The sequence below is a fragment of the Nelusetta ayraudi genome, unplaced genomic scaffold (assembly GCF_046127955.1).
Source record: "Nelusetta ayraudi isolate G7.1 ecotype Tasmania unplaced genomic scaffold, CSIRO-AGI_Nayr_v1 ptg000094l, whole genome shotgun sequence".
Taxonomy (NCBI): domain Eukaryota; kingdom Metazoa; phylum Chordata; class Actinopteri; order Tetraodontiformes; family Monacanthidae; genus Nelusetta; species Nelusetta ayraudi.
In genome coordinates this window covers 542601-665781 of record NW_027466144.1, presented here as the reverse complement: position 1 = coordinate 665781, position 123181 = coordinate 542601, and the positions used below count along the sequence as shown (strand labels likewise).

Below are 123181 nucleotides of genomic sequence, written 5' to 3'. Positions count from 1 at the left end.
CATCATTGTTATTATTACCATTCCGGTGGTTGGAGTTGAAGTGTGTGTAGTGTCAAAGGGTATCCACAAGATGGCAGTGGCTCTCTTACTGACGTCTTGTAATTTGCTCCAAGCGCCTGCAGAATTTCGTGAGGTAAGAGGATGTGATTTTCCAGTCCAGAGTGAAATGTGGCAGAAGACAAACAGAAATGTGTGAGCATTGCGGCATGTGAGGATTTTTGACTTAAGCGGTGGATTCGTATTAAAGCTCAGTCAGGGGTCTGTCAGTGTGGAGTCTTGTTGTTGTCGTCACTGCTGCGCTGCTGTGAGTTTTTCATGGCGAGAGATGTATTGCTCATGCACAAGCTTTACAGGGGGTTGGGTGGCTGCACTCTGTTTATCTCTGCACATGGCTCCGTCACTGTCTCCCCCCCCCCCAGTTGGCTCTCTTCTTATCTCTCTCCCTCACACCCCAACCGCCCTCCCCCCCTCCCCACCATCGCCCCCTCCAGCCACCTGCCCTCTGTTGTAGCCTCATTCAGTCGCTGTGCATTACCTGTCACCTCTCTCCCCGTCCCATTTGTCCTTCCTGGACCGTCCGGCCCGGTCGGTTTGGCCCCCAAACCAGAAACTCTGGTTCCTTGAGTGTGCCAGCCAGCCAGCCAGCCAGCCAGCCAGCCAATCAGCCGGCGGCGGCGGCGGCGGCATTGGTGCCGACCACCACCATGTGTGTTTCTTCACAGCGTGTTCACAGCCAGAGGGGACAGTTTGCTGGGCAGCGTGATGCAGGAAAAGGGGCGGTGTGTGTGTGTGTGTGGGTGTGTGTGGGTGTGTCATCACAAGCCACCTCCTGAGATGTGTAAATGTCACTTCTGCTCTCCTTTGGTGAGTTTTGAGGGCAAAAAGGAGAAGAGACGAGGTGTTCCTGAGGTGTGCGACTATTCCACCCTGTGCGCTTGTACCCCTTACAAATTCCACTCCCACCTGCTTCTACACACATGGATTTGGTGCTAATGACGAGGAGGAGAGCTGAGGATGGAGATAGGATGTGGACCTAATGGAGCCTGAAGCATTCTCTCCTCCTCCCATGGCCCTGTGTAGCCAGCTGGGACTCATTTTCTGCTGCGTGTGTGTGTGTTCCATGGTTGCAGGTGTCGTGTCATTTTGGGGTCTCCAAGTGCCTGATGGGTACTAAACCCGCCCTTCCCCCCACTTCCCTCCCTTCCTTCCCTCAAAGAAAGAAAGACAAAAAAAAAAAGAGCATCTGGACGTTCCCACAGAAAAGTGGCTTGTATAATCACCAGTCACGCTCTTAATGGTGCAAGTAAAATGTGTTGGACCCATTAGGTTGAAATGGGCCGGAGTTATGTTTTGTTGTTAAACTGGCAGCGTGAGGCAGACCTGCTGAGTAAGAATAAAGATCTCTGACGAGGACTCGTAATGTAGGGACAGGGTCAGACTGATCAGCAGCTGCTTTTGTCTGTTCTTAAAAAGAAGGTCTTGGTGTGTAAAATGCTGAGTTGTGTTGCTTTTTTACTGTCTTTAACGGGAAATAATAACAACAATGATAGTGATAATAATAATAATAATAATAACAGGTTGGATTAATTATTTATGCATGTGTGCAAAACAGTTAACTGATTTTTGAATTTGCTGTGTGACTCACATGTAAGTTAAAGGATCAAGCTGTAATTCTGCTATTTTATGTCCCTGAGCAACAATGTTGCATTGACGAGAAGAGGACTGCAAATAAAAAAAATCCCCGCCTGGCTCTGGTTCTTTCTGGCTCTGGTGCAGCTGCAGCAAGGCCACTTAAAAACACACCAGGAGCCATCAGAGTTGCTCATATTTTGCCCTTGGTCTTCTTGTTAATGAAAACCCCAAAATAACCAGCTCGCTGCTGGAAAAATAGGTCAGCGCAGTAAGGCATCGCCAGTGGAAAAGCATCAGGTAGTGCATTATGGGTATTTCCCCCTTGTGGAGGTACGGAGGCGGGGGAGCTGGTGATGCAGAATCCTTTGCACACGACTTATTTTTTCCCTTATTGTGAAATCTGAGAGTTTAAATCCAGGAATCCTATTTCCTCCCACCTCGCCGCCGCCACGCACTGCTGCAGCCCTGCGGGAAGAAGGAGGTTGTCTCCTGTTCTTCCAAATCACACGCTCTCCTTTTGTTGCACACGCTTCTGTCATAGCTGATTAGATTCTGCCCAACGATCTCTGCCTGAGTCAGGCCGACTTGAATGATTGCTCTCAATCATGCATTCAAAGCCATACAGCCGTCACATGAACACAGACAACGGCTGTGATTTTAAGTCCGGCCTTTGTGCTTCCGAGCTGACCGCAAAGACAAATAAACACGGGGAGCCAGTGATTCTAACAGTCTGCTAATGAGGCCTGTGGCAATTTACAGAGGTGTCGGGGACGCGGGGTGAAGTAGCAGAGAGGCGAACCGCGAGGATGCTCGACAATGACGGCCATCCCCGATCGATCAACAAGTCAGGAGGTGCCGCCGGCCGCGCTGCTGCCTCTCCATCTGGCTGCCGCTGATAAGAACTTCCTGGAGGCTGCGGGATAATGGTCTTAAAGGCAGGGGGTGGGGGTGTGTGTGTGGGGGGGGGGTGTAATGAATTCTGGGGGAATCCGGTAAACAGCGGCGAAAAAAGAGAAACAAACGATACAAAGAAAACATCAGTAACTCCCTCCTCCGCCTGCTCCTCCTCTCACTTTGACAACACCTCCTGGCCGGCATGGGTGGGGCGTCATGCGGCGGAGCTGTCGGGATTCCTGCGATTTCATCCCCGGTGAAACGCAAGATGGCCGCGCTCAGCCGTGCACGCTCGTCGATGCAGTCGCCGCGGCTGCGCCGTTGCACCGACGGTGACGCGGTTCCCCGTGCGGCCTCTCCTCTGTGCGCCAGGCAGCAAGGTGGGCGTGTCCAAACGACGGGCGTTTGCAAGGTGACAGCCGCAGCTTGTTGCTCCTTTTCTTTTCTTTTTTTCGTCTTGGCTGTTTTGTTTCCGCCATGTGACGTCACAGGACATTTCAATCTGCAAACATGATAAATGACGAACAACAGACAGCGGCAGGTCTCGTTTTTTAATATCCGCAGGGCCTCAAACATGAGGAAAATGAAGGTCAAACCTTCAGCAGCGTCGACCTGCAGGACTGGTGATAGTGGAGGACGTGATTTCTCTTTCTCTCTTTTTCTCACAACGTGGAATCCAGGGAGGACGAGAGACGGAGGAGGAGATGACGGCCCGTGACGTGGAGGGAAACGCAAGGTGACAGGTTGGCCCCGCCCCTCTCACCCCATTGGCTGCTCTGCCCTGCAAAGCCAGGAAAAAGCCAGACATCCTTCCGAAGGGGACGGAATGCAGGCGGACACAAAATATCCATCAACCCCCACCCAAACCCAAACCTCCGCCTCCACCAGAATATTTGTCCAGACCCTGCATTTGTGAGTCGACAGCAGGAATCGTCTTTTATTTTGTCCTCCGTGCATGATTCAGGGACATTTCTACTGCGGGGATGAATACAAAGGGGGGGATGGGACGGTAAAATGTCAAGAAGAGAATTGGCTGAAATGTCACTGACCATTAACCACCAACACTGAACTGCAATGTTGCCTTAAGAGCCCACTGACATGAAGATCTGGCCAGAGAACACAGACTGTACAGCAGCCGGGGGGGCGAGGTCAGTGGTACAGTGTTGCCCTTTAGGGCTCCAAGTCTGGTAAATGCTGTGGAATGAGGCAGTGAATCATGAACTGCAACATGACAGATCATTAAGTTGTTGTTCTGTTTTGTTTGTTTGATTGTTTGGAGGATGTGAGTCAGGATTTGCAGTGGATTAGAGGAGAGCGGGAGTTTCCTCTCAAGTCTCCTCTGCCCGACCTCCACACTCATCTTCACACTGGTGAATTACACAGCAGCAGCAGCAGCAGCGGCCTTTTCATAATCAACCAGGAGGACACACGAGTCCGTCCCTTACACGCATGTGCCAGGTTGTGATGGTGAATGTTTTTTGGACGGCCGGTTGATAGATTTTTGCTGAATCTGTTTTAATGCGTTTTAACGAAGTGAACATTTCCAAATTGGGACTGCTGAATTCACAACCAGGCTGCTGGAAGACGCCCGCCTTTGTGCAAACAGTGCATAACCAAGATTTATACTCAGCTATATTATGCAGAGCACTCGCTAAAGAGCCCGCAGAGGGCAAAAGATGTCAAATCAACTGTAAAGAGGCTTTGCAGAAATTGAAAATGATGCCACGCCCACTGCCCCCCCACCCCCGCCCCGCCCAGCGTTGCCTCCATCAATTCCGCAGTCCCGATACTCAATTAAACGGTGCGTGAAGTGTCGTCCGCCGCCGCAGCTGGTTAAGTCACGGCCCAGCGGTCGGCCACAATGCCGGCCAATCGAAGGCCTCCGCCGACGGCCCGCTCAGGCATTCACGCCACGTCTCTGCCGCCACAAAGGCCTCATCAGTAGCCTCATGCAGTCCCGTGCAGGAGGAGGTGACTTGGATGCGGCACGCCGACTCCCCCTCCAACCTCACCGAGGGTTCTCCTGATTCGCTGTGATTGCCTCAGAAATTGTGCAGCTCTTTTTTTTTTTTTTCTTTACCTTTTGTCATGTGATTAGTCAGGAGGGGGGTGAGGTGGGCGGAAGGATAAATGGATTTTTTTCGTGGAACAGCGTTTTGCTCCGGGGCAAAACATCACTGCGGCGTTTGAAAAAAAAAAAAAAAAAAAAAAGCTTTAATGCAGCCGGAAAACAAAAGAGCAATCAAGTTATTATTTCAATTTCATCAAGTGCGCTGCCGTTTTTGGTTTGACAGAGAGGCCCCGCAGTGACTGGAGGTGGAGTCCGTCCAGAAGGGTGCATGTGATGCATTTTTAAATAAGCCTTCCTGACGGGAGTTATCTCGTGGCCACAGCGGCTGATTGTGCGCTGCTGCCGCAGAGCCGTATGTAGGTTACCTGTCAGGAAATTAAGCCTATTAAGGGCTTATGTAACACGTCACACGTTTGGCTGCGCCGCGTCTCCCCTCCCATATTTCACGCAGCGCCTGGCAAAAGACAGGTAGCACCTCACCGTGAAGGGCCCCGTTTCTGTGACATCTTGGGGATGAGATGGCGTCGAATTGGAGAGCAGGGTTTATTTAACCAAATAAGCTTCTTCCAAAAAGAAAAAAATAACACAGGGACGAGTTTGTTCAACTTCTCACTGCGGAATTAAATGAGACGTGAAAGCAAACTGTTCACATTTATGCACGTGCACGCATACAATTGGCAGTCCCATAGTTGGCATGACCAAAATAAAACCCATCACATGTGAAGCGATGTCTGATGTAATGATATCACAACCAGAGACCTTTAATTTCAAACATCGCCGCTTTATTCCCATTCCTGCTGACACCATGCTATCTTTTTTTAAAGATAAAAAAAAAACAGCTGTGAAGTTGCACAAAATTTCCTTTAGAAAAGCATCCCTGGCAGGAGGCCGGGGGACGTTAGTCCGAGCTGCACACTCTCTCACTGGACCTTTGCCCGCGCTAATCATGCAGCCATTATGGCGTTCAATGGCTCCCTCACGGCGCTGCGTTGCTCTCCAGGGGCCGTTTGTAAAGCAGCGGAGCAGGAAATGAGATTGGGTCGCGGCCGTCTCGCTCAGCCCTCAGCCTTTTCTGGGAGGAGTGGGGGACTCACACTTTAGTTGGCAGCTTGATGGTGTTATGTCCCTCCCAGCCACAAGGGGAGGCTGATGGCTGAAGGAAAATATTTACTCAGTATTTAGGATTTTTTTTTCTAGATTTTAAATATAAAACATTAATTTAGTTGAGTTCAACAAACCTCAAAACAGAAAAATATCTTTGTGAAGGCATTCACAAAGTTCAACAGAATTTGCAAAACAATAGACAGTTGGCCTGTGACACTTTGATGGGATGACGATGCAGCATCAACACACGCTAATAATATTTTGGATGTGAGTGTTTTGTTTGTTTTTGTTCTGGAAAGTGACTCATAGTTGCTTTTTTCAATGTACGGTTGCAAAAGGATTAAGTTGTGTTGATGTATGTGATTCAAAATTGAAGGACAGATGTTGGAGCTGCGTGTGCGGTGCCTGCCCAGCAGTGGATGTGTAATGGGACACTGCTAAACGATGCTCGGACGACTCAGTGACTCCCTTTGCAGGCCAATGCCTGATGCTGTCGGACTGATCTGGCAACCAGCTCAAACCAGTGAGTATCATTCAGCATTCATATCTTTATCCAACTAAATATGTCAGTCCATGTTAAAATCAAGGTTGTTCAGTGGGGCCACGACGTCCTCTGCATGTTCCTCTCTTTGCAAAGACCTGGGCTGCTTCATTTGGGTTTTATTTGCAAACCCTGGGAGTGAGCGAGCCAGAGTGTGTGTTTGCGTCTGCACCTTGTGTTAACGTGTCCCTGTTCCTCCCCACCAGAAACCACCAAAGGTCAGTAGATTTTGTTTGATTATTCCAAGAATTAACTACCGGTAGAACTGAACTGAACACACCAAAAAAACAAGCAGTGCGGTGTGTCTGCTTCAGAGGAAGACACTGTTCGTGCTCACTGTTGCGTTTAATTATTTAATTCACCCGTCCACTCTTCTCTATACGCCCTGCGGAATTTAGATTGGGTATTTTCAAACATGCACGCAAAGACCATAAAGCTACTTTTCAAATGTGCTTTGCTGGATGTAAACATTTCGGGGTCGCTCACCTTAACATCCAGGGTGTCAGGGCTTGAGCTTTGGGTTGAGTTGAAACTTTAAGCCGTGCACAGATTAGACGGATGGCAGGACGGTGCAGCTCTTTTCTAGACAGCGTCAAACGGCCGTAACACCTCAGTGACGCCTTCATGTGTCCTCCGCCGTGTTCCATGTCAGTGTACTACATGCAGTATTTGATCCTCCACCGCCGTGTTCCATGTCAGTGTACTACATGCAGTATTTGATCCTCCGCCGTGTTCCATGTCAGTGTACTACATGCAGTATTTGATTCTCTGCCGTGTTCCATGTCAGTGTACTACATGCAGTATTTGAACGGTTCAGCTTGATCTCTCTGTCTGACAGAACCGCGGCGGCGCTCTGCTCTGCTAGTGCATATCGCATGCTTTCTCGTGCATGCTCACGCACTTGCACACCGTGTACCTAAGAGGCAGGTGTCCAGTGTGACTCCCCTCGGTCGTCTCGGGTGTCGCGGCCTGACGCGCCGCCGAGTCGGCGATGCATTATTGAGGCCGTCTGCAGGTCGCCGTACACAGAGCTGACACGGTGCTGTTCAGGCGGCGGCTAATGACACGTTTCCCCTCTGCGATTGACTCCCCTGATTTCAGCTGTGCAAAAAACTTTCATTTTCCACTCTCAGGAAAGTCTAATCTGATGACGCAGCTCATCACCGGAACCCTGGTGATGACTTCTTATTTATTTATTTATTTATTTGAAGATGAATCAACCCTTTGCTGTTAAAATGCTGCCGTCGGGCCTCTGCAGCGCCGCGCACTTGCAGAGCCTTTAACCAGCTTTCCCCTGTTGTATGAATGGGCGTCTATATGGGGAAAGGCTCACGCAGCAGCGGCAGCTAATTCCTGCTAATCCCACAGTGTCTCCGACCACTTGGACTGGGCTCCAGCGTGAAGGGAATTGCTGGCCAGATTAGCTGCTGCTGGCTCCTCCCACTCCTCCAGCTCCTCTGTGGCCACAGTCACAGCCGGGCCGGTCCGGCCTGCCTCCGCCTCCGTTTTCACCTTTTGCCCACAAATGGACTAATTGCTCTTCCCAAGTCTTCTCTGGAGTACAATGTAAGTTTTATTTATTTATTTATTTTTTTTACCTTACATTCACTTGGCTGTAGTGCCACGGTTAGGGTTCTGGATCTGAACATGTTCCTCTGACTTTCTCCTGCATGTTTTCCGTCAGACTGGTAGGTTTTGTGTGTGTTTTGTTGGTGTGTTTTTATAGTGGTCATGCAACGTGGTTTTTGAAACTGATATTCTAGGCGATTCGCGCATGCAAATTCTCAGTTGTCACTGACAAGTATCGGGTTTGAAAAGTCTTAGCGAAGGTCTCATAGTTTGCAGCAAGCAGAGCCAAAACAAAACTCATTTGCCAGCCTCTAACCTTGAAAGTGTGACAGGATAGTCGAGATAATTTGACAGTGTGACGTCTGCTCTAGACTCAGCTTTTAAAATTGGATGTATGACATTTTCAAACACTTAAATTGTGAAACCCAATGCCGTCTTCCAGCAATACAACTGTACTGCACACACATTCCACTTTATACGATATGAAAATGAAAGCGGAGTATTTTTTTGCCCTATCATGTTCAGTCACATTTGAACCCCTTCCTCTCCCTCCATCCAGGAGATCTCTCCAAACCATGTTTCCGCGCTCAGGGAAATCCATTGTCTTTGACAACTTTCCGGATCCCACCAACACCTGGGAAATCATCGAGACCATTGGGAAGGGCACGTACGGCAAGGTCTACAAGGTGCTCAACAAAATCGACGGAAGCAAAGCCGCCGTGAAGATACTGGACCCCATCCACGTACGGAGGCACTCCCAGCAGTTCACCTCTGATATAAATCGGCATTGTGGCGGAGCGCCGAGTTTCACACTCCTGTCCTCTTTCCTCTCCAGGATATAGATGAAGAGATCGAGGCGGAGTACAACATCCTGATGGCCCTCTCGGACCACGCCAACGTAGTCAAGTTCTACGGGATGTACTACAAGAAGGACGTCAAGTGTGGGGATCAGCTCTGGCTCGTCCTGGAGGTGAGTCACGCTCGTGCCGCGCCTCCTCCGTGCAGACGGAGCAGAGGCGCAGAGTTAAGACGGGTTGTGTGCTTTGCGCTCGAGCCGTCTCGCCAGGTACGTGCGACCAAATCGAGCCGGCGGGGGGATTATGTAACGGGTTAAGCCACCGCAGGCAGCCTGCGAGTTTACTGACGGGCCACCTGAAGGGATTTGGCCGCACGACAACAGCGGTGAGGCCGCCGATGCTCACATGTTGTGGACACACACTGCCAGTGTGGACGGTTGTGTGTCTGTCGGACACTCGTCCAGGGTGTCGCTCCTCTGCAACTTGACCGGAAGGCAACCAAGTTTGAACAGGGCTGGCTTTGTTCGCTATAGTGGGCGGGACTTGTGATATTTTGAGACCATCTGAAGCAGACTGACCTGCAGCAGCAGCAGCCGTCCGTCTCTTTTTCATATTTCATCGCCCGCTCCTGAAATGTCAAACCTCAAGACAAACATGTAATGGAGGTCAACCCGGGTCAGAGGCTGGAGATGGAGGGAGACGAGAGCTTTTTCTTCTTCTGTCTTGACCGCGTCATTAATGTTTGGCGCTTTGACAGAAATTGCTCGATGCCTGTGAGTCACAGTCAGCAAACTGGAAGCCTGGGTTTTAAGTGAAGAAAAAACTTTATCACTTTATTAGTCAGCCGCTTTTTGTTCCCATTCGGGATGCTCAAGTCGTCGCCGCCACGTCTGCCTGCTTTTCAACGCACTGGTGCATTTAAGATCAACCGAGGGATTGGAAGCAGTGTGGTCAGATCATACTGTATGTATGAAAAGGGTGATTTATTTTTTTTTTCCTTTTCATCGGCTGGCTTGGGTTGTGAACATCAGTGCACACGTTGTGCACTGAGAGGCTGCTGCCTGCTTGTATTGCTGTAATCCAAGCTAAGAGGGCTTGAATCAGCAGCTCGAATCACCGCCGCAGCTTGTGTTTCTTTTTTCCTTTTCATCGCCGCTCTGCCGCCGTGACCCCTGTGGCAAAGGACATCACAACACCCCCCCCCCCCCCACCCCACTCACACCGTCCCCGCAGGTACAGAAACAATCCCAACAGCCTGCTTGCATCTATTTTCCCTTGCAGCAGTCAGAGGCTGTAAAGGCTGCTCGACAAGCGGCTGCTTGTGCGTCGTGAAGTGCGTGCACGAGGGCTTTATTTTTGCGCTAAAGAGACAGGGGTGGTCTGCTCACCATGGTTACTGCCCCTCCTCTCTCAACTGTAATTTTCCATCCTTTTAGCTCCGCTCGCAGGGAACCTTTCACCGCCCGGCGCCGACCGGCGGGCCGCTCATTACGGACCCGATTCACACAAATGGTATCCTCTCTGCTTTGTTAGTCTCTCATTGGGGTCTGCGAGCTTTTGGCTCTGCCTCTGTAGTGGGCCGCCTTCATGATAGCGGATGCGGGCAGCGCAGAGATGGATGGGCCAGCTTTCATGTGCGGCTGCCTAATTCGGCTCCCCGAGAGTGGAGGAACACTTCAAAGATAGCGACTCGTGTCCTCTAACCGGACGTGAAAGACCTGATTTAGATGTGCATTTCATTTTGTGGGCCTGCGTGTCACATCCAAAGGCCGGGTTAAATGAAGGCTAATGATTGGTGCATCCTTTTAAAAGCCCCTCTCCCATTATGGAAACATGAGAAGAAGAAGAAAGAAAGAAAGAAAGAAAGAAAATCTCTCTTGTAAAGACAAATTGGAATTTGCATTTTACTGAGGTTGTGTTGAGTTTTTAAAAAGGAAGCAAGGTTCCACCTTCTGTTGTTGTCTTCCTCCCCGGTAGTAATAATATTAATAATAATCACTGTGGTCGTAATGGTAACTAGTTAAGCTTCATATACAATCACAGTCAATATTCAAATGCAATTTCTCATGATCAGAAAATGCATGCGAACATGGGATGAAAAAAAAAACATTGTTTTCTCCTAGCAGGACAGAACAAATGTTAACAGAACAGTTGCACGTATTTATTCTCTGGCTTTGTACCCTCCTTTGATTTGCCTGAGCAGTCAGTCCAGCTCCAGCCCATCAGGCTGTCCTGCACCATAAATTGACAATGAGGCTAAACTGGGACTCCTTGTTGGGGCTTTTCAGTAAATGGCCAGAAAGTGGACACCTGCACTGTGTTGTTGGCGTAAACGATGAGGCCGCAGTAACAAAAGACGAGACCCGGCGTGTCTCACATATACACAGACACACACACTATGCTTCCCACCATGACGTAGGAAGTCTGATTGTGTCGATGTGTGAGTGAGTGAATGAAGCGGCTTCTGTGCAAGTGAGATGGCTCAGCAGCAGCCTGTCACCTGTGTTTTTTCACCTTTTAAAGAAGCAGCCGCTTCATTTCATCCATCATTTGCAGCCGCTGCGTCTTTCGCATGTCTTTGATGGACGACTTTCATTTACATGACCAAACACGCACCTGACCTCATTTGGATATTAATGTAGTCCATAATTTATTTTTCTTAAATGAATGATTCCATCCCTGACCTCGAGGTCGGGAACCTTTAAGGTGAAGACGCAAGGTGTGAATTGAGTCGGTTATTTTTGTGTGGCCAGTTTGTCTTCAGCGAGCCAATAAGTTCCCTGGCGGAGGTCACGGTGGCCGAGGTGAGTGGGGGCGGGGCTGGGGGCGGGGCTTGGGGCAAGCCTGCGAAAAAAAAAATCTAGGCCACCAGACCTCATTAATATGGATCTGTCTGACTGGGCCCGGGGTAACGCGAGAGGAGCGACAGGTGATACTCGTGTCAAACAGGCGGCTACGCTGTTTGGAGCCTCGGCGCCGACGCCCGCATCGCCAGCGCACCTCGTCCACGTGGGGCCAGCGGGCGAGAGCAGAGGTGAGCGAAGGCCTCTGGCGTGGCGGCGGCTGATTGTACGCTGACCTTTCCTGCAGGAGCTCTGTCGCCCATCAGGCGGGCTTACAGGAGGAGAAGGATATGCAAATCCAAATTTTTATTTCATTTTAACATTTACAAGAGTTTGCTGGATGGTATTGAATAAAAAAAAATGAAGTTGTTTATTTGCGCTCAGCTAGAACCTCCACGCATTAACACAGAAGAAATGCTGCACAACTTTTATGACCATTATAATCTGTTTAAAATGACGCTTGATGAGACTCTGCCCGTGCCGCAGCGCCCCCCGGCTGTGCCAGTTGGCACTTTCATTTGACCGGATTGTAGTCGCGGATGATGACGATGATGTCGTAATGGCAGAAATGATATTCTTTAAAAATGTGTTGCCGCTCGCGGTTTTGTTCGCAAATTATGTTTGAATCCTGGCGACGGTGAGTAAATGCAGGGCCGGCTCGCAGCCCACAGTTTCATACGCAGTCTGTTTGATAAAAACATGTTTTTCCAGGCTTCTTTGTGCGTCACTCAAATCTACCGTTTCAATTCACCTCCCTCCGCCTGCACCTTAATTGGCGTGTTGAAGTTTTTACTTTTCAGCCTCAGAGAAAGAGCCAAATTAAGAGTTGTTTGCGTTGCCGCGGCAACCCCTGCCGGCTGACTCTCCGTCATCTGCGGAGGGAAATTGCTATCGACAGTCGACGGGTCCATATCTTGCAGACGCACTGCAGCATAGAAGACGCCTGTAAATGCACAAAATCTAATTCTACACCTCTCGTCTTTGTCTTCTTCTTCTTCTTCGTTTTCCTTTTTTTTTTTGCTCTCTGCTGTGAAACAACAACACGGCCTCTGATTTCCATACGAGAACGCTCTGTCCCCTCCGCCGCGCAGATTCTAATACAAGTCGTTCCAATTTGGTGCGACACACACTCGTAGAAACGATTTGCTCGCCCTCTCTTCTTTCCTCCACGCGCTCGTCGTGGCACGCACATCCAGCAAATTGTAGCACATTCTTTACCCGCCGCCGGCGCCGTTTCCACCTCGGACTGAGCCGCCTGGGAGAGATAAGCTGCTTACGATTGGCAGATTCACTTTCACACTGTGAAATCTTGGGATCAGATGTATGCGCGTGTTGGTTTTTTTTCTCCTTTGCACCCCCCGCTGCTTCAGATGCTCCAGATTTAGGTGGATTGTTCTCCGGCAAAACACGCCGACTCATGTTTTTCATTGTTATTATTTTCTCTCCGTCCTGCCGCAGCTCTGCAATGGTGGCTCGGTGACAGACCTGGCCAAAGGCCTGCTGAAGAGGGGGGAGAGGATGGATGAAGGCATCATTGCCTACATGCTGCACGAAGCGCTCATGGTGAGTCACGTCCCGCCGACGGTCGGAGCCGTGAGATCCACTTTCGCACACCTGAGAGCGACGTCGCTGGGGTCGTGTGAGAGTGATTTGGTTGTTCTCTCTCGCTTCCTCTCAGGGCCTCCAGCACCTTCACGTCAACAAGACCATCCACCGCGACGTCAAGGGCAACAACATCCTGCTGACGACGCACGGAGGGGTCAAACTGGTGGATTTTGGTAGGACTTTTTTTCTTTGTGGGGGGTGCGGGGGGATGTAGAACTTGCTGATGCACTTTCCTCACCTTCCTGCAGCCTCTGATTGCCTCAAAATATTGCGCCGCCCGCTTGATCCCCCTCAGAGCTGCGCTGTGTTTTGCATAATTCAGACGATGTTTTGATTTTTTTCTTTTACATTTTCTTGCAGAGCGCCGTCGCTGCTGCTCACCTTGTGTTTGCACTGATTTGTTTTTGTGCCTTTCTTAACCAAATGAGCCACTCAGGGATGCAACAGCTACCGTCGGCGCTCTGCTAAGACCAAGTAATAGTGACTATTTCCAGGGCGGTGACTCACCCCCCCCCCCCCCCCCCCGCTTCCCTTCCTGGCCTGCAAAAACCAGCCGCCCCTTTTTTCATTCCAAATAAACCCTCCCTCCAGTCTGAGTGAGCGGGGGGGCCGCGTCACTCTGCTAATTGTGGGCTGAAAAGCACCCTTTTTGTACCACCATGCAAAGTGCACAGCCCTTACATGTGTGTGTGTGTGTGTGTGTGTGTGGGTGGAGGTGGTGGTGGGGGACTGTTAATGGATTCACTTGATGTGTGAATGTGAAGTAGCTATTATGAGGCGAGTGGCAGCTTTTTTTTTCTCCCCAGACAGACGTTTATGTTGCACCAGTGTTACAAAAAAAAAAAAACACAACATAGCAAAGGCATAGAGGCCTCATAGGTCTCTACTTCAAACACATCTGTCTGTCTGTCTGTCTGTCGAGTTTTTGTGTTTCATTGTTGTTTTTCATCAGTACATTAATAATCACAATGGTATTATTAGTTGGAGTTACCTACAGTTGATGAAAAAATTGGCTCGTTTTTTGGTTTTGTGTCCGGGCGAAACCAAGAGGAAGTGAACACCGGCACACAGCTCAGCCGTTCTTCCACTGTCCATAGAGGCAGAGCGCGTGATCTTCCTCGACTGGCTGCAGTGAAGAGCCGCTGCAGCAGAATCACACTGCAGCCCACCGAGTTCATCTGCAGCCACTCGGCCTGCAGGACTCCTCCTCCGTGGAGACGCTCGACTGGCAAAAACACCTTTGGCTGAGAGCCGCTGTCACATGACCACCTTGAGATTGTCCAAACAGATGAGCAGCTGCAGGTGTCGCTTGGCATCACCCGGACGCCGCGGTCCAGCCTGGCGTGCACCGGCTGGATGTTCCCACCGCGCGTGCACTGCGCTCTCCTGCTCGGAGTGATGCAGGTTTTTTTTATGTAAGCGCTGCAATGCTGTCGTCTACCGTGACTCATGTGTGTGAGGAAGGGAACGGAACAGAACGTCCTTATTGTCGCTGTACATCAACAACTTGCATTTGCAGCGTTATTGGTGCAAAACCGTCCTTGCCTCCATTGTTTCTCCATCTAGTTGTCCTTGTCCAAAGTGTCCTGTGTCTTCTGGTGCCTGCGGCCTGCAGCTCAGACAGGTGCTGCTCAGGAGGAAACTCCTGCTGCTCCACTGAGCTGCGTCCATTTGCCGATGTTGTCGGCCAGGCCGCGGGCTGTGTGACATCACTTCCTGTGCTGTCCACCGTTGACACGACTTATGCAGGAAGTTTTAAGAAGCCTTCTGCTTGACTCATTTGCACTGGCTGCTCTCTTTTAGCCGCTTAGCTTAATGCTCTGCCGAACTATTGAAGACTATTAAATTAAAATGACAAGTTACGAAAAACCTGCTCTCCGTAAGGCAGAGCAGAGCCAAAAAAACTACAGTGAGTAATGCACCGTGTTGTGTAACCACCGACGATTGATGCTTGAAATTTGCCTTCCTGCATGAGATTTCTTCCGTGGCAAAGACTCTAAAGGGGTCGAGCTCGTCACGTTTCCACACGAGCGTCATGCCTCACGCTGGGATTAATGGCGTCTCATGGAGGGGGGCTGGGATGCTACACTAAGCAGCTGAGGAGATAAAGCCCCCGCAGTGACTCATCGCCAGCGGAGAAACAAAGTGGCACCAAGATGGGCCCTTAAAAAAGAAGAAGAAGAAGAAGAGGTTGAGGCGAGGAGGGATTGAAGAGCTGCACGTTTGCCGGCTGCTGTAATGAGGATTCCGATTGGCGCCGTCTTATCTCCTGATGATTATTAAGTGCGATCCACGGGGCTCCGCTTCAGGCTAATGTTTTGGAAAGAGGCGGTGGGCTTTTAGTGCTTTCATGATACGAGGGCTTTTCTCTGTCTTTGTCCTCACGAATTTGCAATTATTCCATGTAGGCTGTAACAACAAAAACACGACACGGACGTCGTGTTTGTTGCACAAAAAGAACACCTGCACACGGTTGCAGTCGTGCCAAACATTTACCCCACAGCCTCTTATTTTCACATTCACTGAACACGCAGTCTGCAAACGCTTCCATGTTATTTCATTTTTTTTCCTTCCTCTAAATGTCCACTCATGTCTCCAGGCTCTTGCTTTTGTCCAGGTTGCTGCTTCAGCATCTCTGGGATTTTTAGGGAGTCTAACGCTAATTTCCCCAGACTGGAGTTTTTCCAGCCAGCGTAGCGTGTCTCTCGTCATCCTGTCCCGCCGTAAGAAAACACAAGTGGCTCCTTTTCATTTTCATTTGCACCCATTTCAGCATTTTACCAGCTTCCGCCTGACTCTAAACAGACCGAGGAGCCTTTGTTCCATGATATGGTCGGCCAAACTGCACGTGCAGCTGCCTCCAGCGCACTCGCTACACATCCAAAGGTTGTTCTTGGCGCAAGAATTTGGTTCTCAAAGCAGCAATCAAAGTCATTTGGCAGCGAGCGGCTTCAGGATTCTGCTGAATTGATTCACAGGTCACCAGAGTGATGTCATCATGTGCAGTTTACAGCAGCACCGCAGCGTTTAATGGCGTGTGTGTGTGTGTGTGTGTGTGTGTGTGTGTGTGTGTGTGTGTGTGTGTGTGTGTGTGTGTGTGTGTGTGTGTGTGTGTGTGTGTGTGTGTGTGTGTGTGTGTGTGTGTGTGTGTGTGTGTGTGTGAGAGAGAGAGTTACTCAATGAGTTACTCAATGATTAAAGCCAAGGCGTCTTAAGCATCGATCCTCTTTCCCAACAGGTGTCTCGGCTCAGCTGACAAACACCCGGCTGCGGAGGAACACCTCGGTCGGGACTCCCTTCTGGATGGCTCCGGAGGTACGACGCTGGTTCTGCAGCATTAGCTCAGAGCGGAGCCACAGTTCATAACCGGCCGAGAGATAAAGCTGTCGGGGGAATGGATGGTCCTCATCATTTACTGCACTAAACAAGGATCTTTTTACAGCAGTTGTCATTTGTCAGAAGTCCTAAAAATAAAAACTCCAGCCCGGTTTGTATAGAGATAGATAAACTACCTGTAGTTTCAGTCTTGCTGCGTTTATTGCAACGGAGATGATTTTAAATGGAGACACCAGCCACAGTTACATCACAGTCATGAATTGTGAAGACACACCTTGATGGGGGGGGGGGGTCGTCCACCAGATCAGCTGTTATACGGCTGCAGCAGACTCAGATTTGCCTCGCTTTGCATGGGCTTTGCATGCCGTGCAAACGGAGCTTGATTGAATGTGCTGCACGACGTGGCAGCAGGACCGGAGAAGTTTGATCTCATTTGTGTACGACATTGTGGAAGACGTGGCCGAGGGGGTGAGAAGGGGGGGCCTTTGGGGAGACTTCGCTTCAGCTCCCGTCATTACAGTCCACTGACCGGCTGACTGGAGGCTTCCTCCGTCCGCTAGTTTGCTTTTCTTAAGGAAATGCAGAGTTGATTGTTTGGGATTAGTAGTGGTTCAACGGCGTCCTCGAGGCCAACCTGGTTGTGTGAGCTTGTGGTGGAAGGTAAGTTTGTGTTACAGATCGATGGTTGTGATCACTTCAATGATTGTTAGTTCCTAAAAAAAAAATGCTCGGATTTATTGTTTTGTGTATGTGTGTGGTTTATTATTTGTCTGATTTATCATTTAGCAAACCTCAATACTATTTAGGATTATGTCTTGTGTTTTGTTTACACATGCACATCCAATCCACTCATGTTTAGCATATATGGATATCGTTTTTAATTTATTTAATGATTACATCGCTCCACTTTGATTAATTGTAAAAGGACTTTGTTTCATTGATTTTTTTGCAGCTCTCCAGTACTCTTTAACCACGCCCCCTTCTGCCTGCAGGTCATAGCCTGCGAGCAGCAGCTGGACTCCACCTACGATGCCCGCTGTGACGTCTGGTCGCTCGGCATCACCGCCATCGAGCTGGGAGATGGAGACCCGCCCCTGTCTGACCTCCACCCAATGAGAGCCCTGTTCAAAATACCGAGGTAGGACTCGCATGGCAGGCTGAGAAACCGCACAGCTCTTGGCAGAGGAAAAGTAGAGACCTTTGAAATCTTGTGCAGGGTTTTTGTAGGTCGCTAGGGGAAGAAAAGTGTCTTTCTTTGTCACGTGCGCATTCAGACAACACCCAGATGCTAAAATTGTGCTAAATGGAACCAACTCCCATTAATTGTGACCTGACTACTCTGACTTTGAGTCTTTTCTCCTGGAACTGATGCTGTAAATATTCTCAGTATTATCTTGTATCTCTGAAGGTGAAGAGTAATTGTTTAGCGTCTCCCTGATCGCTGCTGCATTAGCGCTGGCCAGTGCAGCACTTTATCCATCAGCATGCTGAAACGCCATGCTCTGTGTGTGTGTGTGTGTGTGTGTGTGTGTGTGTGTGTGTGTGTGTGTGTGTGTGTGTGTGTGTGTGTGTGTGTGTGTGTGTGTCCCACAGAAGCCATCAAGCAGCTTTCTCAGAATCTTTCTGACTGCTGCAGCCAAAGCTTCGGGCTGTCTGTTCACACTCCTCGCCCCCCCCTCCTCTCACCACTCCAGATGCATTTGTCATGCAGTTTTGGGGGGAGGGGAGAGAAAATGGTCGCGTTGGAAAAAAGAAAATACACGAAAACCTCAAACCAAAAGCTTTCAAGCTATTACCTCGTCAGATTTTAAGGCTTTGCAGTCGCTAGAAATCTCAGAGGAGCCAGTTTGGTGTCCAGCTGGGCTGTTATTATTCCCTTCGTGACCTCAGCTGTGTGAAAACCAAACGCAGGCGGTGGGGACATCCGTCACTGTCCCAGCCTGGGCCACCTCGCGACCGGCTCCGGACGTCTGCAGTGATTAATAGTGAAAATTTCAGCCCCGTCGCTCGGCTCACTCGCCTCTGCCTCTGTTGTTCTCAGGCCGCCGCCGTCGCTGCCTCAGTGTCCCCTCTCATCTTATCTTTGCATTTACAGAAACCCCCCGCCCACCCTCCACCAGCCGGAGCTCTGGTCGGACCACTTCAACGACTTTATCTGCAAGTGAGTGAGGAGGACGCCGCCTCGGCGCGGCGAACCTGCTGCACTGCGGCTGCGTTGAGTTTTCAAGTCCCGCAGTCGCAGAGTCGTTCCTCCCTCCACCTCACGCTCCTCCTTCGCTCCGACCCTGCAGGTGTCTCATCAAGGACTTTGAGCTCAGACCGAACGTGCCCGACCTGCTGCATCACGTCTTCATCGAGCAGACCGTGAGCCGGGAGAAAGTGCTGCAGAAACAGCTGATCGAGCTCATCGATCTCAACCAACAGATAGGAGTTATTGGGAAAACTAGGTAGTGTGTGTGTGTGTGTGTGTGTGTGTGTGTGTGTGTGTGTGTGTGTGTGTGTGTGTGTGTGTGTGTGTGTGTGTGTGTGTGTGTGTGTGTGTGTATTCCAGCACCATCGTCACACCCCATTACATGTGAGATTGATTTTGACATTTATCCTGTAAAAGTCTGGAGGCCCTCTGACTCCTTCCAGACTGCCGGAGGATTTCATTTTTATTTTTTCTTTCTGTGTCTTTTTTAAACTCGTGTCTGGCTGCAGCTCAGCCTTGTGCACTGGTGCACTGTGTCAGGAGGCCCGTCACCCTCTCATAAAAAAAAAACCCCACACGACTCAGTGCCGCTCCGCTCTCACGGGGCGCGAGGGAGTTTCAAAGTTGTTCCCAGGAAGTGTGAAGCTAACCGGTTGAAACGTTGATATTATTTGTGTCGTTGAAGCCATCACGGGAGGGCAGACAGAGGCGCTGACAGTAACGACAGGTAACGTTTCCCCCATAGTGACCTTCTAGGAGTAGATGGTACGTTTTTGTTTGTTTCTTTGTCGGAGCTTTTTGTCGTAGTTGTGACCTCGAATGTATTTGCCGGCAAATACATGGGATGGTTTTCGGCACGGCCAACGTTGTTCCCAGTGGTAGGACACCTGGCAGCAGGTATTTTTTTTTTTAGTCTTAATTCAGCTTCTACTTCATGTCACGTTGCTTTCACCTGAAAACCCTCCCAGGCAGCTGAAGACAAAGGTTGCAACGGTCAACTCGAGATTAAAATCCAGCAAGCTACGGGTGTCCAACTTTGTCAGACGTCCACACATTTAACCCACTGACTCACAAGTCGCCACTTGGCCCTTAACCGACATATCAAGCAGGTTGCGCTGCCGAGTCCTGCAACTTTCCTTTTATTGTTTTTTGTTTTTGGTCAAGGCATGAACGCATCCATACGAAAAGAGGAAGCCAGGTGAAGATGGCGTCTGAGCCGGAGGAGGCCAACGACCTCGCCACCCTGGAGTTTCTGGACGAGGTAAATCCAGGACGTAACAGTGAAGGTTGTGCACTGAGTGCCACTTGCCTGCCTCTCTGGTAAACGGCCGGACAAATCGTTCGGTATTCACGTGAAGAAAAATACTCAGACGACGTTCAACATGGTTATCAAGTCCCTTTTACAAGATCGGCCTCATCACTTTCCACATCAAGCCCTGTGTTGATCCCCTCCCACGCGCCATGCAGGGCCCTGCTGAATAAGCACGGCTGCCTCCTCTGACGTGCATTAAACGCCGGGCGCCGTTCATCAACTCCTCGAACGCTGCGCTGACGTTTTGAATGATGCAATCAGTCTCCGGCCGCCGCCGTTATTTCCACCCATCCTTTAGTCCTGATGGGGAGGCGGCCACTTTTGATGATGAACCTGTCGCCGGCGTGGGAGAATCCATCACTGCTCAGACGGTGAATTGATGCGGCGGCGGCGCCGGCGCCGGGCCTTGACTCTGACTGGGCGCTGAGCGGCTCTTCTCTCTGGATTTTCAGAACACGGTCGCTGAGCAGCTGCAGAGTCGCTACGGAAGAGATCAGATCTACACGTACGTGGGAGACATCCTCATTGCCGTCAACCCCTTCCATGAGCTGGACATATACACCCCCCAGGTCATTGCAGAATGTTTCACCAGCCATCCAGCGAATGTTGCACTCTTTCAACTCCTTTAAACTGGTTTAAGAAGGATTTGAAAAGTGTTTTTGCGTTTTAAACACTCCCTCCTCTCCTCCCAGTACACCAAGATGTACATCAGAGCGAAGCGTACAGCCAACCCTCCACACATCTTCGCCGTGGCCGATGTTGCGTACCAGTCCATGGTGTCGTACAACACTGACCAGTGTGTGGTGATCAGCGGGGAAAGCGGAGCCGGGAAAACAGAGAGCGCTCATCTGCTGGTGCAGCAGCTGACGGTGCTGGGAAAGGTGAGGCATCGATGACGATGGTGATGTTGGATAATGACGTTGATGGCTTGGACTTTGTGAGTTTCTGTGTGCTCACTTTAACTGTAGACTCACACATAAAGGGACAACTTATGCAACTTATCTGTGATCTACTGTATTTCTTTTATTTTTTTACACTCAGGCCAACAATCGGACGCTCCAGGAGAAGATCCTGCTGGTCAACAGCCTGGTGGAGGCCTTCGGCAACGCCTGCACCGTCATCAACGAGAACTCCAGCCGCTTTGGCAAATACCTGGAGATGAAGTTCACGTGTGGCGGGACGGTGGTGGGCGCCAAGATCTCCGAGTACCTGCTGGAGAAGTCCAGGGTCATCCACCAGGCAGTGTAAATGTTGCTCCACCCCTCTCACTCTGTTGAGAACATGGAGTCCTGCATCCTCTCCTCCTCTCTGAAACTGGAGCAAGCGCTATATATACTACAGTTCATTTCCTATTTAATTAAAGACTGGCAAAATCAAACAAATTAAACTGCCTATAATGCGCTTGTGTGTCACATTTCTCCCCCCCCCCCGCGGCAATCTTGATATTAAAAGATGATGTGTAAATGCTTCGTGTTACGCTCTGGTTTCAATTTCACACTCTGATCCTCCACGAGGAAGTGTAATGTCTGCATTAACAAGTCAACAGTGATGAGTGTGGTGTGGTAGTAGCAGCCCTGCTATAACAGAGATCGTTGCCGTTATCCTCCGCTGTCATCGTCTGTTGCGTTAAACTTTTGCTCATTGAATAATTGCTAGTTGGTCAAGTGTGCGGGAACTCTTTTTTTTTGTTTGTTTAATTTGGCTAATTGAGCAATAGAAGGTCAGATTTGGCTGCTGACTGCAACTCTTCTCCACAGAGGGGAGAGAAACTTCCACATCTTCTACTACATCTACGCCGGCCTGGCCGACAGGAAGAAACTGGCTCACTACAAGCTGTCTGACAGCAAAACGCCCAAGTGAGTTTCTGCATCCATCGGCTGAGCTTCCACCACCTCTGCGACTCTCGGTTCTCACCATCGTCCTCCTCCATCCAGGTACCTGTGCAACGAGCACATCAAGCTTGGGCCCGACATCGTGAGCAACACCGCTTACAAAGAGCAGTTTGACGCCGTGGAGCAGTGCTTCAAAGTCATCGGATTCACTTTGGAGGTAAATTAAAAAAAAAATGAAAATGAAACGAAGCTTGAATTAGGCAGAATTGTGAAGGCCGATGATGACGGAAGCAGCAGATAATTCCCCCTCTCCCCAGTCTGTCGTGAAGCGGCTCATTTTCTTGTCACGGCGGTGAAGAACTTGCCGGTGACAGGATTCCATCTTGATCATCGTCAGGACAAACCTGTACGAGACGTTTAATAACAGTTATTACAAACTCTTTGCCATTAAAGCTCAGTTTCCACTTCTGGCGTCAGACTGCGACAGCTGAGTCTTTGGCCGAACGTCGCGTCTCTCGGGTTTTCCCCTCATTTGTGCCAAGTTGGAGTAACAACAAACTGCTGCTGCTTCTTTCAAGCGCTGGCTGTCAACCTGTGTTGCAGGAGCTCGGCAGTGTTTACAGCACGCTGGCCGCCATCCTCAACTCGGGCGACATCGAGTTTTCCGCCGTGGCCTCGGAACACCAGACGGACAAGAGTGACATCAGCAACGCGTCTGTCCTGGAGAACGGTGAGCAGTGACGCTCGGCCCGCATCCACCTTCTCAGTTCACACTCTGATGTGTGTGTGTGCAGAGGAAGCTGTTCTGCTAAAGTCTACTAAAGTGCCACGTCTTATGCGACGATGTAGGAGTGTTACGTTTAATTTGTTGCCTTTTTTTTTGATGAGCCGGCCTTTGAATTACCGCCAGGGCAGCGCAAGATGCTCGTCCTTGAGCAACGGCACGGAAAATTGTGTGAAATTTCAAAAGTGGGACGCAATTCGGGATCATTTTTGCAACCAAATCAAGAATCATCTAGAAGAAGAGATTCTTCTAATGAGGAGAAGATGGCAGGATGTTTTTCTTAAAAATGCCTTTGACAGGCCAGGTGAGCTCTCACTGGGGAAATGGTGATGGAGGGTTGCACGGGAGGAGACAAACACACTCAGTTTGTCAGCGTGTTGCCAAAAAAAAATAAATGAAAAGAATACTTTTACAGCTTCTACTGATATTTCCTGTTAGGGACTGAGGCTGCACTGCATGTCCAGCGTGAAAGACTCAGTCCTTCGTCATCACAGTTGCAAGCACATCGTGTCAAGCACACACATATTTTTGTGCAAACCTTTAGTAAGTCACACAACTGGAATGCACGTTGAACACCTTCAACTGGCATTCACAAAGAAAATGAAAAACCTAAGAAAGAAGGAAGGGGGGTTCGTTTGAGGTCGTTTCAAACTGTCTGCGTTTACTCGTTCTGATCCGATGTGCAGTGGCGTTGCTGCTGTGCATCCGGGCCGACGAGCTCCAGGAGGCGCTGACCTCTCACTGCGTGGTGGCCCGGGGTGAGACCATCGTGCGGCCCAACACGGTGGAGAAGGCGGCGGAGGTGAGGGACGCCATGGGCAAGGCGCTCTACGGCCGCCTCTTCAGCTGGATCGTCAACCGCATCAACGCGCTGCTGCGGCCCGACAGCCACCTCGGGTGAGACCAGGGGGGCGACGGCGATGACTGGAGTGGTGTTTTGTGTTTAGGTGTGAAAGAAAAATTAAAAAAAGGACCATGCAGACGATTTCACACGCAGTGATTTTCCATTTTTCCGTCACCTGCAGGGACGACGACAAGGGCCTGAACATCGGCATCCTGGACATGTTTGGCTTTGAGAACTTCAAGAAGAACTCCTTTGAGCAGCTGTGCATCAACATCGCCAACGAGCAGATCCAGTTCTACTTCAACCAGCACATATTTGCCTGGGAGCAGGTAGCACAAACGCTCACTGAGGTTCCCTCATTTCCATCCAAATGGAGATAAGCCGTCGTCGTTTGTCTCTCTCTGGGCTCTCAGAGAAACCCTGCTGCTGTCTTTATTCACCAGGATGTTGGCGGTCACCTCCACTCCCCCCACGCAGCCCCCCTTGCTGTGTTTTGGCCCGCGGGGCGACAACACAATGACTGCCTCGTGTTAAATGATTTGGGCCCCGGAACAAGAGAAGGGTCATAAATCAGGCAAAACGAGGGTCAATTAGAATTTGAAGACGGCATTTAACTTAATGTCACTCTTGGGTATCGCTGGCAAAAGGCCCAGAAATATATTTGTCTCATGCTGCCGCTATACATTTAGCACCTTATGCTAAATTATCATAGCAAAACGGCGATTTTCACAGCCATCGAAGCTTATTACAGTGCATTATTATTATTTTTGCGATCTGGAGTGTGTCCCTGCAGTTTTTGTTTCACTTGCTGATGTCGCAGTGTGTACGTCATGTTTGAATCAGAGCTGCTGGTTTGCCCTTGCCAGTCCACCTGATGTTAGCGGGTTTTTGTGAGCTGAAATACCAGGAGTCTGGTGTCTCTCTGGCCAGGACGAGTACCTGAACGAGGAGGTGGACGCCCGGCTCATTGAGTACGAGGACAACCGGCCGCTGCTGGACCTCTTCCTGCAGAAGCCCATGGGGATGCTCTCGCTGCTGGACGAGGAGAGTCGCTTCCCGCAGGCCACCGACCAGACCCTCGTAGGTCAGTCTGAGGGTCTGCACACACTCCAGCCTCGTCCCAAGACCCATTTTTGATGATTGATGTATTTATTGGCCGTCTTTTCTTTTTTAGAAAAATTTGAAGATAATCTCAGGATTAAAAGCTTCTGGAGACCAAAGAGGGTTGATCTGGGCTTTGGTATTTACCATTATGCGGGAAAGGTACTCGACGTCCTTCCTTTTTTACTTTCATGTGTGTCGCCCTTTTTTCTCACCGCTCATCTTCCTCCTCCTCCTGCTCCTCCTCCACCTACCAGGTGGTCTACAACGCAGCGGGCTTCTTGGCCAAGAACAGGGACACCCTGCCGGCCGACATCATCCTCCTGCTCCGGTCCTCCGAGAACGAGCTCGTCCGAAGACTGGTCACCCATCCTCTCACCAAAACAGGTGCAATAAAAGGAAAACACACAGTTCAGAGGTCCACGCTACTTTTTTTTTCCAATGTGTCTGATTGTCATGTTGGCTTTTGAAAGCTGTATAATTCCTTTAAACACCGTTTACGCCATCATCCAGCCATCCAACCCACAATTGCTTGATCAATTTCAAACAATTAAAAAGCTGGAATTCAATTTCGGGGCGACACCTGTCAGATGCAGACGTGGCTGCTCTGCGTGAGCTTCCTGACATGACGAACCACTGCAGGTAACAGGATGTGGCTTTGTGTGACTAACTACAGTCATGACGCGGGACAACGGGGCTATTGTTGCCTCCGTTAATCAGCCTTTCCACCTCCGGCTGCCAGCTCTGTGTCCCCACAGGCTGACCACTGACCTCGCCGGCCACAGTAATCTCTGTTGGCTAAACAGGAAGCCGGCGGCCGTAATAATCAATAAGCGCAAAGACAGCAAGGGCACAATCGCTCTCTTGAATTCATTCCCAGTTCCGTCCAGAGGTGGCTGCAATAAAAATGCTCGTTTCTAATTTGATGTGTTTCAAACGATGTTGATTCTGTTAGTTTCTATGAATGACGACATCATATACCAGGCAGACTCTACTGGTGTTTTTTGTGGGTTGAATTGTGCTCACATTCCCCTTTTTGTTTGTTCCCCAGGCAACCTTGCCCACACGAAGGGCAAAGGCATAAACACGATGCGCAACCCTCGCACTCCGACACGCACCATCACCTTCGCCAAGGTGCTTCCAGCCGCCCTCTCTATTGTTGTCCTCCTGTACATTTAAACACCCAACAATTCTTCCCACTTTTGCTTGATCTTTATTTTTTTTTGGTTTTGCCTCACTTCAGTGTTACCATGTCACCTTGACTCATCAAGTGTCAATTTCTCTTTCTCTTCCACTCCTCTGTTTGTTTATTCTCTATATTTCTGTGGTAAAAGATGGGCGTCCTAACTTTGTACAGTTCCGCCTCTGTCAGTGAGGTAATGGCCATATTTCTATTGTCATGTAGTGTTTACCACATTAGCCCCCCGCCCTCAGTAGAGCTCTTTATGTGTTAAAACCTCTCTGTAGTATCACTAGTTTGAAACAGCCTCCACAGCGCATCAGAGTTTTGTTCTTTTCTATTTCAAACCGGCTTTTAAGAATATTTTTGTATTTTGCATCAGACACACCCAACAATCACTCATCCCACGTCCCTCTCTAGAATATCAACAGAGAGACATGTTGCCAGGAAGCAATCAACAAGTATAGCAGCGTTTAGATAAACTGTGCGTCGACTGAGTCCGTGAATGCATTTCCATTCATCTACATACATTTGACAAGCTCATCAAGCTAATCAAAGGGCTTTGTATCTGGAGGAGCACCAGCGTTTGATATCAACAGACAGACGGGCCACTGCGCTGACTGGCTTCAAACTCTTTGAGTTGAAGGTGAAACCTGCCGTGCTGGATGCAGCTCCGTGTTTGTGCTTGGAAGCAGCGCTTCCCTCCGTGGCAACAGCGTCAGGTTGTGTGAACAGTGATTTCTATGCAGGCACAACAAAATCCTGATTTGGCACTTTTGTCTTTCTTTTTTTCCTCAATTTATGCACCTCACTTGCAGCCTTCTCAGGAATTAATGCTCACTACTGAAAAAAAACACTTACTTCAGCTGCCTCTCGATGACACAATGCAAATGGTGACTGATATTTTTTTTACCCATAGGAAGACAAAGTCGTAGATAGTAATTCCCTTTAGAAAGGATTCCCAAGAGGCACCAGCATGTAGTCGACTACAGTACGCTGATGATTTATTGTCGTTGTTATCAGCAATGATGCGTGTGTATTTCAGCCTGGAGAACAGGGAGACCTGCCTTACCACCCACGAGAAACCACCAACATGAGAACGCAAACAGTGGCCTCATACTTCAGAGTGAGAGCATTGTCCTACCGTCACACCTTCAGTCGTTTTGTTTTTCAAGACATCTGACCAAACCGCCTCCACTCTCACATCTTGTCCAGTACTCTCTGATGGACCTGCTGTCCAAGATGGTGGCCGGCCAGCCGCACTTTGTCCGCTGCATCAAACCCAACAACGACCGACAGGCCAACAAGTTTGACCGGGAGAAGGTGCTGGTCCAGCTGCGCTACACCGGAGTGCTGGAGACGGCCAAGATCAGGCGGCAGGGCTTCTCCCACCGCGTGCTGTTTGCCAACTTCATCCAGAGGTCGGCCCACTCCGGCCTCAGACTGCCTGTTAGCCCCCCCCCAACACACACACACACACACACACATCGGGATCTGACTGAAGTCTCTTTCAGGTACTACATCCTGGCCTTTCCTGCTCACGAGGAGCCGCCCGCCACCAAAGAGATGTGCGCCACAATCCTGGAGAAGGCGAAGCTGGAGCACTGGGCCATGGGGAAGACCAAGGTAGGACAGACTGGGACTAACTGGCAGGGGATGGGGGGCCTTTACCTGTGCAGGTGTTTTCAAGTCGCCCTCTTCTCAGGTCTTCCTCAAATACTACCAAGTGGAGCAGCTCAACCTGATGGTGCAGCAGGCCACTCAGCGGGTGGTGCTGCTCCAGGCTTGTGTCCGAGGTTGGCTGGGGGCAAAACGCTACCGACGGATACTGAAGGAGCGGGAACGCAGCGCTATGGTGCTGCAGTCAGGTCAGTTTTTTTGTTGTTGTTGTTGTTTTTTTTGCATTCTCACCATCTGCCAAACAAGCAGGACCTCTGAGTCGGTCTCTGCTCCAAACTCTCCAGCTTACCGAGGCCATAAAGTCCGGAAGAAGGTGGCGGATGACAAAAGCCAAGCGCGGCTGGAAGCCTTCATCGTCAAGTTCCAGGCCGGTAAGAGGCAGTTTCCAGCTACAGTTACTCAACCAGTGTGATCTAATATTGGTACCGCTTCACAACGGTTTTGAGAACGTTCCGTGTTTTGTCAGTCTGCAGAGGTTACCTGGCGAAAAAGAAGTACAAGGAGATGCTGGAGGAGAAGAACAAAGCTGCGACTAAGATTCAGGCTCGCTACAGGGGACACAAGCAGAGGAAAAGCTTCAAAAGAAAACGGTTGGGCTCTCTTACAGTACAGGCCTAAATATTAGAGACTGAAGGATTTCAGAGATTTCCCTTTTTTTGTTTGCAGGGAGGCGATTCAGAAAGAAAAAGAAGAGAAAGAGTCAAAGATCGTTGCTGACCAAAGTGTCTCCACTCTCGACCCCCAATCCAATGCCGAGGTTGATGAGGAAACCAGAGCTGCCGTGGTTCTCCAGAGCAACTACAGGGGCTTCAAAGAGAGGAGAAAGTTCAGGGAAAGAAAGACGACACTGGTAGGAGGCAACGGCGGCTTGGCAGTGGCGTCCCAGGTGGAACTACACGGCGGCGAGGAGCCACAGAGAAAAGAAGAGGAGATCTACGAGGATGAGGAGAGCACGTACGAGGCCGAGGAGGACGGCGGTGACAGTGATCACACGCAGGTGCCAGAAGACGACAGCTATCTGGAGGTGGTGGATGATGTGGAGCTAGAGGTAGAGGACCTGGTGGGACTGGCTGCAAAAGAAGAAGAAAAAGAAGAAGAAGCAGTGGGCGGAAATGTGGCTGAGGAAACCAGGGCAGCCACCGTTCTGCAGAGCAACTTCAGGGGCCACAAGGAAAGGAAGCGGCTGCAGGAGGAGGGCAAGATTCCCGCCAGGAAGAGCAGAGCAGAAGAGCAAGAAGTTCAGACGAAGCTCGCAAGAGATGACGTCGACGAGCCCTTAGACGTCTCCTCCATAGACGTGGTGCTGGAATCCCAGGACGAGACCAGAGCCGCCGTCGTGCTTCAGAGCAACTTCAGGGGCCACAAGGAGCGCAAACGGCTGCAGGAGGAGGGGAAGGTTCCGGCCAGGAAGGGCAGAGCAGAGGAGCGAGTAGTTCCAACGGTGGAGGAGGAAAAAAGGTCGCTGAGCACCACAGCCGAGGAGGAGGAGGAGGAGCGAGCCGCCACCGTCCTGCAGAGCAACTTCAGAGGCCACCAGGAGAGGAAGAAGCTGAGGGCGGAGAGGGAGGCGAGGCGAGGAGCAACAGAGGAAGCTGCAGTGGAGCCGGCGCCTGTGAAAGAGGAAGAGGAGGAGGACAACAACATCGACGACGCCTTGGATGTCAACGACATCATGATCGGACGTCGGGACGAGGCCGAGGCCGAGAAGGAGCGGCAGGAGGAGGAGCACGCCGCCGTCAAGATCCAGAGCAACTTCAGAGGCTACAAGGAGAGGAAGAACCTGAGGGCCAACCAGCACGCTGCCAGGACGCAGGCCGACCAGCTGGAGAGCTTCTCCAAGGAGGTCAGGCCGGAGGTCCAGGAAGACGCCCAGGTGTCCGGATCCTCTCCCGCTCCGATCTGACTCCCTCTGTTTGTCCCTCCTGCTCCCACAGATCAGCAGGACGGCTCAGGACTTTGCTGCGCTGCAGCAGAAGCTGAACGAGATCATCCAGGCCCACCAGTCCAACCCGGAGAACCACGGCATGTTTGTGAGGGGAAAGACCCCGATCAACGGCTACGTCCCTCAGCATCATCATCACCACGTGGCAGGTGAGGAGGAGGGGATAGATAGATAGATAGATAGATAGATAGATAGATAGATAGATCAATATTTACTTTATTTATCTGAAGGAAATTCAGGAAGAGGAGATTGATGAGGAGGTAGAGGAGGAGGAGGCCTCGACTTGTTTCCCTCTTGGGCGATTAAATCAGGAAAGCAGAAGATGAGTGCGAAAAACAGGAAGGGCGTCTGCACAATGTGTGTCATCAGAAATATAATTTGATTTGCACAAGTGATAGGCGTAATTGCTCTCAGGAAGGAGGGGGGAGGGAGGAGTGATGGGGGCCGGGGGGGAGGAGGTGGAGGAGGTGGAGGGGGCGGGCAAATTGAAAGTTCATCCCTGCAAAGGAGACGTGGCAGCAGCTGAAATGCAGCAGGCGGTTTTCACCTGGACGAGCTCACAAGATAATCTAGTGGTGATGAAGATTTGTTTTGTTTGGCAGCGTTTAAAGGTAAAACTCTGCGCCCTTAACAGCCCTAGTTTCATTCATTCAGCTGGGAGCTGAATGAATTAGCTGTTTTTTCCAAAGGCGAACGCAGCCTCTCTGTCTCTCTCGGCCCGTCTCAACAAATTTTGTTGCAGCAGGAAAAATCTTGATCGGAATCGTTTGTGACGCGGCGCCTAATAAAAGCAGAGGGGCGGCGGGAAAAGGTCGCAGAATGTTAATTCTGTTAGAGAGTTTGCAACAATTATAGCAGGAATTAATAAAAGGAAGAGTGTGTGTGTGTGTGTGTGTGTGTGTGTGTAATTGTGGGGACTACATTGCACAACGCAGACTGACCTTTAGACGCCGCTGTTCAATAACATTACAAACTTTTCAGTCCCCCTCGCACCCCCTCCCCCACACCCCACACCTTGAGAGCCTGTGCAGGTGATGAATTGTTGCCCCCCCGGATTCTTTCATCTTGCACGAGCAGCGATTAATATTGAGCAACAAGCAAAGGTCGTCGTGGCGCGCCGTGTAATTGCAGTCTCGCACCAGCGCAAAGACACGTTGTGCAATTACAAAAAAAAAATAAAAGAGAGTGAGAGAGAGAGAGACGGCCGCTCTTGGCGAGGACGTTCAGCCAGCGTGGAAAAAAAGCTACAATAAAAAGTAGGACTCGCTGGCTGCTCTCGGTGCTCAGCGCAGCGTTGGCAAATTGAACGCGGCTCAGCCCAGATGTGTCGTGACATTTCTGTCAAAGGTTGACGCCCATAATCACTGCTGGAAAATTCAAAGTGACCGAAAGGGCCTTAGGGTCAAGCTGCACTGTACAGAGGGGGCAGTTCAATAAGCACAACAGAGTCAGAGGTCACCAACGAGCTCGTGGCAACACGCGGCCGTCCCTCCGCTGCCGAGGGGAGGATGGCAGCGATGTCGGAAACCAGGGTGCTGGACTGGCTTCCATTCTACATTAGTATAATGACAAATAAAGCTGCTTTACCTTAAAATGTTATCAACAAGTGTGCATCACCGACACTACTCTGCGGGTTTAATGTCGTCGACAATACCACCATGCATGTGTTTCCTATCATGGCTTATCTCAGTTACAACCTGTTAGAAAATCAAACAACTAAAGAGAAGGTTGCGCGTTTGAACGCATCATCGTTTGACTGATTCTGACAGTCTTTGTGTATTTTGGTGTTTTGTTTTTTTCTTTAGCTGACAAGAGAATGTCGCGGACCCCCCGCAGGGCCCAGCAGCCAAAGACCCTGAACGCACCGGAGGACTCCACCTACTACAACCTGATCCACGTGAGGGAGACTTTGGTTGCTAATTTCAAGAAGCCCCCTCCCCCCCCCCACCTTTGAGCGACCTTGACTTGATTGTGTGGATATTAAGATCGACGGTCACTGAGGGAAAATCAGAGTCTCGCCATCAGTGTTCATATAAATTGCCTTCCATCCATCCGTCAATCCATCCATCCATCTGTCCATCAATCCATCCGTCTTATGTGAAAATATTATCACAGTGTTTTTCCCCTTCTGACGATGAAACACATGCTGATACTTCCTTTCCTCTCTCCGCTCAGAGGTCTGTCCAGGATGATAAACGCAGGCCCAGGAAAGCCAAGTAGGACCTTTTTCTTTTTTTGCACCCCCCCTCCCTCCCAACACCACCCCCAACCTTGTTTTAACAGCCTATCACTACTGTTTTAAGAAGCTGGCACGCTGCCACAGCGAGCTCAGAGTAATGGCCGTGCCAGCATGAGGACTGTGCTACATCTAAACTTAATGGCCTGCGGCGCTTCGCCCATCCTTTGTTTAATTAACTGGCCGCGTCCTCCATCATGGTTACGCTCCCTGAATAAACTCAGCGGCGCGGCGGCAGCGGCGGCGTGATGTTTGTAGGTGTTTTACGTGCGCGGCTAAAAATATCCAGCGGCTAAGGGAGGGGGAGGGGTCGCCTTCGAGAGGGGGCCAAGGAAGTTGCGCGCTTTGGGCCGCGGCGGGAGGGTAAGCTAAGGTGCAGGAAACACACACACACACACACACACACACACACACACACACACACACACACAGCTTCATCACTGCAGAGAGTAGACAGAGCCAAGGACGGCGGCGGGCAGGAAATCGTTGGCAGACAAACAAGGCCGGCCGTGAGCGTCGAGCGTCGCTCCACTTTGTTCACCCTCGGCTTCACACAGCTGCCACACGCCGATAATCAGCGAGGAGACTTTATTGTGGACTGGAAGCCCGTCATCTCTTCACGTCCAGGAGACGGCCGGGCCTCGGCATCGACAGGAGGGTTGAGCCGATCTCATCGACGTCTCAGCCGATGTTGCCGCCGCAGCGACACTGATGTCCAGTAGTGGGAACCACACATGGAAATCCACTTTTGTTCCCCTCTGTTGGTTTAGACCAAGAAAATGGGGGGGATTTTAAAATATATATATATTTCAAAGGAGAATGTTGGGTATTTATTTTGCGGGACTCACAATTTAATTCAATGATTTCATCATATATTTACTAGACATGACAGAAAGTAGGCTGGAGTTTTTATTTCTGTGGAATAAATTTAGGTCGCGACCGCAATTGTAAGGGGAAAAAATGGTTTAGACGTCTCATATTTCAATCTGCTGAAATGCAGCTTCATGATCAATCTTCTTCCTTCCTCCCAAACATTATTTATTTCCTTTTTTTTTTCTCTCCACAGTCCGGGGAAGCTGCTGGACAGTGACGACCAGTACTACCGCGAGCTGCCCACCAGCAGATCCGAGCCCTGCGTCTCAGCAGAGGGGCCCGCCGTCGGCTCTCCCAGCAGGAGGCGCTCCTTTGGCCAGGAGCAGCTGGCGGTGGCGGTGCCAGCGGGCCGCCAGACTCGAGAGCGGGCCGTCACCGAGCCGGAGACGCACCGACCCGCACACGACAACAGGTCCGTCCGGAACCTCCAGTCATTCCTGCGCCTGCTGGGTCCTTATTTCAGCTCCTTTCATTCTTTAATCCTTCTGCATGATGTGCATTAATAGTTCAGCACCAAGTGGCCTTTTCCATGTTTAGGTGTGTTGACATCCATATTACATCAGCTTGTCATGGGTTTAGATGCCGGGATGGACCATTTATCCCTATAATCCACTTGCAGCACATGGAAATAATTCACATTCCCAGATGAAATGCTGCTCCTGTGCTCAGGGTGGGGTTGGAGGGCGAGGGTCTTTGCTCTTGACCCTTGACCCCTTGTGCTGAGTGTGATCTCGGCTTGTTGTGTGTTGGCAGACGATCCCTTCCCAGAACAATGTCCACGGAGAGTCGGAGCGAAGACAACCCCTACGACTACAGGCACCTCCTGAGGAAGACGTCCCAAAGAAGGAAGCTCATCAAGCACTACTAAGCCCAGCAGCAGCAGCAGCAGCAGCAGCAGCAGCAGCAGCAGCAGCTGCATCGCCAGAACTGTCTCCATTCTGATGGTTGCCGGTTCTAACGGAAACATTTCAAGGTTTTCAGTCCCGTATACAACAAGCATGAACTGAAGACCAGATGGACCTCAGGATGCACGGAGAGAATGAATGAGTTCTGAGGGTATCTCACCGGCACAGAGTACACTTAGTGGTGCTGAATTTGCTTTTTCCTACTAAAGTGGTTCAGCAGAGGTTCAGTAGTCCAGCATCACATGGAGCCAGAATAACTTTACTATACAATTTCATTCATTCATTCATCTTCTATAGCCGCTTATTCCTATTCAGGGTGACGGGGGTCTGCTGGAGCCTCTCCCAGCTGTCTTAGGGCGAAGGCAGGGTGACACCCTGGACAAGTCGCCAGTTCATCGCAGGGCCACATAGACGCAGACAACCATTCACACTCACATGCACACCTATGGACAATTTAGAATATTCAAATGACCTCACATGCATGTTTGTGGACTGTGGGAGGAAGCCGGAGAACCCGGAGAGAACCCACGCAGACTGTACAATTTACTTGTGTTTATTTTTGTAATTCATTTTCTATTCAAACCCAGTTTAATCTCAGTAAAGACTGAGGGGTGAACATCTCATTTAAGTCTTTAAACATATTTACATGTATACATATATATATATATATACATGTCTTGTAAATATAAAAGCTAAGCACTGCATTGAATACACAGTTTCAGCAGCATCATCTGTTTCTGTTTAATTTAAATACAAACTATATCAAGGTATACAGAAATGTTTTACACATTTACGTGTTTTCAGAAGTGGCAATACACTGACGTCATATGATATTAAAAAAGAGAGAAACGATGCGGCCTATGTCTTGTTGTTATCTTGGTTTTAAAGTGACCTTTGAAATTCAACCAGGATTATTTTGAATGCAGATATACCAGCACGCTCCAGTTCTAAATATCAAGAAAACAGCAGAGGTCACAAATGTTACTTGGATGGTACAAAGAGAATATTTCCAGCTGGGTGGGAAGTCCACACGAGGACCCTGAAATGAATATTATGATATTATGGGGAAAACCGCAGTAGTGGGAAATATTATTATTATAATTATTATTATTATTATTATTATTATTATTATTATTATTATTACCAACGTGAATAAAATGCCTGAATCTCTACAACAAAGCATCAATCTCGAGACACAATTAGTGAAGATGAGGCTCCACCTTTGTCTTTCCTTCCTTCATTTGGAGCCAAAATCCACCTCTTTCGGCCTGTTATCTTCCTGATGGGAACAAAAAGAAAAAAAACAAAGCAAATGCTGCAACCGACCCACCACTGTGGTGAAAACAAGTGTGATGATGGAACAAGGAGCTCCAGGATTTGGTGGAAGGGGACGTGGAGGGGAGGGGTGCCTGAAGCAGCCGTGCAATTAAGAGACTTGCGCAAACAGACGGCGATAGGTCGACGTGTGCTGACTGTATGGAGAGTGAGCTCAGCATGCAGGGGAGGCGTGCATGTGCGTGTGCATGGTGGTGGTGATGATGGAGGGGGAGGTGGAGGGAGAGGAGGAGGAGGGACAAAGTGTCCGGGATGTATGGGAGTCACGACGCACCGACGCAACGCCGCTCGTCATGACTTGAAGTGAATCGCGGCGGTGGGATTTTCCCCCTCTCTCTTTCTTTTTTTTTGTATTTCTGGGAGCGAGTGACGTGAAATTTTCGGGCTCAGACGCAATTAAGGCATGTCTGCTGCTGCTGCTGCTGCTGCTGCTACCGCTGCTGCTGCTCCTGCTGCCGCTGCTGCTCTGCACGCTTCCCCGCAGCCGCCTTTTTATCTTTAACTCTGGAAATTGACGCAGCTTCGTCAACTTGCGCCACATCCCTCTTCTTCTTCCTCCTCCTCCTCCTCCTCCTCACCGCAGTTGGAGCGGAGCGGTGCGCACTTTACCCTCCTCCTCCTCCTCCCTCTCTCCAAACGCCGGCGTGTTTGCGCATTTGTGCAGAGGGAGCCGCCGCTCGCTCTGTTCTCTTCTGTTCTTTTATTCTTTCTTTCTGATGCCTCGCGCACCTGTGGACGCCCTCCAACAGCGCACCGCAGCGGACGTCCTCTCGCGTGTCCATGCACTTTACCTCTGAGGCTTCCATCCCGCAGCACCGGGCGCGTGTGTGACGCGCGGCTGGCTCTCCGGCAGTCGGAGAGGAGAGGAGCGGACGGCGGCGAGCAGCATGGCTTCACACGGCTTCTGGTCCCTCGGCGGGGACAACGCGGCGGCCAACACCGGCAACCAGAGCCCCAGCACCAGTGAGTGGACCTTTTGTAGATTCACTCCTATTTGTTTTATTGCGTAAAGATGGATGCGCGGGAAAAAAAGAAAAAAGATCCAGACGCTTTGTCTCAAATCAAATCCAGCTGCGCCGCTGCACAACGGCCTGGCGCATTTTGTCCCCGGTTCCCCCCCCCCTTTTTTGCGGCACAAAGCTCGGCGAGGTGCAGGAATTTCATCTCGCTTTCCTGCGTCGAACGTGGGAATTTTTTTGGGGGGGAAATTTATGCCCCCTTCTCTTGTGTCTTCCAGCCAGGGCTTGGTGTCAAGCGGCGGCCCAGAAATTTCCCGGAGGAATTGGATCAAAAATATGTGGTACGTTGCGTAAAATCTGGGATGATGATAGAAAGTGACGCTATTTGGGGGTGTTTTTTTTGTTGTTGTTTTTTTTCTCTCCCTGTTTTGTGTTTTATATTTATTCTCCCCTGGCCTGATCAAAAGCCTACAGGACAATAATAATAATAATAATAATAATAATAATAATAATAATAATAATAATAATAATAATAATAATAATAATAATGATCATTTTAAGAAAAACATTTTTTTTTTTTTTTTTTTTTTTTTCTTAACGATGCTATTTCAGCTTTGCTTAATGTCGGGGACGCGGAAAAAGCAGCCGACCCGGTCGCCAAACAGCCGCCTGCCGGAGAAGCTGCAGGAACGTGCGGCTGCAAGAAGTCCTGCAACTGCAACAAAGCCGCCTTCTCCGACCTGTACTCCACAGGTAACAGCCGCTCCGTGTCAACCAGCCCCGGCTCGGCCTCGGCTGGAAAAATACAAATGGAGAGAAAAAAATCTGAACAGTAAAAAAAATAAAAGAGAGAGAGAGAGAGAGAGAGAGAGAGAGAGAGAGAGAGAGAGAGAGAGAGAGGCAAATGCAGCCAATCTGTGAAATGCCGTTTTTTATTAATATTATTATTATTATTATTATTTCTAATTATCTACGTCTCGCCAACGATCCTGTCTGAAATACCGTGATAGTTAATAATGTTTTCACTATGTGCAAAAGCGTTCAAAATGCATAATAATAAACAGCATTAGAAGCCGAATAGACGACAGCTCACGAGCCTCTTCTGGTGCGAGAGAGAGAGAGAGAGAAAAGAATGTGAATTTCTTTTTGCGAAATGGAGGTTTTTGCGCTGAGATTGAAAAGGTCACCTTCAGCCTTCAGCCTTCAGCTCCATCCGCGGCTCTGAGGCGCGGGGAAGGAAATACACCTCTTCAATTCTGACGCTGCGTTAAAACGCGGCCTGCACGGCCTCGTTCTTTTTTTTCTTTTTTTTTTTTTTTAAAATCGATCCCTACATATACATTTATTATTTTATATATGTTTTTTAAGGACCTTAGACGCGCATCCTCGACTTGCATTCCCATTTTTTTTTTGTCGTCGTTTATCGCGCACAGACCTGCTGCCCGCGATGGACGGAGACGCCAAGACCATGACCTTCCTGCAGGAGGTGGTGGACATCCTGCTGGCCTACATCGTCGAGTCTTTCGACCGGGACACCAAGGTGATCGACTTCCACTACCCCAACGAGCTGCTGCAGCTCAACAACTGGGAGCTGCAGGACGGGCCGACCAACCTGGACGACATCCTCATCAGCTGCCGCGCCACCCTCAAGTACGCCATCAAGACAGGTATAGGCCCGAGCCGCACCTCGAGCCGCCTGCAGGGGGAGAGGCTGCTGGGAAATGTGTGCACGAAATTGCAAATGGAAATTTAAAAAAAATTAAATAATAACGATAATAATAATAATTATTAGAGAAACAGTGTTTTTTTTTAAAAAGGCATTTTAAAGGGATGATTTAGATTATTGTTAGTAACAGTTGCAGAAGGTGCAGTAAGTCAGCGCTTTTATTTTTTAGTAAATTATATGAACACACACACATAAACACATAAACACATAAACACACACACAGACTGACTCAATGATATATGTTTAAAGAGATCATCAGTCGTTTGTCCCCCTCCTCCTGCTGACCAGCAGACCGATAAATGCAGTGACGCAGGAAATCTGCTCCGAGGAGGAGGAGTCGGTGGGGGGTGGGGGGGTAATAAAGGGTAATCAGCACAGAGGGGTTTTTTTGGTGGAAGACTGTATGGTTTTTTTTATCATGTCACGTGATATATTTTCCTCCGATATTGTTACCCTGCATACCATTTTATCATTATTTTTATTTTATTTTATTTATAATCACAACAAAATGAGTTCAATGTGTTTTTTTTTCCCATTGGCATTTTATATTGTTCTTCCTCGGCTGTATTACACCCCACACACATTTTCATCTTGTCACTGATTGTTTTTGACATTTTCACTGCTCTTGTAATACAAACCTCAAAATATGCAACATTTAAAAAAAAAAAAAAAAAAAACTTGACGCAGAAAGAATATTAAATAATACAGATTTTTTCCCCCCCCCCAACGTCAGATAAACTCTCTTCCCCTCCTTTCAGCCCACCCCAGGTACTTCAATCAGCTCTCCACAGGATTAGACATGGTCGGACTGGCAGCCGATTGGCTAACCTCCACCGCCAACACCAACATGTGAGTATGTGGCCCCGCCGCCTCATCATGATGGGGGGGAGATAACCACAATGAATTCTATTTCCAGTGCAGTGTGGGCGCGCGCCGCTCCACGTCTGCGCCGGCTGATAGCAGCTTCCTCATCATTACAAATTAAAAAGGGGGGGGGGATGAAAAGGCAGGGCTGGGACCCCCCCCTTCCTCCCCACTCACCCACCTTTTATGCTCTCCCCCCTCCCTCTCTCACCCCTGATCCCCCCGGGGTCCCCAGGGAGAAGGAAATTAGCTCTGAAATTAAATAGTGGCTAATCTGAGGCCAATTCTGTTCCCAGTGTGTGTTTTTCCACTGATAAATTCAGTCTCGGCGACCAGAATACCAGAGAATTTCACATGATTTGTCTTTTTCCTGAAATGGCATCTATAAAAAAAAAAAAATACATTCGGAGTCAGGGGTTGAAAATACATTAGAACAATGATATGGGGGCAATATGTTGTGATATTATATAAATTCTCTGCCTTCACATTAATAGACTTTTTTTTTCTTAAATCATCAACAATAATCCCACAATTTTGCTGTTTAAAAAAATCATCTGCAAATGTGAGTTAAATCTGCAGCACGTTTTTTTTATTTTTATTATTATTTTTTTTTAATCCTTTCACGATGCGTCACGGCACGCTTTGTCCAACCGTCGGCATGTGACGTCCCCTCCTTTCGTAACGCAGGTTCACCTATGAGGTGGCGCCGGTGTTTGTGCTGCTGGAATACGTCACTCTGAAGAAGATGAGGGAGATCATTGGCTGGCAGGACGGCCGAGGAGACGGCATTTTCTCCCCTGGTATGTGTGTGTGTCTTTGTGTGTGTGTGTGTGTGTGTGTGTGTGTGTGTGTTTGTAAATTTGCATTTTGATCCAAAAATTGACCCCTCTTCATTAGCGTGAAATCACTCCCCCTAAACCTCAATCTGCAACCCTCCCCACCCTGTCACCCTGTCACTGTCACGCCATGATTGGCTCTGATCACATGGGCAGTGACGTGTGATGCTCTCATGCAATAATACGTCCAAAATAGCATTTTAAATGAACGTCATGGTTTTTTTTTTTCCTTTTTTGAAATAAGCCTCAAAAAGATTTTTTTTTTTTTTTTTCAACCTCGGGCCTCGCATCACTGATGAGTTCCGTCATATTCTGAACGCTCTGTCCTCTAGGTGGTGCCATTTCTAACATGTACGCCATGCTGCTGGCTCGCTTCAAGATGTTCCCTGAAGTGAAGGAGAAAGGAATGTCATCCGTCCCCCGACTGGTCGCCTTCACGTCAGAGCACGTAGGTGCTGACGTCTCGCGTCAAGTCTGTCCCTTTTTTCTTTGACACATATTTCACTCTCTGTGATTGTTTCAACATCTTTCCAGAGCCATTTTTCCATCAAGAAAGGCGCAGCAGCTCTGGGCATCGGAACAGAGAGTGTCATCTGCATCAAAGCGGACCAAAGGTGAAAACAAATGAGATGCTTCCTCCAGAAACTCCGGGCTGCTCGACTTCAGCATCAAACGATGAGGAAGATTTGAAAGCTGCTGTTAATCTGTGTGATTGTTTTTCTTTTCAACCCCCCCCCCCCCCCCCCCCGCCCCCCCGCAGTGGTAAAATGATGCCGTCAGACCTGGAGAGGAGAATAGTCGAGGCCAAACAGAAGGTGAAGACCATGCGCACGCACACATTCACCCCACACACACACACACACACACACACACACACACTGCAACACAGTGTGTGAGCGGCTGGTTCCTCTCTCGCTCCGCCTTGCAGGGCTTCGTGCCGTTCTTCGTCAGCGCCACCGCTGGAACGACGGTGTACGGAGCCTTCGACCCGCTCATCGCCATCTCGGACATCTGCAAGAAGTACAACGTCTGGATGCACGTGGACGTGAGTTCAAAAAAGAAAGAGAGCCACGAAACGACGTGCGACTGTCTGTCTGCCCCCCCCGACCGCTGCAGGTCTGACCCAGATAGGCGGCAGCCATTTCCCACCCGGCGCTGCGTGTTTGTCAGAAAGAAAGAAAAAAGAAAAAGATGAACGGAGACGACACCGTAAATCATCTTCTCCCGGTGACTTTGCCATTACCGCCCGCTCGCAGTGTAGGAACTCTATTAACCACGGTGATTCAGGCCTGACAGGGGGACACCTCCACTAAGAGACATAAATGCTCCATCCATCACTCCCTAACAGGCTGGAGACGGGAAAAGAAAAAAAAAACACAGTGTGATTTAAAGTGAGCGTGCGGGGCTTGGCGTTGCCTTTTCCACCAGTTTAGGAGCGGAAGCGTTGTTTTCGGAGGACGGCGGCGGACAGAAATAAAACAGTTGCTTCCATGCAGGGAGCCTGGGGTGGAAGCCTCCTCATGTCCAGGAGGCACCGGTGGAAGCTGGATGGAGTGGAGAGGTGAGAGGACACGCCCTCAAAATCAAGATCAAGCAACTTGAGATAATTGCAGTTTGCAGTTAACACTGACGTGCACTGTGTTCACACCCCCCACCCCCCACCCCCCACCCCACCAGGGCCAACTCTGTGACGTGGAACCCCCACAAGATGATGTCGGTCCCCCTGCAGTGCTCCGCCCTGCTGGTCAGAGAGGAGGTGTGCAACTCTCCTCTTCTCACATTGAATTGAATGCCATTTCACTCATCCTAACCGCTGTGAACTGCCCCCCCCCCCCCCCCCTGCAGGGCCTGATGCAGAACTGCAACCAGATGCACGCCTGCTACCTCTTCCAGCAGGACAAACACTACGACCTGTCCTACGACACGGGGGACAAGGCGCTGCAGTGCGGCCGCCACGTGGACATCTTCAAGCTGTGGCTCATGTGGAGGGCCAAGGTGAGCCTCCTGGGTTTTTGTTGGTTTTTTTTTACATCAAAAAACAGAAGTCAAAGGTCCTCCTTTATTGACGACTTGCACTCTCTTCCTTCCAGGGCACGATTGGCTTTGAGGCCCAGATTGACAAGTGTCTGGAGCTGTCGGAGTACCTCTACAACAAGATCAAGGACCGAGAGGGCTACGAGATGGTCTTCAACGGGAAGGTGCGTCGCCAACGGTTGCGGGAGGGGGTGGGGTGGGGGGGGGGGGCAAAAAAACACAAAATGACACAAAAATGCACAAAGTCGAGGTGGATGAGCCCTTGCGGGCCCGCCAGGGTCACTGGACTGGCGCTGATGCAGCTTTGTGCTGGGATCAATGCCGTTTTTACCTCTCGCTGTCAGTATAATGTGCTGCTATTATCCCCCCATGAATGGCGCAACTGGCTGTAATTGCTCATAAGCATATGAATAGAATGATGTCTGAAACCACCCCCCACCACCACCACCACCACCACCACCATCACACACCCCCCTCCTGCTAAGCAGAGCTGTAGCTGCGCAAAACGCGACAACAACGAGGGTAATTTAGCTGAAGCCTCGGTGACAAAAGAAGAGGAGCTCGGACTCCCAGTTGCTCGGACTCGAGGCTGTTTTTCCTGTTTTCTGGCCACTAGAGGCTGAGTGCGTCCTGACAATAGAGCGTGATGGCGGTGCAGCCCTGCAGGGTTTGGGCTCCTCCCATAAATTGCATCCGTTTGCCATTGAATGCGATGCAGACAGACAGCGAGCGGCTCTGTGAGTGAGACTGAAATGCAGCTGGGCGTCTTGTACATGTAATTAGTTCTGGTTCTGGTTCTTAAATCAGATGTTATTAAAATTATTTTTGATGAGCTGAATTGATTTATTTATTTATTTATTTATTTTTATCTATTTATTGGCCTTTTCAGATCTTTTTTTTTTTTTTTTTCATGTTTTCCATGTCCTGAAGGACTGGCCCTTCATTAGCACACCTCGCACACTACCATGCTACCTGCAGCAGCAGCAGCAGCGGCAGCTAATCAAAGCCTCAGTGGGAACAGAACAGTTTGCAAATAGAGTTAAAAGAAAACTGTGTTATCGTTTCTTAAACAATTGTTCCCACACAGCCGCAGCACACCAACGTCTGCTTCTGGTACCTCCCTCCTGGGATCCGCTACATGGAAGACAACGAGGAGAGGAAGAAGCATTTGCACAAGGTGAGTCGGCAGCTTCTGATTGGCTCTCCACAGTTGCAAGCTTCTGAAAATGTAAAAAAAAAAAAACAAAAAGCAAAAAACTGTGTGTGCTTCCTGTGTCTGTGTGCCTGCTCTTGCTCCGTGGTCCAGGTGGCTCCGGTGATCAAGGCCCGGATGATGGAGTACGGGACCACCATGGTGGGCTACCAGCCCCAGGGGGACAAGGTCAACTTCTTCCGCATGGTCATCTCCAACCCCGCCGCCACCTTCGAGGACATCGACTTTCTAATTGAGGAAATTGAACGACTGGGTCAAGATCTATAAGAGTCGAACCCGGCCGGGTGTGTCCCCCCTCCTCACCCCCTCCTCCTCCTCCTCCTCCTCCTCCCCCCCGAGGGATGAATTGTTGTCGTGAATGTCATGGTAACCCCTCTTCTGATTATTATTTTTTCCTTTCTCTTTTCTTCCTCCGAGGTCAAAAATTCTGAGTGTGTGTACATGAATATGAGAAAAAAAATATATTCTATATATAAATATATATTCCGTCTTGTAGCTTTCCTGTGGACAGTCTCGGTCCGGAGCTCTGTAAAAGTGCTTTTGTCTGCCTCTCCTGTAGTGTAGTGGATCCTGGAGTACTTCAAGTGACGTGACTTTAACATACATGTACTTCTTTTCTCGTGCAATGACAAGCTCGTGCAATAGGTCAATAAGACTTTTTTTTTTTTTTTTTAATCTTCCAATCACTTCTGATTTGCTGACTGTGTTGTGCAGTGATGAGATGTGGTTGTTGTTGAATTATTTCTCAGTTTTATGCCTCAGGCTGTGGATTTGCATCTTCCACTTTTGCTTTTAAAAGAAAAAAAAATGCGAATAACAAGAATATTAATAATACTAATAATGCTAATAATGCTAATAACGAGAAGAAAACAATGTAAGCACTTCACTTTACCTCAGCCTAGTCAAACTGCCTTGAACTGCTATAACCTGTCAGCACAGGGATCACAGGGTGGTCATCAAGATTTGGGAATTATTTTTTAGAAAAAAAGGAATATAAATATAAATACATATACATATATATATATATACATGTATATATATAGCTATGATTTCCTCTTCTAATGGCATCCAGCTTCTTCACTTCCGTCTCTGACTGCTTGTTGGGCACTTTAAAACGCTGATTCTTACAAATGACACGCTGGCTTCTTTGTAAAGTATTGTTTGTGCAAAAAGGCTCATCTCAGTCATGTTGGGTGTCGCTGGGCACGGCGAGTGTGCCTGCATTCACAGTCTTGTATTGACAGACAGTGTTCAGTAGCTGCTCATCTAATTTGATTCCAGCCTACCAAAGTGGAGCCGCACCAAATTTGAATTAATGAGCAGATGTGGCTATAATCGTCGCGTCACCTGCAATAACACCTCGGAACATTTGTCGGCAGATATTTTCAAATTGAAAATATGAAAAAAAAAGAAAAAAAAAAGATGAAGTGATTTGCAGAAATTTGTGGCTGCAACCAAAACAAATCCCTTCCCCGATTAGAATCTAAGTCAACCCAGAGCAAACAGGCAGACAGCTGCTGTGGGCTTGACATCACTTGCACTAAACACTCTGGGGGGAGTGGGGGGGTCCCGCTCCAGGATGCGTGACTTTACATCGCAGCTGAACTCTTCTCCTCTCATTCGTAAGCAATACATCACTGAATACAATGGGTCCAGTCGTCCCTCACAAAGGGGAAAATTCCACAATAATCACTGATAATCAAGTTTTCCTACTGCGCCGACACAGGAGAACAAAAAAACACAACAGCAAAACTTTCCAGATGCTCTTCGAGGTTCTGTAGCATTGTCGTTATAACGAGTTAGACAAGCACAATCTGCACAACATGGTTGGTCTGTGTGTACAATCACTTTTGGTCATAGACTGTAAATAGTACTTCAAGATGTCCTAAGTACATATCTTTGTGTGTACATGAGTGTATATACGACATAAAGCAGAGAATATTTGTGAGGTAAAGTTATCTGTGTTTTGGATAACTGTACTTTCATCCTGGTTAGTCCCAGAGGCTTGTTTCCCCTCCCTATGTGTGTCTGTGTGTGTGTGTGTGTGTGTGTGTGTGTGTGTGTGTGCGCGCGTGCGTGCGTGCGCGTGCATGTGAGTCTGTCAGATTTGTTGGCTCCTCTCGCTATTTTCAAAGAGAGCGCGTTTCAGACAGTGGCTTTAAAAGACACGGGCGATCGGACGGAGATCCCAGCATTATTTTCTCAGCAGTTGTGCAAAAAGCCACTGTGACTCTGAAGCGCCGCGTCTTCTTGTGCACAAGTGTTACTTGGCAGTGCGTGACCGACCGTGTTCCTTAGTGTGTTTGTAACTGTGTTGCCTTAGTATAAAACTTTTTGCCGGTGTTGTCTAGTTCACCTCCGCTGCGGGGGACGTCGTGCACTTTAGAGTTTTAAACATGACCAAGCGTCCGATGGTTGTTTCGAAAGTTGATGTTTTATTTAGATAAGAGAAGAAGAAAAAAAAAAAAGGACATTTGTTCAACGATGTAACGTAACGCTCTTTGCTCTGAATGTGTCACGCATCCGGGTCGTCCTGTTGGAAATGCAGAGTTCATTTCTTCTGTTCTCTTCTGGAATTTTCAGTGCAATATAAAAGTCCCTGCTTATCGTCCACGAGTCCACAAAACTAAACAGAATTTTTGGTGTGACACAGACTTTGTGTTTGTGTTTGAAGTAGCCTTGGAAAGCCAGGAAGTGCTCCTCCTCCTCCTCCTCCTCCTCCTCCTCCTCCTCTTCCTCCTCTTCCTCTTGCTGCTACTGCTGCTGCTGCTAGTCTTGCTTTTTGCACGTGCATGCCATGCCTTGCCTATCCAGCTTGTTTATCGTCTTCTATATACCTCTATCTACCTATATAAATACATGTAATTATATTCATATATATATACATATATACATATATCTATACAGTACGTGTAGCACCTGTAATTAGCTTCAGCGTCCAGTGTTTGCTTAGCCTGTAGACTGACGCCCTGTCGCTCTGGCCTTTACGTGTGATGATTGCTGTTGTCTTGGGCTTCCTGTTTGAAAAAAGTCTCTCTGTGCTGCCAGCATGCTGACCCCGCCTCGCCTCGCCTCGCCTCGCCTCGCCTCGCCTCGCCTCGCATCGCCTCGCCTCGCCTCGCCTCGCATCGTCTTCCTCCTCGCGCTTTGGTCACCTTCTATCCTCTGTCCTTTTTTCTTCTGCTCAAAGACTGTCGCCGCTCGGACTGTAGAGTATTATATCTATACGTGTAGCCCCTCAGCATGTGTCCCCTCCCCTCCGGAAAGCTCCGCTCGGCCTACTTCTTTCTCTCTTTCTCTGTCGCTTCGCCCCTTCCGGTAGCAGTTCCTGGTGTCCGCTTGTGCTCCCCCCCCCCACCTCCCCACCTCCCCTTTCTGGCCTTCCTCGGCTACTCGTTGCTTTGTTTGTTTGTTGTTTTTCAAAAGGCACGTGGTCGTGTGTCACACTTTTCCGATATTCTGTTGACCCTGAAATGTACAGAAGGATGAAAAAAAAGAGAACTGAGGGTTCGATTGTCAAAACACTCTCCTGTGAAAGTGTTTCCAGCCTTTAATGGAAATGTGCTAAAATGAAAACCTTGCCGCCTATCTTCCAACAAGTAGAATTTGTTCCCTTATCGACACAACAAAGTCTATTTATTTTTTCTAATAAACATGGTGCAGTTCTGCGTCCCCGTATAATCTGCTAGCTGCTCTGTTAACTCCTCTCAAACATTTGTTTGTCCTGAACTATATGTTGCTGTTGGCTAAAATGAAAAATAAATATTGTTGAAACATTTCAGGGTTTTCCACCTCGTTATTCCATTGGATGTGGGTGTTTTCTTGCTTTTGTGTCAAAGGTCTTTCAAGCAGAGTCAATGTTATGGTGTCAGCACTCGTCATACTTTTGAGTTGTGCTTACACTGTAACATCGGGGGTGCCACACACACACACACACACACACACACACACACACACACACACACACACACACACACACACAGAGGGATGGTTTGTGCAGCTTTTTGATCAAGACTTTTAAAGAACAATTTATTTTTTTATATATAAAATCCTCTCATATGTCCTCATTTAATTTACTGTGCACACACACATTTAGATTTAGATTTTTTTTTTTGTTTGTTTTTAAATGCTAAATACATCAATTGACTTAAAGGATTGCGTGAAGAATGACTGGTACATTATTACCATCACCAGATGGCGCTGTTAGTCCATATTGAGTGAATGCCGACCATTTCTCCAGCTCCACCTCTGAGGCCACGCGCTACAAGTGGCCTGCTGGTTTGTTTTATTTTTTCCTCTCCAGTAAAAACACAACGTCCTCCCTCAACTGCCGGCGCCTCCTCCTGTCCATCATGTGGGAGTAAAAAAAAAAAAAATCCTTTCGTGACAGAAGCAAAGACAGAAAAAGACGAGCAAAGGCGTTTAATGTTCTGCAAAAAGAAAAAAAGAAAAAAGTTTCCAGATGACTTCACTCATTTCCCCCTCACGCACACAAAGGAGGGGAGGAACCACCTCACGTTTTCCTCTCTCTGTATTTGTTTCTATATTAAGAAGACTTCAGTTAGGCCTCACTAACTGTCAACCACTCTGTTGACACTGACTGGCTCACTGATACGGTGCCTCAATGAGGCTTCATTGTTTGGCTGTTTCACTCTGGAGCTTTTAATGCGGCAACGACGCAGCGCCCAATTCTTCAGCAGCCAAGAGGAGAAACAAACCTTCGTCTTTGAGGTTTTTGCACTTTTGACAGCCGCACCGACCAGGAGCATTGTTCTCGCCTGTGGCTTCATGCAATGATTCACTTTGGCCTTGCCGTGACACAGCAAAGCAAATAAAGCATTAAAAGCAGCAAGAATCAGCGGCGTCAGAGGGGGTTTGCATGGCGAAACGTTGCTTGACCCTGCGTGGGTTGACTGAAGCTCTGGAGTGAAACCTTCACCAGGAAGTGAAAGAAAGAAATGTGGCTATTTGGACCTCAATATTCACGTGATCAAATAGGACAGCAGGTTCAGAAAGGAAAACGCAACACCAGTCAACCCGCAGTACCAAGGGGCACCACAGTTGTGGATGCGACTGTTGAAAAAAGCAATACACAGCGAGGCAGCTTTCAGCAGGGAGGACCAGAAGACGTGTTGAGCTTCTCCACTGCATCCTGAAAGCAGGACCACATGTATTTGTTTACCGTGCGGCTAAGCAAAGCCAGATGGGAGCTGATGCTGATGCCTGCCGCCTCTCGCTGGCGTCCAGCTGCAGGCGCTGTGGCACCTCCACTCTGATTCTGGCCCTGGTGTCACGCCGGGAGCCACCAGGTCATCAGTTAGTGTTGGGTTTCGCTCAGAAGGTGCTCAGACCAACACATGAAAGTGCTGTGGTCTCTGCGGGAGGAAGGGTGTGGGTGGGGGTGGGTGGTGGTTGTGCTCCTTTGGCTGACAGCGAGCCAGAAGATTGAAAAATGCATTTTGCCTCCTGCTCCACCGCCCACAGGTCGCTCAGTTGTTGTTTCCCAGCTGCGGTTTGGACAAAGTGAAATCCCCTGCCATTATAATGCATCGCTCTATTTATTTTTTATTTATTATTATATTAGGCCGAGAGAGAGAAGAAATCTGCTTGAAGGGCCGAAGTTGTGTCATGATTTCCTACAATGGAAAGAAAAATAAATAGGACGATCAATTGATTTTTTTTTTTTCTCACACGACATAGATGACAGCTTATCGCGGCAGATCTTTGTCGCGCAGGGAGAGAAAAGGCCAAGTCGATAGAAATCCCACTTTGTGTTTATGGCTGCTGACCCGTCAGTCGGTTCCCTCATGCATCAGTGGCCCCTCTAATGAAGGCCGGTGGGGGTTTGGAATGAGCAGGATGACGGATGGGACCGTTCCAAACAAAGGGAGGTGGGCTGCTGGTGGTGGTGGCGTTAGGGGGGCGGTGGGGGGGTGGCCAACTCGTTACGCAATAAAGACCTCAATACAGCCTTCATCAACATCAACAGCCGCTGCAGACCTTTCAGTGCCTCATAAATCTGCTATTGAAAGTGTGCGTAGCGCTTGGGGAACTCGCAGCGTCGGATCCAAACACATGGTCTCCAAACATCCCAGCACATCCGCTTCTGATTAGGTCTCCAGCGTTGCCCTTTGGAAGTCTGAGCAGACCTGAGTGGGAGGGATCAACTCCACCGCAAATCACAGAGAATGATGTCAAAAAACGGGCCACTCTGTAACTTTATTTGTTCATTTGTCTATTTTTAGACGGCCTTGTACTTTTTAAACACTGATAAAAGCTGATTAAACTCAGAAACAAGATTTTGTTTTTGGTTTCAGGTTGAAGCTTCTAGTGATTCCAAGGTAGGCAAGTTTTTTTCAATTCATTATTTCAATGTTTCTTTTAAGAATTTGAGGAAGATGTCGCAGGAAATATTAGATCCAGCCAGTGTTTTTTTTAAATGAGGAGGAATTAATGTCATTTTTTTTCTCTCCCTCTTTCTTCATGCAGTTGAGGGGAGTGGGAAGAGGCTGAGGTCATGTGGGCGGATCCACCAATCAGGCCTCAGTGGAGGACGCCAGCTGGAGAGAAGAACCAATTAGTCCAATCACTCACCTGAGAAAGCCAGGAAGTTGAAGGTCTCTTTAAGGCGTGGAAGAGCGACTGTGAGTTCTTCACTGGAAAGTTGAGCGGTTGTCTTATTGACGTGTGTGTGTGTGTGTGTGTGTGTGTGTGTGTGTGTGTGTGTGTGTGTGTGTGTGAAGGCAGCAGGAATGTCGCCTCCCAGATGGTTTCTCTCCAACCTCTCCTACAAACCACATGCTGCACCGCAGCTCTCCCTTCTTTGTCTGTGTCGGATTGAATCATTTCTGTGAACAACTCAGACGTTCACACCGTCACTGGTGCCTCGCGGTTTGGAGGAAACGACACGCAGACTCGCAAATAAAAGTGGGATACGTGCAACTCGAAACAGTCATTGTGTGATGTTAACACATTTAATGTTTAACTAGTGTGCTGGACATCACCTCATGTATTTCAATATTAATACTGTGTGGTTTCCACGACATCATCAGAACTTAAATACAAAAAATACCTGTTTGATTATAAAAGTTAAAATACAAAAAAAAAAATGGCTCATTGTACAACATGACAGTTGTGTGCTGGTCCTTTGTGACTCCTTGGAGCCTCCACTGACACTTTGGGGAAAATGCAAGCAGGCATTTGCTTGAGGAATTATCACATGAGACCGAAGCCACTTTAAAGCTGGTGCAGTAATTCTGGCTGCAACGCAGCAGCAGCAGCAGCAGGTTAAATTGACCCGATCCTGAAAACTCCCGGGCTTCCTGCTGTGCTCAGTTCGTCGGCGTCTGCGAGTGGTTTCGGTCGTCTCATCCATCTCCTCACAAAGCAAGTGAGCGCCAGTTCCAAAATGTCAAACCCTTGTTTTTACACGCATGAAGATTTCAAAATAAAAGACACGCAGCACGCGAGTTAAATATGTGCAGCAACAACAACCAACAAAAAGAAGAATACGTACATAAACATGCACACATTTATCTGTGTTCATTCACACACACACACACACACACACACACACACTCACACTCAAGTATGATAAAGATTGGTCACTGCTCAACCAGCCGAAGTACTTTAACCAAAGGCAGTACTTACAGTATGATTCCAATTTCATTTCATAACCAAACACGTTTAAAAATATTCTTTACATTATTATTTTTCGTCTAAACTATTTCTCGTCACTTTGGTTTCAGGCTCAATCTTCTCCGCAGCCGTGTAAAACTGTGACTCTCTGGTCACGCTGCCACCCAGAGGATTGAAATATTAGTGCCTCCCTCGTGCGTGATCTGGTTGACGCGCCCACGTATGCAGTCCAGAGAGACGCGCACGGTGGTGCCATTCTGCACCTGGAAGGAGGCCCTGAGCCCGACGCTGGCCCACTGGCTGCCTTCAGGCATGTGGCCCGACACCTGCTGAGCCACGGGGCCCGTCTGCAGCCCCGGCCCGCCGGCCCGCTGCAGGGTGACTTTGACGACGTTGCAGGAGTGAATCAGCTTCAGGCTAACGGCCACGTTCGCCGTCCCCCTTTCCAGAAACACAAAGTCCCTCCTGCCGTGCGGCTCCCCCGGCCGGGCCAGACGCACCTGCGGCGCGTCGGCACCGACCTGCTGGAACAGCAGCGCCTTGTTGCGGACCGCCCCGGCGGGCAGCCCGGTCTTGGACACGGTGGCGGTCAGGGCGGACGACAGGGCCGAGGGGATCCAGATGAGGCTCAGCATGCTGATGCCGGTGTTGTCGCCGAAGTAGCGCACGTTGCACTGCGACGGCGACGCCAGCTCGAAGCTGAGCGCGTCGCCGGCCTCCACGCTCACGGCACCGGACAGCGTGGCCGACGTGTCCCTGTAGTTGACGCCCGTCTTGAAGCTCCGCGCCGCCTCCCGGCCCGTGCCGTTGCGGCTGACGTGGGCGACCAGCGAGTAGCCGTCCCGGATGCAGGTGTGGCCCATGGAGTAGAGCGCCTGCTGCAGGACGAACTTCACCACGCCGCTCTCGGTGAAGCGCACGCCGCGGCTGTCGTGCGTCAGCGTCACCATGTACGGGTCGGAGACGGAGCTCACGCGGAAGGTGGGCCGGTAGCCCGTGGGGTAGTGGGCCGACAGCACCATCTGGGCCGTCATGGCCACGGCGCCCGTGTCGTGCGACAGCCACAGCAGGCTGAAGGTGGGGGCGGCCGCGTCGTAGCCGTGCACGTCCTTGCTGCGGTTGCAGTGCTGGTTGGGGCTCCGCAGCCGCAGGGTCAGCGTGTGGTTGGGCTCCACCTCCACGCCGCCGCTGACGCTCACGCCCTGGAAGTACCTCCCCTCCGGCTGCTCCATGCGCACGCCGCTCAGGTCCCGGCCTCCGTCATCGTCCTCCTCCTCCTCCCCCTCCTCTCGGCTGCCGTTGAGCCTCATGCCCACCTGCAGGAAGTTCCTGCAGCTGTGCTTCACCGCAAAGTTGTGGTCCAGCCACACCAGGCCGTGCTGCAGGAAGGTCACCTGCCCGCCCACGTTGCGCAGCAGGTCGGTGGTGTCTTTGCCCTGGATGTTGAGCTGAATGCCTGGGAAGATTTGAGTGGTGGCGGCCGTCCTGGCTGCCGGAACTGACACGCTGGCTCCCCAGGACTGGGAGAGGCAGCTCTCGGAGGACGGGGCACAGACGGCGTCGCTGACGGCCGTGCAGGGGACGGAGACGGGCTCCCCGTCGCAGTCGGAGCAGGCCTGGCACTCCTGCAGCTCCTGGTTGTAGAAGTAGTCGTGGCCGCACAGGCCCGCCGTGGCTTCACGGCCAGACAGGCCGAGACACCTGAATCCACCTGCACAGTTGAAGGGCAGGTGTGTGATGTCTTAACATGATGAAAAAGATCAGTTCAAAAGCAGCATCTTGGCCTCACCTGGAGTGTTGAGGCACTTGACCTGCTCTCCACAAACATTTGGAAGTTCCAGGCATTCATCTCTGTCCTGTGAGACACACAAAGGAATTAGGTGTCAAGAAATGTTGCCATCTTAATTGAGATAATTGCATATTAATCATGTCTTCTTCTTCTTTTATCTCAGTTTATTGTATTGTCTCATTAATAATTCTGTGCCTGTTGCAAACTCATCGCAGCAGAGGGAGATTGTTGCTGATAATGACAAACCAGTTGGGCAGCCATGCAGCTGCACACATCAGCATTTGCATCAAATTCTCTTCACAGATGAAAACTCGCTGTTGGGTGTGTGCGTGTGTGCGTGTGTGTGTGTGTGTGTGTGTGTGTGTGTGTGTGGGTGTGTGTGGGTGGGTGTGGGTGTGGGTGGGTGGGTCTTGCGGTATTGAAATATCACATCAAAGAACATGAACCTGACACATCCTGTCTGCAGTCGGCGAACACTGCGAGATGAGAAAGAAGCCTGGTGGACACATGGTGCACTTCTCACACCCAGGCGGGTCCCTCTGAAAGCTGCAGTACTCCTCCGGTCCACAGGGTGCAGGGCAGGCCAGCAGAGGCTGAGGAAAGTGGGCCTCTCCCATGACGTCCAGCACCTTGGAGTCTGCATCTGCCTCCTGGACGGTGTAGGACTTGTGCCGGTGAGCCCTAGGCTGGCCCTGCAGGCCCGCCAAGTGACCCTCAAAGTAGCTCTGCAGCTCCCCCTGGAGGCCCTGGAAGGAGACCTGCTTGAAGGTGTCCGAGAGGAGGCCGTACTGGCCCTTGACCACCTCCATCTGCTCGTGCATGCGCCGCTGCTGCCCCAGGATTTCCTTCTGCTGTGACAGCAGCGCCTCCTGTTGGTCGGCCAACTTCTGCTGCAGGTCGCGGATGACGACCTGCTGGGCGCGCAGGGCCTCCACCAGCTTCTCCTGGCCCTTGGCCAGCTGGAGATGCAATATGAGGGCATCCTCCGAGGGAACCTCGTTCTCCCCTGAATGGGAAATAACGGACAGACAGACGGACGGACGGACGGACAGACAGTTCTTGTCTAAGTGATTTGTCAGATGTGTTAGATTGTTGAAGATCTTACAAAAACCCATCAAAAACCGACAGCAGACCTGGCTTGATGTCACACGTGAGCTGGACACCCAGCGGCGCGGCGCCAAGTTCCGGCGGCGGCGGATATCCAAGCTCAGGGAAATCTCCCAGAAACTGCGCGGCTCTGTCGGACAGATGCACCGGGAGCGGGGCGGGCTGGCCGGCGGCGCTCTCCACGCTCTCCACGCACTCCTCTCCCACGCACGGCTTCGCGCGGGGCTTTGCGCGTATCCTGAGGGGAAGTCTGCACTCGATCCCGCGGCAGTCGCGCGTGCCGTTGCCGGGCTGCAGGAGCGACGCGGCCGCCGTGGCGCCGCCGCAGTCTCCGTCCGTGCACCTTGCAGGTGGCACTGCTGGTTCTCTGCCGCTGTTGCGTGCGCGCGGCAGGGACTCCGGTGCCGTCCTCGCGGAGCCCGGGTACGCGCGGTGCTGGCTGGCGGATGCGTGCGTCGCTGCTTGCTGTACGGACGACCTGCTGCTGCTGCTGCTGCTGCGGCTCCCAGGGGGGCAGTGCGCTCCGGTGCACGGCCTGGGGTCGCAGTGCGTCCCCCGGCAGACCTCGGCTGCAGCGAGCGCGGAGAGCCAGGAGAGCATCAGCAACAGGGGGGTTGCAGAAACCATGTTCGTGGCAGCCTGGGTGTCCCTCTGCAAAACGGCCGAACAGCGTCAGTCTCATTCACTGAGATGCATCTGGGTCCTTTCCTCCCCCTACCTTCAGCTCCGGGCTCTTTGCAGACACTGGCCTCCCTGAGTGTCAGCAAGGAAGTAAAACATTAGACAGACACATAACCAGCGACTCTCTCCGTGACCGAGCCACTCTGGAGACTCCTGCGCCACAATGTCAGCATGTGGCATTCCAAAGACTTAATCAGCGTCAGGTTTCCCCCCCCACCTCACCCACCAGTCCGTCCACACGTTAACCCTTCATCTTCTCTCCGCTCCACACACAGCCGGCTTATATGCACAACTCTGGCAAACTTGAACAAGGAGGATTTCAGCCACTGTTGGTTCTCACGTCCATCCAAGTGTGGTTCTGTTTCTCCTCAAAGCAACATCCTAACTGTTGAGACAGCTGCTGGTCCAGCACCTCCACCTCCTCCGTATACTGACCTCGTCAACACCACGTCCCTGCTTTATAAACACAGCCAACAAAGGTCAAACTCTTTTGTTGCAGAGGTCCGAATGGCAGGAGTCAGGAATGCAAAAGTCACAGCTGGTTTTTCCCCCCTTCCCTTGACCCTGTCCTCTCCAATTGAAGGTTGTCTCGGACTGATATGTGGCGGCTTTGTTGTGACGCTGGTGTTAGCATTGCTGATGAAAGGCAGAGGTGCAAAGCACTACTTCTGTTTTGAAAAAAGGAAGAAGGAAAAAATAAATTCTGTGTTAATTTTGAATTTCACAGTAAAGTGCACGCACACATGCATGCATGGAGCAGTTGTGTGCTACATGGCATGCATGCATGCATGCCTAAACAAACTGGTGCAGTCATGTCTTCATTGCCCTGCACTGAGCTTCCAGCATCCACTGAGCAAAGGAGGAGAGGCTGCATTTTTACAAGCCTGCAAATCTCCCTGAGTGCACAATAGGAAGTGAAATTAGAGTTGATGCGAAAAGAATTTTTGCCTGTTCCAGACAGGTCTATAGCTGGAGAGTTTTCTAGGGAGCCCGATATACTGAGCTGCCTGTCAAGTCTTTGGTGACATGCAGCACTACAAGCAGGGGGCGCTCTAACGCTCACCTCTTCATGTCTTCACAATCGTGTGCTTTGTTTTCAGCAGCCTAAGTCTCCCAGCAGTTCCCCCTTTTGGCCCACTGGTGCAAACTGGAGCGAAACAAAACATAATAATAAAAGATACATAAGCTGGAGGGATTGTGTTCCCGCTGCAACAGCATCTGGGAGTCGGCACAGTTTCAGGAGTAAAACACAGCTCTCTTGTTGACATGGTTTTTCAGCTGATTGTTGCTTGGTATTTCTGATGACCCAAACCCTTGACAGTCACTGAGTGACAAAGTGGCTCAAGTGCAGGTGTCCCTTTGTAGCGGTGATACTGCCACTCCTCCGTAAGAAGCTGTTGTAAATCACTTTGAGAAAGGTGAATTATTAACTGCTGCTGCAGTTTGCAGCGCTGAGTCAGCGACTTCCTCGACCACAGTTTTTTCAGTTCTATATTCTGCACGTATACAGTGCCGCTGTGTTTTCTTTTGTTTCAGTCAGATGTCCCCGCAAACACGGCTTATGTTGTGTTTTCTTGTGTTTGCCAGGTCAATGTGGATGTGAAGCCGTGATAAGAGGTCTCCTGGAGGGAAACACACAGCCTAGGGCCGCCCAGACACGACTGTTGTGAAAGTGCAGAGCTTCAGCAGGAATGCAGTGACAGGTCCGGGCCTGAACTTCCGCATTGAGCGGAGAAGAGTCAACAGCTCAGGCAGAACAGATGCGATCGCCGCAGCAGGCAGTAATCTGACTGTATGTGACGGAGAATCAGGTTGAGCGGCTGGAGCTGATGTTCAGGGACTTAGAGATCCAGGAGCAGAACATTTGAAAAGGTGAGTCACATGTTTGTTACTTTGGATGTTGGACTTTTAGCAGTAAACGGCTACTTGTATATTTCTGTTTTTGAAAAGCAGTAGGCACGTCTTGAGCTTTAGTCTCGGCCTTGAGCCGATTGCAACAGCAACAGCGAGCAATGTTTGTTTTTTTTGTGTTTTTTTTTTATCGTATTTATTCCATTTCCTGTCTTTATCTTTTTAAGATTGCTGTGTTTTTGAATGATGGTGCTGCTGCCAACATGATCACACAAGATTTTAGTTTGCTTTCCAACTGGGTGGGCCCAGTTGGAACTGTCGGACCCCTGTATTACTAGTTATGTTGTGTTTTTGTAACTTTTACTCTAACAATGCCGTCACTTGCCCTCGACTACCGCTACAATTTGAACATTTGTCATTGAAATGGGATCAGTTTGAGCTAAAACTGTGCTCAGATCTCAGAAGCGGTTGAGTGGGTGCTTGAGTTTGGATTGAGTAATGGAATAACAACCTTTATGTTTCGCTAAGAGATTCTTTCCGTCCTGTCTGTTTCCACATCTTTCCAAGGACTCTTGAGCAACAGGGACCTAATGTTTGATTGGTAGAGCTTCCAGAACCCACAAACCTTCCCCTCAGCAAACTTAGTTGATTTGTTTGCACTGTAAAATAGATTTTATTTTCAGTAAGAGGTAAAAAAAAAAAAAAAAAATACACATCGCATCATTATTTAAATTAATTAACTTATTTTTAACTAAATGAAGCCTTTAATTTTTTTTATATTTATAATATGATTATTGATAAAGTTCATGGAGGGAAAAAAAACATTCAGGTTTTTATTAGTTCAGCAACTTTGTTGTTTTTTTCCAAACATTTCAAGTCCTCCCCTGTGTTAATAAAAACATGTGAAGCGCTGACAAAAGAAAACTCCAGGGAACGAGCGAGCCTCACTCTGATAAATAGAGTGATCACTGCTACACTATGACAACAGAACACAATGTAAGGAGTTCCCCTTTTTCTGTCGCTGTGTCACCTTGTAGGCTGATAAAGGGAGCAAAAGGGAAATTTTAAAAATATATATTCTAGTCATTATGACAGCAGCAGCTTCAAAGCGTCTGTCCACCGGATGATTTCTTTTTTCTCCATGACAGCAGCAACAATTTCAAACCGTTCCATTTTGTGGTTAATACATTTCGTGTCACCACAGAAGGAACAGAAACCCCCCCAAAATGAGTGCACATAATATTTGCCTTTTTCATCATAAATCCTTACATTTGCTGCCTTGCACTCGCCATCGTCATCGTCACCTTGCTGAAGTGCAAAGACCAGCGCAGCTCTCTTGTTTTTTTTTCCAGCGCCTTTCAGATGAAAGGCGAGCAGTCAGTTTGCGCAGGTGTTTTTCTGCCACCATTTCAAATATGATTTCGACACCATTTTTGCTGCTGGCAGGAAGTTCACTTCCTCCTTGCAGCAAGACATTTCAGAAGAGAGGGTGGAGGGGCAGACTCACAGGTTCCAGTTAGACACATTAGAGCGTGAGAGTATTCAGAATCACACCCTGGCATCAGCAGCAGTGGGCCCGAGCGAAACAGACATCTATTTTTACTTGATTATTTATTTATTTATTCATGCGATTCGCTACATTTTTCCGAGTTGGCCGTGGGAAGCGTTGAACGACGCTTCTCTTATCACAGTTGTTTTGTGAGGGCGGGCACGCCGCCATGCGCGGCTCACCAGATTTGAAGCGGTTAAAGGTTTGCATAAAGCAAACACTGCCGGTCGTGTTCCGCCCGAGGTGGACAGGGACTCTGCCATGACAGCTGGCCACCAGCACTCATAGGTTAGGGAAGAAAAATCAGGTTGCTGTTTATGGTTTCATGGTTTTTAATTCAATGTCGTGAATGAGAAAATACAGCATTTGAGAAAAAAAAAAGGAACTTAAATTACAGTCTGAGGTTGTGAAAAATGTCTCAGCGGCCGCTTTGACATGTGAGGCAACATGACTCGACTGGCTCATCTCCGACTGACTGCCTGGATCTTGCACTCACACGCAACGCGTCCGTTGGCATTCCAGCTGTTTATCCAAATCTTCCACCTTCTGAAGACAAACGCCATGAGGTTTCGTCCAGGCTGGAATACAGCCAGTTTGATATCAGCATTTGTCCACGACTAATGTGTTTCACACAGTCACATACAGTGGAGGCGAGGGTGCCTGAAGTGTTCACTCAAACACACTCAAATCAGCAGCAGCAGCGGCAGCGGCGGCAGCAGCAGCAGCGGCAGCGGCAGCAGCAGCAGCAGCAGCGGCAGCGGCAGCGGCAGCGGCAGCAGCAGCAGCAGCAGCAGCGCTCCTCTTTGTCTTGTCGTCCTCCTTGGTGTTGGCATGACAGAAAAGGCAGCCTCGGGCCATGTGCAACAACAGGGTGTGTTGTTACACTGGCTGGCTCGACACACAGCCAGTGTCTGTCGAGCCACTGGCCGTCAGTGCAAGATCAGTGGGATTCCTTCTCTTTGCCACTCACAGATCAGTGCACGTCATTGACATGTAAGCCGCCTGCACAGGGAACAGTTTTTCTATCGCATGAATCTTGTCGCCTGCAAAATTTTCCAACTTTAAACAACTTACCTGCAATATAATCTACTTACTGTACGGCTTTCTGTAAAATGTCTCTTTATATTCATGGGTATGTATGGCAATTTGCAAGTCACATTAAAAGTCGGCGGTTGTGCACGAGCACCTTGGCTAAGAGGCTGTGATCGTCGATCCAGCAGTGGTGTGGGAATTAGATCAGGCAGAGATTACCATCAGGAACAAGGAACTCTGCAATTGGTGACATTCCTCATTTCCAAGGGGAAAAATAAATGGGAGGTCCTGAGGATTCAGTGCTGGAAGCTGAGATCAGAGTGGAAGATGAATCCGCTCGTTGTTGGCGGACAGGATCCAAAGTTTGCCGGACAACTCAACAGCTTTTCATAGCTGTGTGTGAACTCTCCTGCGTCGCTTTCCTCCAGACTGTGACTGTCGGAATTACTGTAGAATCAAAGTAGGAAACATTTTGGAAGCAACTGCATCAACTTTTCCTCGACTCATCCAACAGATGGACGACATTGACGCCATGTTCAGCGAGATGCTGGGGGAGATGGACCTCCTCACCCAGGTCAGCGTCATCATCACGCACGTCGTTCTTCACGGCCAAATATTTGATTGATTGAGTGATTTGAGAATGTTGGTCGGGGGTCTCGTGTGTCTGCCGCCATCAACACATTTTTTTTTTTCTCCCCCTGCAGAGTCTCGAGCAGGAAATATCACCTCATCCTCCCCCTGCATCGGAGCCCGGCACCAACGAAGAAGTGAAGCTCTCCTTCGGCTTCACTGACCTGAATGGTGATTTGACATCTTGCCCGTCTGTCCACTGTTGCAAAATGGTTACAAAGAGCTGCTTGTTGAAGTGTTGCACGTTCACACAGTTGCTGCTGCTGTTGTGCAACACATTGTGGGGCTTTCAACAGAGAGAGAGGGAGGGAGAGCTGTTAGCTACATGTTGACAGAGGTGTGTGTGTGTGTGGAGGGGGGGGGGGGGGGGTGAAAGTGGATGGGGCAATTTTTCAAAAGAATGTTGATTTTGATATCTACCGAATGCTTTTGAGGTACTTGAAATGAAGTAATTTTATTTTGAAGTGTTAACGCAGGGGTGCAATATTAGCAGTCTGACCTTTGATTGTGACCATCGAAACCTTCTTTCCAACACCAGAGTCTCTTCATGAACTGGAAGACAACGACTTGGACGCTCTCATGGCTGATCTGGTGGCCGACCTGAACGCCACGGAGCAGAAACTGGCGGCGCAGATCGAAGACCTGCCGCCGCCGCCGCCGGCCTCGGCGCCGGACTTCCCGCCGCCGCCGCCACAGCTGCAGGGGAAGAAAGGCCTGGACGGGCCCTCCTCCCCAGCTGCTGAGAGCAGCGCCGGCAGCAGCGCCAGCAGCCCCGCCTCCTCGGCCACCTCCCCAGTACCGGTACCACCTCCTCAGACGACAAAACCCACCATGGTGAGTCAGTGCAGAGCCTCTTTCAACCCACACACACACACACACACACACACACACACACACACACACACACACACAATAGCAGGAACTGGTCCAGATTTTCAGAAGTGAAAGGTTTGGTCCAACTTTGCGAGAGTAATAAAAGAAAGTGATCATGGACACAAAGCCGGGCCATGAGGAAGCAATATTATCTGCATGTTTCATAGATACAACATCCTTCATTGCCACGTTTAACAAGTCGGCTTTGATTTCTGCTAATTTCTCTCTGACTTTTGGGACTAGAAATAGTGACGTTCTCTCACGGCAAGTGGAGATGAGGAGCTCGATGGAGACGTCACTTTCTGTCTGGAAAAGATCAAATCAAGATGCCGACAGAGAAGAGCGGCAGGTTGAGAGGATGTGGCGAGGAGGGGGGCGGAGCCAGGCGCAGTCTGTATTACTTTAGCAGAGCTTCTTACCTCACCCTCCTTCGGAGGCGAAAAGAAACCAACTGCTTCGAGTCGTTGTGAGGCAGGGCTGCAGAAATTCATCAGAACCGCTCTGCAGGGAGGATATTCCAGGCACAAACTCACTTTCTGCGAGGCCGAGAGCCTGGTGTGCTGCTGCCACTAATGCACTGCCAGTCGGTTTGATGTCGTATCTCAAAATATTTATTTTAATGAAAAATCCAGAACTCAAAACATGCAAACACAGTCTCCTTGAAAAGGCATTGAAAGTGCTGCAGGCTTAAAACTTTCTTTACACGCACAAATATACTGACATACATATAGAGAGATTTCTTTCAACTTACGTCCACACAAACGTCTGCTGCTTACTTTGGACAATAAAAATGTGGGGAAAAGAATCAAACTTGGGAAAGCCGGCCAAACCACTTTTAGAGTAAATTGATACCAGGTGCTAACATGAACACAGATCCAGCAACAGACTAGCAGACGGGTAACTGGAAACAGCCAGCGCTTCGAGGTCTGACCGTACGGGGGGGGGGGGAATCATCCGGCTGCAGCAGAGCTGCGACAGTTCCAAAAATGTTCTCAGGTTGTTGTCTGCCTGGAGTGGCAGGCTGTGGCCTCACCTGTCATGTGACTAATGTGCACTTGGCGTACGGAAGCTTGCGGCTGTCTGCAGGTCTCTGTCGTCTCCGGCCGGTGCTGCAGACGGTGACGACAGTGCTGGACTTTAATCAATTGTCTGCGGGCCATTTGTATCACACTGGCAGTGAAGTGGCCAACGGCCTCGGGCCTCCATCCGCACGCGTTTACTCTGTGTGTTTCTTTTGTTTGTCTTACAGGAGGAAATCGAGGCGCAGATGAAAGCCGATAAAATCAAGCTGGCCCTGGAGAAGCTCAAAGAAGCCAAGGTGAAAAAGGTGAGACCACCACGTCATGAGTGTCACTGAGACGATTCGACCGAAACAACCCCGACGACACAAACACTGCGGACACAAAAACGCTCATGAGGCCAAAGGTGCAGAAGTGCTGATGCCGACTGGGAGAAATAACATTAGACGGCAGACGGAAACACCCATTATGGTGAATAGCGTGTCATTAAAGTGAAAAACAAGTGGAGGAATGACACACTTTAGCACGGCCACGTGGTCCAGAGATCATCTGCAGGGGAGAAGAAACCAAACCTTCACCCTCACTGAGAACCTGCTAATTATTGCTCATACTCCTCATATTACTCCTCATATCTTCCTCCAGCAGAGCAGAGGTGGCATCAAAAGGGGAGAAAATGTGACTTGGCTCTTCACGTCTCCCTAACGGTCAGAATTCATTTTTCACCCCTCGTCTCAGTTGGTGGTGAAGGTGCTGCTGAACGACGGCAGCTCCAAGACGCTGATGGTGGACGAGAGGCAAAACGTGCGCGAGGTCCTGGACAACCTGTTTGAGAAGACCCACTGCGACTGCAATGTGGACTGGAGCCTGTGCGAGACCAACCCCGAGCTGCAGCTGGGTAGGTGGTGCCGCCTCTGGCAGCTCCTCCGGCAGCTCTGGAGGTTCCCTGAAAAGCTCTGCAGCATCACCTCTACGCCAGCGTCTGCAACATGGCGCTTCTGCTGGTCTCTGGCACACCTCAGTGCATGAGTGAGAGATGAAGAGAGGCAGAGAGATGGATGGATGGATGGATGGACAGACGAGTCTCCAGCGACATTGAATGACACGGTCAACTAATCACTCACAGTGTCCAGGGATTAATATTTCATCCTGGTTCAGATGAGGGACTTTGTTTTCACTGGCATGCTGACAGATGAGCTCCAGCGAGATCACAGTGGAACATCCATCTGACTGACACACTCATGCACACACGCACACACGCACACACACTGCGGTCAGGTGGGTCTCATTTGCTGCATGGGATGGACAGTGTCAGTCATGCGCTGTGTCCTGGGGCAACGGAGGCCCGAATGATCTCAGACCTTCTGTCTCAGACCTTCTGTCTCAGACCTTCTGTCTCTATATTTAACTCAGCTGCTGGGTCCTTGGTCTGTCTCCTCCCTTGTTCATTGGCTCCATTCAGATTTCTGGTTTTTATAAGAACCAGGCCAAGTTTGTTTTTTGTTGTGTCTCAATGCAAGTGTAAGTGAAGGGTGAAAAAAGGGGAAGTTCATTTTGCACGATCGGGGTCGGCCTCCTAAAAATAGATAACACTGTAGACAATTTACATTTTTATATTTTATGTTTTAGCTGTGATGCCTCAGACCTCTGCAGATGAGAAGGTGTGTTTCCTGGCTGGGGTTTATTTTCAGCCCTCAAGACGCCTCGGTGCCATTTGAAGCATCCGACTCATGAGCATGAGGTTGGAGAGTCTTGAGTCATTGCTGACTACACGCGGCTGAGTGACACCCCCCCCCCCCCACCCACCCACCATGACTTTCCACCGACTCCCCCCACAGCCACCTCTGTCCTCATTTCACTCGTGATAACTGGTACTGTGTTCCTACATTAACGATTGTAATGGTCAAACTGGGAGCGAGAGCACTGCCAGCAACCCAGTTACTGCCTACCCACAGATGGCATCCTGCAGTTTGCTTTTACAGTCAAATGCCTGAAGTGTGATCGAGCTGCAGCGACTCTGCTCTCCTCGTGTTGCCATTGATTCCCATCAGGGTTTCATGAGTTCAGAGGCTGCAGAGGCTGCAGTAAAAGTACGACATCTAGTGGTGAAATGCTGATACTTTCAGTTTGCAAAAGAGTTGAGCTGTCCTTCTTGTTTTCTTATCTGTTGGTCCTGCTTCTTCTTTTTCTTCTTTGTGCCAGAACGGACCTTTGAGGACCACGAGAACCTGGTGGAGCCTCTCCTGGCGTGGACCAGGGACACTGAGAATAAAATCCTCTTTCAAGAGCGTCCCGAAAAGAACGAGGTCTTCAAGAATCCGCAGGTCAGCGGTCAGAGCAATCAGGGTGTTACACTTATTTTTGTAGCCTTGGTTTGAAGGGATTTCAAACCAATGAATTCTTTGTGATGCGATGACACTGGACCAAAGAAAAATTCTCTTATTCACTCCGTGCAGAACTTTTACCTCTGGAAGAAAGACAAGAAAACCCTGAAAGAAATCAAGAATAAAGACAAAGAACTGCTAGTACAGGTACAATGTGCGCTCACGCCACAGTTTAAGTGCAGACCAAACTTTTTTTATTCTAAAGTATTTAATTTCTTCTCCTCTCTGCAGGAGAACTTCTGTGGGACCTCCATCATCGTGCCTGATTTGGAGGCGGTGCTGCACCTCAAAGAAGACGGCAAGAAGTCATGGAAACCCAAACTCTTCCAGCTGAGGGCGTCGGGAATTTATTACGTACCCAAGGGGAAGAGCAAGGTCAGGGGTCAAAGCACAGTTGCAGCCCAGTTGAATCTCATATATCTGCCATCCCAGAATATTCCACTCATGCGCCGGGTCCTTGACTCGAATCTCGACTCCTCTCCAGTCTTCCCGCGACCTCGTCTGCTTCGTCCAGTTTGACAACCTCAACGTCTACTACGGCAAAGACTTCAAGAGCAAATACAAGGCACTGACAGATTTCTGCTTTGTCCTGAAGGTGAGTCGGCGCTGGACCTTTTTTTATATGAGCTGGTAAAACAGCTGCATTTCTCCAAATAGCAAAAGCATTGACATTCAGGCAAGTGCCTTTAGTTTAGTTTTTTTTGTGCGGCCTGCTTGGCAGCTGACTGGTTAACGGTATTGCAATAAATAGCTTAATATGAGGAAGCGAAAGAAGACAGTTTTTTATTCAGTTATGCCAAAAGTGAAACGGAAAGGAGGATTACTTGTACCAGTTCCCCTCTCGGGAAAAGGAAAAAAAACACAAACGGACCGCACATCTTTACATTGCTAATGTGAAGACAAAGTAGTCACACATTATGGACAAGAAATGCTGACAGGGCCCAAACAGTAAAGGTACCATCAGTCGAGTCAGTAGAGGGATGTGAAAGTCCACTTCTTTCTTTTCCCCTATCTTGTCTGAGAAGTGCTAGAATCAGCAGATGCCATTTGAGAAGTCATTGAAAAAGTAGAGGGAGGACAAAAAGAGCTGAGAGCGGCAAAGAAGCCGAGTTCCACGGCAGGATGAATCTTCAAGGTCTGAGGTTTGCAGGGAAGGCAGGTGGGAGTGGTTTTCCATCACGGTTGATACCAGCAGGCAGCAATCTGAAGGTACACCCAGAAAAGTCATTCTGGGCCATTTAGTGGGTGAAGTCATGAGATTTCTACTGGATTGTGGCAGCTTCACTCCATCACAACCCTGGGCCATCTTTCAGCATCCTCAGATCCAGAAAGAGTCTCAGTACATCAAGTACCTTTGCTGCGATGACGCCTGGACCATGGACCTCTGGGTGACCGGTATACGCATTGCCAAGGTAAACCTGAGCCCCGCGGTCTGGTGCAGAGGAGCCAGCCTGGGCTGGGAGCAGAGCCTCACCCTGTCCTGTCTTCTCCCTGCGCCCTCAGTACGGCTCCTCCCTCCACGACAACTACAAGGAGGCTGAGAAGAAGGCGGCCGTCACCTCGGTGTGGGCCAACCGGAGCACGCCGTCCAGCTCCACGCCGTCCAGCTCCACGCCGTCCAGCTCCACCCCGTCCAGCTCCACCCCGTCCAGCTCCGCCCCGTCAACGCCGCAGCCCGCTGTCAAAGGTTAGCGTTGGCCATGTAGATCGACACGAATATGGTGATTTTTACTTTATATGTTTGTGTGATCACGCATGATGTCTGTCTGTCTTTGCCAGCTAAAGCGCAGAGCCAAGCCAATGGCCATGTGACCAACCAAGCACCTGCTTCCAAGGTAGCGTCGCACAACTGCTGGACAGAAATACACAACACAGAGTCGTGTATTTGTGTGCATGACTATTTATATTTTCTTCACATGAACGACAAGTTCCTGGAACGAGTCTCCCAGAAACTGCTTTACTTCTTCTTTTAAGCACACACACACACACACACACACACACACACACAAGTAATTAGTCATGTAAGAGTCATGTAAAACACACACCAGTGTCTTGAGGTGGGAAATCAAAATAGAGGAGGAAGCAAATGAAGCAGACTGCGGGCAAACCTGCAATGTCAAAAGTGACCGCCAGAGGGCGTCTGGTTTCCTCAGAGCTTCCTGCTGTCATCAGTCACTTGCTCTCTTTTCCACTGGTATGCTGTTTCATTTCCCTGCAGGACTTTGGCGATGTCCCTCCTCCTCCTCCTCCACCACCTCCAATGGCCGAGGTCCTTCCTCCTCCACCCCCGGACCCGCTCCTTCCTCCTCCTCCTCCTCTGGCTGCCAAGAGCTCCACACAGCGACACCTGCCCACCAACTTTCCTCCGCCTCCACCCGCCATGGACAAACTCCCCCCTCCACCGATGCCGCCTGCCGACGATTCTCCAGAAGATCCACCGGACTTCCTCCCACCACCACCTCCTGCCGCAGGCTTCGGCTCCATGCCTCCTCCTCCTCCAACATCTAACTCCCTGCCGCCGCCGCCTCCCTCGCGTAGCTTCATGGCTATGAATCATTCTCTGCCTCCTCCTCCCCCAGATCCAGGCTTCCCACTACCACCTCCGCCTCCCCCGGTCTTAACTGGGACTGGTGCACCTCCTCCACCCCCTCCTCCGCCTCCACCACCATCCGCAGTTCTCCAAAAACCTGCACTGCGACCAACAGGATCAAGGAAAGTGCCTCCCGCACCACCAAAGAGGACTACACCAGCATTGCATCAAGCAGGAGGAGGTGGTGGTGGTGGTGGAGGTGGAGGAGACTTGATGTCTGAACTGATGCTGGCCATGAACAAGAAGCGCGGTGACGTTTAAAAACACTTGATCTTCAAGTAACCTCAGCAGCCTTTTTTTTTATCAAGAGAAAAAATTCACTGCAGGACCCGAGGCCTCCATCGTGGCATCACTGACTTCTTTCTCCCAGCAAAATCATGCAGGAGAGTAACGACACACTGGTTGTTGTGTGACAAAGGAATTGTTGTATTCTTCCCAATTCAATAAAAACAGAAACCTCCCTGTTTCGTGGATTCTGTTGGTTTAGTTTTGGCTGACATGCAAGTTTTCCTCTTTATTTTGTCTTGGAAACTTTGCTTCACAAATATCCATTCTTGGCTTTCGATGCAAGATGCAAGGTCATTGTCAGAATGATGCATGGACAGGAACAGATGAGGAACTGAGATGGTTACAATTAGGTTGAGGACACATACGAGCAGGTTCCTGTTTGGTGGAGGAGAAGAGATAGTGTTTACACGCACCAGTGATGCCAGTAACAGTAAATCTGAGGTCGTTCCCACTGTATTAACCAGAGCAGGTGGCCTCACCTGTGCTTCCATCTAACCTTCTGTGTGTTCAAACTTAATATAATAAATGGAAAATGCAATTTCATTAAAGCGTACAGACATCATGTTTGTTTGTCAGAAGTATTATAAATCAATGTCATGATCAGAGTTCTGAAAGTAGTCTCGTGTTTGGTTTTGAAAAATAAAATATATATATTTAGTCTAAGTCTAGGGCCATCTTTTTCATTTTGCAAAATCAGTTTTGTTTGTAAAAATGTGGTGCAGTGAATGTTCACGCTGTGGAGAGAAAATTGTTTTTTTTTTTTTTTATTTGTATCCATTTATTTATTGTGTCAAATCTGTTTCACAGGTCTTCACACATATCATTCACAACAGATACCCTCATGATTAAATTGCTGTGACTTTGCATTTCTGTCTCATATATATTTCAGATTTTTTTCTAATATCAAAAAACAGTGTCGGCTCATCCATTGACTCTGAACCAATGCTGTCAATTGGTCAATTTTTGTTTGCGCAACCAGAGGGCTACAGATGCATCCTTAATCTGAGCAGGTGGTTTAACCCAGGGGTTCCCAGACTTTTCCATGCCATGGCCGCTCAAACAGCATTAGCATCTGGCCGCGGTCTCCTCTTGCTTTTTCCACTTGTAAAAACTTAAAACAAAAAAAACAAAACAAAAAAGCCCCACCAACTTTGAGAATGTTCGACTTTTATTTGCTATTCATTGTTACGTTGTTACATTAATTGGCCAATTCTTAGGAGTTTTATTTTTTGCAGCAGTGATGTCTGTTGTTTTTTTCTGATTTGCAGGCATGTTCAGATTTTGCATTCTGTCAGTCTATATCCTGTATCATCAACTATAATATAACAGTCACCGAGTAACGTTCTGGCACTTTGCACTTTTTTTTTGGTCGAGAAAAAAACGACAAAATAGGGCGGGAGTCATACTATACTATACTATACCGTGTTCTTTTTTGAGGGCCAAAAATGAAAAGTCCCAGATCAAGGATTATCTTCATACAAAACAAATGTACTGTGTGTAATTGCAAATCCTGGCCACCAGAGGGCAGTCGTCCTAAAAGCCTAAATTGACTCGACTTCTTCGTCGAACCCTTTCGCTCGGTCCGAATGGCTGAAAGTAGGACACGGAACATCGAGAGGAGGCTGATCAGAGAAAACTGGCATTATTGTGGTGAGTTTTACACTTTTAGCAGTATCCGGTGTATTTCAGACTGAGTTTTAAAAGTTCGCTGGAACAGCGGAAGAATTTGACATCGTCGAGTTGTGCTTTTTCAGCGGCAGCAACCAGGTTTGTCACTGCTCGATGTCTGTTCACTTGATGAACATTTTCTTCAACTCTACGTTTAAAACACGTCTTCGTTGATCGAATGTGTTTTTGTTTTTTTTTAATCGTTGCACTCTTTAGCAGCCGAGTCTTACAGCTAACTGCTGACACCTGGTGCTCTAACACAGGGGTAACTCGCTTTGTCTCCTGCAGGAACGAGGACGCCGATTGCCTCAATCATTAGGTCTATGTTGATGTGGATTTTTGACTAAATTATACAGTACATTTACAAAGTTGACAACTTTGCCATTGACATTATGATATTTGTCAGTTTTTCAGGTGGATTATTTCCAAAACTATGCAGTAGAAATTGACATGTGAGGTGTCATTGTAAAGCATGGGAGCTCCACTATCGCAATCAGTTGACATGTTTCATGGGAAATCATTTATGGCCTTTTGGGGGGACTCCAAAGTTGACAACTTTACCATTGACATCACGGTATTTTTCAGTTTTTCGGTGAAAATTTGAGTTTTCTGCTTCTCTACATTTCGTAGATACTCGGTACCCTCCTAGATCTTCCATCTGTGCGTGTCAAGAGCAAATGATGGTGCAGGGAGACAAGCAGGTGGTTTTGCTCTGGTCAAAGAAAATATGTTGAACAGTGTTGGGATAAACAGCCATCTAGCGGTCAAATTGCAGAATCTTTTTTTCTTTTTTTTCTTTTTTTTCTTTTTTTAAGGCGTAATCAAAACCTAAGAAGGCAAGCGGCCAATGTGATGCCAACTTCTATGGGGCGCTGTTTGTAAAGTTTGTCATGCTTAAAATAACATAATCTAATAATAACTATCTTTTCTGGGGGAAACTGCCTCTTGGACATAGATTGGTGGTTTTAAGTACCCAAAAATAACAAACCTGTTTGGAGGTGCTATATTTTAGGAGTACCTTGAGTGTTTCGTGTTACTTAGTTTTGTGCGGGACTTGCGCTGCAGAGCTTGCTGTCTCTCGACAGCCTCCACAGCCGTGGTCATGCATACACTGCTAACGTGTCCGGCTCGGCGCTGGCAGAAAACAACGGCAGAGCCGTTTTGGCGGCGATGCCAAACAAATGTTGCTGTGATTCTAAGAATGAAAAACTTCACAAACGGCGCACCGTATTATGGAGGCAGGCGCAGGTTCATGAGCCACACCCTTGTGGCTGGTTGTAGGGGCGACAGGTTCGCAAGTTGAAAGACAGAGAGCTCTGCTGCGCAAGTCCCACACAAAACTAAGTGACACTGAACACTCAAGGTACTCGTAAAATATAGTATCTCCTAACGGGTTTGTTATTTTTGGGTACTTAAAACCACCAATCTATGTCCAAGAGGCAGATAGTTGTTTATTCGTTATTCGGCGGGACTTGGTGGATGAATGGGTTCTGTAGCTGTCAGTCACTGGTTGCCTTTCTTTCCAACAGGACATGACCTACACAGAGATGTATGAATAATGGTTGATTTGTTTGTTCTCTTTCTTTGTTATTTCAAGCCTGTGTCCGTGCTGGATTGGTGCACTGAGGTTTGCTGCAGGATGTGGGGTTCCTTGTGGAGCTGCTGAAGAGATTTAAATGGTGAGACATCAGTCACTCACTGATTTCACTGCTAATGTTTTCAAGTTCAGTTTGTACCTCACATGATTCAGTTTCTTTATGATGATAGTTTAATTTTCACTCACTTTAGCCGACTGACTGAATTATCTTATTTCAAGCTGCAGTGTGTAAAGTTTCTCAGGAAGCTTGTCTTACAGCGCGTTTAGTATTTAGGACACTGCCAGTTGGGTTTCCTTATAAAAATGGCAGCTAACTAGAGGCAAGACCCTTGCTCTATGTATATTCTTATATATATATATGTATGTTCTCATGGTAGGAAAACTAGTGCCCCTAGTGGTAGAAACTGCTGGTCTGAATACAAAACCTGCATCTTTTGCTCCTCTTGTGGCAGAAATCATTGATCAGTGCCAGGTAACTTTTGTTCCCAACTGTTTCAGAGCTGCTAACCTGTATCTTTTGTCATTATCCATGCTGGATTGGAGACGAATTGACTTTGGGCCTCCAACTGTGAAGCTTGTAACTTTTGCACCCCTTGTGGTTGAGACCGCTGGTCCACGCCATGGAGCACTGAACAGCTTGTAAGAACCCGTGTCTTTGGCCCCCCTATTGGTAGACTTATGGTACCATGCCTTTGAGCTTTTCCTCCCAGCCACTGGCAAAACTGGTTATAACCTGTCTCTTTAGCACCCCTAGTGGTTCAGACCAGGTATCTGTGTCACGGAGCACAGTGGTCTCGACCACTAGGGGTGCTAAGGATACAGGTCGTGATTAGCTTGACACTAGCAGATACCCATTGGCTCTTTTGTTTGGACCCCTTGAAGAGTCTTTTATGTGAGTCATTTGCTGTTTAAAGTTCAATAAAGCTTTTGCACAATGTCAATAAGGTGTCCAAAACTCTCTGTTCCCTCTTCTGTCCAATAGAAAACTAGTATTTGCCAGGTCACGCCCACTTTTGCCACAATTTTGTGCAGAATGGGCGTGTCCATTAAAACCACGCCCACTTTCAAAAAAAAAAATGTCATTGGGAAGTGGGCGTGTCTTCCAAACCACGCCCATATTTATGCAAATACATGCTAATTTATGTTAATTCTGCCCATGTTCAGTCCTGGAGTGGCAAAAGTGGGCGTGGTTATCGTGTACACAATTATGCATGACTATGGAAATGAGGTGGGCGTGGCTAAAAAAGGGGCAGCAACAAAAAAAAATATTTTTTTTTTGTTGCACCCTCGCCTGGCGGGTCTGCAGTGCCCTCTACTAGGATGTGCCATTTTGTCCCTGGTGGTCTCGCTCTCTGGCCCCACCCCTTCGTCAGTTTCAGTGTCCCAGGTGGTCACGCTCTCTGGCCCCGCCCCTTGGCCAGTTTCAATGTCCCGGGTGGTCTCGCTCTCTGGCTCCCTGGCCGGTTGTTCAGGTCCGTGTTTCATCTGCTCTTGGTTCTGGATTCGAACCAGGTTCAGGCTGTACCAGGCTCGTCCACAGGTTCATATTAGCGGACTAACCATTACGCCACCAGAGCTCACGGGAGGAGTCGTTCTCAGGACGCCTTCATCCTTCATTTTTGGCCAGTGGACATTAAAAATAAAAAAAGCACTGCCTGAGGCTGGATTTGAACCGTCAGTCTTTGGCTTTGCAGCCAAATTTTTAAAGGTTGAGCTAAACGCTCAGTGAAAAGAGCAGTTGTCATTGCACATTTATCTTTCTTTTTTGGCCATCACACAGTTTCTTTTAAGTTTTGTAAAGTTAAGTAAAATGTTTTCTTTTGTGTCATGTTTAACAGGATTTGGTGGAAAAAATGACGAACTGTGGTGAGATTTGAACCAGCGACTCTGGCGTTCAGAGTCCACGTCTTAACCTCTGAGCTATTCTTCAGGTGTTTGCTTGGCTTCTCCTGGTGCTTTCATCCTGCTTCTTTGACCATTGCACTTTAAAACATGTCACTGTCTGTCTTAAGATTTGAACCACCAACTTTGGGATTCAGAGTCTGTCTTTTAACCGCTGAGCTATCTGGCCTGAGTGCACGGCAACTTTCCTGGTGCCTTTATCCTTCTATTTCAGCCTTTGGATGGAAAAGAATCTTTGCCAGCTCCAGGAATTGAACCAGTGACCTCTGGACTCCCAGCCCAGCTCTTCCCCTCTGAGCTATTTGGCCTGTGGTGAGTTAAATTTTCCGGGTGTATTTATATATATGTTTCCTTTTCATTTTTATCTCATAACAAAAAAAGATCTCTTAAATATGAGATCAGGATCTCATAATTAAGAGATCTTTTCTCGTAATTTAGAGATTATCTCATAATTACTTTTAACATTTAACATTTAGATTTAACACTTTAAATCTAAATGCTAAATCTAAATGTTAAATCCAAATCTAAATGTTAAATCTAAATGTTTTGGGTGAATGTGCTATATTTTAGGAGTACCTTTAGCGTTTAGTGTCACTCAGGACGCAGGCAGGCAGGCAGAGGAAGGAAGAAGGTACAAGGTTTGGAAGGGGGAATTCACTGCCTGGTTCTTGACAGATATTGACTGAAAGACTGGTGAGTAAACCATTTATTGTCGTACTAAGAAGACTTAAAATGTGATGATGTCTCAAAGTCCAGAGAGTTTATTACACAATATACCATTTTATAGAAAATCCATGCATTAACCTTCCCACGTTCTGGTCCTAAGACTGCTTCTCCAAGGGCGACACATCCGTGGCCACTGGTTGGGAGCCTCCACTCGGCCTTTGTCTGGCGTTATCATCCAGTCTCAGTCAGTCCTACTAAAGACAGTGCAGACTGTCCGCCAAAGGGACGCGCCACAGGTGGTGTGGCCTTCCGGGCCTCTCTAGCTCTTGTTGTTTTGCAAAGACTCAATCAGGCTCTTGTTGTATTCTTCCACTTGCAGGAAGACGGCCGTGGCCACAGATTCGTAGTCGCTCTCCTGGGACTTGGAGGCGATGACTGGGGCTGCGGTTAAGGAAAGAACAACACTGAGAGCATCACAGTCACAGACGTGTCAGAGGGTCGGGCACGAGGATACACTCTTTCATCACGTTGTTGTTTTGCTCCAAGTGCTGACACTTCTTCTCCAGGTTGGTGAGCTGCGAGGCAAGACGACACAAAACAGGAGATTAGCAGCAGTCAGCCATGCTGCCTGCACTCACGCTGTGTGTGTGTGTGTGTGTGTGTGTGTGTGTGTGTGTGTGTGTGTGTGTGTGTTGCTCAACCTGAGTGTGAGTCTCGTTCTCCTCCAGTTTGCTATTCAGCTCTTCGTACTTCTGGTTGGCTTCCTCCAACAGCTGCCTGAACGAGTCCTGGCGCTCAGTCAGCGACACGCGCTCCTCCTGGAGCCTCTGCAACGGAAAAAAACAAACCAAACACCACATTTTTAAAGGTGGCCGTGCTGACAAGAAACTACCTGTAGGTGGAGGTGTGTTTAAAAGAATCCATTTAGGTTGAAAATCTATTCAGGGCTAAGAACCTTTTGTCTACTTTCTCTACTAAAATTTTCTCAGAGCTAAAATCTTCCAAACAGTCAGAGGTCAGAATCTGTCATTTCAAAATAAAAACCTCAAAGTGGTGTTACCAGTTTCCTCTCCTCGGCCGTGCGTCTCAGGGCGTCCAGGTCTCGGTAGGTGAGCAGCTCCGCCTCCATGGTGCTGATTCGCTCCTTCAGGGTGCTCAGCTCGCTGGTGATCTTCCCCTCCAGCTGCTGAACCTTCTCCAGGTCCTGCTGCAGGCGCTGGGACTCTGAGTGCAGGACAGTCGGGGTGTTTAGATGTTATATCTGTGTGTGTGTGTGTGTGTGTGTGAGAGAGAGAGACTGACCAGTTGTCAGCCCCCTGGCTGTGCTCTCTGACTGCACCACCTCTGTCTCCTTGCTGACCAGCACCTCCTGCATGTTCTTCAGCTCGCTGGCCGTCACTCTGTCCACGTGACGCAGCCGCTGCATGTTCTGATCACACACACACACACACACACGCACACACGCACATGCACACACACTATATGCATGCACTTTGTTGCGGGGGGCAGAAGAGGTCAGTGGCCTGACACTCACCCTGCTGCAGTGCTCCAGCAGTGACACGTTGTTCTCCTGGCTCTCGGTCATCTTGTCCTGCTCCTGAGACCTCAGCTCCTCAAAGGACTCCAGGTACCCTGAAAGACACAGAGTGACGGAGTGAGTTAACATTATTACCAGCTCGTGAATCAATAACACTTTGACACTCCCGAAGTGGTTCAGTTCAGGACTTACGGTCAATTTCCTCCTCCTTCTTCTTCAGTTGTCTGTACTTCTGCTGAGACTCCCCTGATGGGAGAAAATGGAGACAAAAAAACATTTTATGAAGCATTCAGTGAAGCCCAAGTTACCCAGTAAGCATCAGGCAGAGAGTTCACAGCCCAGTTTGATTTACCCTGAGCGTCTTCCGAGTCCTGCTCCAGCTGACGGATCTCCTCGGTGATCTGTCCGGTTCTGTTCCGGATCTCTGTGATCCTGCACACACACACGCACGCAAACTCCTCGTTTGAGTTTGCCTGTCTTATTTTTGTGCAGAGTGACTTTGCCCTCACTCACTGTCTCTCCATGCTGGCGATTTCCTGGTTGTCCTCCTTCACCTGGAAGCAGAGCAGCATGTGTCAAACCTGCACCTCGCCGCGTCGTCCCGCCGGCGTCCCTGCGGCCGACTCACCTGTGCAAACAGCTTCTCCCGCTCCTCCTGCGGCGAGCCCAGGCTCTTGTGCTCCGCCTCCATGGCGTCGCGCTTGGCCTCCAGCGCCGCCAGGGTCTCGTGCAGTCGAACCATCTCCTGCTTGACGTGCGAGTGGACCAGCTCCTGCACACGGGGAAGGGATTGGGCTGTCTATGAATCCCATGTTCCAAACAAATGAAGCTTCTATTCTCTTGGAGCTGCAGCGTAAAATGGAAATATATTTCTCATTATTTAACTTATCATTTCCATATGAAACTGGCTGTGGCAGGTTTCTGTTCTGCCTTTTTGCAGCGTGACAGAGACCCCGATTGGTCTGAATAAAAACCAGCGCGCGTGTTCCCATGCTGGGCGGGTGCAGCTTACTGCTTCGTAGTCCTCCCTCCTGGTCACCAGCATGTCCAGCTCCTCCTGGAGAACGGCCAGCTCCTGGCAAGCAACGACAATGTCAGACAAGAAGACAAGATAACAGAAGAGCCACGGCGCCACTGACGGCGCCGCAGCGCAGCAGCATCACGCAGACGCGCGAGAGCCCGCAGAGAAAAGAGGCGCGCCGAGGTCGACCACCTGCAGCAGCTCCTCGTTGGCCGCCATCGTGGTGAAATATTTCTCCTGCTTGGCCGCCGGCATGGCCTGGACCACCTCGTCGGCGGCCTGCCTCTCCCTGTGGATGTCCTCATCAATGGCCCGGATTGTCTCCTCTCTCCTGCACGACAGGAAGAAAAGGTAAAGATTAACCCGATGTTTCCAGTGCTTTATTGGACCAATCCATGCCAAGACACCTCACCAGCGTCGAACAATGCACAGACTTCCAGATAAGACGAGTGAGATAAGACGCCAGGTGACGCTTCCAACTGGCAACGTCCCTCAGCTGGTGTAGGAACGAGGACAGCTTGTTGGACTGGGCAGCTTGGCTTCTCACCAGGACGTTGAGCTTTGGTGCCTTTGTTTTTTTTTTCTTCGCTCGGTTTAAAATTTCTCAGAAAGTCAATAATAATAATAATGATTATAAACTTCAGCAATAAAATCAGGGGTATGAAAAGAGAGAGAGAGTCACAGTGCATGTGAGTGCATTATGTAATTTACGAGCGGGACCAAAGGTTGCCTGACAGGTGAAGTTCTTTACAGCAACGTGCCGGCACGACGACGGGTGAGTGTCTCTGGTTGGTGTCCTTAAAGAGTGAATAGTCCGAGCTTGAGGAGAATATCAGTCGATAGAAGACTTTCGGACCAGGGGATAGTTTGTGGTTTTGTTAGGTCACGACAACGACTGCGCACCCACTGGTGTTCCAGCGCATTTTATTGCCCAGGGAAAGAAGGAGCTCGCTCAGGAGGAGCAATGAGCGAGGGTGAGGCGGTCACTGTCACTGGCTCAGGTGGCTCTTTTCTTTCTGAACCCCTCGGACAGCAGCGGCGACGCGTGTCCGAGCAGAAGGTGGTGTGTTCGTGTCCAGCGTTGGAACCATGGAGCCTCGCCTGCTGCTGCTGCTGCTGCTGCTGACTGCAGTGCTGACGGCAAACACTCTGGTAGGAGCCGACCTCCACCTCCACTCTTCCGGTTCAGCCTTTCTCGCTTTTCTTGATCCGTTTCCTCTGAAAACCGTCCGCCGGTTCTGCCGAAGGCGGTGGAGTTCCTGCAGCAGATCCCTCACAGCAACGACACCGCCAACGCCAACGCCACTCGGCTGATATTGACAGGAAGTCAGATAACTCTGACTGAGGAGGACAGACAGGCTCTGGCCAGCTATCCTCAACTGGAGGAGCTGGATCTGGCTGGTGGTGAGGTGACCCGAATACCTCCCCACTACTTTGCTGTGGTCCCCACGCTTCGAGTGCTCTCACTGTCCAGAAACAAAATCAGCAGGTGAAAAAATAAAGAAAGAAAATGAAGGAGGTGTTGGGCTTTGATAACTCAGAGTGTTAACTCATAATCTGTCTCTCCTGCAGCCTGGACGCAGAGTCTTTCTCTGGTCTGGATGCTCTGACACAGCTAAACCTGTCACACAACCTGCTGACAAGCATCGACGCGCGGCTCTTCGCTCGGCTCAGTAAGATTGAGGTAAACTTGGACATAAAAAAAAACAGATTTTTTTTTTGTAAAAACGCTAAAAAATGAAATCCAGCAACCATGAAGCGTGCGTGTCCTTCAAACCAGGTGCTGAACCTGCAGGGGAATCCCTGGAACTGTTCCTGTCCGCTGCTGAATGTCAGTGAGGACGGCAACAAGACATCAGAGCAGACTGACGGTAAATCACAGCTGCGTTCGACTTGATTCGTCAGCTTGTGTGTGCTGCAGAACCCCCCCCCCCCGAGCTTTAGCAAATCCAGACGCTCCCATCCTCAACATCTGGCCCCTCTGTCGCACCTGCAGACGCCTGTGCCTCCCTGGACAGTCGAGCTGTTTCCGACTTTCTGAACGTGACGGACGAGTGTAACCAATCAGCGACACCTGACACGACTACAGACGGACCGGAAACGACGACGACGACGACGGCCGTTTCTCAACCGCTGCCCAGCTCCCACACGGCTCCAGAGCCGGCAGTGACGAGCCAGAGCACCATGGCCAAAGGTAGCAGACAGTCACGCCAGTCCGCACAAACACACTGACTCATCCCCGTGATCGTTATCTTTTGCAGACAAACCACCAGGGGGCGGCAACTCGTGGAAGTTCACGGTGTGCGTCATCGCCTTGGCGGCGGGCACCTTCGCGCTCATCCTGTGCGCCACCAAGGGGCCGTCCTGGTACAAACTCTACCACAACTACCGGCACCGCCGACTGCGCGAGCAGGAGGAGGACGTGGAGGGCTGGGAGGAGACGGAGGGGGGTCAGGGGGGCGTGTCCACCGTCTTCGCAGACACGAGGAGATCGGCGGACAATCAGCTGTTCACCTTTGACTTCCACAATGGGCAGACAGAGGGCTGGCAGGAGGGGGGGGAGGAGGAGGACGAGGAGGAGGAGGAGGAGGCGGGGGAGGGGTATTTTGAAGATCCGTACTTCAAAAGAGAAGAATGATTTCCATCCATCCATCCATCCATCCATCCATCCATCCACCATACCCAGGCCCTCCTGCACTCAGGGTTGTGGAGGTCTGCTGGAGCCCCTCCCAGCTATCGTGGGGTGAAGGTCCATAATTTAATTTGATTTTTCAGCTTTTTGCAGTAATGTTACCGTTTCCTTGTTTTGCAAGTGAGCTTTTTCACCACAGGGGGTGTGGAGGCGCTCATGGAAAAAAAAAAAACAAGACATGCGTGTAAACCTTTTTGAAGAGAACATAACCGCACAGAAAGATGTACAGTGCACATCATCTGGAGCTGAAGCTCAAGCCAGCAGGAAGTTGAGACTGATGTTGGACTGTTGACACCTGTTTCACCCCATGACATACAGGTGTGTGTTTTGAAATGCTCCACTTACTCTCTCCTGTCAGTGAAGATGCGGTCGATGCTCTCGGCCTCGCTGTCATTCTGCGCTTTCACCTGGAGGAGACCAGACAGCACATTTCAGCTCTTTGAGGTTTTTTTTCACATTTAAAGCAGCGACAGTGGCAAACATCTCCAAAGTGCAAACTACACACACTTACCATGTTGTAGTCGTTGATCATTTCCTGCATCTCGGTGTTGGTGTTGAGCTTGTCCACAAGCTGCAAATCACAGACACAAGGTGCTCGTCTGACAAGCCCGTAGCTTTGTAATGACACAGCAGATTCAAACCACTTTTTCCACACCACCGATCGTTTCTATTGTTTGTGTGTATCTGTAAAATCATTGTGTCTTGCGTACCATGTTGTAGTCAGCAAGCTGGCCCTGCATGTCCTTGATCTCAACAGCCAGGCCCTCAGCTCTGGAGGAGGAGGAGGGGAGGTGGGGGGTGGGCAGCACTTACTTTTGTTCAATATTACTTTTCATTTGCCTTAAAGTTCTGTGTAATTTTGTGACACTGTGGTTTGATTTTGAGCAACAAACCGGCAACAAGCAATAAAAAGGAGTTGAGGTGACTTTTTCTCTTGGCACTTTAATTGCATTCATACACAGTATGTCATGTCTGAGTGGTGCAGCTTGCCCAATGAAAGCAAAAACAAAGCAACACTCACCTCTTCTCATAGGAGAGATAGACTGAGTTCTCCTGGTTGTAGTTTTCAACCTCTTTGTGCAGTTTGCTCGTCTCCGCGGTCAACTCAGTGATCTTACTCCTAACAGCAACAGCAACAGGGTGTTGGAAACTGCCACGTCATTGTTGTCATTTTTGTGGTTTTGTGACACTTTTACACAAACGTTCCTGCGAGTACCGTAATGTTCTATTTAAAACTTGGCTAATGGAAAGCCAGTGTGCATGTACCTCAGCAAGCCCAGGTAGTAGGACTTATCCAGGATCTGCCTCTGAGGTCCTTTCAAAGGGAACAGGGAGGAAACAGAAAGAGACAATATTATTCATCACACATTTTATTATATGGTTCGCAGAGTCTCGCTGACGTCACGCGGGACTCACCTTTCACCCCAGTCTTCATCCCACTGAGGCCCTGCTGGGTCACTGGCCTGTCAGTCACTTTGATGGGTGCGGACAGAACTCCCGTTTTGGTGACGGAGCCCCTCATACCGGGATGACCACCAGTGCCGGGAACCATCTGTGGTGAAAGGGAAGCAGATTATATTTACCAAACATTTATGTGTGTGCGTGTCGATGTTTGCTCGGCTCCTCACCGCGGTTCCGACCCGGATGGCTGTCGGGGGTCTGATGGCGGTGTGAGGTTTTGCCGAGGCGGGGAGGACGGAGCCACTGCGGCTCATTGGGCGGCCCATACCGGAGGGAGGCCGCTGGCTCGCCATGGTGCGATGAAATCACTGATGAAAACACGTTGGCAGAGGTGACAACAAGAAAACATGAAAGTCGGGAGACGTCGGTGGTAGTTTGCTGCGCTGGGCAGGGACCTGTTGCACAGCAGCAGCAGCAGCAGCAGCAGCAGCAGCAAGGGCTTAAAACACACAGTCCTGCTGAGCGGAAGTGGATATTTACGACTGTAAAAGCAGTTCTCAGTGTCTCACAGCGCAATGGAAACGTGCGGGATGGATGTAGGCGGATGAAAAAGGCTGAGCTAAAGCTACATTACAACATGCCAATCCCTCACGGGATAGCATTAGCTTGCGCCAGCACCTGGCAAACCTGTGGATAGACTCGCACGTCCGCTTCGCCACACCAAATTTAGAGTATATACACATATATCTCTACAAGACAGTACTATTAACTAATGTGCAAATGTCCCCTTCCTTACCTTTTTAAAAGGCTGGACGCTTATGACAAAATACTGTTGACGTTACCGCAGCAACCATCTTCTTCTCTGTCGGAAGTTCAACGGGGCCTGTTCCAAATCAACCCGCTGCTGCCATCCAACGGCGAAAAGTGGGGGTGCACACAAGTTCCACAGTTCCAAAAAAAATCCACGAGGCACGCATGCATTAAAAAAAAAACAATTAACAAAACATGCTGGCATGTCTAAACTCTTCTAAATGTATACTGGGTTTATAATTGAAGAAACAAAACAGAAAAATACTGCAGGACGCCTCTGCAAACTAAAGACAAAACATCCGCTAACAGAGGAGACTCGGCAGCAAAGGAGGGTTTTAGTCCATTTTATTCCATGTTCAACAATCACATCACTAATTAACAAGTTATCACAATAAACACTTTTTTTTCCAAACCAAAAAAAGAAAACAAAATTCATAATTAATAATGAAAAATAAAACAACAAGGAGGTTCTGCAAGTGACGTAATAGGTCTACCTAACACATCCCGTAGTTGTTGTATTTCAGCATGCTCTGCAGGTGGAGCAGATGTTTACTAGCTAGTGTTACACTTGCAGCGGCAGCAGACAAAGCTCTACGACACTTCTTTAAGATAGACGGCGAGTGCAGAGCGTTTCATGGACACAAACCAACCCGACGGATACAGTGAGTTTTCTAAAAAGGTTCCTGCGGCTCAAGCGCCAATTAGCCAATCGGTGCTTTGATATGCAGTTCTCCCTCTACACGGGGCTCTACGCTCCATCGCTACACCCGCTGTCATGCACAGTGTCACGTGTCTCCGCTGCTTCAAAATGAGTCCCTTTAATGTTTACTATTACAATTATCACGTGAAGTTGCAGAGGCCAGAACCGAAAGGTCAGACAGGGATTTTTCTGGCTGCAGAGGTCGCAGAATTTTGGTATAGCCACAAGGCATTTGTGCGCATTGCACTGCTTGTTTCCTTTTTTTCTTTGCTCATTTAAAAATCAAAGACAGGTTAGGAGCTTTAAATTATCAGACATAGATTTCAAAGGCTTAAGTGTAGAACTCGATTTAAAATGTACTTAAATTTCTCTGAGGAATCGCAGTTTGTGAAGCTAACTGTCGGCAAATCCCTTCGCCCCAAGAGAGCACGACCAGGCTAACAGGAACACAACCATAAATACATGTACAAAAAAGTGTCGCGTCTTAGCACAGTTCATCTCCAAAGACATTCTTTCACTTCAGTGGCCCCGTTTCTAATTAGAAAACAAACAAACAAACCAACAAAAAAAGGCAAAGACTACCCCCCCCCACCCCCCCAATAATGAGCTCAATAAACCACTTCCTCGACTTGGGACAAAAAGAACCGTTGTGGAGAACCCCAGCAGCCCCACCCAGAAGAACTTTATCATGTCTATTTACTCGCTTCCCATTCTCAGTTTCAGGGCCGTGCGGCACGAGTAACGTCTACATACGCGGCGGGGGCTGTGATCGTTGGCGCCAAGTTCAAATAATAACTGCAAAGGCGGACAGGCAGAGGGAGATATTAAGCATCACTCCATCCCCAACCCACAGAGAAGTCTGCCAACATGCCCCACTTCCTCCCAATTACAAGCCAGTGCCCCATCAAAATAAAAGAACCAACTTTCTTTTGATATACTATTACTTTCGTCATTATTTTAAAGGGATAAAATAATGGATTATTATTGCTCTAGTCACGTTGCCACCTGAGCACTTGTTCATTTTTAAGACCACTTGTTCACAGGGAAGGGGGGGGGGGGGGAGGGATGTATTCGTTAGCGACGCAGCTGCACTCCGACACAGCGAGCGCGTTTGAAATTCCCAAAGCGTTAAGGTGCAAAAAATTAGTTACTTCAAGATAAAATTGAAAGTATTAATATAACATAATATTTTTTTCGTATTCCATATCATTGTTTTATTTTTTTTAAGAGAAAAAAGTAGTCTAGTCTGAACCCAAATGGTACAACTCCTGCTAGGGCCTCGCTTGTCACTGACTTTGTTCTCCTCTGACCAGTAGAAGAAAACAGCAAAACATGTCATCAAATTAAAAATGGATGAATTTGTTTTCTACCAGCAGCTGTCTGTATATCAACTGTTTGGGTATCTCTTCTTTGTTTGGGAGTAGTTTTTAAATTTCTGAGCTTCAGATGAGGGTGTATCATTGCAGTTTATCCTACACCAGGGGTCACCAATGAGGTGCCCGCGGGCACCAGGTAGCCCCCAAGCACCTCAGGAGCAGCCCGCTGACCCGTTACCAGACACCAAACAAAGGGAAATCTTGCTGAAGGAACAAAAAAAAAAAAAAAAAATACCCAGTGGCGACAAAACCAAAGGACTTATTTCTGTCAGGATAGACCATAGATCACCAGAGATATCTAGAAGCAGCAAACCAACAGCCATAATAAGAGCAAACATTAATTTCCTTAAATGATACTCAATGGAACAATATGTGTGAGACATACCATGATTAACTACTGTAGTTCTAGTATATTAGGATGCCAGAGAGAAACTTTTAACCACAGCTTTGTCAGTGTGTCCTCGAGATAATCTTTACCGGAAAAAAAAAATAAAAAAAAAATAGCTCCTTTCCAATGCAGAATGTGTGCCCCTTTGTGATGTCACAAAAGAGCCCTCGCGCCACAAGCTTCAGGTGACACGCTGCATTGCAAATTCCGCTGTCAGGCGGACACTTTGCAGCAAGCCGTCTGCAATCTGCTGAGTTCCAGGATGAAAATGAAAGAGCTGAAAAGAACACAATGAGTTTTTCTTGACTGACCATCAGAAAACCATCTTTTCCCAACTTTCGGCAGCCAACCGACGTGAACCACTTGCAGCAACAAAAGACCAAAGCGCAACACTGGCACCGGGCTCCACTGTGCTATTCTTCTACTGGGTTTACTACAGTGTGGCCGTGCGATTTGAAAAAAAGGCAATTGGAGGCAACCGTTGGACACTTTGCTACACGAGGAGAGGACAGAACGACGGAGAAAGGAAAACTCCACCAGGGTAAACAGGGACTCGCGGAAGGACTCTACAAGTGTCACGGTTTGCCGCATCATCCCTGTTTTTGTTTTTGTTGCGGTAGTTTTGCGGAGGCACATACTAAACACACAGCTGCTGTTCAGCTCGTCCCACCCACCCACCCCCCCGCAGAGTGGCGCTCCGTCAAACTGCACTTTCACTTTCACACACTTTCCCATTCACTCCGTCAATACCACTTCCCTCCATCCTCTCCTTCCGTCACTGCGTGTCTTGGTTTGTAGAGAAACCCTGTGCGTGTTGAGTGCGAACTGAGATTTCACAAAAAAGAAGGAAAGAAATAATAATAATAAAAAAAAAAACGAAACGCTGCCGGCCTCTATTGCTAACACAGGAAAAAAGAAACGTAGATTCAGTAAATCAGGAAAATACTGCGCTTTCATTGGAGGAAGGAAAGGAAAACTATGCTGTTTTTTTTTAATCACTCGGAACACATCATCACAAACACAGAGAGTACAGAGTTTAACAGCCTACGTGTTGTCTAGCTTTTTTTTTTTTGTAAGTTGTTTGTAAGTTTGTTTGTTAGCTTGTATGATGCGTGAAGAGGAAGCGGAAGGTGTGAGGAGTCGAAGGCCCTCGGCTGGCCGGGAACAGACGAGCTACGTGTGATGGGATGGATGGAAGGATGGAAGGATGGATGGATGGATGGATGGCGGAGGAGGGGTTCGTGAAATTGAGTGTGTGGAGGAGTTCGTGAAATCGAGTGTGTGGAGGTGAAAAGAGGGCGGGGCTACTGTGTCAGGCGAACACGGGTTTTTTTCACTAAGCGGTGAGTAAAAGACGAAGATTAGAGGAGAAGAGCAGCCGTCCCCGTGTCGTTTCCCTCCAAAGAGTCTCCAAGCTTACAGTCTACACAGTCGCATGTACAAGAAAGAAGGGGGCGTGGTCAGCAGTGGTGAGGGGGCGTGGCCAAGACAACTTCAGGTGGGGGAGAGAAGGCATGACGGGTGGACGCCAGAGCTACTGGCCTCTGCTGGGTGGGAGGAGGAGGGGGGGGTGGGGGGTGGAGCTACAAAAGAAAAAAAATAAAAGGTCAAGATCCTTCTGAGGGGCTGCTGCTGCTGCTGCTGCCCCCCTGCAGTGCCCCCTGCAGGTGCAGCAGGGAGGAGGCAGAGGGGCAGCCCACAGACGCCAGCACCTCCATGAGGGAGACGCTGTGCGGGGTGAGGCGGCGCAGGTGCTGCAGTGGTGGTTGTAGTAGTAGTGGTGGTAGTGGTGGGTGGGGGGAGGCGAGGGGGTGGGGGCTGCCGTTGTCCTGGGGGGCCGGCCAGGTGACGATGTCGGCGCCGTGGTCCGTGCGAGAGCGAGCGTTCTGGCGGAAGTTGAGCTTGAAAGACTCAATCTGCAGCAGAAAGTTGGAGATGAAGCGTGGAAGGAGGGAGGGAGAGGAGGAAGGAGGGAGGGAGGGAGGTGTGGTTGGGGGTGGGGGAGGGGCGGGGCAGAGGGATAGCAGAATTAGATGCCTGGAAGATAAGAAGCCACAAGACGGCGGGTGATCAGCGTCACTGGACAGACGACATGATGATGATGATCGTAAAATGATGGTGACATCACAAACAGATATTCGTCAAGACACATGGTAAAGGTCCCATATTATAGAAAAAAACTCACTTGTCAGCAGCACTTTCCGATTTAAAAAACACAGGTGGCAGAAATGAGAAAAGTCATTTACTGGTAAAATGTTTTGCTTCTAATGTGTTTTAAATAGAAAATATGATCTTTAATTCCAGAGAGATGGACAATAAAGACAATATGGGACCTTTGGGAGTTAGATCAACAATGTGAGTTCAATGTTTTCGGGTCACGTCGTCCCACTGGAGCGTCACAGTGTTTTTCGTTCCCCTCCGTCTCCTCCGTCTCCTCCTCCTCCGTCGACGCGAGGCAAAACCCCCGGACAGACAGCAGGTGGCGCTGGCGCGGCAGCACGCAACACACACTTACTTGTCTCGGGGATAAGAGAGTCCAGGGCCTGGGGCTCCCTGAGGCCGTCGCCATCACAGGGAGCCCCGTCTTTCAGGCCATTGGCCTGGCCGGGCTCGGGGCCCGAGGCCGGGGCCACGCTGTCGCTCGGGGGGGTCCCATTCCCCTCCGCTGTCTCCTGGGCCCCCTCAGCCTAGAAACACACAGCAGGGGGCGTGTCAATCGGTGGGGGATGGAACAATCTGGCTCCAAATCCGCGCCGCGGCAAATATCTGAAGACTTAATGACTGAGAGGAGGAGGACGGCTTTGTTGTTGTTTGCCTCATACGGCTCGTGAGTTATGATCAAGTACGCATGAGCCATTATCAGTCATTGAGAAGACCGATAACACACACTTATAAAATGTTTTAAATGGAGTTGATGCCAATTCACTGGTGCGACAAATCTGGTTGAAGGACTTGGAGCCAGATCACGGTGGAAGGATGGGATGGAATTTGCAACATAAAAGAAACTCATAAGAAGAAGAACAATAACAAAGAATAACGCATCAAATCAACAGCGGAACATGCACCGTGAAAGCAAAACACATTAAAAATGTCAATCATATCAAATAAAAGAAGAAAGTGCAGAAATAGTGATTGTTTTTTTTTGCTTGAGAGCAAACAAGATTGACTATGGTGGCTGAAAACACAGTGCTAATGAGGCTGTTTGGAGACCAACAGTTGATTTATTTAAGGTCTGAGTGCAGGACACCAGCGGCCTCCACTGTAGTGGTGTACGATGGAACTTTTTACCCCCTGTGAAACTCCAAAAACATCAGCAGAGCCTCTGTGGGCAGTGCAAATGGGTCAAATTTTGGGTGAACTGACTCTTCAACACAAAGCAGCACCGAGGACACAGGCGCACGATGACCAAAAGTGTGCAGAATCTTTTAATTCTGTCTTTTTTGCTCAGTTGGAATTATCATCTTTTTGTCGTTTGGCCTTGAAAAGCATCAAAAATGATCTAAAATTAGAGCGTTTGACACTCGTCTAGCGCAAAAACACTCCCAGACGGGTTATTATTAGACCCAAGGGTATTTTTAGCGCCACCGCTTGACTGCTGACTGTGCATCTCCACACATCTGAGGAGGGTGCACGCAGGAGTTGAGCAAAAACGGTGCAGCACGATGAGAATGTCGGTGTGATGGGATCATGCAGATGGATGAGAGGCCGGCTGTAGGCTGAGGGGTCAGGTGACATCATCCCTGATCCCAATTCCAAAACACCTTCCTGCACCACCACCACGACGACAACGACAACAACAACAACAACAACAACAACAACAACAACCCAACTGTGGACTGAGATGGATTTTATTCCCAAAGAGGCAGAGAGAAGATTCAAAGGCGTTTATAATCAATCAACCTTTTAGTTTTTTTGTGTGTTTGTGCGCTGAGCTCACCATCACACTTCCTCCGCCAGGGCAGTGGCTCAAGTTGTCCAGGGAGCCCACTTTGGACTGGGCCTTCTCCTTGAAGTTGACCTTGTGGGATTCAATCTTCACGTCGCCGCCACCTGCGGCAGCAACACGCGGAAGGCGGTGTGAAAACGAGCGGACCTACAGTCCAAACTGCTACTGCCGATACGAAATGAAAAAGCACCGGTGGAGTTTGAGCCGAGACGGCCCACGGTTCAAGTGCTCACCCGGCTTGTGCTTGATGTTGGCCTTGGAGCCGCATTTCGACGTCACTTTGCTCAAATCCACCTTCTTGTTGAGTATCTGCACCTGTTTGGACAGCAACGGCAGCAGCAGCAGACGTTTGAAATCACGCAAAAGACACAGAAGCAAGGATTCCTTTACACCTCAACGTAGGTGCTGGAGGGCAGGCAGAGTGCTGCAGAAGTGCTGGGACCAAAGATTTATCATTTCAAAAGAAAAATGATGATAATTATTAAAAACCAACCACAGATTGGTGACCTTTCAGCACTCAGGCAGGTTTATAGGACGCGCTCCTCTTCATCCTGTGGTGTCAAACTACCAGAAACCCCACAGAGGAGGAGGATAGACCCCTCCCCTCCCCCCAAAAAAGCTAGCAGCATCGATTTTCCCATAAATTACCGGTTTCAGTGAGTTAGTGACGAGGGCAGGACGACACAGAACAGAAGCAAAGGGAGAAGGTGGTGAAGAAGGTTTTGGGGGGGGGACAGGAAGGGGAAGCTTGCCAGCGTGCTGTCCAGCCAGAATCTACAAGGAGCTCAAAGTATCGTTGTTGTTTTTTTTAGGCTTTTATCACAGAGACGTTCTCTCAGTGGGAAGCGTCCGCACGGCCCGGCTCGTCCAGGCAGTACTTACATTCCCTCCGCCAGGAACGTGCTTCATATTGTCCTTGGAGCCCAGGCGGGAGCCCACGTGGCTGAAGTCCACCTTTTTGGAGACTATCTCAACCTACGTGGACACACGGCAGAGCGGCGGGAGGGGTGGAGGACACCAGGAGGAGGAGGACGCGGAGGAGGAGGAGGAGGAGGAGGAGACAGGAGTAGAGGAGAAGAAATCACCAACACAGGTTAGGAAGGAGGGTGAGGACAGGCGGGGGGCGGGGCGGAGCCAAGCTCACCCGAGCAAAAAATAAATAAAAATAAACCTGCTAAAAAAAGCAAAGCAAAAACAAAAAAACACACACGTTCTAGGTCGTCTGTCAACTCTTATGTTTGAATTTGTGTTGACAGATTTGTTTCCAAGGGGGGAAAAAGCTGCTGCTACTTTAGAAGGCACACAATAGACACACAACATGCTGTTAATACACACCACACCTGACCAGTGACACAAACAACAGTTACACTGTAGTTGCTCATAGAAGAGGGAGTCAGCAGAGATCCCTCCGTTATTTTTTTTAATGAATAGCAATATTTTCATGTAATACATAGAGAAACACGTTGCTTAGTGTACGACCCACTGATTGTTGAATTTCTTATTATTTTGATTTGCAAAAGTTTGTCTTTTTGAATCACAGTTCATGGCATAAATACACAACGTAACGGGGAGATGGATTTCCAACCAGCAGAGGGTGCTAGTGTCCCTCACCAGCTCCCAGTCCTTGGTGGCCAGTGAGGTGGTGCGATGTGGTCATTGTTTGCTTACCTGAGGACTCTTTTTTACCAGAAATAGTTTAAAACAGAAAGAGAACAATGAAAGTGGAACTGAAAGAGAGCCATGGTCAAACCAGAGCAGGGAGGGCGGGCGGGGGGGGGGGGGGGGGACTCACTTTGCCCTGGCTGCTGTCTTTGGATGCTAGGAGCCTGCTGCTGTGAGATGCAGATGACACCTGGGGAGAAAAGCCCCACCCAAACACAAATGGGATAAATGCAAAACACACAAAAAAAAACAACTGAGAACACAACAGGATGTGGAAAGAAATGATGACTGAGAAAAACAGAAGGGAATGAAGAGGAAGGGGAGGGGCCTGACCCTCGTACCAGCTTGATGACCCAGGAAAGACTAAAAGTCACCACATCTGGTTAAATATGAGTGAAAACCCATATTGTGCACTAACTAACTATCTTGTGAGTAATGTACTTTGGTTTGCATGCTGCTAAAAAAGAAGCCAGACGTTCTTAAAATAGCCCGGCGCTATTCTTATCACAGAGTTGTGGGCCCTGAGAGGAGGTCAGACAGCAGGAACTGATGAAAAGAATGAAGAAAGGAGGAGTGATGGAGAAAATGAAACAATGCAGAGCAAAGCCAAGAGGAGCGAAGAAGAGGAGGCTGGACTGGTTTTCAGGCTGTGGTCAGTGTGGTGAGTGTACTGGGTGAACTGGGGCAACAGCAGCCGATAGATGCCGGTTAGTGTGTGGCCTGTTTTCATTGGCCGCTAGCAGAGAGGTTAGTGTCCGTACCTTCCCTCCGCCCGGCTGGTGCTTGATGTTGTCGGTGGAGCCGATCTTTGAGCGGGCGTTCCGGATGTCGGGCGCCGTCCCGGGCCGGCTGCTGGTCTTGGCGGCGGCGCCGATGCGGGAGGTGGTCGTCTTCTTCTCTGCGGTGGCGGCGGTGGAGGAGGAGGAGGGCGTGGCCGGTTTGGCGGCGGTGGAGGAGGAGGAGGGCGTGGCCGGTTTGGCGGCGGCGGCGGTTCGGGTGCGAGAAGCAGTGGGGGTGGAGACGGAGGACCTGGCAGCAGTTGTGGAGGAGCTGCTGGTCCTGGGCTTGGCAGAGTCGGCTGAGAGGAGAGGGAGGAGTCGAGAGCGTCACTTAATGTTGTTTTATGTCACCTGCTGCAAAACAACAATCACAGAAATCTGCAACTTAATGTTGCTTTTCCAAATCCTCCCCCCCTCCCTCACTTCCCCCCAGCCACGCTGCTCTGACTGAACACATTTGAGCCTCATCATTCTCCGTAAGCACTCTGAGCCGAAGCTCCGGCGACCGCTCGCACCCCGCTGGCATCAGCCGCACGTCGGCTTCTGCCTCTGCAAAGCGCTGAGGCACGCTGAGAGCTGAGAGCTGAGAGCCGAGAGTCGAGAGTCGAGCGGCTTCCTTTGTGTCGCTGAGACGTGTTTCATTGAGGAAAATCCTCGCACTCGGCTCCGTGTCTCTATAAGAGCAGCGTGCGGTTTGAACCCGCGGTGGCAGATTAGGAGGCTGGAGGCTGCATCAGCAGCAGCAGCAGCAGCAGCAGCGGTGGGAGCTGTTGACAGCAGGGGGACGGGAGGAGTGTCGACAGTAATCCACGTGCTGCTGCTGCGGGGGGAAAGTTCTTAACTCTCGGAGGCCTTTCAGCAGCAGAGCCTCCTGAGAGGCAGCCTGCCCTGCATTGTCACGCCTGGACAGCGTCTGTGAGGCCGCCGCCAGCCTGCTGACAGCTCAGCTTGTTGCCACAATGTCAGGCAGCTAATCTGTGAGCAGCGGCGGTGTGTGTGTGTGTGTGTGTGTGTGTGTGTGTGTGTGTGTGTGTGTGTGTGTGTGTGTCGGGGAGTGAAATATCTACTGAGAGTTAATGACACCAGTTTGCATTCTGGGAGTACGTGGTAGTTTGTTATATCTAAAGTATGTAAGTATTTTGGAATATTTTTGTGTCCTCTGCACTAGGGAAGAGTTGATCAGATGACGTGAGAGGGTCCGTCGTACCTGCAGAGGTCTTCACAGCACCAGGCTTCTTCTCCTCTCCTGGTTTGCTGTTCATCTTGGAGGCTGAGACGCAGGTGGTTGGTACGAGGTGGGGCACAAAAGGAAACAATGAATAAACAACAATCAACCTGCAAAGCTGTGCGTGTGTGTTGTGTCTCGCCGTGCTCGTACCCAGAGGCTTTTTGGCTGCGGCGGTGGCGGTTGTGCGAGTGGACGCTGTTGTTGTTGTTGTTGTGCGTGCTGACGTGGTGGTTCTACTGGCGGCGGCAGTTCCGTTTTTGGTGGCAGCGCCACCGGACGCCGTTTGATTTGAGGTGGTAGCGCTGGCCTTTGGCACAAGGGGGCGCTTCTCGGTGGTTGTCTAAAGGGAGGGAGGTGAGGAAGTCAGCTGCGGTTTTGTTTTGTTTTGAACGTTACAAAACCGGCTTACGAAACAGTGTGTGTGCATCTGGCGGCTGTCAACACATTGCGCAAATGTTCTGTGACTTGGCAGGAAAAAAAAGAGAATATAAATCAGGTCAAACATTTCGCCCCAGTGAATGCGAAGGCACACTTCATTCCGCGGCACATTTCCCCCCACGTGACCCCCTCGGATGAAGCCACGCTCCACATACAGCCGAGCATGTCGTGCTACGAGCTGCACTGAGTCACCGCGCGTCACTGCCCCCAGGTGCCAGGGAGGGCTAAATAAAGGCTGTTAATTTATCTGTTGTGGCGCCACTACGATGCAGTTAAGGAGGCCACCACTGGGGGCAGCATAGTATGACCTTAATGACACCAGAGGGAGCTAATCAGAAAGAGAATGTGCAGTTTTAGTTTTAGAAGTGCGGACCTTCAGGGAGTTTGGGGCCAAAAGCCGATTAATGATGTGAAAATTTTGAGCATAAACTGTAAATGTGCAAATACTGAGCCCGTAGCTGCAAAACCAAACACTTTCACTTCCTGTCAATTGAATTTTTTTAAAAGTAATTTCTGATAAAGTTGTGCCTTTCTTTGCTTGTGGTTCGCGCCCAAGATACAACAACTGCGGAACTTAATCGGCCGCCACTCACGACAGCTGCTTTCCCTCACATGCCCAGGTGGGGGCAGCACTTGAAGTCGCTGGGGGACCCAGACGATGGTGACTCCGCCCTAAAAACTCACCTTGGGTTTGACATCACGCGTAGCAGCGGTGGTGGCCAAGGACGTGAGGCGGCTGGCGGATGCAGCGGGCGCGGGGCGCTTGGCGCCCCCTGCTGCCGGTGGTGCCCTGGCTGCGGCGGCAGCGCTGGGCTTTTTGTCCAAGGAGGCGGCGGCGGAGATGGCGGAGGGGGCGGGGCGGCGAGCGGGGGCAGCGGCGGCACTTGGCCGCGTTTTGGTAGCTACCGCCGTGGTGGCTTTGGCTGCACTGGTGGCAGGCTGCCACACGGGAGCGCCAAGGTGCACAGGAGCAGATGGAGGGCAAAATGAGGAGGGAAAGCAAAATGAAAGAAAAAAAATGAAATAATAATAAGGAAATGATATGAGAATAGGGCAGGTTACGCAGCAACAAGCAGCAATGTAATTGTAAAAACCAAACCAGGAAAAAGAACAACAGCTGGGATGCAACAATGTGAAAAGAAGCAGCAGCTTTAGCAGCAATGCTAATGGATGTCTCTCAGCGAAGCATATTTTTTCTTGCTTGTCGTGGTGATGACTGCTTGAAGTGAAAACCCACCTTGCTCTTCTTGTCCACACCTCCCAGCTCTCTGCTCCCGTTGACGGCAGCTTTGGCTTTTTTGGCCTTGTCTCCTGCTTCCACTTTCTTGTCCACCTTCTTCTCTGTCACCTTCTTGTCGTCTACCTTCTCGTTTTTCGTCGCCTTCTTCTCTGCCGGCTCCTGGGAGGGTTTGGCCTCCTCGTCCTTTGTCTCCGTCATGGCCTTTTCCACGGCAGCCTCTGCATTCTGGGTTTCAGCGACTTCTGCAGGCTTTGCGACCTTGATCTCCAGCTGGTCTTCGGTCTTGGGCTGACTCTCTGGGGTCTTCACCACCTGGTCCACCTGCTGCTCCTTGACATCCTTCACCTCGGTCTTCTTCTCCAGCATCTCAGCCTCTTCTTTAACTTTGACCTTCTCACCTTTGTCCATTTTTTCCACATTCTCCACTTTTTCCGTCACCACCACCTTCTCCACCTCCTCCACCTCCTCCACCTTCTCCACCTTCTCAACCTCCTCCACCTTCTCAACCTCCTCCACCTTCTCAACCTTCTCCACCTTCTCCACCTTGGCAAGATTGTCAGCTGGCTCCTCTACCTTGACCATCTTCTCCTCTGTTTTCTGCAGCACTGGCTCCAACTCTTTCTGCCACGTCTCACTTTTTTCTTCCACTTTCTCTGCCTGTTTCTCAGGCATCTTGACTGTGTCTGCCTCTTTCTTTTCCGTCAATTTTTCAGCCTCCGTCACGACGACCTTTTCAGGGTCCTTCTCTCTGGGTTTTTGGGGCTCCGTTACGATGACTTTTTCAGCCTCTTTCTCTTTCATTTTCTCAGGCTCTTTCTCTTTGACGTGCTCAGCCTCTTTCACCGTCACCTTCTCCACCATGTCCACTTTGACCTTGTCGGCCTCCTTCTCCTTGACCTTTTCTTCCTCCTTATCGTTCCCCTTCTGCGCCTCAGCAGCTCTCTCCTTCTCTTTCTCCACCTTGGCCGGAGCTTCGGGGAGGGTGAATTCTACCCTGACGCCCCTCTCATCAGCTTTCTCCAGAGGTTCAAACTTGTCCGGCTTCTCTTCTTTCTTCTCCATCGCGTCTGGTTTCACTGGAGGGACAGGTCGTGATTGTGTGAGACAACATACAGAATGGGTGAAAGAGGGAACAACATCAGCAACATGCTTACTGGTAGCAGGAGGTATCAGTGCTTGTTGCAACTGAACAGGCATAAAAACATCATGACTCAGGCTTCCCGAGGATCAAATCATGCAAAAGCTAAACTGTCCTAAATCTGTGTCCACTCTTCCTCTGAGCCACTGGTAAGAACCCCAGGAGAGTTCCCAGCTACAACAGGATTATCCCACATTCCATTCTACTATTTCATGTTTTTACATTTATTTAACGTCAGGAACCATATATTAAAAAAATGAGAGGCTGCGGGGGCTCAGATCTCCCGCCCCTCCCCGTCTGTTCGGACCAGCCGCTGCATCCAGGTGATGCAGAGACTGATCTGATATTCGAGGAATAGCGGCTTTGAATGAAAACTGACAGGCAAAACGAAGAAATTCAGGATCAACTTTTTTCCTGATATGCCTCTCAGCATGAAAGCGCGCCTCGACCGTGACACGCTGTGCAGCCTTCAGCTCATTACACTGGCAGCGGGGTGTTTTGGATCAATACCAGCGTCGATACAGATGCAGCTGCTGATGTCTGCAGCAGAGGGTTTTCCAGAGGTGGGAGCTCTGTTCAGTTCAACAAGGTTGTACTGTATTGCACTATGAATCTAATCAATGTTTTTTTTCCAGCTCGTTGAACGGCCGCAGCGAGTTTAAAACCATTAACACGATCGAAAAGCCAGAAACAAAAAACAAAAACAGATGTGAAGTTTGTAAAATGGATTAAAAAAAACAAAAAACAAAGATAGAAAGAAAACCTACGTCGTGTCCTGTTAAATTATTCCCTGACGGGAAGAAGTCAGGAGAAGATACGTCTCATGTGGTGACTCACTGAATGAAACATGAGCATCATCCGACCTCAGGTGATGATGACCTAACACCGGGGTGTCTAGTGTCCCAGTTCAGTGGAGCTGGATACTCTGATGTAAACAAGCTTTTTTTTTTTTTTAAATATATATATACATATATATATATTTAATTTTACTACCGTTGTGCTGGACACGTTTTCAAACTCACTCACCTGGGTTCCTCTCACACAACAAGTTGCAAACTCACCCCCTTTAAAAAACACATGCTAGCACTTTAGGCTAAAAAAAACGTGGGCAAGTGGAGGGAGGAGGAAAGAGCAGAAGGAAAGCGGCTGCATGATGTGGGAATTGGGGTGTAAAGCATGACACTAATGAAATGGCACTGCTCGCTTATGTAACATACAGTGACTCCAGACATGGAGCGGAGTCTGAAAACACAGCAAACCAAACCCAGTGAACATTAATAAATAGGTGAGTAGAAAACAGTGACCCAAATAGAGCAACAGCCCACAGCCAGCGGGGACAAAGGAGCAATAACAGAGAGAAATAATGGATTGGTGGCGAGATGACTCGGGCTCAGGAGATCAACTCGATCCTTTAATTGGGACGGAAATCGGATCTGCGACGCAGCTGCGACAGACCAGGAGGAAACGTCTTCACCCAACATGCAGACGGCAGGAGACACTGTGACTGCAGCAGATCGGAGGTTATGAGCGTTTAGATGTTGAGGTCATCGACGGTTGAGGTCGTTGAGGTCAGATAAAGAGGCAGCAGAAGGACGGAACCCTGAATAATAGATGGCTCCAGACAGCAGAGAGCATCTGGCTGCAATTCATTAGAGGCTTTCATTAGCAAAATAGCATCACTTAGCGCTCATTTAGGGCCGCTGAGCCAAGACTCTCCTGGAGAGCAGCGCCTCAAAAAAAAAATCTTATTATGCTCCAGTATGCCAACTCTGCTCGCTGATTCAAAAAGCTGTTCGAGTTGCTTTGTGCCAAAGGTTTAAAAAGGAGCTCGGTATACACCAGGCCTGATGCGTTTTTCACTCTTCTCTCCTGGTGAGCAGTTTTATCTGCTCATTTTTTCATGGAATCAAGTGGAAGGTTAAGACAGGGCCAGGCTGAGAGCAGGCAGAGCTTATCACCGCTCTCTTTTCATGCCCGACGGCACAGCTATCAGAGCAGCTGTGAAGTGGCGCTGCGTTGGACTTTGAGGGGGTCTTAAGTGTGCTTAAGTGTGAGGAAGATACAATGGAGCTTTGCCGACAAAAAAATAAATAAATAAATAAAATAAAATAAAATCGCAGTGATGTTGCATTCTTTCAGTGGCAAGAACACTGCCATTCTGAGATTGTTAAAAAAACACTGATTTAAAAACAAGACAGCAACCCTGAAAATGGGGAAAATAGAATGTGGACTGGAACAGGCAGCACAAGGTGGAACGGAAGACGCGTGTGTGCCGACCCCGGGCGTTTGCACGGCCAAGGGATTTGCTGTCCTCTGTCTGTTCGCTCAGACGCAGGCAGATGGACAGAGTGCTGACCGCCTGCTTTTCAATGCATCTTTCTGAACTGAATCAGTCACTGTTGTCGCTTGTCACAACTCGTGCTTGTTTTGTTTTCATTGTCTCTGCATATGTACATATATAAATGTATTATATATATATATTTATGTTTTTTGCAATCCCCAAAAATTCAAGCAACCACATCGCGTGCTTCCTGTTTGCCACGCTCAAAAGATGATTCTGAATATCCTGTTGTTTTTTTCTTCCTCTCCACCCCACCCAATCCTATTTCTTCTCCTTCTCCAGTCTGCTTGTCATTATTTCCACAACCTCTCCAGAGAGACGGATTTAAAACCACGGCGCAGTCCAATGCACATGTGCAGCTCAAACAATATTGTGAATTTCCTGTTTCGCATTTTAAATAGGGCGCCAACAAATTCATTCACACACACACACACACACACACACACACACACACACACACACACACACACACACACACACACACACACACACACACACACACACACACACAACGAGGGGTGTTTACGCAGCATCTTCTCGTGACCTTGGTCCAAAAATATAAGCGCAGAGCCTGAGGCTCACCGACTCCACCCCTCTCCTGCCCAGCCACTAGGGGGCAGAGTGCATCACAGAAGCTGGTGATACTCCAGTGGCCAGGCTGGCAGCCGCTCACTGTGACACTGTGGCAACGTGAAGAAAAGACACTCGCCGTGTGCAGGTTTGGAGGACGAGTCAGAGACGGACAGGCGGAATAAAATGGACGGTTCATCAGAGAGAGCAGCACCGCACTGGGCTGCAGCTCCCAGTCAGTGACCCCGACCACGACCCACATCCAGCCATCTTGGCTCTGTCTTGTCTCCAGGCAGCAGCGTCTCGCTGGAGCAGCAGCAGCAGGAGCAGGAGAGGGGGAGACGGACGGGGAGGTGGGCTGGAAACCAAGGGGGCGGGGTTGCATGACCACGACTGTGTACCTGTTGCCAGATCGGCTCTTGCACCGTCAATGCCAGACAGACAGGCAGTCAGACAGGCAGTCAGACAGGCAGTCAGACGGTACCTCCACGGAATGCCAAGTAGCAAGCAGTGTGGAGAAAAGGGTGGGGAGGGGGTGGAGGGGCTGCTACTGGCCACTCACGCCTTTCCTTTTCTTTTGTTGCTGCCGTTGTTGCTTTTTTCACTGCCTTACAGTCAGACACCACCCCGCCCCCACCCTCAGTCTGCCTTTGCAGCTATTTTTTAAACCCAAGACCCCCGTCCACGCGCACACACACACACACACGCACACGGTGTTTTAAGGCAAGACTGCAGTCATTCAGTAATCTAATAAGAAAACACACCATGAGCACCAGCAGACAGTCCCATTGTGTTCAGCCTGCACGGCTCCATTGATGAATAAAGTTCCTGATTTTACACTCAGTTACCTGAACTTTAAAACTGACTAAATTTCTCCAAAAATTAACCTTTGGCTGCATCCAGCTACGACCGCTCACGGCACGGATCCCCGCAGGGCCGCCACCTACCGTCCAGCGTGATGAAGGGGTTAGAGGTGGGGTTCAAGCCCAGGCTGGCGTAGCCACCGGTGGCAAGGTCGCCGTCATAGCCGCCGCCGCCACCGGCCCCTGCGACTGTTGGCCTGCTGCTGGCCGCAAAGTCCAGTCCAGCGTGCACGTCCACTCTGGAGTCCTCGTCCGACTCGTCGTCCTCGTCCGATTCGTCGTCCTCGTCGTCCGACCCCCTGGACGGAGTGAAGGCCTTGGGGCTGGTGGGCACCGGCAGCACGATGCCCCCCAGCTCCTTCTCCACGGTGAAGCCCAGCGGCGGAGAGTCCAGCGGCGAGCCGGGAGAGGGGGAGGGACCGTCCCTCAGGGGCGGGAACGGCGGGAGGCAGAGGCGGGGCTCGGGCGGGGTCCGCCGCAGGTCTGTCTGCGTGGCGCCCGCCGCCGAGAGCGTCGGGGGAGGGGTCGGGGGCTGGTCCTCCGAGACCGTTAGCGAGCGCTTCATGGAGTTGGGTGAGCGGCGAGGGCCACCTGCGGGCGACACGCCGGGGTCGGCCCCTGCCGGGGTCCCGCCTGGGTAGGTGTCAGGCAGCTCCAGGCTGGTGGGCACCGACAGGTGGGAGCACTCGGACATGGCGCGCCGCATGGCCTTCCTCTGCTGCTCAGCCCGGCCCATGAAGCAGGGCTCCAGCCCCTCTTCCATCTCCTCCTCCTCCTCCTCCTCCTCTTCCTCTTCCTCCTCGCTGTCGTCCCTCGAGGAACCCTGGGAATATTCCGGAACCCCCAGGAGCTCCTTCACAGCTCCCGTCCCAAACTTGTTGCCCTCTTCCAGGGCCCCGATGACGCAGTAGTTGGGAGCCACCTGTGGCATGGCCACCTTCGGGCTGGACTCGCCCAGACTGGAGCTGCTCCACGGTGATAGAGGAGCGTCAGAGCCACGAGCGGGAGCAGGAGCAGGAGCAGGAGCAGGAGCAGGAGCAGGAGCAGCCGGGGCTTCCAGCTGCCTCGCCGGGGATCCAGGAACAGGCGGCAGAGGGACCCTGGCGGTGGCTCCACACGCCAGCGCAGAGGGCATCCTGCCCGGGGAGGCCGGGGACGGCGAGGGCGAGGAGGACAGCGGGCTGTCAGGACTGTCCCCGGCGCTCCCCAGCGAGCCGCTCCCCAGGGACACGCTTCCGGAGATTCCCGCCGCCTTCCCCGGGACCTTCAGATCCATGTCCATGCCACCCCGTCCGGGCTGCTCGAAGAAGCAGAGCTTGTCTTCATCCGTCAGCCCGGCCCGACCGCCCACCATCAGGGCCCTGGGGGCGCCCACGTCCACGGCGGGGGGGCGCTGCCAGTCCCAGGTCTGAGGCGGCACGGCGGCCGACGTGCACAGCTCCGTGTAGTCGGAGAAAGGCGAGCTGCTGGGCTGGTTAGAGAAAGAAGACATGCCGTCTCCGTCCTCCTCTCGCTTCGCCTCAGACTAAATCTGTCTCCACCCTGGAGTTGCCTGAAGGTGATTCTTCACCACTTTTGTCTCCACCCGGCTCTCCGTCCGTCCTCGCCCTCCTTCCTTTGTCGCTTCACTCTTCGGTCCCTCAGGTGTGTGTGTGAGGAGCCTCGTGCGTGCGCCGCCTCTCCGCTCCCGACTCAAATACACACTGGTACTCAGCCCCCTCCCTCTTACGCTCTCCCTCCCTCTCTCTCTCTGGTTCTCACACTGATTTTTTTCTCCCCCATCATGTGACCCAGTTGTGGCTGCCAATTGGCCTCAGCCTTGCCCAAATCCCACCCACCGCGGTGGAGTGAGTAAGCCTCCTCCCCTTCAGCTTTCTCTTTCAGTACACATTTTTCTCCTCTCAACTCTGCGCGCACACGCGCACCCGTGAGGGCTGTGCGATGACTAAATCAAGCGCTCCGGGCTAGACAGGATTTGTACCCAAGACCTTTTCCAAACCAGACACATTCTGCACATCTCATCTCTTCACGCACGGCTTCAGCCCTGTTGAGCAATTTGCTGAATTTCTCCGTTTAGCTGCACATTTGCACCTCACGCACTGCCTCTAGATTCTAGCGGCTCATCTAGAAAAACAAACAAAGAAAGAACTACGGTGTGACTCTGGTGTATTGCTGTGTTCACTGTCAACCTTTTGAGTACGGCTGCAAAATGCGCTACGACGATGACGGGTTTGGCTAATTAAAATGTCACAACACAAATGCTCATACACCCACCTAGTGTCTACTTGATGGCGATGCAGGGGGGGAAAAAAAGAAACACTCGTTGAATGATATGTAAAAGATTTGCAGCCGTTAGATTCTGTCAAAACACGGTCGGCGCTGCGCAAACAACAGAATAAAGATTGGCGGTTAGCCGCCGTGCCGTCAAGGCAGGGGTTTGAAATCAAATGCAGGGAAGAGAAAGAAAAATGAGTTTGCCGTGTCCAAAGCCGCAGCTTTAGACACACGAAGTAAATAAAAAGAGTGAGACAACCGGCAGGAAAGGCACTCTGACAGGGAGGGGAAAAGTCAGAGCATCCAGGTGGAAACGGAGGCAGGGACAAGGATGCGTAGAAAAGATGTGAAGGATTGAGATGATGAAAGGACAAAGAGATCAGACGCTTTATGGTTCACTTGTGTCGTGGTGCATTGACTGTGAGTTTAAACCCCACCCGAACCGCAGCCTCTAGCGCCACCCTGACCTTTGCCTCTTCAAAACCAATTCTGAAACGCTGACAAATTCGAAAGAGGTCGCTGTCTCTCCCAATAACTCTGAGTGGACGTGACGGAGCCGCATTTTCAAAAATGTTATTGAAACATTTGTGCCGCTGGTTGCGTAACGCCCTCCCTACCTCCCTCCCTCCCTCAGCCTGCCTGCCTGCCTGCCTGGTGGACTGTGGTGCAGTTTGGAACATTTTAGAACTGATTGCATGTGTGTCTACATGCACAGTGACTCAGATGCTGTTATTGGTCTGGCAGCGCACCAGGAGCGGTTGAACTTGCCTGCAGGGCGGCGCTATTTTCACCTCGGCGCATGCAGGTTTGGTATTTTGGGAACCCACCATGAGCCTGGCTTGAAGGCCACGCGGAGGGGTGTGTGTGTGTGTGTGTGTGGCTTGCAATCCAGGTTGAAGCGTCACACTGGTATGCGGCGCTGTTTCCTGGTGCCCTTTCCTCTGGGTGACGCCTGTTTAACCAGGTCATCCTGCTAATACGCTGACTCAGAGAATTAAAGAAGTGCCAGATAGTGAAATAGCTGCTCAGTGCAAAACAGCAACTGCATCCGTCGGAACATGCGCACTCTCCTCTATTTGGGAGAACAACTTTACAAGTTCGACTCCCTATTGGACGACATAACAGGCAGACAGACTCGGTTATTGCTCTGAATGTGCTCCACTGCGTAATTGTCTCAGAACTTGGCCTGAAGCAGGACGTTCCGTGTCTTTTTCCAAGAGTTCAATCTCGGTGCCGTTGCCATAGAAGCAACCTGCCCCCCCTTTCCTTCCCCTCTAAGCCCCGCCAGTCAATCGGAGCAAACAGCGACGGGTGACCCCTAAATATTTGGACAACGTTAAAAGGCCGATTAATGATGTCCAAACATATTGGCATCATCCCGAGGGACAGAATCTCCTTTCAAACGACCCGGGAAGAGACTGTGTGCCAGACTCCATCAATAAACTCTGACACTCTGCCACTCAACCAATCAACACACCGCCGCCGAGTCGCTATCAGGCGTCACACCTGCTCAGACCGACGGGGAGGTGTGAGCAAACTGCCGGCCAGCCAGACTAGAGTGCCTCTGTCTGTCTCTGTCCGATATTTCCCCCACTTCCTATTTGCTCCATGCTGTCCAGAGCTGACACCAGAGACCTGTGGGGGAGACACACACACACACACACACACACACACACACACACACACACACACACACACACACACACACACACACACACACACACACACACACACACACACACACACACACAGCTCACCAAACAGATGACCTCACCCTGTCTGAATGGCTGGCTCGCACACAAGCACAAAAGCTAAAAAACCTTTAATGTAATTGCATTGGGTGACTGAAGGAGGCGCTGTGCCTAATGACGCATCTTGCAGACCCGTCAGTGGTGACAAAGGCTGCGGCAAACAACCGAGCTGGTTACGGTGCGGCGGAGCTCTTGTTGTCTCAGGGTGAAAGAAACCTCGACTCCAGTGGAGCAGCAGCTTTTTAAAATCTTTAGAAAAGATATTTAGCCCTGTGTTTACAGCCCTCTGCTAAAACTGATGTTTTTATGGACCTTCCCCATGTTTGGAAGGAGACAAAAACAAGTGGAAGGAGTCAGTGGGCAGAGCCAACACCTGGCAGGAGGCCGCACTGTGGCCACAAGTAGGCGGTTTGTCTGGGTGATTTTTCACCCCTGAAAGACGACTGAAGCAAAGTCGTGACTCGTGAGGATCAGTGGTGTGGAATGCAAAATAAAAAGATGAACCCAGCAGGGGGTGTTGAGGAAGCGGATGTTGGAGTGAGGGAGAAGGTTTATTTTTAGCCCAATGGCAGGCCGTCACAACACCCCCAGTCCTCACTAAGCATCAATTGTTGCCTCCCTTTCGTGCCAAAGCAACGGCCTCCTGTTGCTATGGCAACTGGATTCCTCATCAGCATACCAGCATCCTGCCCCCTGGGGGTGGTGGAGTGGTCGAGGGGGTGGGGGGTAGCCAGGTTGTTTGGGTCGTTTGGGACGGTGTGCCTGAAGTTCAGGGCTGATGGGAGAAGACGAGGTCGACTCTGGGAGACTTCAGCAGAGTTGAAGCAAACTTTTTTCATGACGCCTGAAGTCGATTTCAGAATGTTTAAGTCATATCTGGCTAAACATTAAATACAGATATAATATGGAGGGCAGACAGGACCAAGTGTTACATAATTTATAAAAAAAAAAGGGGTTTATTAATGCAAGATGTAATAACCATCATCTCCAATTTTCCCACTGAAGCAGCTGCATCTGCCTAATTTGATTTCATCAGTCATAATGGATGAGGACGGCGCTCTGGGCTAATTAAGACATCAAACTCCTATCGATGCATGACTCTGGCACTCCGTGAGAGAAAAAAGTTGGCGGAACCACAAACACTGGATGCAAACATCCTCCTCCGTGCACTTTTCGTCTCCTCCCACCATCACCCTCATTATCACAGAGGGGATACAGTTCCCTCGGCCGTAATGGGCAGCACAGCGGATCTCTGAGCTTGGAACTGAAACTACTGAAGCTCATTGTCAAGGAAACCTACTGAGACACATGTGTAATTCTAATTTAAGCTTCAGGTCCAATAACAAATGATGTCACAAAGGGCAGCGATTTCCCTCTCAGGTCAGCGGCAACACTCCCAGCCAGGTGTTGGCTCTGCCCACTGAGAAAAAGCCAACATTACTGCAGGGGGCTGTAAACAGAGGGCTAAATACTCTGTTTTAATGGATATCTAGAGAAATTGTGGGATGATTATTCACAGCAGAAGTTGCTCCATTGGAGTCTCGGATGAAAATCAAACTCTAGAAACCGGTATACAACAGTATAACGGTAAGCAATCAATTGTTTTTGAGGAGTTCACCTTGCAACCATTAACCGATCCAGCAGCTTCTCTCTGTATAATAATGAGATCTGTGCCAAAAAGAGATGCGAGCCATAAAAAACAAGTACGTTGTCACCGAATATGTTGTCGACTCGAGCATCTGTTCCTACGGCAACGCCGGCCGATCCTTAGTCTCTATGGCAACCCCACTGCTAATCTCTGGTCGCCGTTTCCCTTGCTGAAGGCATTTGAAGCCTCCATTAATCCACCCAGGGAAGCTCGACATCAGCGAGACACAGTCAAAGGCAGACCTGCTGCAGACTGGGTCAAACTAGAGAAAAGTCCGGTTACAGCGGAGTCATTAACTAAAGACTTGGGTGATGCACGATGCTTCCAGTTTCAGCACCATGGACAGAGAACGCCTCCCCTGCCACAGAGGGGCACTCGGCAAAATCTACTTTAATTTCTGTTTTCTAATAATTATTTATGTCACTGAACTACACAAAGAAGGAAAAATGATTATTTTGGCTTAATTCACTTTTCAAGTGTGTCAAATCAGTAAGTGTATGATGTCGTAAATAGCGGACCCGTTATTTTCTGGATTTTTTTTCATATTAAGGTTAAATGGGTAAAATATAGTGCATTTAAAATAAAGGAGTTTAACCAAGAGCCACACTAACATGCATTGAATAGACTAAATGTTACGAATATTCCTTAATATTTAAGGAGACTAGTGTCTGCGGTGGAGGTGAACTGCACCTTCTAGGAAAGAAAAGTGACTCACGCTCATGTTCTACACTTGAGCTTTCAGCTCACTGGTGTGTGTTTGCCAGTGGTGGCAATGAGGACACGAAAAAAAAAAAAATACAACTCTCTCCTTCCCCGCTTGAGCTGTCACAAGGACTCAGCTCAACGCAGCCCATGGATGGAACCATACTGTACAAAGATCCCTCCTGGGTTCCCGTCTCACTGCTTGCGCCGAGCCCAGAGGAGCCCCAGAGACAATGAAAAACACTGTGTGGTAAAAATAGAACGCTGATATGGTACATTCAAGCCTGTCTGCCCCCCCCAGCCCCCACCTTTTTTTATTTTATTTTATTTTTTTTTAAAGGATTTACAGTTTGCCCTGAATAAGCCAGGTGGCTGAGTTCTTCACAGCCTGAGTCAGTACAGGACTCAAAAAGTTTGTACCAGCTACTAAAAAGTTTTGGAAACAGTACACCGTTTCAAGAATAGAAAATAAATTTCCGTATTATTTTCTACTTGCATGTCTTTGCTCCTCACCCAAATCTGTAACCATCCAAAAAATCTCGCTCGCTGCCCCCTTGTTTTGACTCCACATGCCTCCTCGTTATCTGTGCAGGGCTTAACTAGCACTCCGGCTGACAGAGATCCACCCTCCAAGACGCAGACAAAGCCGTCTCATTACACAGTGGGGACGGCAGAGGCAGCTGCTATTAGCGCTCCGTCCTGTTGCTTCTCTTCTGTGCGTGCGGAGCTGCATCCAAGCCTGCAAACATGTGTCCAGGAACACATGAAAGAGACGAGGAGTCGTATATGTGCGAGCAAATTGAGTCTTTACAGGTTTGTGTATGTGCTGTATGTTCAAAATGCAAAATACAGTCACATCCTGCGAGGCTTTCGCAGCGGCTGCGCGTCTTTCCCTGCAGCGGAGGTACAGGCATTGATCAAAGCTGCTTAATAGCCGCTTTCAACACTCCTCTGTCCCAGCGGGGGGGCTGAGGGCGGGGCCCGGTCCTCATTACAGCCTGCTGCGGCAGGCAGAGGGAGGAAGTGTTGAGAGGAAGGACAGGGAAATGAATCCTCTGGAACTCGTCAACATAAATCGTCAACGTTTCAGGGCCTCCGAGCTGCTCTGAAAGGAGGACAGTGGTGGTGCCCAAATTGTGCAACTATACAAGCGCACATAAGGCGACTCACAGGTCACTTTCACACACACATAAACGCACAAAAAAAAAAAAAAATTAAAAGCTTACAATTGCATCACACACGTCAACCTGATTTGGATGTACCGTGAAAAAAAAAAAAAAAAAAAATCACCTTTTGCTGGACGGACCTACTGTTTGAGATCATTGCATGTCCACAACCACACGAAGACATTACAATCCCTTTTTCCTGCAACACATCGCCACCTTCTAGACGGACACATGCATTATGGGGGCCCTATTTGATTGGAATAAAAAGAAAAACTGAAAAAAAATAAAACAAGAGCTCACCTTTGGTGGAGAGCAAAGCAGGACAGGCGTCGATGCAGGACATGGAAATGAAAGTGAAAGAAACATCAATTAACAACTAGTTCGACGTGAAAAAAACAAGCATGGGGAAACAATTGTACATGTAAGTGAAAGAGAGAGAGAGAGGGAGAGAGAGAGAAAGAGAGAACACCAACAGAGCCACTTCCTGTAGCATCATTCCCCTCAGGGTGAGCAGGTTTAAGAGAAAGACCGCTAGCAGGAGGAAGAGTTAATTAACAGAGAGAGAGAGGGAGAGGGAGAGGGATAGATATATATATAGAGAGAGAGATAGAGAGAGGGCAGCCATGCCTGTGCACAAGGGAAACAGAACACCGTTAAAATGTTACTCATTCACAGGGACACAGGACAGAAGTGGGGACAGGAAGTTTTGTTTTGACCGGGGCCTCGTGGTGCCGCTGGAGAGAAAGACAGCGAGCGGCCGGCCAGTCGGTCGGTTGTTAGTCGTGTCACACCCCGTCAACAGCAACAGTGTTATTAATAACCAGGAACGTCCCAGCAGTGATTTGCCGTCACCGTTATGGAGTGGGAGGCCGATCCAGAGACACGAGGCCATGAATTAGTCGCACACACACAGTCAGAAGTCCCGCAGCCAGCCAGGCGGCCATGCAAGGTGGAGTTCTAGTGTCTGTTAGAGCTTTAATGAGGGAAACACGTGGAGGAAATGAATAAAAATCCTCTGATCTACGGTGAGAAACTATTTGTTACGGCTCAGTATTTCTACCATCTACGTTCAAGTCCGGCTCTTACAGCAGCAAACCAACCTTCAGCCACGGGGCTCACTGGAGGGACGGTGGCGGCGGTGGCCTCGTCCACCGAGCTGGAAAAGCTGGGAAAGAAAGGCTTAGCTGACGGGTTGAGGGCCGAGCCCGGGGACGGAGACGAGGAGCCAAAGCCTGGAGACTCTGCTGCTTCTCCCGGGGAGGTGGGCATCTTGACTGGGGAGGAGGGGGAGGAGGAGGTGAGGGGCTTCTGGGCTGATTTGCCCTCCCTGGGGTGGAACTCCTGGGCCGTGGTCTTGGGGGAGCGCAGAGGCGCCGGGCTGGGGGTGTCAAAGGTCATGGAGACCCCCAGCCCGCCCGCCTCGCTGAAGTCAAAGGGCTCACTGCCGCCGCTGTTGATGAGGGAGTCGTTGAGCAGCCAGGAAGCGTCGGAGGGGGACAGGGGCGGGGCGGAGGCCACCGCCACCCCCGCTGCTGGGGATTGGCTCTGGCTGGACTGGGAGGGGGGGCTGAAGGCCGAGGTCTCCACCTCGGGGAGGGAGGACTCCTGCAGCAGGCTGCTCTGGACAAACACCCCGCTGTCGACGGCGCCGTCGCCCCCCGGTGGGAAGGCAGAGTCGCCGCTCTCGCTTTCCATCAGCAGGTCGAAGGAGTCGTCGGCGTCAGGCCGCGGCGGGGAGCTGTTGGTGGTGGCGGGCATGGTGAAGGGCACCGCCGTGGCATTGAGCTCGCTGCTGAAGGCCAGCGGGTTGATGGGCGACGCAGTGAAGGAGAACAGGTCCTGGGACAAGGGGGCGGGGACCAGGCTGTCCTCCGGGAAGGCCTCCTTCTTCCAGGGATTCGGGCTGTCGTCCCCGTCGGGCAAGTAGGCCTCCCGGCAGACCTGCACGCTGCTGCCCAGGTCCGCCACCTCCTCCGCCTGGATGTGGGCGGTGGCTTCCGAGGCGGGCACGAAGGGCTCGGCCAGGCCCCATTCCTCCGGGATCTTCTTCCTGCTCTTTCCCTTCTTCCCTCGGCCGCCGCCGCCGCTTTTCCCTAGCTGCTCCTCCCAGCCGCCACCGGCATCCCCCCGGTCCTTCCTCGGCCCGATCCGGCCGTAGAACTCCTCCGAGGTGGGGCTGTTGTCTCCTGCCGCCGCCACGTTGTCGCATGGCCCATCCTCCTTCTGTCGCCTTTTTTTCTTCTTCCTCTGCTTCCGGTCCGACCCTTCCGCCTCCCGCTCGTCGCCGCCGGCGTAGGCGGGGCCCTCCCGGCACGGCCAAGCGTCGGCCGACTCGTCCGACGGGCTGATTGGGAAATTGCTGGCGTGGCGGCTGATCACGGAGGTGACGCTCGGAGTGAAAGGGAGGCTTGCGGGCAGGAAGCCGGGCTGCTCTGGCCAGCAGTCCGCTAAGGCACCTTGTTGTGGGTGAAGAGGGGGAGAGTTAAACGCTTCGGCCTTTGCATGTACACTGGTTAGTCTTGTCTAGCTCATGGTTAGTGCTTCACATAAGCGAAAACAAAAATACAATTTTCAAAATACATTACAACCATGTTTCTTCCCAAACAAAAAAAACAACTCATAAACAGAGTAAACAGCTCCGACACAGCAAAGAAAAAAGGGGGAGAAATTTAATCCAATTCAGCCAGAAGAGGATGTTTTTCCAGGTATTAGTCACTTCCTTCTGTCAGTCTGAACTGTGGGAGTGTTGTTCTGCCTGGTTCATGAATTGTCCTCTCCTCGCACACACACAAATGTGCGTGTGTGAGTGAGGGTGTGCATAACCAAATTAAAAACTACAGGGCGAAGGATTTCAGTGCTAAAAATTCCCTCCCCGTGTCGACGGTGACAAGAATGATTCAGAGCCAAAGGAAGTGACGAGCAAACACACAGAGAGACAAAAAATAACCAACAACACCGTGGTTTCATCAAATAACACGAGGAGGCGGCGCTCCGCTGGCTTGTCTCGGTCAGGGCCGAACCTCGTGGAGCGTTGCCAAACATGAGGGACGGAGAGAACAGACGTGCTAGAAAGCAAAGTCTGGGAGGAAAGGAGGTTGCTTCGTCACGAGAAGCTGCTGCCGTCTGTGATCAGGCTCAGGTGGACCAGAGTGAACAATGGGGAGAAGGGGAACGTTGGCCCAGTTTAATCCAAGAGTTGAGCATACACAGACACACAGCTTTCCAGATGCACAATGTACAGCAAGCCCCTGGCGGATCTTTCTGTGCGTGTGTGTGTGCAGTGATTGGCTGAGACTGGGAAGAGCAAGAAAAACAATGAAAAAGAGCAAGTCTGCGGGGAGGGGAGGGTGGAGGTAGGGGGGGGAGGGAGCTTGTCAAGACGGAGCGCAGGGCAGTAAATAACAGCGGTGGTGGTGTTTGTGACACACACACACACACACACAGTGGAACACACACAATGTGTGTGACCAGAAGCTATGGCGCCCTATGCATGTCAGCATCATGTGTGCAGTGACCCCGACACGAGCGCAATGTCACAGTGGAAGCTATAGAAGAAGCGGGATGGAGGGGGCTGCTCTCTTTAGTGCGCCACACAGTGGAGCAACACCAGCACTGCAGTTTACTATAAATAATATGAACCAAATATCTGCTGCCCAGATTGAGTGTCAGATTTTGGCTTTGGTGGACAGATAAGAGGATTTGTCTCCTTGTTTTCCCATCATATGGGAGCTTTACACATTTCTGTTAAGATGCCACATGTTTGCATGCATTTCACGGGCCAAAAAAACAGAAAGGTTTGGATTGTCAGGCCTGTCGTGGAGGAAAGCAACGGTTAAAGACTAGTGGGTGTGTTTACCTGCCGACAGGTCCAGAGGGCTGCGGGGCGTCTGGGGCTCGGGCCTCATGGGGACGTGCTCTTTGGGGGCGTCTGAGCCCACCGTGGGCGTCGGCTGCAGGGGCTCAGCGATGCTGGACAACATCCTCTCTCCAGAGACGGGCGCCGCCCCCAGCGCCACGTCGCCCCCCATCCCGCCAGGCTGGGAGAAACCTGCCGACCAGAGAGGGACATCACAGAGTTCTGACACACTGTCCAGGTAGGAGACGGACAGATCAGCTGTACAGGAAGCCAGAGAGAGCCAAAGAAGAGGAGGAAGGGGAGGAGAAGGAGGAAGAAGAGGAGGAAGAAATGCGGTAGAGAAAAAGGCAGAGCGTTTTGTTTTGGTGAGTGGGAGCCCAGAGCGTTCATCCCTTGGCCCAGAGACGACAAGTCTCATTAGGGTTGGCACTGGTGAGCAACACAGCCTCCTTGCCCTTGCTAGGTGTGTGTGTGGGTATGTGGGTATGTGTGTATGTGTGTGTGTGTGTGTGTCTGTCTGCAGACGACCAGATCTGTGTGGAGCTGATGAGGTTTCGCCTCATCGCCAGCTATTTATCAGAACGCTCTGTCTAGCACGGAGCTGTTCAAACCCAAAGCGACCTCTTTCATAGCCGTTGGGAGGCTAACGAGCTTAAAAAAAAAAAAGTAAAAAAAAATGTTGCTTTCAGAAACTACGCTTTTTGTCTTGGAAACTGTTCCAGTCTGTACAAAGTGAAGTGCAGATGAAGATCTTTTCAAAATTCGCCCAAGAACATTGAACATGGAAGTTGGTGCAAATTCATGGGAAGCTAACGCTGGAAAGAGTTTAGAAAACAACACACACATTTGTCCATAAACAGCTGATTGTGGCAAACAGGAGCATAATTTATCAATACTCTAATTGTCTGTTCAGGAAAAGAAACATTTGCAAACTGCCTCATATCACTTTTTACGAAGAATGTGTGAAAGCAGTGCAGTGGGTCAGTCAGAGGAGAGGATTGGCAGCATACCTGGAAAAACTCCCAGCTGGCCAGCACCGCCGATCTGGGGGCCCAGAGGGTCAGAGTAACCTGCCATGGAGGCTGGCAAGGCGGAGCGAGACCCCAGCAAGAGAGAGAGAGACGGGAGAAAGAAGGAGGAGGAGGAGGAGGGGGAGGAGAAGGAGGAGGAGGAGGAGGAGGGAGGGACGGTGAAGATAAACAAGCAAAGATGGAGTCGGATGGAGAGAGCCGAGAGGAGGGAGGCAGAAAGGGGGGAAAAAGAAGCGTTTTGCACTTTGAACAAATTCACAAAATCGCATCACTGATTCCGAGTCTGGAGGTTTCGGTTCTGGGTACCTGCTAAGACGTCCGTGGCTGCGGCCTGCTGCAGGTCGTCGGAGCGTGGCCACGCCTCTCCGTGCGCCTCCGGATGCGACGCGGAAATCTGCCCCCCCGCAAACTGCTTGAAGCCTGCAACGACAGACGGCAGGGGGCCGTCAGCGACGTCAGCATCAAGCCAATCAAGGGCGAGCAACACCGCACTGGAGAGTAGCATTTCCCGCAGCGTGCTAACGCAACCTCTCACCTGAACCAGCCGTCTCCTCCCTAACGCAGGACTTCCTCCGTTCCCTTTTACAGCCTCACAGTCGGAGGGCGAGTGTGTCTGTGTGTGTCTGTGTGCCACGCATTCCTCAGCGCCAGTGTCTGCTGCCGCTGCAGCCTCAGCTGGCTGGCTGGCTCTCCACAAACACACACTCAAGCCAACTCCCCTCACACACGACCAGTGCACAGGCTCACATAGTGCAGGGAGTCTGGCTCTGGTGTGACGTCTCGCTGTCTGTCTGGTTCAGGTCCCAGGCCCCGCCGGCTGGCGCCTCCCCTGCCCACTCGCCACCCCCTCCCATCTCAAAGTCTGCTACCACAGTCACCCCTCAGCCCACCAGTCCCACCTCTCAGAGCTGGAGTCAAACCCCAGACATTATTCATCACTGATACGGGAAGTAGAGGAAGAGGAGGAAACTGACTCCAGGTCGTTTATAGGTCAAGGATCTGAGACGTGAACAAAAATAAAATAAATAACAACACTAAACAGACGTTGACATTGACAAGGAAAGATTTGCATATTTTTGTGAGCTGAAAATAAGAAAAGGGACAGAGCAGATCACAACAAAGATGTGAGACAGAATGCAGACGAGGGACGCAGCGGAGGAGGGAGCACTGCAGCCTCCGAGCGCCACTCAGAGAGGGTGACAGTGAGGCGAGCAGACAAGACAAGCACCCAGAGCCACGAGCGCTTCTGTCTCGGCAGGGCGGGTATTGTCTGTGTCAAAAACAAACAAACCAACAAAAAATTTAAACTGAAAAACTAAAAAAAAAAACAAAAACAAAAAAACCCCACGTCCTTCAGCATGGTCACAGATCGATACGCAGATTGTTTGTTCTCGTGAACCGTCCTCTGAGTTTTAAACTGGGCTACAACGAAAGCATATGCACAAGGTCAGAGGAGGAGCATCGCTTCACGCCTGCAGAGGCCCCCCCCACCACCACCACCACCACCACTCCCCGCTGTGCAGTGTTGCTGACCAAGGTGCTGAAATCACGATACAACTGCGATGTGTTCGTAAAAAAACACACGGGACATAATATCACATTTCTACCTTTCATTTCCAATTGAAGTTTTTTGTCGAGTCCAGCGTTTCCTGTTGTCTGTTGTCTTCACTTCCTGTTTAATTTGCATTCTCTCTTTGCCTCACTTGTCTGAGCGTGAGCGCACACCTGTTTAATTACAGTCTGTGTTTCCCTTTGTTTTGTTCAGTCCTGCCGAGTCGGCCTTTGTCAAGAGCCGCCCTGGTTTAAAATTGTCTTTTCCTTCATTGAGCCTGTTTTTACTCTTGTAATATTCAATGATTTATTTATTTTTTAAATTCATTTGTATTGTTCTTTTGTACTTTAATCCTTGTTGATTTATTTTTTCATATATTTTTTAATAATAATAAATTCTAAATAAAATCCTGAGTGTTGCAGTTGAGTCCTGTCCTCATGTGTATGCCTGTTTGCATAACGCTTCCTGTCATGACGGCTCGAGCCCACACGTCGTGTCATGTGACCCTCGTTTGGGTTCATTTTTCTAACAAGGCCCCGTCTCCCAAGAACAACACGTTCCTCGACTGTGTGAAGTCAGTGAGTGACTCCCGGGACAATTATCCCGCTGAGGGACGACTCAGTCTGGACTTCGCTTGCACAGTCACGGTGTGACTTCTGTCGCAAAGAGTTAAATATCCCCTTTTGTTTTTCACGGCTTCAGATTATGTAAGGGCCGTTGCTGGGGGGTGAGAGGGAGACTGACTGGGACACTGACCGCGGCGTGAGGACAGAGAGGATGGAGTCCACTGTGACGGATGTACTTTGGGGGTGACTCTGCACCTCACGCGCAAAAAAAACAGCCACTTTTTTTCACATTAATGCAAACCAAGAGCACCACAACACTTGGCCTTTAGTACACTGCAAACTCTCTCAAGCTGAAAAAAAACAGAAGATTGTATCCCAGTCGGAGTGCAGCCTCGTGGTGCCTTCACATCCTATTGTATCACAGAAAAACCTCTCAGACATGCGGACATGCAGTGAACCTCATCAACTACGGCCAGGAATGTGGACGTCTTCTTGAATTATCTCCGACTGCTGGAATATGTATTGGCTCTAATGAATGGGGTGGGGGAGACGGTGGGGGGGTGAACTCCCCATGTACGGCCGAGGCCTCGTCTGCGGTAACCGGGTCGGGGCTTCGCTGCTTTGCGTGAATGTTTTTTGGGGTCACGTTATATAATTACGCCGCGTATCAGCAGCGGGGCCTTTCTCTGACCCCCTCAGCCGGACGGCGTGTGAGCATCGCCGGCTATTTTTAAGTGCAGTCCTCCCCCCATCCCAGTTTCGGCAAAGAGGTCCTCCGGGTTTGCCGGGCCCGAGTGGTCTAATCTGGGATGAGCCCAGCAGGACGGGCGGCTGGAATCCTTCAGCTGTCCCCCAGATGACCCCACTCTCTCCGCCACTGTTCCTCGAGCTGGGACAGACACTCCGGCTGGGCTGCGGCTGCACCACGGGCGAAAAGTGACGCTTCACCAAGAGGACAGCACCCGGCGCTATTCTCTGGCAAGGACGAATCAAACAGATAGGGGGGCGACGTTCAGTCGGCCGAGCATTAATCATGCCGTCTGACACGGCTTGAATCAGCGTCTTTTACTGCCACCTGCACCTGCAACGCTCCTTCGGAGGGCATCGTTATGCCTCGTTAAAACAACAGCAGAAACCTCATGCTGCAGCAATAACAAGGAGGCTGAAGTTGGAAAGTGGGCCGCGGTGGGGAATCAGGCGAGGCATCTGGAGGCGAGGCCGGGCTCAGGTAGAGCAGATCTGAAGCCGGGATTAGAGGAGCTCAAGGGCTCAGTGGCGGCGGTGCTGTGTTGCAAGCTAATACTGAGTCTATGGCACTCTAACTGAGACGCTGCTTTCGGAGTTTCCCCCCAGGTCTTCTTCAGGGCATCCCGACAGATTGGTGAGAAATCAAGTTTGAAACGCCGCGTCCACACTCATTTAAACTCATTCAATTAGACAGAGTCATTAGCTGTCGGCTAGATTTAGCTCTGAGGAGGTGAGAAGCTTGCAACAGGAAGTCTGTCGAGTAGCATTAAAAAAAAATCTTGCAGTCTCATCCAATCAAAATCAAAGTTTATAGTTTCTTTTTCTTTTTTTAAAGGCATCCCTTTTCTAAATGGTTTCTAAACTGTTTCCCCAGTGGACATGAGAAATACATTCCACAGATTTTTGGAACATTTAATCTGGTGGATCAGTGTAGAACTGTGGTGGTTCTGTATTACAGTGATGACATTCATGCGAGTCATGCATTGAAACAGCCTTTTTCTACAATTACTGAGGAATGTGGCGCAGGTTGAAGCTGCTACTTTATATCTGAAGTAAGTGAAACGTAAAGCTGTGACTTTTAGAAGATGCACTACAGAGAATAACTGCAGCACAAAACCCCGGAACTTCTCTTCTCCAAAATCACATTTCTTTTTGTGTAACGGAGAGCTGGGGGCGTTTGGGTGCCGCTGCGACACGGAAGGACACGGTGCCGATAAAGGATAACAAGTCGAGACGCTGCAACGGCGCAAAAAAAATTCTCTGTGGGCGAGGGTGATGCGTATTGATAGGCCGCAGAGCGACAGAGCTCATTGGATGTGACATTGCCTCTGTGCTGCCCGAGCGCGTGTGCTGGTGTGTGTGTGTTGGGCCTGGTGTGCGTGAAGGCTCCTGCAGCGATAACACGCAGCTGCCTGTGAAACCCTTCTCCTGACTTGGGCTTTCTGCGAACCCTCGCCGATGTCACCGCGTCGCCGAGACACCTTCTCCTCCTCGCCTCAAACCAACTCTGCGTCTGTCTGACTGTCTGGAAAAAACCCAGGCGGATCCGTCCGTTTGGTGCTATTTTAATCCCATTGTAACCGTCTCCCCGGCTCCTTAAGTTTCCTTCGGCGGGATTAAGGAGCTAAAGTGAGCTAAGCGAAGGAACATCTGACCGTCTCCTCTGCATTTTTTTTGTTCTCGCGCATTAGCATTCGGAGCTGCCACGCTCGCTGTCGAGGATCGCAAATTCCTGCGACTGAGCGGGTGGCTGCGCTTCAACTCCCACCAGCGGGGATCTGTGCGGCCGCTGTCTGTCAAATCAACAGTTGAGACGGAACAAGTGCGCATGTTTTCAAAGAGACATTCACCAGTTGCCCCGTGCTGAATGTCTGGGCTTCTGAGCTCCAGAGGAGAGCGTTTTTTATTCAGAGAAAAAGAACGCGCAGGAAGCGAATGGAGCATGTCAGCGTGCAGAGACGTGAGGCGCCGTGCACGTGTGAAGGTGTGCACGATGCCTCGCCAAGATGACAGGCTTTGGGTGTGTGTATAGGAGACATCAGCGAGGGAGGAATTAGGTCTACCTCTCTCTCTTCCAGCTTGGGGGGGATTAAAGTTGCATCATGAATATTTAGAGGAGATTTATCCCGCAATGCTGCCAAATCACTTCCTCAAATAAATCAGGAAGACGGCGCAAGATGATCGAATTGTGCAAAGACGTTGACGCGCTTGGCATTAATAATAATAATGATGTCAGAAGTTGTGATTTCTCGCGGAGTGAACGTGACACACGCAAAACAAGTCGTCTTGGGTGGTTTCAGAATCTCCTCCGGCATGAAATTCTTTCAGCTCCAAGTAAGTTTGAGCGAGCACCTTTTTCACAGCTTGTGAGTCTACGGGGACGCGCCACCGTGAAACACAACTTTTGTTGCATTGAAAGGCCCGTTTAAATAATTTGTCACTCTGAGCCTCTGACGCAACACCTGAGCACAGCTGTTGAATACTGCATGGCGGCGCTGCAGGCGTGACAGGAGGTCATGGTCCCCAGTTGATGCACCAAAGCCACTCTGGGTGGGCAGATGTGCATGATGTACCGCGGAATGTGTGGGCGGGACGCGAGGTGGGCGGCACCCTCTGCATAATGCACGACACGGCATTTCCTCCTCCAGAACCTTCAGCCACTCAGCCCATCTCTCTATAAAACCAATGTATGGATCAGCCGCTGGGACCCGAGGTTCTCCAGGGAGACGTGAGGCGAACAGGATGCGACCCGCCTGCAAAATCCTCCACATCTGCTCAACGTAGAGGAATCTGCAGATTCAGCCGTCCTCTGATTTTCCCTCCAATACATCAACCCGACATCACCTAAGTAGGGCAAAGCGCCACATATAGATTCTCCCACGCACAGGTCAGGCTGCTCTGTGGCTGAGTGTTCTCTTTGTGTCCAATTTTAAGTTCACGATCTAGAAAAGTTGGTGGTGGTTCACAGAGAGGTGGCTGCTGCTGCTTTCAATTCAAGAGTCCTGGGTTGTAACATGACAACATTACAGTTCTTCGCCTAAGGTACAGATAAGTGCAGCCAACTGCTGCTGGCTTCCTGTCGCTTTTTTTGGATTAAATATGACCACAAGCTCTCAGTGGTGCCGGCGGCCTCCACCACATCTGAACTGATCTGAATGCTATTTATGGAAGTAGAGGAATCTAATCAGGAACTGCACTTCGCAATCTTCCACTTTCACGGTTCCCTAATTGCAACTTCCTCACTCCATGTTTCAAAAAACGTATTTTCACATGACTACATGCATAAATAGACATTTGTAATGTGTTTTACATTCCTTCATTCAGGGGATAGAAAAAGTCTTCAATCAATATGTTGCCAATCAAGTTGTCTCCCTCAGGGAAAAACACTGCAGGCCTAAAAAAAAACAACAACCTGTGTTCATTTTTCTACTCGACCACATCATCCGCTGCAGCTTAATGGAATGCGGCACAATGCAAAATGCAGACAACTTCCTGCCTTGCCCCAACTTCATGCGGGAGAGGCTCTGCATTCCCTTTATTTCCTTTTCAATGAGTGTCTTTAAATCCATCGCAAGGAGGCGCCTCAAATTCCAAAAGGGGGAAGGAGTAATAAAGGAATCTGTTTTGGAACCGAAAAAAATGGCACGTCGTCTCTCCGCGGCGCTCTCTAATCTATAAGCCTTACAGTGGAAAAACCCAGCGGCTCCGACCGCCGGCTGCAGCCGCGGTGACTAAGCGTCTCATTCTCTTGGAAAGCCACGGAGAAAGAAGAATTTCTTGGGAAAAAAAGACCTGTAATAATACTTTGACGTTATATATATATATGTATATTAAAAAAAGACAGCGAGCAATAGAAAAGAGGCCAAAGAGTTTGCAGCCTGGCGTCAAATAGGAGTGTTAGCTCAGGTCAGTGAGGAGCAGAAGAAGGAAGAGAAAAAGTCAGGCGAGTGTGGTTATATACTGGTTTATTAGCACAAGATGTAAGTCGACAACAGACAGAGGCACGTCCACAAAAAGAGAGAGAGTGACACGAGACAGAGAGAGAGAGAGAGCGAGAGAGAGAGAGGCTGGATCTGAACCACTGTGTTACATCTGAGGGCTGAAATAGTTCAAATTACACAGCAACACAGGGTGCAGGGTGACTAATACGCTCGTCTAATGTTGTGTCTGCAAACGGCCTTGACCTCTGACCTCCAAAAATAAACGTCTTCTAACTCTCCAATGGCAAACATGCTTCTGACACAATGTATTTAGCTGATGTTTCACCACGTAGGAAAATTAATCAATCAATCAATCAATCAATCAATAAATAAATAAATGAATGAATAAGGTTGTGACTTTGCTGGTAGAACAACATCACTCCCTCGCTCGGGGAGATGCAAGAAGGTGCAGGTTAAAAGTGCATACATGTCACACTAGAGAAACTAGGAAGCGCTCCTGACTCGCAAACTGATGGCTGGTAAAAAGGCAGCAGCAGACACAACAGGTCATTAGTGGGCAAACACACAACTGAGTCGAGCTGCAATGAACGACGTTCACACGGAGCAGTTCAAGTCAACAGAAATAAAGATCAAGGGAACAACTGTGGGATTTTTAACATCAGTGATTGTCGACTGGAGGCTTTGGGATTCATCACGTTATCATCACAACGCTATTTTAGGTTAAAGAAAGGTTGAAATAGTGCAAAGCTGGACACAGAGACAGGTGTGTATTATTTCTTTTAGTTTTGTGTATGTGAGCGTGTGTGCCTTTACATTTGTGTGTCTGCGTGTTGATGAGTGAATGTGACTGGTTCACACTGGAGGACATGGGGCTCTTGTGCATGTGTGTATTTTAAAAAATAACATAGAAGTCTGGTTTAGTGCATTTCTGATGTCAACTATAACAGGCAGGAAGCTGCATCCTTCATAACTAACATCCGCAGTGATTATTGCAGTGTTGACTGTGTGTTTGTTCTAATGGCTGCATGTCAAAGACTCACTTTGCATGACTTGACTAGACTCTTTCGTCACATCAAATCAGAGGATCAGGCGTCGACACGACCCACGGTGTGTGTGTGTGTGCGTGTGCTTGCGTATGTTTGTGTGTGTTTGCGCAGCACAGGGGAGGGGCACAAGGTGCACAGAAGCGGAAGCACAGCTGATTTACAGTCGGCATTGGCGACGGGAGGCGGGGTCTAGTCCTCTGAAGCGGTGGTGGGTTTTGGGAGAAAGAGAGAGAAAGAAGGGCATGGAGGAAGGGGGGGTGGGCGTGATTACAGCAACAAAAAAAAAAGTAAAGAAAAAATAAGACGCGGGAGAAAAAAGTGCACCAACGAAAGAGGGCGGATTAAAAAAAAGAGCAAAAAACAGAGGCATGAGAATGAAAAAAGGCAAAATAAACAGAATGGGAGGTGTGAGAGAGGGAGGAGGGAGAAATCAAGTTAGTTCAAGTCCAGATTTGATCAGCTTTATCTTACTGCATCTTATGATTGCCGTTTACATGCCGTGCAGAAGCTTCATGCAGTGAGGGCGACACACACACACACACACACACACACACACACACACACACACACACACACACACACACACACACACACACACACACACACACACACACACACACACACGTATTTGCTCTGTCAGGATTCAGCTCAGGCTCTCGACTCTCTGACCCACTTACAACTCCAGGCTCCAGGACCCAACACCCGGCCGGCCACACCCACATCTGACTCCGAGAGCTACATTCACCCAAAACCCTGTTAGAGCAACTATAGTCCATCTGTGGCAACCATACGTACACAAACACACACAGAGAGACGATTGTGTGAAGGCCACACCTGAGCCATGCAACATTAAAGCAGCAAAATAATTAACATGCTGTGCGTGTGTGTGTGTGTGTGTGTGTGTGTGTGTGTGTGTGTGTGTGTGTGTGTGTGCGTGTGCGTGTGTGTGTGCGCGCACTGTTTCCATCAAGCAACTGTGAGAGACAATGCAAAGCAACAGGGTATTTTGTAGTTTGAAAGTCTAAGTCAGTCTAAGTGTTGTTTCGCTCCAACTGCAGAATTCAAGCCTTCAATAAAACAAAAGGCTCCCATTCAGAACTGACTAATCAGTGTCCTGCAGAAGAGGAGCAGCTGATGGCCTGGTTCAGTTCTGATGACAGAGAGAGAGGTGAGCAACAGGAAGTGTTGCGCTCTCGCCCGCCGGCTCCACTTGGAATGTGACGCGCACGTTTCACCCGACCACCTTCCACTGACCCGCATGGATATAAAATACACGAGTAGGAAGTGCTTTGAACAATTCCTTGAAGCCAGTTTGCTCCTGAACATGGATGTTTGCAGATGCAAGACATCGACTGCTGTGGAGGAGTTTTATCCACAGCAGAAGAGACTTTACATACTAATGAATACGCCCCCCCCATACACACCCTACCATGCAAAACACTGTCTCTGCTAGTGACATGCAGTGCAGCTCTACAGTTACGACGGGAACCAAAAACCAAAAACAGATGAGGAGGAACTGTGTGCAACGTTTGAAAAGCCAAGAAGATTCAAAAAAAGATAGAAACACAAAACAAGAGAAAGATTGAAAAACACACACACACACACACACACACACACACACACACACACACACACACACACACACACACACACACACACACACACACACACGAAGATCAAGGGGGTGTGGCTGGAGTTTGGCCTCAGCAGAAGAGGACAGCAGAGGGGATTGTGGGTAATTGTGTCTTACCGGGCTTTTGCACACCGTGAGCCTCCTGCTCGCCATTCTCCAATGCTGCACTCGCGTCTACACACACACACACACACACACACATACATTCAGACACAGGCGAACACATTACTCGCTGCTAATGGCTCGGCAGCACTGAAAAAAAATAAATCAAAAACCACATGAAGGTTGTGACAGCCGATCTGCCGGGATTAAATGGAATCCATTGATCCTTTTCTGCACAGTGGTCGCTGCGCCGCTCGTGTGTACTTCATGTGCACAGAAAAAAATAAAGGACAAACAAAGCGCAGACGCACACGACAATAACAGGAACGACCTCGCCAGGTGGAGACACGGTGGCTGTGTTTTGTCCATGGGAATGATTTGCAAAACAGCTGCGGAATATCTTGACACGTAAAGAAGCGTCACGACACGGATGCATGCAGGCAAACATGAGCATGCACGCATATTTAACACCAGTAAACCAGCCGACGTGCAGCCATGCAGGAGAGCCTACATCTAAAACATGGGATTTTTGTAAGGGTGCACAGAATCCTGCAGCCCCCCCATCAGAACACAGAGGGATGGAGGGGGGTCAGCGGGAGGCCAACTATTATTCCAGCGACTTCTCTGCTGCTGCTGCTGCTACTGGTGCTGCTGCTGCTGCTGCTGCTGACAGGGGACAATCATCCATCCGCCCTGTGCCTCGCCCCGCCGCTGTTTGGCACCCGGCGTGTCAGCATGTCTGTGCCGCTCCAAATGCACACGGCGGCGGTGTGCCACACTTGATGGCTGGAGAGCAGCAGCAGCAGCAGCAGCAGCAGCAGCAGCAGCCGTGGGCCTGTCCAGCGGCCCAGCTGTCACCGAACGAGTGGCCTCCCACACACACACACACACACACACACACACACACACACACACACACACACACACACACACACACAGTCTGACTGTCTAACCAAAGTGTCTGGGTAACCAAAACAGGCCCGAGAGCTGATTCAGCCCCGGTCAGCTGTCGCTTCCTGTTATGTGGTCAGATCTCCTCACTCAGCTGCTGATCACATCCATCCTGTGTGTTCATGTGCTTGTTTGTTTGTTTGCTTGCTTACTTGACTTGAGACTTGTTTATTATTCTACGAGAGGAGACGTGGGGGGGAATCTGCTTCTCTTCGAGTCTGTCAGTCCCTTTTTGAGTGACGGCGGATCCTCGTCCGCTTCCAAAAAACAACCTCAATGTCTGATTTTAATGCGGCAGCTTCATTTTGTTTCAATCCATCGATTATAGATTTATACAAAAGTGTAATATGTTTAATATGCAATTACTGACACTTTGTTGCCCATTATTTGTTGTTTTTAGGAGGAATTTTAATAGAAATAAACATAAATATGTTTATGACTGCCTGTTCTTACTCATAATCTTATTGCAGAACTAAAACTATAGCACACAAAATCGCAGGGTTACTTCATCGCCTAAATTAAATAATTCAAACTTTATGGTTTATTCCTGTTTATTCTCTAGTTTAACTTTGAGCTTGACGCGCCCCTGTGGAGCCACTGGGGGCGCTTTGGCAAAGGCTTTGACACCAAACTGCCACCAAACCCAAAATTCTACTTCTGCTGTGATGGCGCCTCAGTGCGGGCCGCTCTGCTCCTCCCTGTGGCTGAATGGCACGGCGGCAGATCCAGGACGGCAGCCACTGTCCAGCCGTGCCTGATACTATCAGTCATCCAGGAGGCAGCTGCACTATAGGTTATGTAACGCGGGATTTTGATCCGGCTCGTCTCAAATGTGATCAGATTCGGTGGGATTCGGGTGTTTTGTTAAATCTGGAGGATTTTCTGGTCCCACCTGCACTGGTGTCGTCGTCCAGCAGGGGGATGTAGTCCGTCTTCCCCACCTTCTCGCCCACTTGGTCATCGAAGGTCTCGGCTTCCAGCTGAGCCACAAAGTCCCTCTCCACCAGGCTGTCCGGGCCCGGCTGGGGGACACTGTCGGTCAGGGCGTCGCTCAGACTCAGGTCTAACTCGGCCATGGCTGCAACACAAAAAACAAACACAGAGTCAGAGTCAGTGTCAGTGTCAAGGCGTTTGTTAATATCATCTTGATGACGGTGATCAAACGGAACACCTACTGTTTGTTCACGTGAGGAAGAAGCAGAATTTGACAGTTTGGGTCATTTTTGGGTCGCAACAACAAAAAAAGGCCTCAGCTCATTGGGCTGTGAGGTCTCAGTGGGCGTGGCTTTCTCCATGCGCAGTACCTCTTTTCCCCACAGAGAGGCACCTCTCATCAGAAGGGTTTGTTTGTCCTGTTTGTCGCATCACTGGAGAGCCACAACTTGACACAAATGCAGAGGAGGAGGAGGAGGAGGAAGAGGAGATGCAGGCGCTCGTCCTTCGACTGACCAATGACAGTCTGAGTGGAATCTGCCGAGTCACGATGTGTCATCTCCTAACTGTAAAGCCAGATTATCGTCTTTGGTGCCGCCAGCAGCAGCAGCAGCAGCAGCAGCAGCAGCCGCAGCAGCCAGACAGCCTCCCTCTCTCTCTGCACTGAACCACTGGGTTCATCCAACCTCCTGTCAACAGCTTTCCCCGGTTTGATTCATGAATACGAAGAAAAAACACCTGGTGGTCTTTCATAAACTTGATTCTTGTCTTTTTTCAGTGGCTGAAGCACCTTGGCGGACTCACAGGTCTCAGCTTCAGATGATGAGGAACAAATCACTCTAGTCATCATCTTTTCAACCACTGCTCCAACAACCACAGCTGGGAATCCAAAAAACTGGCAAAATGAAGACTTGAAAGGTGAAACAGGCTCACTTAAAGAAATATATCTAAAAGTTGTAAACACCTAGAAGCAAGAACAGTGCTTTCCCAAGGTGAAGGGTCTCAAACAGAGGCAGTGGCTTCAAATCCAACACCACAGCACCATCTGCTGGCTTTTATTAATATAATATCTCATGACGTTCATGTTTTATTTATTTATTTTTAAATAGTGTGTTTAATGTAATCATTTTGCTTACTTTGACCTCCTACTACGACTATGTATCTCCTGCAACAAGACAACATGGTGAAGCCAAGAAACACAAAGAAAAGATTCTGCTGGTTGAAACAAATAAATAAAGAAATGAATGAACGACTGAATGAATGAATAAAATTCATCACCTTAACAACTATGTTAACCCAAACAGACTGACTACATGCAGTTAACAGAGGTGCTTAATGCCACAGGAAACAGAAATAACTGTGTGGGTGTATCAGAATGAGCCGGCTGCTCTGAGATCAGGGCGTGTCGCTGTGAGGCCGTGGCCTGCTGCTGCTGCCACCACCACAAAAGCCACGCTGGCCACCGACGCTGCCCCACTTTCCAATTATAACCCCACGCCATCCACCCCGGCCTGGTGTACAGTGAACAGCCATCATGGCGGCTTCTCAAGGCTCCACCACGTTGGAGTTTGGGACTCCTCGTCTGGTATTTCTCGGCTTCTGACAGAAGGTCCCCGCGTGACCAGCGGCAGAGGCTCCAGGTCCGAGAGTGGGAGGGGCTTGGACGGAGAGATGAGAGGGTGGTAAACAAGTTGTGGTGCCTGCACTGCGTGTTTTCCACACGCTGCTCGCCAGCTTTGGTGTGGCCGCGCGGAAACCAAGCTGGACTCAACAAAAGAAGGAAATCCAGCGCTGAGGCACTTTCTATTGAGCCATGAGCCGACGTGCGCACGGATTAGCGTCCCCGAGTGTGTGTGTGTGTGTGTGTGTGTGTGTGTGTGTGTGTGTGTGTGTGTGTGTGTACGCCCTAGCCCGCCCAGGGCCGTGGGATGATGGCGGGTTTGTCGGTGGGTTGTGCCAAAAACCACAGAGGTGCATGTCAAGCCTCTGCGTAATCTGCCTCTACACAGAACATTTAAAGGTCCCACATTATGCAACATTCACTTGACTTTACCGACGATAATCTGAGGCAGTGAACTCCTCAGAGAGGAGGAGGGACGCTCCATCCCTCACATCATTCGTTTTCTGAAAGTTTGGGCGCTAAAAAAAAAAAAAAAAACAGTCTTCTACTCTTACATAAAACACAGCACAGCTAATGGAAGATTCATTATGTGATGTCACAAAGGTTTTTTTTTTTTTTTTTTTTTAAAGGACAGCATTAGATAGAGGCAGGTGTTGGCTCTGCCCTCTGTGACATCAGCTTGTTTCTGTCCGAGAAGGAATCAGGGTGAGCAGGAGGCTGCAAACAGAGGGCTAAATATTCACTGTCGGCTGCTCTGGGGATGACAAAGATCTGAAGACTAAATACAATGCAGGACCTCTAATGTTGACGATAAAACAAGGAAATGCGCGGCGGTGTGTTTGTGGGCGTGGCCGTGGCAGGGAAACAACCAGCGGCGTTCCCTGCAGTCGTTTGATCGGGACGATGCGTGACATAACAGAGAGGCCGTAATCCCCCCCGAAAAACATCCCTAGCGCCTCAGCCGTCGCCGCGATAGATGGGGAACACAACGTGATGTCACGCCTGATTAATTCCAGGAGGATGTCGGGAGGTCGCGCTGCGCTGGGCTGATACCGGCCACACGCAGCACCAGAAAATATTACCGTGCGTGTGAGCGTGCTCGCTGACGCCGCCAGGATATGGCAGGAACTCTGGGAGGAGCCGGAGGAGGAAGAGAAGGAGCCGTAGACTCAACCTCAGTCTGACCTCCACCTCCGTCGTTGCACATTACATAATGAATGTGGGTCGTTCCAGGTGAACGGCGTCAAGCCTTCATCAATCATTCGCCAACAGAGAGGAAACCTTCTGCAGCAGCCTGTTGATGTGACTGCACACATCTCCTAGCCTTCTGTTTGCAGCCTGCTGCTAAAACTGAGGGGTGGGGTGGGGGGATTTGTGTGGCTCAGAAGAAGCAGAAGAAGAAGAAAGATATTTACATAACATGGTGCATTTTGATTATTTTACAGTAGGGAAAAGTCCAACTTCCATAAAAAAAAAAAAAAAGAAGCCTGGCAGCGTCAGCGTCCCTGTTTTCCTTCTAGCGGCTCCGCTAACCGGATTACTGGAAGGCTTTTGCCCTCCCTCTCTCTCTCTCTCTCTCTCTCTCTCTCTCTCAACACAGAAGCGGCGGGCGAATGAATGGAACCGTGGCTGTTTTACGATGTTGTTTACGGGCAGACTCGGTCCTTAACACGCTTAGTACCAGAAAACTGAATCACTACGATTGGTGTACGCAAAGATCAGCAGACCAGTCGCACCCTGTGAACCACATTTCTCATGAGCAGGAAGTCGCGGATCACGACCATCTTACAGAGGAAGCAAAACACACAATAGTCCATCTTGGACGACTCTCTCCAAGCTTTATCTCTTCATGGCTCGTTTCCTCTTTTTATCTGCACTTCTGTTTTTGTGTTGTTTTTCTTTTTTGGTTCTGGCTGAACTGGAGACACAGTGGAGGAGATGTTTAGCACACACACACACACACACACACACACACACACACACACACACACACACACACACACACACACACACACACACACACACACACAC

At 49.7% G+C, this 123181-nt stretch overlaps 7 protein-coding genes and 1 long non-coding RNA gene across 22 annotated transcripts; 5 read left to right on the top strand and 3 right to left on the bottom strand.

The window, feature by feature from the left end:
- The first annotated feature begins 6172 nt into the window (after positions 1 to 6172).
- On the top strand, positions 6173 to 33287 carry myo3a (myosin IIIA). 2 transcript variants are annotated; one of them, XM_076047635.1, is made up of 36 exons: positions 6173 to 6224; positions 6339 to 6460; positions 7611 to 7808; positions 8371 to 8554; positions 8647 to 8781; positions 12910 to 13014; positions 13130 to 13229; positions 16295 to 16371; positions 17385 to 17530; positions 18488 to 18553; positions 18684 to 18839; positions 19748 to 19844; positions 20348 to 20464; positions 20588 to 20776; positions 20937 to 21139; positions 21653 to 21751; positions 21830 to 21944; positions 22331 to 22457; positions 23198 to 23408; positions 23537 to 23684; positions 24286 to 24439; positions 24530 to 24618; positions 24714 to 24843; positions 25508 to 25590; positions 26682 to 26762; positions 26852 to 27057; positions 27151 to 27262; positions 27342 to 27504; positions 27601 to 27687; positions 27783 to 27906; positions 27983 to 29159; positions 29251 to 29407; positions 31064 to 31155; positions 31434 to 31474; positions 32561 to 32779; positions 33121 to 33287. In XM_076047635.1, coding segments are annotated over exons 3-36 (5307 nt in total). In that variant the 5' UTR covers positions 6173 to 6224; positions 6339 to 6460; positions 7611 to 7806; the 3' UTR covers positions 33236 to 33287. The 2 variants fall into 2 exon arrangements, with proteins under 2 accessions (XP_075903750.1, XP_075903749.1); XM_076047634.1 differs by having other exon boundaries at positions 6175 to 6224; positions 6298 to 6460.
- A 1466-nt stretch (positions 33288 to 34753) lies between these two features.
- On the top strand, positions 34754 to 42703 carry gad2 (glutamate decarboxylase 2). The gene is made up of 16 exons (XM_076047638.1): positions 34754 to 35570; positions 35845 to 35907; positions 36179 to 36319; positions 37000 to 37233; positions 38051 to 38141; positions 38844 to 38956; positions 39325 to 39440; positions 39527 to 39606; positions 39753 to 39807; positions 39921 to 40037; positions 40489 to 40553; positions 40670 to 40748; positions 40838 to 40987; positions 41083 to 41190; positions 42114 to 42203; positions 42333 to 42703. The coding sequence occupies exons 1-16, from the start codon at positions 35495 to 35497 to the stop codon at positions 42504 to 42506; spliced, it is 1752 nt and encodes a 583-aa protein (XP_075903753.1). The 5' UTR covers positions 34754 to 35494; the 3' UTR covers positions 42507 to 42703.
- Positions 42704 to 49194: 6491 nt separating this feature from the next.
- Positions 49195 to 54035, bottom strand: nell3 (NELL (neural EGFL like) family member 3). Its single transcript, XM_076047583.1, has 5 exons — positions 53492 to 54035; positions 52800 to 53424; positions 52113 to 52672; positions 51667 to 51733; positions 49195 to 51588 (listed from the first exon to the last, which is right to left on the bottom strand). Exons 2-5 carry the CDS (start codon positions 53398 to 53400, stop codon positions 50030 to 50032), a joined length of 2787 nt encoding a protein of 928 aa, XP_075903698.1. The 5' UTR covers positions 53401 to 53424; positions 53492 to 54035; the 3' UTR covers positions 49195 to 50029.
- A 1078-nt stretch (positions 54036 to 55113) lies between these two features.
- On the top strand, positions 55114 to 66533 carry apbb1ip (amyloid beta (A4) precursor protein-binding, family B, member 1 interacting protein). Of its 3 annotated transcripts, none has more exons than XM_076047585.1 (15): positions 55114 to 55326; positions 58401 to 58460; positions 58591 to 58687; positions 59055 to 59350; positions 60639 to 60716; positions 61144 to 61303; positions 62608 to 62729; positions 62862 to 62936; positions 63021 to 63164; positions 63274 to 63384; positions 64103 to 64201; positions 64293 to 64423; positions 64454 to 64476; positions 64569 to 64624; positions 65008 to 66533. In XM_076047585.1, exons 2-15 carry the CDS (start codon positions 58401 to 58403, stop codon positions 65638 to 65640), a joined length of 2085 nt encoding a protein of 694 aa, XP_075903700.1. In that variant the 5' UTR covers positions 55114 to 55326; the 3' UTR covers positions 65641 to 66533. The 3 variants fall into 3 exon arrangements, with proteins under 3 accessions (XP_075903700.1, XP_075903702.1, XP_075903699.1); XM_076047587.1 differs by having other exon boundaries at positions 55115 to 55326; positions 64293 to 64411; positions 64457 to 64476; XM_076047584.1 differs by having other exon boundaries at positions 55115 to 55326; positions 64293 to 64476.
- A 4185-nt stretch (positions 66534 to 70718) lies between these two features.
- LOC142902478 (uncharacterized) lies at positions 70719 to 72127 on the top strand. Its single transcript, XR_012929097.1, has 4 exons — positions 70719 to 71146; positions 71510 to 71527; positions 71661 to 71744; positions 71880 to 72127. It is a non-coding gene; the product is annotated as an uncharacterized LOC142902478 (long non-coding RNA).
- ift74 (intraflagellar transport 74) lies at positions 71771 to 79099 on the bottom strand. Of its 2 annotated transcripts, XM_076047588.1 has the most exons (20): positions 78948 to 79099; positions 78379 to 78519; positions 78167 to 78302; positions 78017 to 78065; positions 77772 to 77870; positions 77461 to 77521; positions 77262 to 77321; positions 77096 to 77157; positions 74251 to 74389; positions 74050 to 74112; positions 73666 to 73809; positions 73551 to 73591; positions 73390 to 73469; positions 73230 to 73283; positions 73035 to 73132; positions 72803 to 72929; positions 72561 to 72724; positions 72202 to 72327; positions 72015 to 72075; positions 71771 to 71935 (listed from the first exon to the last, which is right to left on the bottom strand). In XM_076047588.1, exons 2-20 carry the CDS (start codon positions 78502 to 78504, stop codon positions 71820 to 71822), a joined length of 1806 nt encoding a protein of 601 aa, XP_075903703.1. In that variant the 5' UTR covers positions 78505 to 78519; positions 78948 to 79099; the 3' UTR covers positions 71771 to 71819. The 2 variants fall into 2 exon arrangements, with proteins under 2 accessions (XP_075903703.1, XP_075903704.1); XM_076047589.1 differs by lacking the exons at positions 78167 to 78302; positions 78379 to 78519; positions 78948 to 79099 and having other exon boundaries at positions 77262 to 77364; positions 78017 to 78056.
- LOC142902531 (uncharacterized) lies at positions 74470 to 76696 on the top strand. The gene is made up of 6 exons (XM_076047679.1): positions 74470 to 75210; positions 75306 to 75547; positions 75631 to 75742; positions 75839 to 75929; positions 76055 to 76252; positions 76320 to 76696. The coding sequence occupies exons 1-6, from the start codon at positions 75148 to 75150 to the stop codon at positions 76694 to 76696; spliced, it is 1083 nt and encodes a 360-aa protein (XP_075903794.1). The 5' UTR covers positions 74470 to 75147.
- A 4103-nt stretch (positions 79100 to 83202) lies between the features above and the next one.
- LOC142902474 (uncharacterized) lies at positions 83203 to 117784 on the bottom strand. 11 transcript variants are annotated; one of them, XM_076047573.1, is made up of 17 exons: positions 117661 to 117784; positions 108365 to 108478; positions 108038 to 108109; positions 107028 to 107219; positions 104272 to 105627; positions 91235 to 91794; positions 90716 to 91189; positions 90163 to 90417; positions 89191 to 89380; positions 89020 to 89082; positions 87795 to 88111; positions 87164 to 87223; positions 86254 to 86346; positions 85605 to 85686; positions 85363 to 85475; positions 83941 to 84112; positions 83340 to 83462 (listed from the first exon to the last, which is right to left on the bottom strand). In XM_076047573.1, the coding sequence occupies exons 1-17, from the start codon at positions 117767 to 117769 to the stop codon at positions 83455 to 83457; spliced, it is 4230 nt and encodes a 1409-aa protein (XP_075903688.1). In that variant the 5' UTR covers positions 117770 to 117784; the 3' UTR covers positions 83340 to 83454. The 11 variants fall into 11 exon arrangements, with proteins under 11 accessions (XP_075903687.1, XP_075903688.1, XP_075903689.1 ...); XM_076047574.1 differs by having other exon boundaries at positions 90716 to 91198; positions 91253 to 91794; XM_076047572.1 differs by having other exon boundaries at positions 83203 to 83341; positions 90716 to 91794.
- Between the last annotated feature and the right edge of the window lie 5397 nt (positions 117785 to 123181).

Bases quoted from the DNA above. Each gene is read 5' to 3' on its own strand.
- myo3a (XM_076047635.1), top strand. The intron at 23,685-24,285 runs GTAGCACAAACG...CTCTCTGGCCAG, and splicing joins ACATATTTGCCTGGGAGCAG to GACGAGTACCTGAACGAGGA. The intron at 24,440-24,529 runs GTCAGTCTGAGG...TTTCTTTTTTAG, and splicing joins CACCGACCAGACCCTCGTAG to AAAAATTTGAAGATAATCTC.
- LOC142902474 (XM_076047571.1), bottom strand. From the start codon at position 117,769: ATGTGTTCGCCTGTGTCTGAATGTATGTGTGTGTGTGTGTGTGTGTGT. The intron at 108,479-117,660 runs GTAAGACACAAT...CTGTCGTTGCAG, and splicing joins TCACGGTGTGCAAAAGCCCG to GCTTCAAGCAGTTTGCGGGG. The intron at 86,347-87,163 runs GTGAGTCCCCCC...GTGTCCACGTAG, and splicing joins AAGACAGCAGCCAGGGCAAA to GTTGAGATAGTCTCCAAAAA.
- nell3 (XM_076047583.1), bottom strand. From the start codon at position 53,400: ATGGTTTCTGCAACCCCCCTGTTGCTGATGCTCTCCTGGCTCTCCGCG. The intron at 51,734-52,112 runs GTTCATGTTCTT...TGTGTCTCACAG, and splicing joins CTGCAGACAGGATGTGTCAG to GACAGAGATGAATGCCTGGA. The intron at 51,589-51,666 runs GTGAGGCCAAGA...TCAACTGTGCAG, and splicing joins CAAGTGCCTCAACACTCCAG to GTGGATTCAGGTGTCTCGGC.
- ift74 (XM_076047588.1), bottom strand. From the start codon at position 78,504: ATGGCGAGCCAGCGGCCTCCCTCCGGTATGGGCCGCCCAATGAGCCGC. The intron at 74,113-74,250 runs GTGGTCGACCTC...GTTGCTTGCCAG, and splicing joins CCAACGAGGAGCTGCTGCAG to GAGCTGGCCGTTCTCCAGGA. The intron at 72,725-72,802 runs GTCAGTCTCTCT...TCCTGCACTCAG, and splicing joins AGCCAGGGGGCTGACAACTG to AGTCCCAGCGCCTGCAGCAG.
- gad2 (XM_076047638.1), top strand. From the start codon at position 35,495: ATGGCTTCACACGGCTTCTGGTCCCTCGGCGGGGACAACGCGGCGGCC. The intron at 35,908-36,178 runs GTACGTTGCGTA...ATGCTATTTCAG, and splicing joins AATTGGATCAAAAATATGTG to CTTTGCTTAATGTCGGGGAC. The intron at 41,191-42,113 runs GTGCGTCGCCAA...GTTCCCACACAG, and splicing joins AGATGGTCTTCAACGGGAAG to CCGCAGCACACCAACGTCTG.
- LOC142902531 (XM_076047679.1), top strand. From the start codon at position 75,148: ATGGAGCCTCGCCTGCTGCTGCTGCTGCTGCTGCTGACTGCAGTGCTG. The intron at 75,211-75,305 runs GTAGGAGCCGAC...GTTCTGCCGAAG, and splicing joins TGCTGACGGCAAACACTCTG to GCGGTGGAGTTCCTGCAGCA. The intron at 75,548-75,630 runs GTGAAAAAATAA...TCTCTCCTGCAG, and splicing joins TCCAGAAACAAAATCAGCAG to CCTGGACGCAGAGTCTTTCT.
- apbb1ip (XM_076047584.1), top strand. From the start codon at position 58,401: ATGGACGACATTGACGCCATGTTCAGCGAGATGCTGGGGGAGATGGAC. The intron at 60,717-61,143 runs GTGAGACCACCA...CCCTCGTCTCAG, and splicing joins AAGAAGCCAAGGTGAAAAAG to TTGGTGGTGAAGGTGCTGCT. The intron at 61,304-62,607 runs GTAGGTGGTGCC...TCTTTGTGCCAG, and splicing joins CAACCCCGAGCTGCAGCTGG to AACGGACCTTTGAGGACCAC.